The following is a 126,999-nucleotide window of genomic DNA, read 5'->3' as shown; positions in this document are numbered from 1 at the left end:
CAGCAAACTGAAGAGCCGTTAATTAAAGTTGATCACAAGAAAATCAGTTGTTTTTCGTCTTCATACCGCTGAAGTCAGCCAGAGTGCAGCCTCTGTGTAGCTTACTGTTTACAGTGAAACTGAGACTCAGCACAAACAGATGAACGGGCGCTCCTCCGGGGGATGGGACAAACCAAGAGATGACAGCGTTTTTGTTGCAGACACATAAATTTGCTTCACTTTTGATCTGAACACACGGCCGCTTCTTGAGTTGCTAACAGGACTTGTGAACAATGCAGTGCACGGAAAAGGAAGTCATGGCTGGAAGTTGTTTAGCGCTAAACACTGGCTAAACCGGACACACCGGACAATGTCACCGTTACCCCAGAGGCTGTATCGTCATCAGACTATAGCTGAAGGGCTCCGAGATTGGAGGAAAGTTAATGTTTATTATTTTCAGTATATTGTTTTTATTTGATTTGAGGTTTGATTTATATTTAAGAATCCGAACATGACGTGAGCTTCAGTCAGCTTTGCACGGAAACAGCTGCTAGAAACGTCCTTCAGAGAGACACTTATGATCATACTGTGAGGACATCTCAGACTTCTTTACTTTTACTTTAATAAAAAATGTAGCAACATCTGCGAACTTGACATGCGTCACTCTCCACCATCACCTGACGAACACTTCCTCACAGTTTGCCGTCTATTAAAGCTGCAGGATTTCCGCTCTCTCCCTCTGCTCTGTCATCGCCACCGCTGCCCTGCACCAGCACTGCTCTCATACTTTCAGCCCCACCACCACCACCCCAGCATCCACCTGCAGGCTCCGGCTGGGAGGGTTTAAGATGCTATCACTCCTCAAGTTTCTGCGTGTTAAATAAATCTGTGAGGAGTGATGAGGTCGGAGCAGAGACACCAAACACAAGCTGTGTTCTGCTGCTGCAATAAAGGTTTCAAACTATTACAAACATTAGTTTTTAATTAGTCCTTCAACTTCAACCAAAGCCTTTTTTCCGCAGGTATCTGTACTTCTAGTAAACAATTCAAACACGTTGCCGATCCTGCACAACAGTGACGGACCAGAACCAAAAGAAAAGTACATCCACCAATCAGAACAAACCCAGAGGCAGACTGTCCTGTGACCTCTCGGTGAGAATGAGTCTGTGCCCGGCTCAGACCAGGCGCAGGCTGGGGATGGAGAGGGGATTACAGCCCAATAACCTTTTCTTCTCTCCACAACAGCCGGCCGACTGCAGCCGGGATGAGCTCTATTCACCATTCCTATCTCGTCGCTGCAGCCCCACAGGCTCATCCATCTCCATTTCCCGCTCCCTGTCGTCGTGTCTGCTGCAGCAGCTCAGCCTTAATCAATCTAATTACCAACCGCAGAATGGACCCCAGACCCATCTACCTGTCTGTTAAACCCTGCAGACCCCCTCAGTGCCTCCGCGCTAAACATCCCCCTCCTAGCAGAGGCTGATTACAAAATGATGGCTGATGGTTCAGGGTGAGAAAAGGAGGAAACGGGAAATGACGGGTCGAGCTCACAAATAAAAGCAACATCATAGTCATTTGGAAAGTGAGGATTAACGTTCATACTTCTTTCGCTGTTTAATTGGTGCGTATATTTTTCACATTTGCTATAATTAAGTTGTATTTTACATTATTTGATTTAGTTTGCTGGTATTCATTTTACCTTTTGTTGGGCAGCTATCTTTATCCTGTCCCTCTGTATAATCCTTAAATAGTTTGTCTTGTGTTCGCGTACACAACCGGCTGCGTCATGAACGCGATTGTTCACATACTTGTCTCTGCACTAAGCATGTTACTGGAGGATACCTCTAGAGGGCGCACAAGAGAGCTCAGGCCGTATGCAACTACCGTATGTGCGGGGTGTAAACAACAGACATGGCAACACTCAAGGAGGTTACTGTGATGTCCATTCTGAGATCTAGAAGCTTCTGAGTGTCCGGTGGACAGAACAAACCGTCTGCACCGTCCCCACTCTCCAACATGTTCCTCCGTGCACGGCGGTAACAGCCCCGGACTTGTTTCCATTTAGTTTTGCAGGTGTCCACGTCGACTTGTAAAAGGGAACTTATTTGTCTCCAGCTGTTTGACAGGCATGTTTGTCTCTGTGCAGTGGCGACGACATGTCGTACAGATTGTGGACTTGAGCAGCTTGTCTTTTAAACTTTCTGCCCCTGTTGTCCCTGTTGCGTTGACCCTGTCACATCCCCTCTACCTCTACCGGTCATGTGCAGATTACATCTCGCGTATGCGTACCGTTAATTTTTGAGGACGTGCACAGCCGACGCTCCAAACAGATGCAGGGAACGTGCGACAGCCACCATGCATACGCAAACGTGTAGTTAAAAGCAAGTGTATCTCCAGCTCAATTATTTGACATGTCTGTGGACTGGTCGAGCCTATTGTATATAGTTGTGTGTTTCTGACATGCATCCATACACTTTATTTACTCCGTTTCCCTGATAACGAGTCATTTCCGACTTATTCATCTATTTATTCACTTGAACCACCGTGACGTCAGATGATCATAACTCGCATCCTCAGAGCTGCAAAAGCTCAAAACAAACATAGCAACAGGCTTAATGCAGCTCATGAGTGTGATGAACGGCCTGCTCTGTGATGTCAGTGAGCAGCCTGTTGTTTTGTTTTCTAGATCGCTGGAAAATCATCCCGATTTCACAAGAAAACAAGCTTTAAAAAATAAGTCGAGATCTCATGAAAACAACCGGAAACTAACTCGTTATCACGGGACAATGTAAATAAAATGTAGGGATGCATGTCCACTTTGGGCTTCCATAGTTTTCAGCTAATTTGAGTAATATATGTCATTTATATAACCAAACAGAAAGCACTTTAATCAGATGTTAATGTAAAAGAATGAAAATACATATTAAAGTTCATCTAAATCACACATGTACAGTAGGAGAGTGAACCAGCACGCAGCCGTCTCTCCAACAACTTCCTGATTGTTACAGAGGAATCAAATCACATTCCTGCGAGGCGTTTATAATCTAAAGTGTGACCGAGCGAGGAGAGAAAATTAGTCTGTGATTTCTCTCTCTCCCTCACTGACAATGGCGAGCTAATTAAACTCCTGGCATTTCATATTCATGACTAATTAGCTAAACGAGATGGCAGCTCCAAAGTGGGCTGCTCTTAATTAAGCCGGAGAATTTGAGTTACACCTTGGTGTTGAGGTGTGTGTGTGTGTGTGTGTGTGTGTGTGTGTGTGTGTGTGTGTGTGTGTGTGTGTGAGCGAGCATCGAGGCAGTGTTCATCTTGTCTCTTGCCCTGGCATTTTCCAAGAAGCTGACCCCTGTCTCAGCGGAGGCCGGGGTCAAAGGTCGCCTGTATGCGCTGTAAGGAACACACCATCCGTGTTGTTCAGCAGTGTCTGTGATCCTGTTTTACGCCTGGTTAATTATCCAGGTGTTATTATGGAGTCACTTAAAGTGATGTAATGGTGCAAAGTGATGAAAGCTTTGCAGCTGTAGCCGTTAGCAGTGTCGCTCTATTTAAAGGAACATTACACCCATCTTCTCCTCACGAGGCGGGTGTTTTTCTTAGGAAATGTTTGAAACTTAAACTTAATAATCAGAAGGTATATGTTATAGAAAGAGATGCATGGTGCAGTGCTAGAGGGTTCCTAGTTCGAACCCTGGTTCAGACGTAGTGGGCCTTTCTGTGTGGAGTCTGCATGTTCTCTTTCTGCATGCGTGGGTCCCCTCCGGGGACCCTTCCAAAGACATGCTCGTTAGGTTCTTTGGTGACTCTAAATTGCCCATAGGTGTTTATGTGAGCGCAAAAGTCTGCAATCCGTCTGCAGTGTTTACATCCATCATGAGCTGCACGTTTTACAAAGTCGCCCAAAAGAACACAACTCGCGTTTTGTATTTTTTCACCCGCGATCTCGCAGCAGCAGGTGAGCCGCATGTGAAGGAGGCTGGTTGTTACGTGTCGAAACGAGCAAACCCGACTACACCACACAGCTGCAATTAATAATATTTTATATTATTATTAGAATGACATCTATTATTTACGCTTTTGTCTCACTTGAATGATTCTTTTATATTCGCTGCTCTCGATACATCTGTTGTACTTTTCAGCATTTAAGTTATTTGTATTTTTTATTTCTTTGTTTCATCTTATGTCACTACATGTCCATGTTATTTATGTTTCATGTTATTTCTGTTTTGTTTACCCCCAAACAATAATAAAAAAAAGTGGAATAACTCTGTTTGTGTGGATTATTTGTCTGTAAATGTCAAATGTTTATACATAAGGAATCTCTCTGTAAAGTGATGATTAAGTGATCGACATTTTGTTAATGGCCTTTATGGATTTGTGGACTTGTGGATTGCTCGCAGACTAAAAGAGGATCGCTGGATAAAGATTAACACGTGGAGTGGAAATCTGCAGCGGAACCTGCAGAGTCAGCGGCCTTCGGACCTCACACAAAGAGTTCTCATCATCATCGGTGTGTGAAACTAAAGACTCGTAAGGCTGTATTGGAAAACGGCATCGCTATCGGAGTGTTTGTTTTACTGCATGTTGATGAGTATTGGAAAATGTGTCGGATTTGAAAGACGCGCACCTGTGGTTGCGCAATAATCCACATCATTGGAGTCGCTCATTCATTCACAAAATCTGTGATACCGAAGAGGGCTGCTATGTCACAAGAAATGTTTTTCTGTGATTCTCAAGTGCTGCAAGAAGTTAAGGGTCGGTTATCTGATGCTGGTCATGTACAACCAACTGACCGTGATATTGAAGCTTCTGATAACCAGAGTGTGTCGTCTGATGAGATCAACCCTGAGGACAGTGCTTCAAACATGTCCTGTTTAAAGGAGAAACATGCCAAATCACATTCCCAATTAACAACCTCATCTGCCAGAATAAAAGTGGAGGCTGACAAAGCAGCACTTATGGAACACATGTCACAACACAATGAAAAGGAAACATCAGCTGGAAGCCAAAGAGGAGGAACGGAGGAGGGAGAAGGAACAGTTGGCTCTGGAAACAGAACTGGCTGCAGCTAATGCAAAACGTCATGTGTTGGAAATTAATTCAAAGTGTGGTTCAAAAGAATCTGATGGAATGAACTCTTATTTTGAAAGGAACAAGCAATGCATTTACGGGGGGGAAGTAAGAGCGAATACCAATGCGCGAGACGCTGCTGCAGGTATGAGTTCGAGTATGAGTTATCGCGGATCTTTTTGACATAAAAAACGACACATGATACAATTAGTCACCAAATTTACCCTCCCCGCCTCCTCCAGGTCTGACAGGGACAAATCTGTGACGTGTGTAAGAAAGTGCAACTCTGGGTCAGACGGTCCTGAAACTGTCAGGAAAATGTGCTTTAAGTTGTTTTGGCCTCTTGAACCGCTTCAGAAACCTGGGTTCTGTGGTTCCAGGTGAATCTATCCACATACAAACGGCTCTTTGACGGGAAATTAAAGTGTTAAAATATTAAAAAAACAGCTGTGTCTTAAGCAGATACTGATTTTTTTTTTGGGTGGGGCTTTTTCAGGAGGCTAAACATGCATTTCTGCAGACCTCATCCACAGCGGTACATGGCTTAGCTTGGTGTTTATTCTCTGACTTCTTCAAACGGGAAATACAATAACTGTTCACTGAAAATATCCCAGGTCAAAAACCCTAACCATCCCTTTAAAGCGACATTATGCAGCTGTTTAAACTCACAACAGCCTCAGAATAGGAGCTGATGTTACCTTTAATGGTGTTAAAGGGGAGTCTTTATGTCCGCTCTCCTTTCTTCACTCTTGTTGTCTTTTGTTCACTTCAGCTCGGCTTTCCTGCAGAAGGCTCTGAAAATAACACTTCCTGTTAAAGGTCTTAGCTCGGTCTTCTCAGTACGGATATTAGCGCAGAGACGATGAGAATAAAGAGGACGTTGATGGAGAAAGCTAGAGACAGAACGAGTGACCGAGCAGGAGGCCAGACAGGAAGTCAATCTGAGAGTCGCTGTGAGAAACTGAATCGCAAACAGCAAACAATATAAATTAATGATATGATTAAGAATATAAATAAAGGAGTAAATGACGAAACGCTGTGTTTGTGTCGTGTTGTGTCTTCTCCCGTAGATTAGCTTTCGCTCCACTGGCATCATGTTGGTCCTTCTGTGCCTGTGTGACCGTATTAATTAGGTGGATTAGACTTTACATGCGTGTATCTCTGCAGCAGGACCATTAAACCTGAAAAGAAAGCTTTTATTTTGTCGGCTCCGCGGCAGCTTTAACGCCTCCCTCAGGCCTCCGTCTGCTCCCCACACGGCAGCACAGCTTAGACACACTGTTCAGCTACCAGCTCCTGTTTTATGTTGACTACACCTGGTTTTACAGTTTTGTTAATTATACTGTCCAGATGAGATTAAAAGCAACTTGTTATTACTTTTTTTGCATGCATGTGTCAGTGTGCTTGTGTGTGATGTCCTCGGTGGTGTTCTGGAGAAGAAGAGTGAGAGGAGGAAGAGAAAGGACAGGTACAAACTGTTCTGAGTCTCCTAATCTCAGACAGAAAATCCTCTTTCACTCTTTACAAGATTCTCAAATCCTGAATAAATCCACAGCGAGACATTAGAGCACTGCAAACCGCTCCCTGACTTTACAGAGATTTGCATCCTTCAAAGCTCTCTGAGCCTGAAAACTCTCGTGTGATCCTGTTGGACGGATCCTGAACTACACCGCTGTCAGATCAACAGCAGCCTGTTGGCTGGGAAATGAAGCAGATATGAGGAGGGTTTGTTAACTTTCATTAATTATAATCTTTGATACTTTACATTGCAATTTTCCAAAGCATATGATAACATTTAAGATCTATTTACATGCAGCCGCTGATTTCAGGTGATGGAAACATGAAGATGGAGGACGGGGCTGCTTTGGGAGGGAACTTGGTTCAACTTTAACCCAAGTGGTCAAATACCAACGCTTCGTCACGGCCCTCAGTGTCTAAAAAAGACACGCATAGGACCATTTAGTGTTGGCAAGAGACACTGTGGCTCTCAACTGTCTCCAATGTAAACAGATTAAGTAGAAAGAGAGAAAGTCGCTTTGATAAAAGAAGGGTAAAAAAACGGAGGAATCTTAAGCAGGAGTTTGGGGGTTTAAGTCCTGAGTAGATCTCAGTTTCGTTCTCTTTGGATAAACGATAATTGCGGCAGCACACTTCCCAGATATCCAGACAGTGCTGCATGTGTGACGTCCACGGTTGGCTCCGGTTGTAACTCTTGATTTTCCTGGCTGACGGTCGCTTTCCTTTTCAGACTGTTTGCTTCATCTGAGCGTCGAGTTTGTTTCTTTTTCTTTGGATTTTCACTTCTTGTTGAAGTTGTATCTGTAGTCATCCATCTTTTCTTTGTTTGTTCAGCCATAGCAGATTACTGTTTACTCGCAACACTTGCAGAGAGCGGAAAAGCAGCCGCTTAGCTCCGCCTACCCTCTCTGGCAGACCAACCGCTGCTGGCTGATGGAAAACGCGTCACTAACTGGGCGCCACCACGGACACCACACCCTTTAATGCTGCACATACAAAGGCTTTCATCAGTGGGCCATAGGCTCAATCACCATTGTGTTACCTCATCCGGTGATAGATAGTGTCTTAACAGTCTCACAATCTCACTTTAACCAACCCCACGATGTTTTTCCTTAACTGTTTCTTAACCTTTGTCATTAAAGCAATAAAATAGATTCAACTTTGTCCCTCTGTAGAGCCCGTTCACACATGCACTCATGCAATTTCCAGAAAATGTCAAGACAGTCTGCCCAGAGTTGCCCTCTCACATATGTCCCTCACGGCGGTAGATATTCCCTGTCGGATGGGGAAATTCATGAGGCAGGACATGAAGTAAACAGTATGCTGCATTCCCCGCAATGAGCAAACGACATCGGCGTCCTCAATCTCTTCAGCTCTCCAGTCTGCCGACATCTTTTCTATTGTCGTCTTTCTTCTTCAACCTCGGATGTTTTTAATCATCCTGTCATGTGTCGCTTCTCTGGTTTCGCTGTGGTCCTGTGATATTAACGTCATCACCTCGCCCACTCGCTCGCGGTGAATGCTCCTGAGTATTACCTGCTGCGTTCACGGCTCACCCAGACTTCTCAGCAAAAAGTCTGGGTGAAAAATTTGGCTGTTTGCGTTCACACATGCAGCCCAGGACATTTTCAGGAGTGCAGTGCATGTGTCGAAGAGGCTGGGGCCGTGACAAAGCGTCTTTAATGACGACCGGGAATTAGAAGGTTGTATTTACTGCACATACATGAGATAGCCGTCAATCTTCTCATCCAACTCTTGAGAAAGGCTCAAAGCGAATTAACGTATTTCCTGAAGCAATTATTTTATGAGACGGCTGCTGAACAGCATCCCCTCTAAACCAGGACGCTATCAAATTAACATCAATTTCTGCCTTCTGACTTTGATTTCTTGACAGCACAGCTTATTAAAGCAATGTAATTCAGCTCCTGGCTCAAGGCAGATATTGAAGCTTCATGCATGCACAAAATAAACACAGAAATCTTTGGCATGGATCTATTCCCTTTGTCTTTAGTGTCTGCTCGCGTGATAAAGCATGTAAGAAGCCTTAAACTTACACATGCTGTCCAAAAGTGAACATTGTTTGTCCCTTGTGAGCTTGTCCTCCCACCTGAACACTAAACACTTACAGTAATGTAGTTAAAAGTAGAAGGAAATACAGTATGTGGGTGTCATGCTGTCAGGAACATGTCGAACTAACTAAGCAGCATGCTTTAACCGCGGGGAACGGAGGATGCAGATTTCCATCCCCTGAATAAAGGACGCTAAGCCCCCTCTGCGTTCACCCTTTGTATCACAGTCTCCCTGCTTCAGTTCAAACTATCTTTAAAGCATAAAGCGGCCTCCTCTTGTGTCTCTTTGAACCCAGGCGTCCCACTTAATGAATGAAACCTTTCAGGGGTCCTCGGTAATGAATGGAACCTGAGCAGGAGAGCTGGAAATACTCAAAATTATAGAACCACACACTTCCGTCATAAAACAGTCTCACATCGAGTTTTAAAGGGATTACAGGGACAGTGTTTCCCCGTCTCCCCGTCTTATATGTCATTAGCATGGCTGTAAAAGCCTTCAGGAGGAGGAAAAAGAAAACGAGGTTGTTTGTTTTTACTGATATGAGCGACGGAGAGAGTGTTGACATGGGCTCGATGACAGTAAATATGCACAAACACACACAGAGTCATGATACATAAATCTAATGTCACGTGAGGGTTTACTCTATAACATTATTACAGCACAAACACTAGACTCCCTGTGTGTTGCTGAGAACGTGTGAGCCTCTGCATGTGTTCGTGTGTTAGCCGAGGATACTATCTGTCAAACGCGATCGGCTGGCAGCCGCTAATCCACTTGTTTCTGCCGTGCGTAGATTAGCAGCAAGCTAATGGATAGGCTGCCGATGTGGCGAGGACACACACAACCAAACACACACACTAGTAATGTAGCAGACGTTTGGGTAAAAGATGATCAAGATCCTGAAAAGGTTGTTGTATTACAAAGAGAGACACTGAATGCCGAGGAGAACAGTAACAATAGACTTAGATAACATGCTAATTAGCTGTTGCTATTAAAAATAAGCTAGCAGCAGTTTTCATAACATGTTAGAAACAAGGAGACTGCTTCTTTTCTTTCACTCTCTGAAATTAAGAATGTTTATTTTATTTGATAGGGACAGAGCAGGTTAATTGATGAATATCAGTACCAACATGCAGGATGTAAACACGCTGCAGTTAGCAAGCGTGCTAACTTACCTCTAAGCATGCTAACTTACCTCTGTTTTGAGAGGTAAATATCACACGCTTGAGATTGTAATCTAATAAAAGTTTGATGGTTACTGGGAGGCCGATAATGGCGAGTTGTTATCAGGAGATAATAAAAGTTTAATCAGGCACTATGTTTTTAAACAAGTTGTGGAGCTAGCTGCAGCTGCAGGGGAAGTTTCAGCTAGCTAGCCAGATGGTTTGACATCTTTCTGAATTAAAGGGATGCATTGTTTTAAGTGTTAAAGAGTTTTGAGACGTTAAAGTAATAATTTCGAAGGTTTTCATGTAAATAAATGTCTAGGTATAAAAGAGCTATCTATCGCCATATGAGGTAACACAATGGTGGTTGAGCCTATGGCCCACTGATGAAAGTCTTTGCATTTGCAGTATTACAGACTGGATGTCACAAGCGGCGCCCAGTTAGTTACACGTTTTCCATCAGCCAGCAGTGGTTGGTCTGCCAGAGAGGGTAGGCGGAGCTAAGCGGCTGCTTTCCCGCTCTCTGCAAGTGTTGCGAGTAAACAGTAATCTACTATGGCTGAACAAACAAAGAAAAGATGGATGACTACAGATACAACTTCAACAAGAAGTGAAAATCCAAAGAAGAAGAAACAAACTCGACGCTCAGATGAAGCAAACAGTCTGAAAAGGAAAGCGACCGTCAGCCAGGAAAATCAAGAGTTACAACCGGAGCCATTCATTATTCATAATTTAATGTTTTTATAAATGTATTTTGCATTTATTTATCTATTTTTCTTTCTTTTCTTATTCTAATGATCAATACTCTGTGCTGTTTCCCGGCAATTATTAGTACTACAGCATTTTTAATATATACATATTCTTAATGTATTTGTCTTCTCTGTGTTTGAGAACCAATGATACTGCTCATATCTGTTCCTGCGAATTAAATGTGAACAGTACCAGGACGCAGAAGTTCCCGCACAGCCCCAGAAGACATTAAAGTCTGTGTGATGTTTGTGAACGTGTGACTGTGCAGCTGAACTTGTTCAAAGTAAATTAGAAGGAGTTATCAGAAGACCACTTCTAATCCTCAAGTAAAGCTTTTTTTAATTAAAGTCCCTGTTGAGTTTCTGTAACATGCACACACCTACAGACTTCTACACATGATCAGCCCCTTCATCTTATTGTCTGCAGCACATCGGTGTCTAAATATAAAACTCTCCTGATATGACAGTCATCGATCAATAACCAGCTCTCCGCCCACTTCTCTCGGAGGAACGGAGCCGACACAGGAGCGCTTTTGTTGTCTGCTGTACTGTGGGTGGAAACCGCTCAAACCTCACAGCTGCACGTGGAGACTAAAACAAAAACAGACTCCACGTCGAACCGCAAACCTAACGGTATTGAATCCGTCAGAGCGGGAGACAGAGGCAGGAACAAAGTGGAGACGGAGGAGACGAAGTGAAGGCGGAGGATCAGCGGAGCAGCGTGGAGGGACTCTGTGCCAACACGTTCCCCCTCTGCCTCTCACTGCAGGCTTAGAGAGGGAGGCTTTATTGGTTCATATCTGACTGACTGACTGAGTGCTGCAGCCACCGGGGGAGTGTGTGCGTGCGTGTGTGTTTGTACAGTGGGTGGTCAGCGTTCGCACAATATTAAACCTTCGCTATATCAAACCCTTCACACAAAGAGAGGAGGCAGGATGATGGAGAGGGAGCGAAGCCCTGCGGACTGATGTGCACACAGCAATAAAGGAGTTTACTGAGAGATGATCTTATGGCATCTTTGACATAATGAAACAGGGAGCTGGTTTAGTTTGGGCTTAAGAGGAATCCCCTTTAGGATCCTAATCGACTTCCTGCCCTGAAATCTGATTAATTAGGGAGATATCAGGCCGTACAAGAGGGTATTTTCATGCCAGACAACTTGGCTCGATTGACAGGCGACATAACGTGTAATAAAAGGAAACACCTACCTGTGCTTTGCTGTGTGTGTCTCTGTAGACGCCTGATGGCAGCTCCATAACCTGTGTGACAAAAAGACGGACAGGAAATCAACTCTAACCTGACGTTTAAAGCACTGGATTATTGTCGGTTTCGAGGGGTCAAACGAGCGTGGTCGGTCAGTCATCGGAAATAGGTTCATATATGTGTCACATCCGTCAACGCTGTGGAATTACATAGGGCAGAATTAAGTTGGGTGTGACATTAGCTGTGTCTCAATTCAGGGGCTGCATCCTCCAAAGGGCGTGACCTGTGAAGGATGATAAGGCCGAACTGAAATGAGACGGCCCGGGTCTATGGAGGATTTCCTGTTAAGCTGTTCCCGCCCTTACCTTTATGTCACAAAGCCCTGCTCCAGTCACCTAGCAACAGGTAGCTAACAGGCTAACTAGCCAACATCACAAACATCACAAGATAATTTAAAGTTTCAAGGCCCCTTTTGCTTTTTGTTAAACATTTGTATCGCTAGCAATTTGATTGCGTTGACACCAAAAACTCATCACGTTTGAGTTGGCGTACAATTAATTTAGGGGTGAGTTGGGCAGAAGGAAGGATCCGTCGGGTGCATCCTTCGTGGGTCGGGAAAAGGAGGAAGCACCTGTCGGCCGCATCTTTAAGAGCCTTCGAAATGGGACAGCCTTCCTCTTCGTCAAACTTGAAACCATTTAGTCCGAACTGTCTGTGTTTTTGTTTTTTCTCATCATTTCAATGTTTCTTTCACTTTCTGCTTGTTGCTTGTTTATTGTGGAAACTTTGTGTTGCTGCTATTCTTGGCTTGGAGGAAGAGACTCTTTATTTCCTCCTCAGGAACACCAAGAAAGAGAGAGGGCTGTTATTGAAAATTAAAGCACCATGTTTGTGCACTTTTACTGTCGACACTCTGACATCCTGTTTCAGTGACAGCAGAACAGGCTTTCTTTGCAGGCTGGAGTAAACTGGCATGTTTCAAAATGTGGCAGACAGATGATTTTTCCTTTTCGAGGCGTCTTGTTGTGAATTTTTGGTGCAAACTTGCCTCCCAAAACAACTCACCGCCCCCTCTTTCCAAAATCTAGCTCTCATGCCCCCTGATGTTCTCTAAACCACCCGTTGAGAACCGTTGCTCTAGAAAGTGCCGCCGAGCTTCCTGTCACACTTTCCTTTCCTGCATTCTTCTTCTTCATGCTGATCTACTTTTTCCAATTATCAGCACCGAGTGGAGGAGGGACGCTTTACAGTTAGTGTGTGCGTATACTATACGTGCGTCCCTTCAAGCATCTGCAGGTCCCTCCTCTATATCACCACTGAAGCCGATGTGCAACCATGAGGAAAATTAATTTCTTAAGGGGTGAATCTCCTCCCTAACCTTAATTCCTACCTGCCTGTGTCCAGCGTATACACACTCTTCTCCTCACTCCACGTATCAACCTTTCTGTTTCCTCCATCTTTTAGCTCTATCACTCTTCACCTGCAGAATCACCTGGCTGCAAACTGGCTCTAAAACACTCCTTTCCAGCGTGCTCGCCGACTCCGCTCTCTCTCTGATGAAATTTGCAGGCTGTCAGGAAACCTGAGCAGGAAAGTCAAACACCGATCTGGCAGGCGTCTCCTTTCTGCAGCAGCACATTTCAGGATCTTCCCCTGGAGACGTGCGAGCTGATTGGTTCTTTTTGGTGTCCTGCATGCAGATGTTATACGCAAACACACACTCGTTACAGAAGAGCCGTTCTTTGCTGCATTTATCCTTCTGTCAATATCAATTGTAGCACTCGATTAAACTGAAACCATCTTTGATCTGGACACACGCCTCACTACAGCCCAGACACCAGATAAATCTGCTCTCATTTTTTATTTACTCTGGCAGAAGAGTCTGGACTGGGCCTACTCCCTTTAAGACAGATTTGCACCCGACCTGGACCTGGTCAGGCCAATCACAACGCTTTATCCAATATTGAGCAGTTTTAATACGATATGACGGCACAGAACAGATCCAACACTTATTAAACAAACAAGACGGCTGCTGCTGATGTGGCATGTTCTGAATCAACTATCTGCTCAGTATTAACAACAAGATAGTAGCTCAAGCACAAATGGTAACTATTGGAAAATACATCATGCTTAGTAGCTTGGAAGAGGACAAAGATAGGAAGACGAAGATGAAGATAGGAAGACGAAGAAGACGAAGACGAAGAAGATGAAGCCGACTAAGGTGAAGAACAAGACAAAGAAGAAGACGAAGACGACGACAAAGAAGAACAAGCCGGCTAAGGTGAAGAATAAGATGATGAAGAGGACAAAGAAGAAGACAAAGAAGATTACGACGAAGAAGAAGAAGACGGTGAAGGTGAAGGTGAAGTAGACGACGACGGGTAACAGGAACACGAAGAAGACGACGACGAAGTAGACAAAGAAGAAAACGACAATGAAGAAGACGACAAAGACCTAGAAGAAGAAGAACACCAAGAACACGGAGACAAAGAAGAGGATGACGACGAAGAAGACGACAATGAAGAAGACAACGAAGAAAAAGATGGCCTAGATGAATGTGGAAGACGACGAAGAAGAAAAAGATGGCAAAGACAAAGAAGAAGAAAAAGAAGACCAAGAAGACAACAACAACGAAGTAGACGAAGAAGACGGAGACGAAGAGGTAATCCCCTCGGGGTAATTTAATTTTTTTACTGTTATTATTAGAAACATGATACACACACATAGGCCCGAAATACACACATGCACAAACAGGAATCTATGGACATGCGCTCCCGAGCAGTTGGGGGATTCGGTGCCTTGCTCAAGGACACCTCGACAGGGCCCAGGAAAGGAAGTGGCACCTCTCCAGCTACCAGTCCAGACTTCCATGCTCGCTCCGTACTGGGACCAAACCTGTTGCCCTCCCAAGCAAAGTCCCTACAGGCTGAGCTACCGTCCACCCCTAGCAGCCGACCTCAAAGGCTGCGTTTCCACCAAAAGACTTTTCAGCGGATTAAAAGGTTCCTTTAGCGTATTGATGTCTGCGTTTCCACTGAGGACCGCTGAGATTACACAAACTAGCCTGCTGACGTGTGAAAGAGTCTCCTGAATGCTGTGAGAACTCGACCAGTCAGCAATGCTCAGCTATTCAAGTCCCAACCCCAGAGACCCTGTACTTTCAGAAAGTACAACCCTACTTGAAAGGAACTTTAGACGGGTAGATTAAAGTCCCTGGGCGCTAAACCCCCCTCGCCCCTGCGGTTGAAGTACCTCATACAGTCACTGGTCCCTTAGGAAAGTTAGAAAATCAGCTTTAATCATGTTTCTTTGTTCTGATTGGTTGTAGTGTCCGGAGGTAGTTTGGTAAGCACCCACTGATAACGCACCACGCAGATATAAGACAGGAGAGTAGTTTAAAGTGGCTTGAATACAGAATAAAAAGCCTGTGGAGCAAAGAACCGTGTGTCTGAAATAAATATGGTTCGGAGTGGAAACAGACATTGTAATAAACACAGCTTGATAAGAGCAGCGCATCGATCGGAGTCCTCTCGAGGACAAGCCGGAGCAGCAACTATCAATCGACACAATCATGGCAAGTATTGAGTTTCTTACTTCACTACAGGGACTTTATCTTCCTCTGTTAACAGGAAGGAAACTCCCCACACACACACACACACACACACCGCCTCCACACTCTCTCTGCATCGGCCTCTCCAGCTTCCTTTATTTCCCACCTCCTCGTACAGTTTTCTGTCCCTTCTCTCGCCATCCATTTCACTCTTCACCTCCTTTTTTATCTCCTATTCCCCAAATCACTTCCATCCATCTCTTCTGTTCTTACCTCTTGGTTTGGTCTTGGAAGTGTGCCATGAGTAGAGCTCCCCCCGCCCATCCTCCACCTTTACCAATCCTCCAGAAACTTAAATCGTGCTGTCTCTGTCTCCTGCATGAACGGATCTATCCGGATTGTGTTTGGGGCGCCGCCTTTTGGAGATCACTGAGGCACTCCAGTATCATCGCCGTGTGACTTCGGCCTTCTGTAAACACTATCAATATGTCATCACTCCAGCTGTTTAAAAAACAATGAGCTCAAAGCCTCTGGAAACCAAAAAACAAAAGCCTTCTAAATACGTGATTAAAGGTTTATGGGCAAATTACAACCTAAATATTGTCATTTCACTTTTTGTTTTTGAACTGGGCCTGGTTACGCTTCCATTACGCTTGACCTCTTCAGGGTCGCTGTCATTGGGCAAGTCACCAGTGAACCTAACGAGCATGTCTTTGGACTGTGGGAGGAAGCCGGAGTACCTGGAGGGAACCCACGCATACACGTGGAGAACATGCACACTCCACACAGAAAGGCCCGCTGCGTCGAACCAGGATTTGAACTAGGAACCTTCTAGCTGTGAGGTGACAGCGCTAACCACTGCACCACCGTGCAGCCACCTGTGAACCAGGCACAGGAAGAAAGTCACACAGCTGCTCTGCTACACACAGCATTAGCATCCTCTTTGGGGCAGCGTCAGAATAAGGTGTTAAATTCTGTTTCATTGAGTCATGCATTCATAGCTCTGAGAACAAATAGGTGCACCTCAGCTAATGTTGCATGTGTATGCTAACTGCTAACTATGATACGGTTAGCAAAGAATTCTGTAACTCACCATTTAGTGAGCAGCTGAAGGGAATATTTCCCGATGGCAGGCCATCTGTTTCCTGCTCAGCTTCAAACATACTGTATAGACCTGCACTACACTGCCAGGCAGGTGTCAATCAAAATGTTATCTGCCATGTCCACAAAGTCTTAAGAAATGGTCTAAATAGCAAAAAGTTGTTAACTTGCTTTTCTAATGATTATGATTAATTATTTTCACTCAGAGTTTTGTGGATGTTTAATAAAAAATCATGTAAATATTAGCAGATTAAAGTTATAATCTCAAAGATCTCAGCTTCGTTCTCTTTGGCGCCACCTGTGGTGATAAACGGTAATTGCGGGAGCACACTTCCCAGATTCTCAAATCCTGAATAAATCCACAGCGAGACATTAGAGCACTGCAAACCGCTCCCTGACTTTACAGAGATTTGCATCCTTCAAAGCTCTCTGAGCCTGAAAACTCTCGTGTGATCCTGTTGGACGGATCCTGAACTACACCGCTGTCAGAGCAGCAGCAGCCTGTTGGCTGGGAAATGAAGCAGATATGAGGAGGGTTTGTTAACTTTCATTAATTGTAAATCTTTGATACTTTACATTGCAATTTTCCAAAGCATATGATAACATTTAAGATCTATTTCCACGCAGTCGCTGATTTCAGGTGATGGAAACATGAAGATGGAGGACGGGGCTGCTTTGGGAGGGAACTTGGTTCAACTTTAACCCAAGTGGTCAAATACCAACGCTTCGTCACGGCCCTCAGTGTCTAAAAAAGACACGCATAGGACCATTTAGTGTTGGCAAGAGACACTGTGGCTCTCAACTGTCTCCAATGTAAACAGATTAAGTAGAAAGAGAGAAAGTCACTTTGATAAAAGAAGGGTAAAAAAACGGAGGAATCTTAAGCAGGAGTTTGGGGGTTTAAGTCCTGAGTAGATCTCAGTTTCGTTCTCTTTGGATAAACGATAATTGCGGCAGCACACTTCCCAGATATCCAGACAGTGCTGCATGTGTGACGTCCACGGTTGGCTCCGGTTGTAACTCTTGATTTTCCTGGCTGACGGTCGCTTTCCTTTTCAGACTGTTTGCTTCATCTGAGCGTCGAGTTTGTTTCTTTTTCTTTGGATTTTCACTTCTTGTTGAAGTTGTATCTGTAGTCATCCATCTTTTCTTTGTTTGATCAGCCATAATAGATTACTGTTTACTCGCAACACTTGCCTTAGCTCCGCCTACCCTCTCTGGCAGACCAACCACTGCTGGCTGATGGAAAACGCGGGCTCAGTCACCATTGTGTTACCTCATTCGGCGATAGATAGAGACTTAACAGACATTTATTTAAATGAAAATCTTTGAGATTATAACTTTAATTCTTCACCGTGTCGTTCAGTCAGTAGACAGTCACACTAAACCCATCTTCTGTGTGCTCTGACTTTGACACCTCTGAAACACGACTGAAACTCTTCATCACACAAACAGAAGATACAAAAGAGACAAAGACCAGAACCCTCATACGAACAAGCATGCACAGTAACAAGTGCGCTACGTCCACGCGCTCGCTCACATTCATTTCCATCACGGCAGCATAATCGCTGACACACATCTGCGACTCGTTTAATTACTCACATTAATTAGCCAGAGGCGGCAGCTACCACCGATGCTCTCCTCTCTCTCTTCCTCTGTCTCGATCTTTCTCTCTCAAGTGCTTCCTAGCCGTGTGTATGTCAACCTGCATGCCAGTGTTGTATAAAGAGCAGCACACCCCTGCATTCTTATATTATGACCAGCGACTGGCATCCCTGAGACGGCTTCAAGTGTTTATTCCCACCATAGAGTGACCCTTTAACCCCATATCTGCCCTTTTTTAAATCCCCTCACCCCTAAAAACCCTCTCAGCGGGGATTTCTTTGTTTTTCGAATCATCGCCGACACAAATCTTAGATTTTTTTCCACCAAAACGGCATCACATCGATCTTAGCACTTCCTCCCTCTCTGTTCAGTCGGCTAATTGAATTTGCTGCTGACTTTTAATTAAGAGCGCGGCTGATTTGCATAAAGTCAGATGATTTGCATAAGGCGGACAGCCCCTCCCCCCGACACGTCTGAGTGCCTGGCACGGAGCCAGGAGCAAACTGATACGGGAGAGAGGAATAAGACGGGAGGAAGGGACGGACGGAGGAGGAGAAGGTGAGGCGTCTGCCAACAAAGCAGAGGAGAAACAGCAGATGGGGGGGAAGGAGGAGGCAAATGGGGGCAAACAACTAGTCACGCCGTGAGAAGCGAGGTAGACATGCACATACACAAAAAACAAACATATGCACAACAAGATCCCCCACACGCGTGCACATACACACACGTTCGGCGTCACATATCTCCACAGATTCTGCAATCAAGTTAGCTAATTAGTAAATCAAAGGAGGGAAAATGATGCGATGCATGCTAAACAGTTCAACTGGTCTTACAAACAGGTGTTAATTGGTGGCACGCCGGCTGTATGCAGATGAGCCGGGCGGACGTGGTAATAACATAAGATGCAATTAAACGCATTCGTCGAGGCCGCTTTAAATCAAAGGACGCTGCAAGAAAGTAGCAACCAGACAAGTTCACATGATAAAGACACAAGCTCACTTTAGCTTAGCATGGACGGGGTAAAACACCCCCGTCCAAAATATACTGACCCAAAACTGTAACAGCCTTTTCTTTAGTCGTGCACATGCAGAAGTGTGAAGTTACAAATCTACATAAGTGTATTAAAGAAGGATGTTTAAGTACCTGTCCTGAATATATTTTGTCAACCCTATATCTGATTACAAATATCTGCTTTCTGCTCCTTTTAAAAACAGGCTTATTCCTTTATTTTTTATGCATTTGAGGGGAACTAAGGATTATTTATATTTTTTCAGACATCAAGACTGAGTTCAATCTACAAGAATGAGACAATAACACCGAGATAAGACAGTTTCTTGGCATATCTATTAGTGCGTGACGGACGTAACAGGACAAAATAAAGTAAAAAATGAAACAGACGAGACTGCAGAGAGGAGGCGTTTAGAGTAAGTGATGCCTGTGAACGACAGGAAGAAGTCGGAGCCACATAGATGGAAGACAGACATATAAAAATATTCTGCTTGAAATAATAAATTGTGGGTTTTTTTCTGCAAATACGTTTAATTACCCTGTAAAAATCCTTCCAAAGCATCACCTCCTTTTCCCTCATTAAAAATGTCCAATCTGCATAGGCCCCACCCCCTCCGTCGTGAAAACAAAACACGTCTCTGCCATTGTTTAGTGGCAACTTGTTGAAACTCAGCTAGCTTGAAATGTAGTGATTAGTAGTTGCACAAATTACGATGTGGGTTAAAGCTGTCTCGCGCATCGTGGAAGTGGTTGCCATAGGTTACACATAATGATATGCATAGCGTTACCTCTTCTGTTAACGGGATTGGCTCCTTAGGTTTGTGACGTCACAAACCTGCCAATCTGAAAGCGTGTTGTTCAGTCTGTCCTTGGTACACTGCAGTTTAAGAGCAGACAGGCCCAGCCATGGAGATGATGCTGATGTTGTCCCTGATATGTCTTGTAGCACATGAAGAACACCACATGGACATGTTCACAAGGTCGAGGGGGTCGGTAACGTGCACTATTTTCAGTGAACAGACGATTATACTGCCAGTACATTTACAGCTAGATCAGTTCTACTTTCACCTCGAGTATCTGAACTTCTGCCAGAGTAAATAAAGTGTGTTCTTTTGCCACACCTGTGCCAACATTAACCAGGATGCATCAAAATGCTTCCTCTTCAGACGGCTCGCTCGGCTCCGATAGGTCCCATCCATCACACTCTGCCAGGTCTGACCAATAAACATGCCATCTATCTATTAATACCTATCCCATAATGCTTTGCAGAGTGCCCAGTCTGTCTCTCTAGCACAATTGTGTGAGAGGCGATGACACACTCGAATCTGCAATCTGGCAGCAGAGTGGCAAACCTGTTAAGACATCACCAAGCATTAAAACAGCTGGTGCAATCAGGAGCGTGTGCACGGGTCCACATACTCAGTGTGCAGCTCCGAATATGTGTTTAAGCAGTAAACAGAACGACCACAATCTGCGTCACATTAAAACACAACATAAATTCTTCATCTGCTCGTACACATAAACAAACCCTGTGAACAAACAGCGCGCTAACCAACACAGGTCGTCTCTCCGTCTGAGTCGCCCGGCTTCATTAGTATCCACAAAGATTGCAGCTCATTAATGAACGTCATTAAGGCAGGCGGTGAAGCGCTGGGCGGCTGCCAACAGGACGACTGCTGGGTGGCATGCAGGGAGGGGACGAGCGGCGGCCAGCGCGAGCAGAGATGCAGCTGCTTCTCTCCCGGTTGTTCCCGGGGGAGGTGGAGAGAGTTGGAGAAAGGGAGTACGAGAATGTGGGGGTCTCAACTTAGGAGCTGAGGGTACGGGGGTTTTCTAGACGGCTGTGGGTGTCGCAGGCGTGCGCCATCTGAGCACTGCGGATAAAAGATGGGGCACGGCAGACGCCATTTTGAGGAGCGAGGCAGCGAGTCGCCATTTTGATCTGTTCTGCATGGGGAGAATTGGGAATAATAAAAATGCACCCACACACCCAAGGCAGTTACATTTTGACACCCAGAGGCTGAGTGGTAACTTGTCAGGTCACATGACTGTGTGAACTCTGCAGCAACAATTTGACCTCCTCGCAGGAACATTCATTCATCATTTCAGATTTCTGCTGTCGTGTGTCCACCTTGATCTTTAATTCAAACCTACTGTGATGAGTTTTTAACAGGGAATAATAAAGTCTTATACTGATGCGTCTAAATGATCAACAATCAAGACCATCAGCAAGAAGATCGATCATTTCTGTAGAGTCGTTTCATGGATGCATTGAACATACCGGGATAAAGGACCCTGAATTGCTGGCCATGCTCGAACCAATGACTGTATATAAAGATGGACGACGCGTCTCCATCTGCTCTCATTGTACTAAATTAAAGCTGAAATAGCTGCCGTGATGGGCGCTGCCGTCTTGCGCTGGTGATTTTACTTGGAGCCAGTAGAGCGCAGTAGAGATCGACGGGTGGAGCCACTGCCGCTAACCAAAACACACACTTAAATTACCGAAGAAAAAAACCCTGGCAAGGATCCCGCACGCTGGCAGAACAGCTTCTTGTGTTGGTCTGAAGCGTTGATGGTTATAGAATGTTCAATGACTGCAGTGTTACGTCTCCTCTCGCCCGTTTCTCCTCAACAGACACTGCAGGAGCTGGATTTGACAACAGAGCTGTCAATCATGAGGTCACACCCCCTTTTTATTGCATCAAATAACTAATTAAAAGTAAACTAGTCAGAACAGAAACCATGTTTGAGAAAAATGTTGTGTATTTTATGGTTTGACTCATGTCCCATCTGTTAACATGAAGGAGGCGAGCTCTATGATCTATACTGCAGCCAGTCAGCAGGGGGCGATAGAGAGGGTTTGGCTTCACTTTTAGGGAGCTGTCATGTCGTCCATCTTTTTTATACAGGATATGGCTCGAACAAACTATGGCTGTGTTCGAAATGCCGTACTATATACTGCATACCGTGTTCGGCGGTAGTCTGTAGTGTGGAGGAGCTTTTCTAATTCATTTTGCAGTATGCTACAGCAGGCGGAAGTAAACAATCACCACCGCTTCTTTAGCTATAGCGCCCCCTGCTGCTGGAATGCTGCTGCTGTCCGTGATTACAGCTGCTGCTGTGACGTTCCAGCGCTTTGCATTGTGGGATATAGTAGGCGAGTTAGACTGATCCGATGCATACTGGAGATTTTCTCAGAATCAGTACGACATCCGGGTATTTTTGGCATACTGCACATTTTGCTTTTGTTTGCATACTGCAGACTACATTTTGGCCATATCATTACGTACTGCTAGTATAGTGTGGCATTTAGAACACAGCAAAAAAGTTTGAGCTTCAGGGTTAAATGGGGCAGGTGCAAAAACAAGAGTCAACCTTTGCAGCATAAGACCACTGTAAAGCCCTATTTTTTGGACAATTCAGGATCTATTTCCAGCAGTCATTCAACTGGCTCCTCAGGTAGCGAGCTTTTTTTTAACAAAGACATACAAATTGTTTCTAAAAGAAGTTGCATCTTTCTTTAACTCACCTCCTAAATAAGTGCACACACACTAGCCAAATCAAATTTTTAGAGGGGACATATTTTAGCAATGCAATTAATTTTCGGTAAAGTTTGTTTCATTTTAAAAATTGTATACATATTTTAACTGAATTATTTCTCGGAGCCTCTCCTTCCTCCAGAAACAAACAAGCCGTTTTGCCATTCAGAGGTCAGACCTCAGCCAGGGTTGGCTGACAGTAGCTGCGTAGGCCCTCGGCCGCACCGCACTGTCACTCCAAAGTTGTAGAAAACATGGCTGCTCTGGGATCGGTTATTCGGCCTTATGTGTACGAGCCAGAATCGCCAGGAGGTATCAGAATGGTAAGATGAAATCTTGACGACTTGACTATAAGCGAGCGCAAGAAGGCAGCATGAGGTGAATGACGGAGAATGATTCCACGTAGAAACCTGCAGCTGCTCTGAACTGTCTCTGCCCGTTTCAGAGACGACCTTTTTAAAAATGTCATTCTGGAAAAACACAGAATTATTTCACTTTTTGTGAAACCCATGAACATATGAGAATATCCATTCAAAAGATATGACCCCTTTGAGACAGCCAGGCTTACCGCTTTTGTCCACAGGAGCTGCCAAAATCCACACAACATGAAAGTTCCTCACAGACGCTTTAATCCAAAACATTAAAATCACTCGTCTGCTGTGTGAGTACCTCAGCACGCTGACGTCTGCACATCCTCACACTGATCCAGGCCCCGTCGTCCTGCAGCTCGTCCTCTCCCATCTTTCTCACTCAAGGAAGAAAACACTCACTTATGCATTCAAGTAATTAGTGCTAATCAGCCATGCACTGACCTAGCAGGCGGCCATATTGATTTCAGAGACTAATCAAGGGAAAGCTTAATGACTTGACAATTAAAGTGCTCCAGTGTGTGAGTTACACCTGCGATTAAATGCTACGGGGATCCAGTGTAGTAGAAAATGAGGCGTGGTGAAAGCAGTCGGAGGATACGAGCTGATCACATCTTCAGTGTCTGCAGCCGCGGTCTGTAACACGAACTCATGAGGGAGAAACAGTGCAGACAGGAGGATTAACAGGAAAACGTTCAGAATTGTGGAAAAAAAAACGGAAGAAAATATTTATTTACAACTTTAATCTTTATTTCTTTAAAATAAGATAAAGGAAAATTTGTTATAACAATAATACAAGTACAAAAAATGTAGCAGAACACAGACGAATATACAGGACAGAGCATGACAGTGACAGGGAATTATATACGGTTCAAACAGGTAAAGATCCTTGGTATATTATAGAAGGAGAAGGAAAAGTGGGCTGGTCAATGGAAGACTTGATGATTTTCCCGGATAAAAAAAAGGGAAAAGAATCAAACTTTCTAAATGTTTTCTACTTGGCACCAACGAACCTGCTCTCTTTCCAGTTTCAGCCGACATGCTGCAAACGTTCTCCAATAAATAAGGCACCATGACGCCCAAAGGCAGGAAAGTACGTGTGTGTTTCTCGGTGTGTGAATAAGTGGATCAAAACAGATGACAAACGTTCACATTTTATATCGTGCATAAATACTTATTCATCTTAAATCACTCTTTAGATATTCCTATCAATAAAAAAAGACATTTGTTACTGAGAATTTTAAAAAATCCATATTTGACATGAACATTTAAAGCAAAAACAGCCTGTGAAAAAGGATAAACTCAAACATATGACACCGTATTTGATAACCTTTTTTTTTTTTGGTTTAACTTTAAAAGAGCTGAACGACGCTGCGTCACACACACAGACCGGTTTCACGCTGGCAAAGTGCTGCTCGGCCCAATCCAACATGTTTTCAATGTAGTGATCAAGTGCAATGCTGAATCGCATCACCTCTCACATATGTCGAACCAGCTGTGTGCATGAGAAACATGTGCTCTTGTTATTGCATAAATCCTTAAAGGCACTGCTAAAAAACATCAAACTCGAAAAGTAAAAGTGGACGAGTTAAACATGAAACTGATTAAGGCAGGTTTGACGCTGAAGGATATTAAGCGTCAGTCTTTGTGTTTGGCAGATGCTTAATGTTTGGCACTGCTCGTAAAATAACCACAAAGGTAAGATGTGGAAGGCGGTAAAATCAAGCTGCAGCACGTTACGAAGAATCAAACTTCTCTTCACTCCCTGTGAGCGATAGTGAGAGGATAGTGTTTGTTTATGAGCCAATAAACGGACATGAGCTGTCCATCCGGCCGCCGAAAGTCATTGAAAAATAAAGTCCCTCTGGCAGGCTTCTACGTTTCTGTCCCACCTGTGTGATGGAGATGGATGGAGTGGAGGGCTGGTGTGGTGGGAAGACTGTCAATAAAAGGTCAGAGTCTCATATCAGACGGATGACACCCAGGTGGCGTTTACATCTCGTGGGCAGCGAGATGGTGCTCTGGGATTCCGTTGGCATGAGCCACCACCGTGTTGTTCTCATTGAGGCGCCTCACGCGGTACATTTCATAGTGGATGCTGCTGGTGATGTCCTTAATGTTCTGCATATGGGTCCTGAAAGAAACACAATCATATGAAACCGTAAGAAACCAGCAGAAGAGACATTCACACGGCTCTATTAAAAATCTCAAATGGCAAAATCCTTAATCAGGTTGAGAAAGATTTTTTAAGAAGGTAAAATAACTTTTCTGTGGAATAATTATAAATCATATAATATTATAAAACATGTCTGGAGAATGTCTTTAAATACACATCGTCACAGAAACACAAGACAGAGACGAACTAATAGACACAAATTTCTCTCACCTGATCAGAAGATCCCGTAAATAGGCAAACTCACAGTGAGCTATGTTCTCAACTAAAAGAGAAGGAGAGGTTATGAGTTATTAGAAATTACAAAGTGAGCATAAACAGACCACAGCAGGAGAAACTGGCTAAATCAGTACAAATATACAGACAGGAAGCTGTGAGCTGTGTTTCCTACAGCGTCCACTAGGTGGAGTCAGTGACCTCACCGTGATGTCACAGTAGACACAGAGATACTGTACGCCTTCTCAACAATGCACAATGAAGATCTCTGTTACTAACGTCATCTACACGAGTCTTTATGAACAGATTAGACTATCTGCGCGAATGAAATCCTGCAAGGCGCGCGCACGCGTGTGTGTGTGTGTGTGTGTGTGTGTGTGTGTGTGTGTGTGTGTGTGTGTGTGTGTGTGTGTGCGCGCGCGCGCGTCTGCACAGCACGCTGCAGGAAATGAAACTTCCTTAATGAGACACTTGATAGAGAGGTGGGGCCTCCTGTCTGGAGTGGATAACATGATTAACTATTGAAAGATGAATGCTGCGGTAAGAATGGATGTTAAGAAAGCTCAGCAGTGTTTTATTGGCATTCTGATCAAACTGAATACATTTAACTGTTACACAAAATAAGCAAAATAATAGAGGACAAACCACACATCTACAACTTGTAATCTATTCACTAGATGTAAGATATAAAGCAGAAAAAAAACCCCGTACACATTTTTTCCTATGTGAGGATCCACAGTGTATCATGTGATAGGGGGTGTATGTGGGGTGGGGGAAACGGGTAAACAAATGAAGCCTCTTCAGACAGACTGGGTCTGCTGCCAGCTGCCTGGCACACGACGGCAGTCTGAAAACTGAATGGAGCATTGTTTATTGAAAGACTGACTCCCTGACGTCTTTGCTCCTCAATTAAACCACTTTAAGGTCAGTTATTTGCATAATGACTGATTCTGTCCTCTCAAAGATAGATATATCCGTACCTTCAATGGTTCCCCACTTGGTTTTCCTCCCCAGAAGCCTCCTGCCGTTGACCTGGTACTCCTGGTCGCTGCCCACCACAGCAAATGGGATCATCTCCTGCTCACAGGTTAAAGGTCAACAGACAATAGAGTTAGAAATCATCCACATTTGAGTACATAAAAATCACTCCATTTGTCTGAGCATCCCCTCACCCTGATCTTCTCATTGATCATCCTGTCCTCTGCATCCTCGTCGAACTCCTTCTGTGGGTAAACATCGATCCCGTTGGCTCGCAGCTCTTCTCTGATCTGTGCGTTCAAACAAGAAGAGAAACACAGCAAACACTTAACACACTACAGCTTTCAAAGGATACAAACTAAGGCCTTTAATTCCAGGAGTAATTAGGCAGACGTGATGATGGTGTCATGGGAGACATCAAATAAACGTTCCTAAATCTGTGTTCAGATTAAGGTGGTATTAACACAAATCTGCCTTCTCATCTACTAAAGTTTGGGCTTAGTCGTTAATCGCTGTCTGTGTACAAACAACACATAAAACCTAAAGTGGTGGATACATGCACACAAACACAAAGACACACACAGGAGCATGCATTCATAAATCAGGGGGAGTTTAGCCTCCTCGTTGCTAATGAGAAGAGGGGAAATCCTGAGATCCTTGAAAACGCTGCCAATAAAAACAGACAAATGAACGGCTGCAGCCTTATAAACTGTGAAGAGGAAGTGTAGAAAGTAAAGGGGGATGAGTGGGAATGAAAGACAGAGATGCTCTCAAGCTTTTCCTGGAATGTGGCCATGTTTTGTGACTGTCAAGAGGGCGCAGGGAGAGAAGAAGAAACAACCGCTGGAGGAAACCACAGGAACTTGTCCTATCTCCGGTTACACCACAAACACGAAAAAAATGCAAGAACGGAGAAAAACAAAGACGATGTTTCTCGACTCTAAATTAAACGGAAGAGAAAAAAAAGTAAACTAAAGAATAAAGTAAATAAAAGAGAATATGGAGCAGGAACGAAGTTACCTTCTTTTTGAAGAAGTCCCTCTCCTCCAGGGTGAGAGTATCGGCCTTTGCGATGACCGGGACGATGTTGACCACCTTACTGAGACGTCTCATGAATTCTACATCAAGAGGCCGCAGACTAAAGGAAGACAAGAGACAAGGAAGAGAGAGATAAAAGGAAAGCAGACATTAGCTGTAAAATCATGAATGTAATACACAAACTTTCCACCAGAGGGCAGACGGTCCTCACAACTGTGCCAGATGGAGGAACTACTGTAGCTGCTAACACACAGTATTTACAGTTCCAGCTGTTGCATCCATGACCTAATCCTGCTCTGCAGTGTGTGTGAACAGCTGCATGATGAGGTTGAAAGCACTTGTGGTCTGTGTGAGGAGTGCAGGCTTTTCCTGCAGTTTAACAAAAGCATTACGGCAGTGTACTCTGCTCTTGCAAACAACGCTTCTGCAAAGACAGGCCATTGTTAACAAAGAGTCTTGAGCACAAATTAAAAAAATTGATTGCACGCTCCCAGACTCTCTGTCTCGCTCGTCCTTCCTTCCTCTTTTAATGCGACCCCGGAGCAGCTGCTGGACAGCCTATGTCATATCTGCAGCGTTGGATCATCATGAAACATTGGGGCAAAGAGACGGGGGGCTATTTCACACCAGCCCCCTGCCTGAGAAAAGACAGGCATGACACTAAAGTGCAGCTCTTGAATGGTGCTCTGCTGTAAACTGTGTGCGTGTATGCGCGTGTGTGTGAAAGCTCAAACAAGGCAGACAATCCACAGCTGCTCAACATTTTCCCAGGACTGCCCGCTCTGCACTCGACTAGAGTTACACAAATGCGAACGCTATAAAATGCACAGTGAATCTATCATTTCAAGGATACATGAGACCGTGTGCACCCTTCCCCTAATTTCTTCTGCTAATACACCCCGACCCTGCAGAGAGAGAGAGAGACGGCAGTTCATGCAGTCCGATCAGAGCCAGATGTGAGAAACTGTGAGAGATCCAGGGAAAGAAAATTTGGGACATCGTGCAGCTTCAGGGCCTGGCGAGAGCAGACCGTCTTGTGTGTGTGTTGGTGCACGAGTGTGCATGTTTGTGTTCTGGGACATGTTTCTTTGTGCTGAGCGGAAATGTGTAGTGATGTGTGTGGGTGAGTTCAATATAAAAAGTAAGAGAGCAGAGAGATGTTCCACATTGCTTCACACTGAAAAGATTCAGACTGAACAAAGAAAATCTGCATCAGTGTGTGGACAATCTTTCTGGACAAGTTCAACACTGAGCCAGAGAAAAGGCAGGTTTTGAAGTTCTGGCTGAGGCAGGTCAAGGCAACACTCTTAAATAGACACTTATCGGTTGTCTTGCAGAGAGTTGGATGGGAAGACTGATACTTTTGTGTGTGTGTATATAATGTGTAAAGTATGCCGTAAAAGGCATTGGTATCTATTTATTTACAAAGTCCTTCCTGTCTTTTATCACTTCCTTTCTAAACTGGTCACCGTGATTCTCTAACTTGTTGAAGAGTGATGCCAATGCTGCAAGTCCTGCGTGCAAGCGCTACATTTGAGAAATCTTTCAGTTGTTTGTGTTGCTCACACATGGAACATTTCACAACACACATTCAACTCAAAACAACTGTCCCTGTAGGTCAATTAAAAAGATTAAGAGCTACATCGCTCTTGAATGCAACTGTTTGTATCATGCTTTGCTTTTCTCTGCTTGTTTGTTTTCTTGTTACATGTTATTGTATTTCTTGTATGTTTATTTATTTTGTTTAAAGTGTCATTTTTACATCATTGAAAAGAAGGGTATGCCCTTCATTAAGACTTAAGATTTAAATGAAGATTGGATGAATAAATATACTGAAAGCAGCCTAAAAGTGCAGCCAAAGCCTCTCCATCGCCCCCTGCTGACTGGCTGCAGTATAGGTCATAAAGCCCGCCTCCTCCATGTTAACAGATGGGACATGAGTCAAACTATAAAATCCAAATATGCGTCAAATAGATTTTTCTCAAACATGGATTCTGTCATTATAGTTAGTTCTTATCATGCTGATTTATGTCCAAGTTTTTCTCGCAAGTTTACTTTTAATAAGTTATTTGATGCTATAAAAAGGGGGCGTGAGCTCACGATTGACAGCTCTGTTGACAAATTGGGCTCCTGCAGCTTTCTGTTCCCGAGTAGCAGAGTAGAGGAGGAACGACGGGAGGAGATGTAACTAAAACAATCACTACAGTCATTGAACTTTCCATAACCGTGAATGTCTACTTCAGACCAACACAAGAAGCTGCTCGGCTGGTAAATACGCTTTGGTTAGTGGAGGGGGCGGGACACTGTTGGGGGTATTTTGGTGTCAGATAAGTACAGAGGAGGAGAGGAGGAGAGGAGGAGCCACGTCATCCATCTTTTTATGCAGTCTATGCTTTAAACTTTAGCACCCCTGTAAAACGCTTTCAAGTCAGTAACAGTCACCCAAAAAATAATTCTATAATAGAAACTAAAGAAAACTCCACAGGGGACGGTTATGATAAGTTAGCTGGCTGCTGGTTGTAGCTTCATCTCCTCTGTACAAACATGGGAGCGGTTTCTGATCTACCGCCCTGCGAGAAGCAAATAAGTGCAGGGCATCATGTGTTGTTGAGTTCGGTGCTGACAAAGAGGACAGGGAAGCTCTCAGCCCTGTATGTTTGTGCTCATGTGTCTATTTTTAGCCGTGTTTGTGTGTGTCCCTACCAGTGTCCGGTGGGGGGGATGAAGTATATGCAGCAGTGGACTCTGGAGTCTGGAATCCTCTTCTTCCTGTTGATGTTGATCTCCTCCTGCAGGTACGCCTCGTACTGGTCATTGATGAACTTCATGATGGGCTGCCAGCTGGACAGATGAGGGAGGAGGGGAAAGGGAAGGGATGGACAGATGCAAGAGGAAAGGTGGAAGCAGAACAGGAAAAGAAGGGGTTGATGGGTAAAAGCAGGAAGTGGGAGGGGCTCAGAGATAAGAGGAACAGGAGAAGCAAGAGGGGAGGGGAACCGGGTTAGACACGACTAAATCTTGTTTGTAGTGTCAAAGAAATAACAGAATTGGAACGTACCAGTTCTCATTGTTGATCTGGTCTCCAAATCCTGGTGTGTCGATGACTGTCAGCTTCATTCTGACGCCCTTCTCCTCGATGTCTGCACACAAAGAAGCACAAACACGGTCAGCCAGTTCACTGTAGACGATTGTGCGAAGTGCACGGCCAATTCTTCACCTGAATTGCATTGACAAACTGATTTGAGGGGATAATTGGTGATAAATTCATGATAAAGCTGCCAAAAGGGAAACTTGGCTGGTGTTGTGGGGCTGAGAATATGTGCAGAGATTGTTTCAGCCGTGATTACAGTAAATTAAAGACAATTTGAGTTTTAAAAAAGGAGGAGGAAAAGAGGGAAGAAGAATTAAGGGCTAAATGTTTGGAGTACACAAGCAGTATGTAAGACTAAGAATCAAGTAGCAGAGTATGACAGGGATGTATTTTAGCTTACAGATACGGACAGACGAAAAACAGAAGGGGCAGATTCAAGGAGGTTGAAGAGGGCCGTACCATGACTGATGGACTTTATTTCGATTGTTTTGGGGATCTTCTCCTGGGCCATGGCCAGCACTGACTTACGGCTGACTTTGGACTTGAACAGGGTGTTCATCAGAGTAGACTTTCCCAGGCCACTCTGTCCTGTAAGCAAAGAGTCAGTCAGAGAGGCAGACAGTCAGAAAAAAAGCACATACACACACACCTTACATACATTATTTTCCAGGAGAGGACGACTGCAGGCTGTTACAACTGTTGGGCTGGAGCAGTGAGAAGCTGCAGGTGTCTGTCTGCACAAACAGTGTCTGCAGAGCCTTCACTACGCATGACTACAACCCAAACACACCATCAATAAGACGGATTGGATCCCTAGATATACTGTTTTTATTCCTTAAACGGTCAGGAGGCAAAGATTCATGTGCTCTGAGTGACCTAAATTAAACAATTTTTAATCCTGAGTGACAGTGCGTCAGATATGAGACACCGTATGTATATAGAAAACTTTAAAACGGCCTTTAATCATGTCATTTATGCTCAATTTTAAGCTGTATCACATGAATAGTCGCTACTTTCTTCTAAGAACTTGATAACACAGAGTCCTGAATTCAAAGTTGCAGTTGTCAGTTAAAATGTTCTCAACGACTTCAATGTGGAAGCAGAAGAAGCAACATTATTACTAACGGTCCTTGTCTCCTGATCCGACCCGAGCAGACCATGCTAATATCAACACAGGTTAATGAAGAGGAGTTTGGAGGGGCCCACTGTTCCCGACGGATGGCAGACAAGATTCACAGTTCATCTTCAGGTTAAGTCAACATCTAGACCTTTACTGATGCATGAAGACGCACACATCAGTCGCATGTACCTGAACAATACATGGATCTATACGACCAGGACAGAAGCAAAGAGCTGCAGGACTCAATGGAGAAAATGTATACACTCTTAAGCCGGAGACACACTTTGCTGTTAACTACGTGTTTGTGTGCGTATGATGGCTGGCCTGCGTTCCCTGCGTCTGTTTGGCGGGTCGGCTGTGCACGTTCCGAGATGCACTCTGCACATGACCAGTAGAGGCAGTATAACGTCAGAGGGGATGTGATAGGGGCAACACAGCGGCAGGGACAACAATGGCAGAACGTTTTGAAGAAGAGCTAAAAAACCAAGTCCGCAATTATCCACATCTGTACGATGTGTCATTACCATTGCACAGTAACTAACAAGCCTGTCAAAACAGCTGGAGACAGATAAGTCCGGGACCGTGACGTCCGTGCACGGAGGAACATGTTGGAGTGGGGACGGTGTCGACGGTGTGGTCTGTCCGGCGAACACACAAAAGCTGTCACTGTTTCTGCTGTGATCTCAGAATGAACATCACAGTAGGCTCCTCGTGTGTCTCCTTGTCTGTTGTTTACATCCCACACAAACGATAGTTGCATACGGCCTGAGCTCTCTGGTGTGCCCTCTAGAGGCATCCTCCAGTAACACGCCTAGTGCATAGACAAGTATGTGAACAGTTATGTTCATGACGCATCAGTTACGACGCAGTTAAAAGCAAGTATATCTCCAGCTTTAAGCTTTAGCACCATGATGCCACAACTTCCTCCCTTTCTGTAACAGCTGTATTTTCCGAAGAGTTTCCGAAGGTGTTTGTCCAGTTGTTCCCTGCTTATCACTACCAGTAACGGGTTAAAACGTGAGGATTGTAAGCAAAACTGTGATGAAATAAACCTGGTGAAAACGTTTTTTCATAATGAAGACAAGACAGAATTGTTAGCAAACAAAAACTGACCAATTATCTCCAAATATCCAAGATGAGAAAGAAAATAAGTGATCCGTTGACCAGTTATTTTTGCATTTTTCCTAACAAACATTTGAATCCGTTTCTTCTTAATCAGATACAGACGGCATTTTTCATTCCTCCCTCTTGCATACTAAATTCTGCCCAATAAAAAAAGGAGCTCTTCTTGCTCTTGAGTAGATTGCTTTCCCTGTTTATCATCGTGCAACCACAGCTCTTCTTATCTAAATCAAATCTTTAATGAGTCACTAGACCGCAACCCAATCATTCACATTTAAGAGCAGCATTCCTTCCTGCACTCATCTCTTAATGTGAAGTGGTGGAATATAATTGTACCTGAATGTAAAACTGAGAATGTCAGATGGTAAACACGTTTGTATAGTTTTGTTTACCATTACCTTGACGACTTCACATAACTCAGTCTGAACCCTGAGGCTGCTTCTTCAGCGAGGGGTTTTATTTGAGGATGAAGCACAGACCGACCGGCGCGGCATCATCAGGAGGAGACATACAGTACGGAGGTGGTGAGTTTAATGTCGGCCTGTCTGCTGTGGAGCTGTGTGTGTGTGTGTGTGTGTGTGTGTGTGTAATTAGCTCCTGCTTTTAAATGTGTCTGATCACAGTGATGAGGGAGTGACAGAGTGTTTCAAGTCTGTGTGGCTGCTTATTATAAAAAGTTTGAGGCCTTCATTTATCGTCAAAACTTTGATTAGAGACAAAATCTGAATCACAGGACACATGTCAGAACAGCTGACTGAAGATATTATTAGATAAACACATAATTAAGTGCAATGGTAATGGGCTGACACTAAATTTAAAACTGTCTTTAGAGTCTGAACTTGATTACAAGGTCAGAGAAGAAGAAATAAAATATTCCTTATTAAAGGGGGAGACGGTAGCTCAGTCTGTAGGGACGTGGCTTGGGAGGGTGACCGGTTCGGCCCCGGTACAGACCAAGCATGAAATTGGGGCTGGTAGCTGGAGAGGTTCCAGTTCCTTTCCTGGGCACTGTCGAGGTGTCCTTGAGCAAGGCATTGAATCCCCCAACTGCTTGGGGCACATGTCCATGTGCAGCCCCCTCACTCTGACATCTCTGCATTAATGCATGTCCATAGGGTCCTGTTTGTGCATGTGTGTATTTCAGGCCTATGTGTAAAAACAGAGTGAAAACATTAAATTTTTTTAACCTCTGAATCTTTGAACTTCTCAGATCAGCCGGACACTAAATGTTGCTGGCAAGTGTTGTGCTTTTATCGCCCTACAAGTTGTAAGCTTGTTGTTAGCTGGGTGTTAAGTTAAACTAATTGTTGTCATAGAAACAAAACCTGCATACAGCGTTTTTTTTTCTCTCGTGCACAAGCGCTTCTCTGCTAGAAAAAAGGCGCCACGTGGACACGGGGCCTTCAACTGTCAACTGTGGCAACAAATGCAATTATGCTCTTGCTTATGTGTCTTTCACGTTGTTTACATTTGAACAAACCAAGTTTTGATACTGATTAACAGGCACATGAGGTAATACAGCTGAAAACAAGGAGACCAAAAGGTAAAAAAGTGAAAACAGAGCCGAGAAATTCAGTCAGCATCAGGACGAACATGTTTCAATTCTTGTTTTAAGCCCTCCCCGGGCTGAGTTCTGACTTTATTCAGTAGTTGCATGAAGCCGGCTCTCCTAATGAAGTGTTTCTCCAATACAAGGTTGTTGCTTCATAAACCAGACAGTTAGCACAGGGCTGCATCGTACCTCCTAATGTAAGCTTTCTGTCGACCAAAAATGTCTGAACTGAGGATCCATTATTGAAGAAGTTTGAGAAACTCTGCTTTAACTAGTTTTCACTTGCACTACTTACCCACAACCATGATGTTGAGCTCAAAGCCCTGCTTCATGGCCTTCCTCCTCATCTGCTCCAGAATGGCGTCGATGCCCACATAACTGAAGTCCACCACGGGACCCCCGGCCTTCTCCCCGTACAGAGCACCCACTGCTGGGGTCACCATCGCGTCAGGCACCACCGCCTCAGACATGACACTGCTGTTGTAGCTGGGAATCACCTCTGGCCCTGATGTGAGGGAGAGAAAGAACAGACAGAGAGATGGTTAGAGGGGATGATGTGTGATTCAAAGGGATTAAGGGGATCAGTGTAGGTAGAGAAGTGACATAAATGTCTCATTAGCAATCAGAAGAAGAAGAAAATAAGTAAGACGAGGGCGTGGAGGAGGAAGTGGTGTTACAAACATTCACCCAACAATAACAATTTCAAGAATCTGAGATCCTAAGGAACCACCAGCTAAACAAGAAACAGCTGACGCTAAAAATGCTTACTTTTTTTACTAGATGTAAATTTCGATGAGAGATTTTATACCACTTTCATATCTGTCTGTTATATATGAAGTTACATTCAGCTGGTGTAGAGGAGATACAGCTAGATTAGATTAGACTCTTAAGCTCACTGAATAACAGGCTGTAGCTCAGGTGTTTAATCGTTACAAAAACGATTGTAAAAACGACAATTGACTGTTTAACGGTGAATTATGTGACGTGCTATTTCTTGTTGCCAGGCCTCCAGTTCTCATTGTTACTGGTCTGGTAAACAGCCGCACAATTACACTAATCGACCTTATTTTAACGGATTAAATAAACAACATTTTTCATGTGCAGAGTTTGTGAGCTTTAGAGGTTCTGGTAGACAGATTTTGTGAGCTTGAGACAAAGCTAGGTAAGCTGCTTTAGTCTTTATGCTAAGCTAAGGTAACCTGCTGCTAGCTGTAGCCTTACATTCAACAGACGGGTACAAGACACGTTTTGATATTCTCTTCCTACTATCTGCAGAAAAAAGCTAATTTCCCTTATAGTTAAACTCTTCCTTTGATTATTAGAGGCCTCTTCCTCCATGAGAATCACAACAGACACTAAATAAAGACAGTAAGACGCACTTGAGATGCACCTGCTGGAGAATTGGAACCAAAGTGGCTGTTAAATGTGTTTGTTTTAAGCTGCTATTAAATCAAACACACACACACACACACCTCTCCTGACTTTCACCATGTCTGGTCTCCTTCCAGTACATACTTTTGACTCATCAGAAAGCCATTAGAAAATATTCTCTGTAGTATTAAAGTGCTTTGCACTTGGCAGGAGGTTATTCCTGCAGTTTGTTTTGATAATGATTAGCTTAATGTCTCTCCTTGGAATGTCTATGGAAGTGTGTCCAATCACAAGATAAATATTCAGCATTTCATACCCTCTTTAAGGCGCCAATACGCCTGCAGAGAGTGGCTGCAGCTCTGTTTAACAATGTGTAAAGTCAGCGTAGGTGAAGAATTTACAGTGTGTATGTTTGTCTGTATGTACTGTGGTTCATGTAGCGGCTGCCCCCTCACAAGGCCTCCCTTCCCCTCGCTCTCCACGGTGCAGAGTTACTGTCCTGTTAATGTGGGAGTGGAAAAGACGGAGACCACTGAGGCTGAAACCTGATCCACTCACCCGCATACCCCGTGTCACACACACACACACAGTACATGCTTGAGTTTTTTTGATCACACAGTTGACTTGTAGGCGCACATACGAACAAGCGCATGAAAACATAAAAACGCACACACCATCAGTCCAAACGTGCTGCCAAGAATTTAACAGCTTGTGGTTTCCAGCTCAGGCACTAAAAACTTGGCCTGCCACGAGCAGAAGAAGTCCAGACAACAAACCAGTTCACTCTGGGAATTAAATGGACAAGGAGTGAGAGCACTGCTGGCATGAAGTCCACACACTTCAACCTGGCACTGCGTTGATTAATGGAAGAAATACAGTGAGGAATAACAGCGCTGTGGAAACTCAGCGCAAGTTCATATTCAACACTGAGTTCCTCTTTTATAATGTGCCCCTTTGTGTGTCTCTGTGTATGTGTGTCATAGAGACCCACCTATGGAAGCAGCTCTCCTGGCCTCCTTCACCACTTCCCCATCCTGTTCCAGCAGTCAGTCAGCAACTTACTCACTGCCCTCCACCTCTCCTCTGCACCGTGCACATTCCTGTACCTCTGCTCGTCTTTTTCTCTTAACCTCCCCTCTGCAAACACTCCTCCCTGTGTTGTCAGTTTCCCCTCTCTGTCCATTTTTGATCTTTTGTCCTTTTTCTAAACTCTTTTGATTATCATTGCCTCCACCCCACACAACCTTTTTAGCCTTCACTTACCACTCCTCGTGTCGGCCCTCCTCCCTCTCTCCTCTACCCCTGCCTCTTTGACAGCTCTGTGCTGTAAACAGAGATGTTAGCCAGAGGCTAGCACACCTTTACAGGCGGAGACAACCGAGCCTCGCCTGAGGCAGGATACGAGAACACATCAAAAGGGAAGGGACATAAAAAGGACGGGGGTAACAGACACTTGAGTATCAGCCTCAGTGCACTTCAGCAGCCACTCCTGCATAATGTCAAATGAAGCAAAGCTCATCCTTCTTTTGTACAATGGTCAGAGATATTTAAAATAACGTGTGAGTATTTTTCTGACATTAAAAAGACAAGTCAATATTATGTTGCACCGGGACGATAAGCAGCTGGCTTGTTGCAGCCTTAGATCTTTTATATACCTGGAGTCTGATTAACTGAAGAACACAAAATGCCCCTAGAATAAATGTGTAATTCACTGGAACTGGGTGTCCGTTTCACAGATTTTGACACAAATTGAGACAAACAATGATACGGTGAGTCAAACTAGCAGAGACACCTGTTTGGAGCACTGATTTTTTTAAAATTAAAATATCGATATCTGGCTCCGACGATACACTAATTATATCACACCAGTCAGGACGACTATACATCACAATATCGATATTTTGTTCCACCCCTACCAGCCACATTTCCAGTGTGAGACCTCTAAAACTTCTCTTCAGTTCTGTAGTTTATATCTCTAATTTTGTGGCAAGTATGGGTGTAAAAGGAGGACAAATATGCAATAATAGATTCAACCTGGACTCCAATAATCGGGTATAAAGTACAAGTTTTTTTTAATTTGCTAATTTCCTGTGATCTGGCCCTTAATCTCTGGAGTATTTGATTCGTTTGAATGATTAGTACCTGTATTTGATTTGAGACCTTGTCCTGAAATAAGTGCATTTCCTTGCCTGAGTGCACGTTACTGAGAACAATGCGACAAACATCTATTGTATTAACAAGCTGTCTGTTCTGTTTAACGGACAATAAGAAGAATCTCCTGGAGAGGTTGGAAAAATAAAGAGAGTGAACTGGAGAGAGCAGAGTTGTCCGTGTGTCTGTGTATCCTGCATCTTAACTAACTGGTTTCCCAGACAGAAGAAGCAGCTCTTCACGGCATCGTTTAACTGTCCTCCATGAAAGCACACCGCCCATTCTGCCCGCGTTAAAGTCAAACACTGTGAACGACTTGGCAAACGCGCAACACACACAAAAGGAACTAAAAGTCCTGGAGCATTACTGTGGGAAACCCAGCTCTATGCCCAACAATGAAAACAAATCTCTCTGTGGTCTCCTTCTGCAGCCCTTTGTCTTTACTTTCAGTAAAACTACAAATCCCACCACCACAAAACCAGACTGATGAAGGACTCAGGAGTAGCCTGATCGTAAAACATCTGGGTGAACTGACTATTAATCAGACGGAGGTATTCAGACTCTCAGCTCTTCCATGATGCCCTGCCAGAGAGCTGCAGACATATAACGGTGCTCAGCCAGTAAACACAGGTGTCAGGAGACAGCCGGCTGGAGCATGACCTTGTAAATGTTAGCAGACATTTGACCTCCACATGAAAACTGTCTGGTCCTGGTGGATTACCAGCTGGTTACCCGAAACCTACCAGACTGGCCCGACTGAAAAATACAGGTTCACGTCGTCAGGTCGAGTAAGGATGAACATTTCACACACTGTAGGAACGCTGATGTTTGGAGGATGTTCTCACATGCATGATCTGGTTTTAGTGCAAATATTGAAGGCGATAATTGGTGTTAAATTAGGTCAACTGCTGTGGCTCCACCTTTTCAAAACAGTTATGTGGAGCAGTTAATGAGATGTTATGTTTGACTACCAGTGTTTGAGACAGCCAGGTGACTCCAAAATAACTACTAAGGATATTTATTTCAAGACGTTCATTTCATTTTCACTTCTTACTTCCAGCGAGCAGGTTATGGTTTCAGTGCCATCATTTTGTATGCAATCACTGAAAATGAGGGGATCCCTCGAGATATTAATAAAGGTTGGACGAATAAATGAATGAATGAATGAATCTTTATTAAACTTTGTGGAGCAAGGGAGCCCATTTACTTTTAGAGCTGATCGGGATCTGACTCACGGACAAGCAATGAATATCAGATCTGGATTGAGTCAATAAAAATATACACCTTGGGAACATACACTTTTTGATAACTAGGGGTGGTCACAAAATTAGTTGCTAACGAATTTAATTGTCAATCATTAGTGTGGTTTTCATGCTGTGCACAGACTAAACCTCGTTTTCCGGAGTTTGCTGAGGGGTGAGCCATCGCACATCTTCACTATCTCTGCTGAAAGCTGCGCATGAAAAACAGCAACAGGTAAATAAAACAGCAAAATGGCGGCAGTTGAAGCAACACCATCGCGTCCTCAAACTTCTAAAGACTGGGAGCATTTCACCCTCATCGCTGCAAAGGAAAGGATCGCCTGCAGGATCTGTAAAGCGGACCTTGCTTATCACGAGAGCACGTCGGTAGACGTAATTAGACTTGTGTTTTGATTTGATATATTTGTTATATCAGCACTTTGTCGCTGGTTTTAAACAAACAGATTATGTTCATGATAATACGGTCTTTTTCTGCTTTTCCCAAATGTATGTCAAGTATTCGAAATTCTTTCAAATTAGAAGTACATCATAAATGCACAGCAGCCAGACACAAGCATATTTTGACATTATTTTTGTACTATTGGAAATGTATCCTGATATATATAGTCCTTGCACTTTACATACCATGGAAGACTTGACTGTTTGGCCTTGTAGGAGGTCTGAACGTCACAAGTGCCCTTCTAGTTCAGTCAGAAGTCTTTCATGTTGCAGGAAAATATTAAGTCACGTTAACCAGGGCTTTAATTACCCTCACAGTGTCATTCATCAACAACATCCAGCAACATGACAGATTTAGGAGTTCATTCTCCCTCAGCCCTTCTCTCTGAAAGGTTTTCCTTTGTATTAGGTCAAGTTGTGGGATGGCATGAATAATGCGTTTCCTCTGAGTCTGAGAGAGCTAAATTAATTTTAGAAATTGCCGAGCAGAGAATGACTCATGAGCTTGCTGTGATCCTGTTTTCAATTACCGGCACTGAAGAATTTTTTTACTTGCTTCGAGCAGTATCGGATTACTTTGCTTTCTGTAAATACGGCCAGAAGACTCCGACACCACAGAGCATTTTTAAAGAAAGAAAGGAGAAGCGACAAAAGCAAGAAAAGAGAAAGTAGCAAGAAAAGATGTCATCGAGAGGAGGCAGAAGCGAAAGGAGAGTGGCAGGAAGAATGAGCTCAAGGGGAAGAGCAAAAAGGGAGAGGACGATTGAGGAGGGGGAGTTAAAGAGATAAAGTCAAGAGGAAGGAGAGGAAGGAATGGAGGAGGAGGGGAGGAAGAAGTAAAAGAAAAAAAAAGCCAGTGTGGAGAAAAACCTTCTTGATTTATTCCTCAGACTTCACACAGGCCTATAAACAGAGAGAAAGAAAGCAGCAGAAACCAGATAAAAATGTTCTGTGCTTGACAATGAAACTACGAGGAACTATGAGGAGCGCTGTGACCGTGTTGTCTATGTTTAGCGAGATGTGGTCAAAACCACCGAGCCATGCCTCAGCTGTCCGGGGTGTTGATCTTGACAGCGTGGCGAGCAGGTCAAAGGTCACGTTCCCAGTTTAGGTTGGAAAAACGCTGCGCAGAGGTTAGTCCTCTTAGGTCAAACCAGGGATCTGACCTTTAGTTTAACCTGACGTGAATCACAAGACAGGAATTCAGAGAAAGAGAAGGATTGGAAACTTGGACCAAGTGAAGTTTGTACCTGGAAGAGCGATTTACTCACTGAAGCCTTAAAACTCTGATTCAACAAACTCTTTGATAGTTTGTAGAAAGAACAAACTGTTTTCTACTATTTTAATGAGCCATGATGTACTGTAATGTTTGCTCCACTCTGCTGAAGACAAAAATGCTCTGTATACACTGTCAAAAGACAGGATGAGTCTTCAAGATGAAACTATATCTACTTTTCGTGGATGAGTCCTTTTTTCAGTATTGGAAATCATGATACACAATTATATTGTTTTTTTCTTTTGCTTGAATGATATTCAGACAAGGTGTTTTCAAGAGCGTCAATACCTTAGGGTGCTTTCACACCTGACAGCTTTGGTCCAGACTTTTGGACTTTACTTGGAAAGTCCGGTTCGTTTTGAATTCGCATTCAAAGTCTGGTGCGGACCAAATAACCAAACCATGGTCCGCCATAAAAGACGGGACTCGGTCCGTTCCCAAATGAACCACGGTCCGGTTCAATTCAGGTGAGAATACGAACGGACTTAAATTAGGACCAAATACAGGAAGCAAACCAAAACGCTGTGCATTGTGGGTTGTTAATGGATGCTAGCACTTGCAGAGAGAGCCATGCAGCCAGGCAGCAAGATGAGTGGAGACAGACGTGGGGGAGAGACGAGGAAATAGAAATATGGTCTGACCAAACAAATTCACAAATGCTGGTTTAGACGCACGAGAACACAAAGGTATTTATACTGTTAAGTAAAGGAGAGGGAGGGAGGGAGTTTTCCCTCTTGGATATTCGGACCAATCAGAGAGCAGTTTCCATGTGCATCAAAACTTTATGCAAAATGCAACATTGTAACAACTTGGTCTTTGATTCGGACCAGACCAACTGACTTTAGGTGTGAAAGCAGCCTTAAACAGACAGTACGATTTACATTCATGCTTTTGGGTTATACATTTTTGCAAATAACTAATCATGAATGTAGGAATACATTGTGTATTTGTGATCTCTAAAATATGATAAAAATATTAATATAGTCACCCTGCAAAGCTACAAAGTATTTTAGCAGTACTACTTTACTTTCATGGCTTTCACAGCGCAATCACTTTGCGTTACTCTCAGCTACAGACACTTGAATTTTAGAGTACTACTATGCTCAATGGGGCTGAAGTGCATGTATTTCATGTCATTGCACTAGTTGTCTAAAGCTCCATGTCAGACACACATTAGTGGACTAATCCACTAAATGGGTCGTTTGAATATTTGCTCTGGTCTAAAACTTTTTATGGGCCTCTTTAAAAACATCTGCTCCTCTCGTCCTTTATTTACATTCCCAGCCAGGACAAAGGAGGTCTGAAGCTGCGTCCCATCTTCACATGGCTACATTTAGGCTATTTTGTTTTTGTTCCTTTTTTAAGCTGGCTGCTGCAATTCTTATCTAATGTGTTAATCAAAAAGGTTTCTGCCTCTCTCTTCAACGATCCTCGAGCTCGCCTTGTTACGGTTGATTTTCCCTGAGAGGAGGAGATAGAATACAAGCACATTCAAAAAAATCTATGTGGCCATTTAATTACACTCAACTGGGTTTTTCTGAGCAGCCCTCCAGCACAGAATCAATTAGAAACCCCAGACCACATGGGTTTGGAACAGACCCAGGGGAGGGACATAAACATGCATCCACACACACCCAGAGCCTGTTTTCCCACCCTCTGACAGTGAATCTCTTAATAAAAAGGGGAAACTGGAGCGGTGGCAGAGCAAATATTCTCTGTTGTGTTATTTAAGAGTGTTTGCACAGGAAGGCTCAGTTCCCAGAGACATCATCGTTCAGCTCTGTGCAGAAATGTGGCCTTTGACCCCTGCAGCATCTGACTCACTCATCGTGTCACCTAGCACTGGAGAGTGTGTGTGCACGAGTCAGATACGTGTATGCTATTCTATTAGATTACATTTATATGATGTAATGTGAAACGCTTCTGCATGCATGCTTTTAAAAGGCATGTATGACAGCTTCTACTACGGGTGGGAACAATACAACATTACAATACTCGAGTTACGATACGATATTATTGCGATATTTTTTCATTGCAGCATCATGGGATTGTCAGACAGACTGACCAAAACATGCCTTTAATTTTGAACACACCCGACCAGCTTGTATTACAAGATTGTCTTTCTCTAAGTGAATGTAAACACGTGAACACTGCTGTCATATTACAGATTTTTTGAACGATACAACTTGTACAAAAAAGTGATGAAGCCCCTTTTTCAAGGTAAAACTGCTGAAAAAAAAAAAGCTGAAATTATATTTCCTAGGGATGCACGATATTATCGGCACGTTATCGGTATCGGCCGATATAGGCTTAAAAATGAACTATGGGATATCGGCCAACACGCCGATATCCGCCAATATAATTAACTGATAAAATAATGGGCTGTTGCATGCTTGATTAAATGCCCGGCCTCGGCGCAATGTCCCCGGCGCGGAGAAGACCTGCGCGGCGCAGCGTGATGACGTCACGTGTGTCTACCTGCAGCATGAGAGAGTTCGAAGCCAAAATGTCCGTGGTGTGGAAGTTTTTCAAAGTGTCCGAAATCGATAGCAAAACTGCTATTTGCAATGACTGCTCAGCTTCGGTGATGCGAGGAGGAGCCAAGGCAAAGTCTTTCAACACTACAAACTTGATTAACCATCTCAAGACCCGTTACCCCGACCGTTGTAACAAATGTGATAAGAGTATCACCATAATACTGTACGCTAATTCCAATACAGAAGAGAGTTGATGATCTCTGCAATTAGGTGTGCGGGAAAAAAATATCTGTATCGGTAATCGGCTAAATGAGTTGTAAAATATCAGCATATCGGATATCGGCAAAAAATCTAATATTGTGCATCCCTAATATTTGCAGTATTACAACGATATTCGGTGTCAGTGTGTCAATTAGGAGCGGGACAAAATATCGATATTGCTATATATCGTCGCCCCGACTGGTGTGATACGATTGCCGTAATGCTGGCACTAAACATCGATGTTTTAATTGAAAAAGAATTCAGTGCTCTAAACAGATCTCCCTCAATTTCTAAGATAATTCTTTATTGGTCCGCAGAGGGAAAATTCGTGAGTCACCGCATCATTGTTTATCTCAATTTGTGTCAAAATCATTCAAACTGACACCCAGGTAATAATTAAATTCTGCACTTTTAAGGGTCATTTTTTATTCTTCAGTTAATCAGATATCATGATGTATCACTTTATGATTGTCTTGCAATATATCAATTAGCGCAGAATCCCTGTATCGTGTTATTATCGTGGGCCGTGTATCGTGAGTTGCCCTGCGATTCCAACCCCTAGTTTAAAAACAAAATTGCCACGATATATCTCGATTTTATGCAGTATTCATTTTTTACCCACCTCTAACAACTACTAGGGCTGTTTATTGGCAAGGATATGGTGATATAAGAATTATGACACAGGGTTTAGATTTAATTGTGATATTATGAGCAACGCGATATATTGTGCTCACGATAATAATAATAATAATTAGGTAGATTACAACACTGCCATCCAGTGGTCGGAGGTCAAAACAAAACACAAAATAAAACACTGCCAGAAATCTTTTTTTGTTACATTATCCAGAAACATAGCATTGCAATACCCAAGTGTATTAATAACCACTTTGTTTCCTCACAAGCACCAACCAAAGCTTCTCTCCATCTCCAACATTCTCATACAATCTTGTTACTTTGAGTCTACAAGGCCGACGTTATGTCCATGTCAGTGCAAGTAGCTTCTGCATCTAGTGTTACTTTGCACACAGCTGAGAAATGTTGCTAAATTGCAGTAAATGACAGTAGAAGCCCACAGGTTTGTCTAGACTGCCAGAGGAATGTGTTCAGTCTCCACATGCGGTGGGGCACAACAGAGCTGTTGTCTTTCGAGGCTCTTCAGCAGCCTGTGACATCGAGCAGCACAAGGAAAAGGGTCCAGAAACTGCAACAAAGCAGGACTTAACCTGACCGATCCAAGGCTCGTTTATTTAGTTTATAACCTAACATTCATTCCTCGTTGCAATTGGATGAATTTTTAAGCCTTAAAACAATATTGTAGCCAAAAGCACCTAAACATTAACCTCCAGCTGTGTTTACACAAAAGGTAAGTGAATCAGGAAGTTGATTTTCTCTGCAGAGTGGCTGAATACTGAGCTACCTATCAATTATCTGCTAGCTGCTCACTGACAAGAGTTGTTGAAAGTCATTAGCCAGGCTGTGAGAGCGAGCCGGTGTGGTTGTTTATCTCATCTCATCTGCAGTTCAAAGTGTATCAGTGAAATGGTTGGATGACAGCAAGCGTGAGTCAAGAGCACCAGGGGACTCGGGAATCTGACCTGTGTCCTCACAAGTACCCCACCTCATTCGGATGAAGTCAAACTCATATAAATGAGAGCGACACACGCAGCATTACGTCGATATGCAGCAGCACATGGAAAAAACACACCAATAATATCCTTTTTTAAGCATTATATCAGTGTATTTAAACACCTCTTACTAATTAATATAGAAATGCATGTAAAATATGTCCACATCTCATACTACTCAAGTCAGGAAAACTCAGAGCAATGTAACCACCATCGACCAAACGAGAGCACGAGCCAACAAGATTATGAGGTACAATGTGCTTTTCATAACAAATAAAATTAGGCCATTTTCTCAGCTTTCTGTCGACACATTAAGACCTTATTACTGCATTCCATCAAGTATGTCAATGCCAAGTCAGGGACACAGACAGACGGATTAGGGTTAGGGTTATTTAAGGTACTTGTCTGTAATACTAATTCATTTATTTATAAGATTTGGAATTTGTTTTATAATCCAGATCTTTTCCCTTTACAAAGACAGAGACATATCCTTTTAGCCGGTAATACACCACCGCTAAAAATAATAAAAACAAGGATTTGTCTTTAATCTTGAAGATCTCAGTTTCGTTCTCTTTGGCGGCACCTATGGTGATAAACGGTAATTGCTGGAGCACACTTCCCAGATATCCAGACAGTGCTGCATGTGTGACGTCCACGGTTGGCTCCGGTTGTAACTCTTGATTTTCCTGGCTGACGGTCGCTTTCCTTTTCAGACTGTTTGCTTCATCTGAGCGTCGAGTTTGTTTCTTCTTCTTTGGATTTTCACTTCTTGTTGAAGTTGTATCTGTAGTCATCCATCTTTTCTTTGTTTGTTCAGCCATAGTAGATTACTGTTTACTCACAACACTTGTAGAGAGCGGAAAAGCAGCCGCTTAGCTCCGCCTACCCTCTCTGGCAGACCAACCACTGCCGGCTGATAGAAAACGCGTCACTAACTGGGCGCCACTTGTGATTTTTTCCATTTAAGTCGCCACAGACACCCAGTCTGTGATACTGCAAAGGCTTTCATCAGTGGGCCATAGGCTCAATCACCATTGTGTTACCTCATTCGGCGATAGAGATTTAATAGACATTTATTTACATGAAAATCTGACTTTAAGAAACACGTGAAAAAAAAGTTGCATTTACTCATTTGAGAGAGTTATGGTTCGAAGGTTTCAGGTCTCCAAGGCTACTTATAAAATGTAGCTGTTCATGTGTGAATGTGCAAAGACACCCAAACGTCCATCATTCTACCAACAACACAACCAGCAGGAGTCCTTTGGCTCTCTGGCACACAACAAAGCTTAGTGTGTGTGTGTGTGTGTGTGTGTGTGTGTGTGTGTGTGTGTGTGTGACATAAAGCCTGTCAGCCTGGTCCTCTCCAGCCCTCAGGAGCAGTATTTATGGACTGTGACTGACCCACATACAAAGCTCAGGAGTACAATACACTCAGGAGACCGAACAACTGACTGTGAACATTTGCTGGGTCTCTTTACAAACATGATTTCAAGTCTGAAAGCTGATTAATTCAGTACTTATTTTCTACAAATCAATGCATGACACCCAGGTTAACTATGAGTCAGTTATGGCGTCCTCATTAACATTTCACCTTTAAAATCGTTTCAGCATCAGAATAAAGCTCTCAGATGTCGACTGGGCTTTACAGCGATACATGAGACGGTGGCTGTACTTCTATTTCTTCATGAGATATTTCAGTCCTGGTTGTCTTTCAGATAATATGCTCACTTTTTAAATTTTAAGACGTCATTTTGGACATTGTTTACATAACCATCTCCAAGTTCAACACTTGAGAATGAACTGAACTGAGAATGCACAGCATGTCAGGCTGCAGAGACGGAACCTTATCAATATTAAATGGCACAGCTCCGGTTACATTCATGAAATATTCTGCATTTCAAAGCTATGATGCAGAATTGTACAACAGATGCATAATCTTACTGCACTGACACACACAAGAAGAAGGTAACGATGACCTTTTCAGCGCCCAGTCAGACACTGGTGAAAGGCCACTGTCTGTCCTCGCCTGGCAATGCACAGGAGCCACAACAGAGCTCCTTTCAACAGCTCTGTGTGCTTCAAATTGTGTGTGTTTGTGCAAGCTTGTGAGGCAAAGCAGAGGTGGCTGACTCTCCAAAAAGGTTGAAGGTTGGTTACAGCTTTCCATCGGTTTGGAATAGTCACAGGGCAATGCTTTGTATTCTTCAGGTCTGGACTAATAAACAAAGCCTGGATGATACAATGCTCATGTTCTCCTTTGTTCCAAATGCAATCACTTTCACAGACAAAAAAAGACTGCAAAATGCAACTTCAATGAGAACCTTAAGTATGTACGGGGGGAGTAAAGAGCTCAAACAGAACAACAAAGAAGCAAATGGTTCTCAGTAAAAATTTGATACGCAGAACCATTTTCCACAATTTTCTCTTAAGGAGTCCTTCCTGTACTTTCCAACAGAAACTAAACTCAATGATTCCCTTCAGCCTACTGACCACATGTTTGGAGCTAACCTTCCACTTTGCAGCACACACACAAACACGCTCACACACTACCGAGCGCTGGCTACAAGATCCAGTAATGCATCACTGTCAGAAAGAGCAGAACACGTCCAGTCAGGAGAGAGGAAGCATGAAGAAACAGAAAAGTTAATTTAAACAGCGAGAAAGCCAAGACATGATGAGAGTGAGACATCCTTCTGTATACACAAATAAGTGTGTGTGTTCTGCAAAGACAGATTGATTACAAAGCTTGCCACAGAGCACGCACACACATAATTTAGTGGATGAAAGGCAACGGGAATGCAAACCCTGAACAATAGCAATTACACACACTCATGCACACACACACACACACACACACACGATGGAAATGCACAAAACCTGGAGTCTAAAAATGCTTTTCCTTGCAGTCAAACATATCAACGATGCCACATAGCATATTAAGTTTGACACTGAACTGCTAAAAACAACAGTGAGATACGGACAGATATAAACAGCTGGGCTCTTGAGTCGAGTATGGAAGGCATGCAGAGATATCTATCAAGTAAAGTATGTGAAAACAACAGACGGTCAAACCTCAGAGGAGGAGAAACATGCAAAAAGAAGAAAAAGAGCACAAGAAAGGAAAACGTTTACTCCCTCTGTTTCAGACTGCTTTCTTACAAACGCACACATGACACACATACTCTCCCGGTATGTAAAACACTCACCGTGTGAAGTGTGTGTATATATGAGTGTGTCAGTCGTCCCCTCTGCCAAAGTGCAGCGCTCCAGTGAGAGGCCAATCTCTGCTGTGGCTCTGGAAGCTCCCTGCCTGCCCCTCCCACCCATCCATGTCATGTGACTCAGCACACAAGGCGACAAGGCACGCCCACTTCCTTTAAATGACCCCCCTTTCCAACAAAGCAGAGGAAAAAAAATCCCTTTTCAGCATCTAGAACTTTGGGAAAGATGGCGTAAGACTGTAAAAGAATCAGAATATGAACATGAACAGAAAAGGCTGGGTGTTTGGGTGTTTGAGAGATAAAGACAGAGACTGTGTGAGTATGCATCTACACTGAGGTCGGCTGCAGCCTTAATGCCAGCTGAATGTCCCTCTTTTTACCTCCAGGGATAATTCACAACCCTAATTACCTGGCCTGACCCTCTCATCTGCTTCTCAGCCTCCGCATTCATCACATCCTACTCATTCCTCTCCCACAGAGCTGAAACACGACTCGTCCCTCAAAACTACTTGCTTCTAGTTTTCAGCGTTCGAGTAAGAAGTAACGAGTATGACATCAACATCCTAATAAACACATATCCAATCAAAAAAAAAAAAACATTACCAGAATGATGTAAAAACAATTTGTAATATCGTTGTTGCACTTATAAATTTGTATTGTTTTCCTATTGAAGTTGCCAAAGACACTATCTATTACAACTTTGCTGTGTGGGTTTTCTCTAAGTTTCATGGGCAGGTTTCACAAAGATGTTTTAGGCTGGTCTATAGTGTTAGGCCAGTATAAATATTGCTCATATATTAGTCTAATGTAAGTTAGACTGTTTCAAAATGAGACACCTTATCCCCAGGCTAACTCAGCTCTAAGACCCATGTTACCATGGTAACAATCAGTGACACCTGCTTTTGTGATGGTCCTTACAACGGTTGATGCAATTTTTTTCCATATTATTATTATTATTATTTATTACACTCTTCTCTGAATTGTCAAAGTTAGATGTTCGATGCAGTTACTCGGTCGGCCATTTCTTTTGTTTTGAAAAAAGTCTTAATTTACCCAGAATTCAGTGCACCATAGTCCTGCTGAAGATAGACAAGAACTAAACTGCTTTGTAAAATCGGATGAATTTAGACGTCTATCTGAAGATGTGTTATATTTAAGCCATAGTCAAAGTCTATCTTTGTGAAACCGGCTGCAGGCATTTGTCTTTTATTTTGAAAGTCTAGCATTATCCAGCGATGGATCTTTTTTGTTGTCAGAAGAAGCACATTCAGAGAAATGTGTTGGATCACATATGTTACATAATTGTACATTTGGATAGCATGGCATCATTACAGATACTCTTTTAAAATGTTTGGTGAGAAAGAAAGAGCTATTTAAAACAGGTTTGGTATCAACATATATTTGTTTCATATTTTGACTCGCACTCGGTGCAAAAAACTCCACAAATTTTGTATCAAAGTAAAGATGAAGTTGTCGTCTTACTCGTCTGAGTAATCTTCTGGGGTCTAGAAGGTTAAAGGATGGTAAAATTATCCTTAAAAAAGCGCCTTAACAGTTGAAAAGGTTGTGCTGGATAGTCAGAAATGCAGCCTTCACTTATTTTTTAAAACCTGAGAGCAAACCAATTACTTTGGCTGATTACTGTTCTTATGAGGTTTGTATATTTGTGTGATTAAAGAGGAGAGGAAACAGCTGTCTCCAGCTTCACAGGAAGTGTAATTACACACCAGAGGAGTGCAACCTTACAGCCACATGAGCAGACACACAGGGCAGCACCTGCATTCCTCCAGATGAAGAGTCATGTTTCTGAAAAAAGGAGGCACAGCATGCTGGAAAGATGGATTGGCTTCATCAAACACTTTTCTCACGTCAGTGTTGGATCATCAGTGCCACACCCAGTGCTGAAAATAAACCACATCCATCTGACCAATCTGAATCATCGTTACAGGCCTTCAACATTTAGCACTATACCAACATACAGTACATACACACTAAACCCAACACATACACACGGATGACCTTGTTATCAAAACCAGGTCTGACCAAAAAAGGAGTTAAAACAAACCCATGTTACACTGACTTTTACAACGGTACATTTTCCCAAACCGAGGCCCCCCCGTCTTAAAATCGCTCGGTCTCTTTTCATCTCCCGTTCTCTGAAATTCCACTTTATCGCCCAATAAAAAACCCGGTGTTTAAAAACTGACAGGAGTTAACGGTGGGTTTAGAGGATATTGGAGTAAGATGTCTGGTCTCTTTTACAACAGGAGTTCTTAAAGCCTAGAAAGGCTGTCTGAGCTCTTTACAAACTGTACTATGGAGGATGCAGACATGACAACAGGAACATGTCTCTCCTACCAAAGAACAGTCCAACGCAGTGTGCTCAACGGAAAAGACACACAACAAAACACGTTCCACAGTGCACTGCAGGAGTATTCAAGTCCTTCAACTTGTCTATATGTTGTCACGTTTAAACATCCATTTTAAATTGTGGTTTAATGTAATAGGAGGACACAAAATAGTCCATAATTCTGAAGTCAGAAGTAGCTTTGTTACAAGGTATTCAAAATGATTTACAAATAAAAATATATCACAGGTTTGAGTGCTTTGCTGTAAACTCCAAACTAAGATCAGGAGCAGGTTAACAGATACCTGCTTTTTGGACTGGTCTTATTTGGTATTCAAACGGTAAAAAGCCAAGATAAGTTCATTTGAATTCCAGGTTGTAACACTGCAACATGTAAAAAGGTACAGTATATCACATAAACAGAGGCAAACAAATGACACCCAAATTCATTAGACACGTTACAGCAGCTTTATGTGAGATTGTGAGCTCAAATTTCAAAGAATAGTTTCTCATTTTCAAAAGGACAAAATTGAAAAACAGCTCTATGAAGTAATAGGAGAAGTTTCTCTCTCACATTTCCCAGAGTTCAGAGTGTAAAACAATGTTGTCACAGTCGCCATTGACACCCAACATACGGCAATTCAAAGCAGACTAAACTGCAGCTCTGTCTGTGTCGACCCTTAAAACCATATAAGCTGACACATAACTTTATAGATGTTATTTAGAGGTTAAAAAAGGGCATTTTGTATGAAACATTTGTCATTATCTCCATCTCAAGTTTTTTCTTACAGGGGTAGTTCGCCCCTGAAAAAAGCCACCGTCAGTCAAAGCTGGTGTTCTCTGTAATCGATAGAAGCAATCATATTTGAAATGGCCGCCATAGCACCCATCATGCCCCTCCCGTTTTCCAGTCAAGGACATGGATCGCTGCAGGCAATGGCTCAGAGAGGTACAGAATCCGAAATACGACGAGAATATACCGGTGGATCGTCTAAAAAATCTTCGTGTCTGCTGTCTACATTTCAAACCTGACTTTGATTATGAACGAGACATGACATCGGAGGCGGGCGTCCAAGATTGAGGAAGTGTAGTTAAGCGAGCTCCCTGGCCTCCGCCAGATGGCACGTTTTACGTAGTCTGGCGGAGGTTTTCCAGGGCCCATTGGAGAAGCGGATAGCGACCTCCAAAAGGCACAGAGCAAAATTGCTTTTTATTTCTACCATTTTGACATTAGCTCCCCATAATAGCATGACAGGACTGAGGTTGAAAATTGGCGAACTGGCCCTTTAAAAGGCCGTTACTCCTGAGTGAACCCTGCATACACGCAGAGTGAGCCAACCATCGTTTGTCTGAGTCGACATCAGCTGGCACGCTCCTTTTTTATGGAGTTGCTGCCCTTCTCACACAAAAGATCTTCATTTTGCAGAGACAGGGGCTGGAGTTACAGCCATCAGGGGCTGATGTTTCTGAACAACGCTGAGCCAAGATGGTGTCATGTATTGGCAGGCAGAGTCGGGGCTGCCTGGCTGACCCCCGACGGAGTTCCACGCAGCTGTCCAAGGTCTTTCATAACACAGAAACATGATGAATACAAGTAGCATGACTCACTGGGTGCATTATATTAAATGCTTCACTCGCTTGTATTTTTCCTCTGCAGAGAGAGTGCAGAGTGTTTGCTATGCGTGAACATTAGTAAGGATCAAATAATTGTATCAAAGGGACAGGGAGACATCTTGTGGCCTGTTAGGTTGGTTTCAGTTCTGCTATGCAACTACAAAGTAATTAATTTATCTTAAAAATAAAGTATTACTTTGGATTATTATTATTATTTGTACCTTTCGCTGCAATGTTGAACAATACTTGTTGAGGTTAATATAATGAGGACAAAATGAGAGAAAAAAGCGCTTGTATGATGGTCTTGTGCTGCCCATGTGAAAGACGTGGGTGGCGACCGCAGGAAAACTAAATGTTTCCTTTGTCTGTTTTTTGAGTCCCTTTCTGTCTTTGATAAATGGAATACCAAAGCCTCCATACAGGATATTAAGAGGTCATACAGTGTGCGAACCCCCATGTGCGTAGGTGAGTGTCAAATGATTCAACTGCCCTGGGAAAAGCAGAAGTATTTCCTGGTTAAGATGAGGACAAAAGAAGCCTCACAACGGCTCTTCACTCTGAGCCATGCCCTGTGCTTCATGTGCATGTATACAAACACAGAGAGATACAACTGATCTGTTTGATGCGTTACTAAATGCAAACCACAGTTGGCTTTAAAAGCAGGTGTGAGACCAACTACCTGTGTGACAGCACCTCCTGCTGGTTGCTGTAAGAGTTGCAGCAGTGCAAGCTTCTAAACAGGGCAATAAAACATCTGTTGAAATAGTTTGACTCTACCTCATTGAGCAGAAAATCAGGGGAGAGGCACAGATACACTGTGTGACGAAGGAAGAATCTTAAATATCCTGTAAAGGGCAATTAATGTTTTTTTGCACCAGAATTCAAACAAAGACTCTTCAAAAAGATTAAACTTTCACCTTTACAGTAGGAGAAACTTGAAACCACAAGTTGTAGTCTTAAACCACCACATCATTAGTAAAGTCAATGTTTCACTCTGTATTCATGCAATGACCCCGAAACTTTGGTGAAGAACAATTATTACAGATATGCACTGGGATGGGACATTTAAAAAGAAATGCAGCCAACAAAACATGTATTTACTGTGTGCTTGAAAAGTATCAGTGGTGAGGGAATACTGGCTAATAATAAGCCAGGCACTACAAACACTGCTTCTTTGTTTACCTGCAGTCCAAGGGACACATTTCCAATTCCTGAGATGACCCACATATTCATGGATTACAGAATAAATGCTAATAAAGTAACCCAGCAAACACTGAAAGAGAATTACTTCCTGACACTACAGAAGGAAGTTTTCAAACGGCTGTATTATCAAACTTCCTGTCCCCACCAGCAGTAACTGTTTCAGCAATTTCGTTTTGAAAGAAACAGTAACTGTAAAAGGAGCCAACTCCCACACAAACACACAGCAGATCAGATCACACAGATCAGATTAATGGAAGCAGCAGACTTACACAGGTGAGCTCTTTCTTCTTCTGACTGCCATGTTTTTATGTTCGCAATGCTTTTAGGTCAATAATAAGGCAGTTCACTACTGCTAGCTTCTGTGGCTAATAAGGGCATGTGGAGCATATTTATTAGATGTGTTACTCTGCATGTTGCCAATGTGACTGTTGTAGTTGGACTACATTGTTTACTGAAACATTCTTGGCTGTAGTTCTGGTTCAACAGGTAGTGAGCCCAGTCGAGGAGCACAAGACAGTCAGGATAGCTGCAAAGGAAGCTGAAATTCATCCAGCATCGTCTTATTTAGTTGCATAAAGTGTGCGCAGCATTCACAATCTATGGTTTAAAATAACACAAGTCGAGTAAAATTTGCATTCTATAGCATCAAAAATACAGAAGCTTTAAAAATCTAAAATTAGATTTTCAACCAAAAGCTTGGAAGCAAACAAGTGAGAGAGCTGTATGGGAGGAGCAACCTAGAGAGAGAGTGCAGAGAGGGAGGAGCGTGCCAGATGTTGTGTGAATACAGACAAAGTGCATCCTGTATCTTACACACTCTTTTCTTGCATTTCTGTGTTTTTGAGACACAAAATGTGGGCTCTCGGCTGGTAGGGGCTGCACACACAAAGGTCACATTTAACAACATCTAAACCAAGTAAAAAAAACAGGCAGAGGGCAGATTCTCTGAGTGCAGGTCGGTCCAAAAAAAGAGAAGTATCCTAATTTGTTTGCAGATGGTTTTTCCCCTTTTTGCTTTGTTATCAAAAAAGGTATCTTGTATCATTATTTACTACTATTATATTAAAGTTTATATTTCTGGTAAAAGCCTCCTTTAAAGATTGCATAGATTGAGAATGTAAAGTACGGATGAAAAATGGGAGTGATAACTTTTTAAATGCCTTTACAGGATGAGGATGACAGGAAGAGTCACGTGGTGCGGTGCGGCTCTGCTCCTCGCCCTGACCTCTGTGTCGGCTGTAAAAAAGCTCGATTCAATTGATGATTTGAAGGAGATAAAGTTTGGCCAGTCTGTGCCCACACACAGTCTTGTGCTGCTCTACTGGTTTGCCAACACAGTTAACATCGACCATAATGACGTCATACAGCTGACCTTTGACCCAGAGGACGGAGATTATGGCTCACATTATTACTCCAACTTTGAGGGGCTGTTGGACCAACCGCATCACGGACAACGATACTACACTGTTGGAAATCTCTACAAAGACACGTCCAGGCGGCTTCCATCTTATGTTATCAATCCCAGACGGCAGTATAGGACAGGAAACAGGGACAGGATCATCATTAGAGTCAGGGGGCAGAGGATAGACCAGGTGTACATCACACAGCACTATGACAATTCTGGCCACGAGGGGAGACCATATGATCCAGATCACACCTACCAGATCACTACTAACCTCTTAAGGCAGATCAGGGAGTTTCCTGTGGGAGGAAACGACCAAAATCTGTCGTCTTTGAGGAACCGCTTTAGAAGTGACGCTGATGTTTCCCACATCAGAAACACGTGGGGAGACCTGGCCTGCCTCGGACTCTTCTTGTTTATCGTGATGCAGGATAAGCACATCTCTAACCGACACAACAGACACAATGATCCAGATGATGACGCTTTCCGGCGCACAGTTATTATATTATTAATTTTATTTATCTGTGTTTGGCATTTTTTAACACACAGAGAAAGTAGATAAAAGGAGATAAGGGGCATCAATGTTCCTAGATATTGTTTGAACCAAAACTGTGAGTCCTTCTCAAAGACTAATGACCATGAAGTCAGCAGGTCTAACAAGGATCAGGACGTTCCTACCGCCCAACACTCTCATGACGTCCAGGGGATGTTCTCCAGCTGGTGTTTGCTTTGTTTCGCCTTTATAAGTTTCATTTCGTCGTGTACTATATTTGCTTTCTTGTAAATGTTCAATTATGATTAAGATTTCTGTAAAAATCATGTTCTACTGAGGTCAGAGAGTCCTCAGAGTTTTCGTCCTATCGAGTCTGACATTTTCCTTTATTTAAACAAGCCTGAGCACGAGAGGACGCAGTGATCAGTGAATTAATGTCTTAATGTCTTTTACCTCCGTGAAACCGTTTCAGACATCTGCTGTTAATTAACGTATAACATTTTGATGGACTTAACCTGCCTGGAAAAAACACAAAAACATTACAAAAGATCAGAAAATCTGTTTTATGTTTGATTAACACAAAAGCAATCTGGTTCTGGTCTTTACAGCTCCATTCATAAAACCACAGTTTGTAAATAACAGCATGTATTCTTCCTATTACAGATCAATCTAACTGGAAAAAGTCTTAATGCTTTGCTTTTGCGTTATCATGTTCTGATGGATAAATAAAATGGATAAGTGAGAAGATTTATGGTCCAATAAGGACAGCCTTCACGGTCGTGATATGGCGTAGAATTTACTTAGTTGTTTGTTTTTTTCTGTAGACTTGAAAATTGTGTGTTTGTTAAACTATGTGCATTTATTTAATAATGAATAATCAGTCAAACATGTCAACGTTGATTATTTTCTTTTAAGTACATCAGAAACGTTTGCGTTGGTCTGTTTTGAGATCCAGAGTCTTATGGTACATATTCTACTGTTAATAATTTTGTTCAAACTTTTGTCAGTAGATGAAAAGAAATGAAGATTTTTGTCTCAACCAAACTGTGATTGTGATGTTTTTAAGGACGCAGAGGACCACAACAGGTAACACTACATCGTTTCCTATTGAGCCAGAGCTGTCACTATAATCTGTTTTTCAAAGCCAATAAGATTCTGCATTGAAAACTAAATCTAGTCTTGGCCCAACATCATTGTTTATGTCTTATATTTTTTTAAACTATTTGTCACTAACATTGGTATTAAAACTATTTCAAAACAGGACAAAATATCTTTTAATTCTTGGAAAATGTTGGACAAATCAGAAAAAAACAGAAAAGACAATTGGGCATTAAATCAAGCTATAACCTTGGTTCCTGAATATCATGACTTCAAATATTTCAATCCAGTTTCAGGGCGATTTAGATATGAAATATTCTTTAAGAATGTCCTGTCCGTGTACAGGACAGGACAAGAGATTTGGGCTGCATCTGCAGTGGGCCAGCAACCATCTCTGGGCCTGGGTGCGGCTCCAAGTAAGACTGCCCCAAAAAATTAGAACGTAAACTAAAGTTAAAGGGGGTTTTATTAAAGGGGGGAAAAAGGGGGGCTGATCTTTGCTGACCTGTCCTGGCTGTCTCCTGTTAGGGCTTCGGGTTATGCCACTAGGGGCTGGGGGCGGGGGGGTGGGGGTCTCCTGCTCCCCTCTCTATAGCCCCGGTCCGACCTCACCCCTCACTGCTGCATAAAGATATTATTAATTATGCTCATTATCATATTTTTTGAAATTTCAGTGTTTTACATTATATTGTATTCCATACATTATATCATAATATTATCTTATATATCAAGTTTCATTATATTAATATTTTATTGCTTATATGTTAATGCCATGTAGTATATAATGTTGATGAGAATTATTATACTATTCTATTTATTTATTTATTTTTCTGCCACACATGCCCCCATCTGTCCAGGATGCTCAACGCGGACCCAACCATTCACACGCACGCACGCACGCACTCTATCCAGAATCATTCCTCTCTAATAACTGCAAATAAAATTAATCAGCGTTTGCAGTTCAACAAGCACATAACTGGTAAAACAGAAACTTAAAGTGAGTTTTATTTTGGAATAAAGAAGTCCAAACTGTTGTATTACGAAACTTCCTGTTATCGCTAACAAGCTTCGGTTTCATTTACGGAGAAACGGAAACTAAACGAGTTTTTCCTGCTCTCACACAAACACAGAGATCAGACTTCTCCCGCTGCAGACTGACGCAGGTGAGCTCTCTTATTTTCTGACTGCTAGCTTTTGATTCACTGTGAAATTATTTCACAGGTTTGTTGAAACACTCAGGTTTTCTTTTTGTGTGTTCTGATATTTTGGTTACTACCTCTGCGGCCGTCCGTGGAAACACAAAGAGCTAATTTTGTAATAAAAAGACGAACTTTGGAAGATAATCATTAGTTGAACTCAGACTGCGAAAGCTGTTAACTTCAGATTAACAGAAAGAGGACTGTGGATATTGTCTTCCACAGGAATCCTTTCAAAATAATGGCTCAACTCTTACTAGCCTCTGTGATGATTTTTAGAATAGTTTGTACCTGGAACCTAAATCAAGGAGAAACTTTATTTTTTTAAGAAAGTGCACCAAATTCTAATTTTCAATATGTGAAGTGAAGAGGGAAGGTTGTGATCACTGATTTGTTTCGTTGCTATTGACACTGGGTAAGGTGAGAAGTCAATAAGGTGTAAAAAGTGTATCCTTTATCCTGCTCCTTTTTGAACATGTAGTTTGCTTTGTGTTGAATTCTGCAGTTGAAATTGTTTTATAGCTTTACTTTCATATTTCTAGTGAATAATGTACTTTAATTTTATTCACATGATCGAAATAAAAATACCAATCAATCAATCAATCAATCAATCAATCAATCAATCGATCAATCAATGAGCAGTATGTTTGATGATGTTGTTGAACAAGCATAACATTAACGTTCATATGGCCGCCTGACTTTGACATGTTTGAAGGCAGACATGAAAAAACTGTAAAAGTGGATGTTTGAATTAATTTGATTAATTAATTAGAAGCCTTAAGATATCAGCACTCACAATAAAGTATAAAACTTTTAAAGTACAGAAAAGTTAACAGCAGCTGAATGGAAGGAACGTGTTAGCACAAGGCGTCTGCCAGCGTTTTGCAGGTAAATGTGGGTGTGACACCTTTTCAAGCTATGAACACCAGGTGATTTGCCAACAAATAAGACAGAAATGGCACAGAAATACAAGAGATATAAAATACAGCTGATCATTGAACAATGTATTATTTTTTTCATTAAAAGTTATATATTGTATTGCGAGTGCAGACGTCTTCATGCTTACATCTTATCATCGAGTCGGCACCGATTGCCTTGGTAGAGTTTTCGAGTTAAACACGGCAGCTCTTTGTTTGTGCTGTTTGAATTAACTACTAACTCTTTGAATGTCTCCACAGGATGATGAAGATGACAGGAAGATTCACGTGGTGCTGTGCAGCTCTGCTCCTCACCCTGACCTCTGTGTCGGCTGTACAACGGCTCAATTCAATTGATGATTTGAAGAAAATCACCTTTGGCCAGTCTGTGCCCACACACAGTCTTGTGCTGCTCTACTGGTTCGCAAACACAGTCAACATCGGTTATAACGGTGTCATAGAGCTGACCTTTGACCCAAACAATGGAGATTATGGTTCACATTATTATAGCAACTATGAGCGGCTGTTGGACCAACTGCCTCAAGGACGACGATACTACACTGTTGGAAATCTCAAACAAGAAACGTCCAGGCGGCTTCCATCTTATGTTAACGATCCCCCATATCTGACTGAGGCAAGAAACAGGGACAGGATCATAATTAGAGTCAATGGGCAGAGGATAGACCAGGTGTACATCACACAACACAATGACTTCCTAGGGACAAATTATGATCCAGATCATACCTACCACATCACGACTAACCTCTTAAATCAGATCAGACAGTTTTCTTTAGGAGGAAACAACCAGACAATGTCGGTTCTCAGGAACCGCTTTGGAAGTAACGCTAATGTTTCTCACTTCAGAAACACGTGGGGAGACCTCGCCTGCCTTGTGCTCTTCTTGTCCATTGTGACGACAACAACAACAACGTATTACTTTAACGAACAAAGCAGCAGACTACAAAACAGGCAAAGCTATGAGTCGACTTGGAACAGAGGAGCAGGCAGTTACAACAACTCAGCACCTCAGGACGACGACCTGTGGACGATCTGTCGTAACCTGTGCCGTTGGTTAGGATATTTTGTTGTCTTCGTCTTCTTCATCATCATTTTATTGATGGCATTTTCTGGTAAATTAGCTCATGTCTAAATGTTTTTCAGTGAAGATTGACAAACAGGCTTCTTCTATCCTGGGCTGAGAGTGTTCAGGGTTGAAGTCCTATTTTGCCATTCAGAGACTAGACTCTCTCTTATCCAACAGAGGAGGTGATCGGTGAATTAATGTAGTTTAATGTTTGCCAGGTATGTAAACCTGCAGACTTTGACCTCCATGGCACTGTTCCAGACTTCTGTTGAAGACTTTTTCTTTGATTTTTACTGCCTTAAAAAAAAAGACCAAAAACATAATAAAAGTTTTGCATTTTATTACACAGGGGGGGAGGGGAGGTCTAAGGGTTTGAGTTTCTCCAAATGCAATTATAGCCCGTTTTTACCCAAAGTGCTTTATGTGCCGTTTACACATCAGGGTGCAAACTGGAGAAGCTGGGGAGTGAAACACCGATCTTTTGACAGCTCGCTCTACCTCTTCAGACACAGGCATTACAGCACTATTCACAAAATTGCTTGTTTGTTAAAAACTGCTGATTATTTTTTTCTTTATTGCAAAATGATTTGATGTAAGAAATTTATTTTTGATTGTTTCAATGCACTGCTCTTTGATCTTCATAGCTCCGGCTTTTCTATTCTAACAGCAATGATAAGCTGCCGATTCCTCCGGCGTCTGATAGAGATGAACAAAGTCTACTTTGTTCTGACGACAAGTTCAGGCTTTATGGTTGTATTAAAACAGCCTGCACTGATAATTATTTAGCTTTGAAAAATCTGATATTTTGTAATGGTTTTACATTTCTGTAGTGTTGATACTCTTGTTTATTAAACTATGACTTGTCAGTCAGACTCCTGTCAGTGTTGTTATTTTCAGTTCCAGGAAGCAGGAAACAGTTGGATTCCTAAAAACCATGAAAATATGCTTCTGTTTATTAACAGCATCTACGCCTCATACAAAACACATACCCAACAAACCAGTTAAACATTTATCTGTGTAACTGTTTCCATTTCTTGTGACATTAACAAGTCCTTGCTTGTAGCCAAGATCAGGCAGTCCTATCAAAGGGCCTTTATGTTTGTGTCAAAGAGATGACAGCTGTAGTAGATAACTTAGTAGAAATTATTAAAACAAACTTTTTGTCATATTTGCTCAAACTGTCACTTTAAACATGCAGTAATACAAGAGAGAGATAATCTGTAAAAAAAATCATGTTCCTCCTGCTCCTAATGGTATTTGCAAGAACCCAACGCTCCCGAAACACACAACCAATCAGAGCCGAGCAGTCTCTCAGGCTGCTGTCAATCACACGCTGGGCAGCACCACTCCTGCGCGCATGCTCACACGGTCAAGCTCAATTTCTTCACTGTGCGCAGCGTCAGCCGGTTCATGTCCACGAAGTCCTAAAAACAACCACCAGGAATGAAAAACTGCCCATCCGTCCACTGCCAGTTTAAATAAGAAAAGAGTAAAGAGAAAGAGTTGGACCGAGACAGAGTAAACGTTGGAGCGGCATTTCTGAGGTGGAGAGAGCTACGGGACCTGAGAGGATAAAAAAGTGATGCTGAGTTAGACAGTTTCCAGCTTCATTTCTGCTGTATTTGTTTTAAATAAATGTCTCCACATTGCTAACATGTCTGCCGTCACTGTGATGTTACGTTTGTTGTTGCAGTCGAGCTAACATTAGCTTGTGCCCACTGCTGCTGCTGTTCAGCGTTGTTTCAGGGCGGAGTGGCTGAAAATATCTTTGTGAAGTGCCCAGGCAGTGTGACCGTTTCAGACTTTCTCCTGACAAGGTCTGTGTGCCTGTGCTCTCATGGCTAAATGTTCACAACATCAGTGAGATACTGCTTAGTTGGCGCTGTTTTTTCCACAGTCTCTGTTAGCAAACTAGGTGCTGGTGGTTTTGCCAATCAATATTAGCTGTAGATTACCGTTCACAGTAAAAACACTGATTTCTGCTGGTTGATGTGTCTCTGCTTCGTTAGTGTTGGTGGTGCAACACAACGGCTGCGGTTGTTGTCATTTCCCGATTTTACCCGTTTTGTCCGCCATTGTATATCTGGCTTCTTCAGTTGCCGTGGTTCCTAGCCTGCGCGCGCATGACAGCCTCCTCTGCGGGGAGGGCTTTGGAGGCAGGACTGAGCGCTGCGGAGAGAGAGGGGGAGGGACCTGGAGGTTGTGATCTTTCAAATTTTGAAGCAATGTCCGCTCTCTTCTGCATCTTACCTACTGCAGCTTTAAGTGTTAAAATAGAATTTTCACTACAACCAGCTCCTCACCCTGCAGTCCAAAGTAAACACTCAGTGTCACAACTTGGACCTGCACTAGCTTGTTTCCATCTCCAATTAAACCCATAAAATTCTCTGACGACTCAGAATCGCTCCTCCCTTACACAGTTGTGTTATCATTCTTCCTGTGACACCACCATACCCGTTTGTTCAGTTTCATTTACATAGAAACGGGGACATAAGGAGTTTTTCCTGACCTCTCACAAACACAGAGACCTGACGTCTCCCGGCTGCAGACTAACGCAGGTGAGCTCTCTTATTTCCTGACTGCTAGTTTTTGATTCACTATGAAACAGACAGCTAAAGCTTTTTATTAATTTCAGATTAACTTTGAAGTAGATTTCTGCACAGACTGACATGGTGACTTTGTCTTTTGATTCCCTTCAAAGTAATGGCTGAACTCTTACTGGTCTCTGTGATGATTTCTCGAACAGTTTGAACCTGGAACTTAAATAAAGCACATCAATTGCACAAAATAAAACATTTTCAAAATGGAAAGGTTGTGATCGCCGATATTTTTCTTTGTTATTAACACTGGGTGGGTAGATGGGTTTAAACGTGCATACGTTATAGTTGTTGAGAAGTAGATAAGGTGTAAAAAGTGTAACTTTACCCTGCTCCTTTTGAGCATGGAGTTTGCTTTGTGTTGAATTTTGCAGTTGAAATTGTTGTATAAGTTTACTTCCCTATTTTTAGTGAATAATCTACTTGAAATAAAGATATCAACCAATCAATGATCAGAATGATTGATAACAACAAGCAAAACATCAACGTTCATATGGGCGCCTGACTTTGACGTGTTTTAAGGCAGACATGAACAAACTCTCACATGTGCAATAAAGTATATACGTTTTAATGAAAGAAATAATCGACAGCAGCTGAATGAAAGGAATGCTTTTCAGCCCGAGGCTTTCACCAACGTTTTGCAGATTAATGTGGGTGTGGCACCTTTTCAAGCTATGAACACCAGGGCCCGTATTCACAAATATTCTCAGATCCTAACTTTGCTTAAAAACTTCTAGAAAGGAGTCCTAGCCTAGGAGTGATTTAGGAACACTCTCAGAGCAACTCTGAGCAAGGAAGGGACAGAAACTTTTATCTTAGTGAGGAGGTGTGGTTGACCCCGTTGCTAGGTAGGACACATTATTTCAGAAGCTGCGATTGGCTGATTAAAAAAAAAGCTCTTTCAGTGATGATGGGCAGAGAAGGACAGTGAAATCTATCGGCCTAATCACAGAATTTACTCAGACATTGTGTAATGATGAACACCATTTTATGTACTGAAAATCTCTGTTGCATAAATTGTTTGAAACACATGCTCATCTTCACATGCAGTTATATTTACTTGATCACTTTTATTTACAATGCTGCTAATTTTAGTACTTAATCTAACTGATATTAACGAGGGAAAATGGCTCATCTTCGCAATTTCTGGGAATGCTGGCCAGCCTATATAAAGCTTATAAGAAGCTGCGTTTGCTGCATTTAACAAGAAGAACCAGAAAACCCAACTGGATGGAGGGACAGTGTTTACTTTGATCTCAAGTAGTTGATGAATAAAAAAACATTTTAGGACATAAATTCAGCCCCGGTTTTACAGCTCAACCAAGAGGCAGGCATGGGAAAATGTAGCGCAGCAGATAAATGCATCTTTCCCTCTGGTTGTGCGCACTAGTGAAGAGTGCGAAAAAGAGTGTGTTAAAGTCTAACGTGAGAGGGGAGACTGCAGCACCCAAACGGGAATCTGCAAGCACAGGTGAGATAGTTTACATCTTTCTTGTAACTGCTGTCAAAGTTAACTTAAAAGCAGAATTAAAATATGCCCGTGCAGTTCTACGGATGTGCGTCCCATACCCAACCCGCTATACCCATGCCCATTCCCTTTAATTGTCAATCACTCTGCTGATTGTTTCGTCGCATCTCTAATGAGATCTACCACAAAAATGATCCCTGCACGAACCACTCTGTAGGCTATTGTTCAATTAGCTCACTGTTATTCAGTGTTTTGAGAACTTTTCTCCTATCTCTCCATCTTTCCGCCATTTTCTTCTCTGCTTAAGAAACTCTTAAGCCTCTTAAAAGTCCTCCTCGCTACTCCTAACAGTTTCTCACCTTAGGAGCTCTCTTAAGAGCTGAGATGCTTTGTGAATAACTTTTATCTTTACCACGATCTAGTCTTAACTTCAAGGGAAATTCTTAGAAAACGTCACAATTCTAAGAATTTTCTTAGAATTTCTTCACTAGGAGCAACTCTTTGTACTAGGAAGCTGTATGAATACGGGCCCAGGTGATTTGTCAACAAATAAGACATAAATGGCACAGAAATACAATAGATATAAAATACAGCTGATCATTGAACCATCACCAAGAAAGATCTTTACAAGAATTAAATGTGTTTTTTTTTTCATTCAAAGTTATATACTGTATTGCAAGTGCAGACGTCTTCATGCTTACAGTGTTCTGTTTGAGTCAGCACCGACTGCCTTTGTAGAGTTTTCGAGTTAAACACGGCAGCTCTTTGTTTGTGCTGTTTGAATTAACTACTCATGAAATCTTAAATAGATACTATTACGCCCGCTCCCTCTGGAACTCTCTCCCCCATCACCTGAGACACTCTCCCTCACTCCCCTCTTTCAAAACCCACCTATTCAAAGCTGCTTTTAATCTGTGACCGATCATTATCTAACTGTTGTAACTTTTCTTTTATATCCACATTTTACCTCGATTTTCTGCACCTTGATCCTTTTATACTGTATATATTTCTTTTACTGTCTTTGCTATTTGTTTTAACATGTAAAGTGTCTTTGAGTACTTTTTAAAGCGCTATATAAAATAAATCTATTATTATTACTAGAAAACAATTATCACATCGTGGAAATAATCACTTTGATGCATCTCTAGTTAAAAGTACATGGACTGAAAATGTATAGAAGGATAAAAAACGACAGCAATAACTCTTTGAATGTCTTCACAGGATGAAGAAGACGACAGGAAGAGTCACGTGGTGCTGTGCAGCTCTGCTCCTCACCCTGACCTCTGTGTCGGCTGTACAACGGCTCAATTAAATTGATGATTTGAAGAAAATCACGTTTGGCCAGTCTGTGCCCACACACAGTCTTATGCTGCTCTACTGGTTCGCAAACACAGTTGACATCGACCGTAACGGCATACGCCTGACCTTTGACCCAAGCAATGGAGATTATAGCTCACATCAGTATCACAACTCTGAGCGGCTGTTGGACCAACTGCCTCCAGGACAACGATACTACACCGTTGGAAATCTCAATCAAGGCACATCAGTGCGGCTTCCATCTTATGTCATCAATTCCCCATATCTGAATGAGGCAGGAAACAGGGACAGGATCCTAATTAGAGTCGATGGGCAGAGGATAGAGGAGGTGTACATCACACAACACAATGACTGCCTAGGGACAAATTATGATCCAGATTATACCTACCACATCACTACTAACCTCTTAAATCAGATCAGACAGTTTTCTTTAGGAGGAAACACCCAGACACTGAGGGATCTCAGTAACCGCTTTGGAAGTCATGCGGATGTTTCTGAAATCAGAGACACGTGGGGAAACCTCGCCTTCCTTGGACTCTTCTTGTGTATTGTGACGAAGAAAACATATAACTATAACCAACAAAGCAGCAGACCAGAAAATAGGCAAGATCATGAGTCGACTGGGAACAGTGGATCAGCCAGTTACAACAACTCAGCACCACAGAATGACAACCGGTCCCTGTGTTGTTGTGTGGGATTGTTTTTCATCATCATCGTCATCTTTTTTATTTTATTGATTGCATTTTTTACTAAATTAGCTCGTGTCTAAATGTTTTTCAGTGAAGATTGACAAAAAGGCTTCTTCTATCCTAGGCTGTGAGTCTTTAAAAAATAACAAAAGACCAAAAACATAATAAAAGTTTTGCATTTTATTACGCAGAGGGGGAGGGGAGGTCTAAGGGTTTGAGTTTCTCCAAATGCAATTATAGCCCGTTTTTACCCAAAGTGCTTTATGTGCCGTTTACACATCAGGGTGCAAACTGGAGAAGCTGGGGAGTGAAACACCGATCTTTTGACAGCTCGCTCTACCTCTTCAGACACAGGCATTACAGCACTATTCACAAAATTGCTTGTTTGTTAAAAACTGCTGATTATTTTTTTCTTTATTGCAAAATGACTTGATCTAAGAAATTGATTTTGTATTGTTTGTTTCAATGCACTGCTCTTTGATCTTCATAGCTCCGGCTTTTCTAATCTAACAGCAATGATTCACTGCCGATTCCTCCTGCGTCTGATAGAGATGAACAAAGTCTACTTTGTTCTGACGACAAGTTCAGGCTTTATGGTTGTATTAAGACAGCCTGCACTGATAATTATTTAGCTTTGAAAAATCTGATATTTTGTAATGGTTTTACATTTCTGTAGTGTTGATACTCTTGTTTATTAAACTATGACTTGTCAGTCAGACTCCTGTCAGTGTTGTTATTTTAAGTTCCAGGAAGCAGGAAACAGTTGGATTCCTAAAAACCATGAAAATATGCTTCTGTTTATTAACAGCATCTACGCCTCATACAAAACACATACCCAACAAACCAGTTAAACATTTATCTGTGTAACTGTTTCCATTTCTTGTGACATTAACAAGTCCTTGCTTGTAGCCAAGATCAGGCAGTCCTATCAAAGGGCCTTTATGTTTGTGTCAAAGAGATGACAGCTGTAGTAGATAACTAGAAATTATTAAAACAAACTTTTTGTCATATTTGCTCAAACTGTCACTTTAAACATGCAGTAATACAAGAGAGAGATAATCTGTAAAAAAAATCATGTTCCTCCTGCTCCTAATGGTATTTGCAAGAACCCAACGCTCCCGAAACACACAACCAATCAGAGCCGAGCAGTCTCTCAGGCTGCTGTCAATCACACGCTGCGCAGCACCACTCCTCCGCGCATGCTCACACGGTCAAGCTCAATTTCTTCACTGTGCTCAGCGTCAGCCGGTTTGTGTCAAAGGCCTAAAAACAACCACCAGGAATGAAAAACTGCCCATCCGTCCACTGCCAGTTTAAATAAGAAAAGAGTAAAGAGAAAGAGTTGGACCGAGACTGAAACGAAACGAGAGTAAACGTTGGAGCGGCATTTCTGAGGTGGAGAGAGCTACGGGACCTGAGAGGATAAAAAAGTGATGCTGAGTTAGACAGTTTCCAGCTTCATTTCTGCTGTATTTGTTTTAAATAAATATCTCCACATTGCTAACATGTCTGCCGTCACTGTGATGTTACGTTGGTGTTGCAGTCGAGCTAACGTTAGCTTGTGCCCACTGCTGCTGCTGTTCAGCGTTGTTTCATGGCGGAGTGTTACTGCTTAGTTGGCGCTGTTTTTTCCACAGTCTCCGTTAGCAAACTAGGTGCTGGTGGTTTTGCCAATCAATATTAGCTGTAGATTACCATTCACAGTAAAAACACTGATTTCTGCTGGTTGATGTGTCTCTGCTTCGTTAGTGTTGGTGGTGCAACACAACGGCTGCGGTTGTTGTCATTTCACGTTTTTACCCGTTTTGTCCGCCATTGTATATCTGGCTTCTTCAGTTGCCGTGGTTCCTAGCCTGCGCGCGCATGACAGCCTCCTCTGCGGGGAGGGCTTTGGAGGCAGGACTGAGCGCTGCGGAGAGAGAGGGGGAGGGACCTGGAGGTTGTGATCTTTCAAATTTTGAAGCAATGTCCGCTCTCTTCTGCATCTTACCTACTGCAGCTTTTAGTGTTAAAATAGAATTTTCACTACAACCAGCTCCTCACCCTGCAGTCCAAAGTAAACACTCAGTGTCACAACTTGGACCTGCACTGGCTCGTTTCCATCTCCAATTATACCCATAAAATTCTCTGACGACTCAGAATCGCTCCTCCCTTACACAGTTGTGTTATCATTCTTCCTGTGACTACACCATACCCGTTTGTTCAGTTTCATTTACATAGAAACGGGGACATAAGGAGTTTTTCCTGACCTCTCACAAACACAGAGACCTGACGTCTCCCGGCTGCAGACTAACGCAGGTGAGCTCTCTTATTTCCTGACTGCTAGTTTTTGATTCACTATGAAACAGACAGCTAAAGCTTTTTATTAATTTCAGATTAACTTTGAAGTAGATTTCCACACAGACTGACATGGTGACTTTGTCTTTTGATTCCCTTCAAAGTAATGGCTGAACTCTTACTGGTCTCTGTGATGATTTCTCGAACAGTTTGAACCTGGAACGTAAATAAAGAACATCAATTGCACAAAATAAAACATTTTCAAAATGGAAAGGTTGTGATCGCAGATATTTTTCTTTGTTATTAACACTGGGTGGGTAGATGGGTTTAAATGTGCATACGTTATAGTTGTTGAGAAGTAGATAAGGTGTAAGAAGTGTAATAAAGTAAAGAACTTTTAATGAAAGAAATAATTAACAGCAGCTGAATGAAAGGAATGCTTTTCAACCCGAGACTTTCACCAACGTTTTGCAGATAAATGTCGCAAATTTGACACCTTTTCAAACTTTGAACGCCAGATTTGCCAAAAAAATTATATGCCATAAATGGCACAGAAATACAACAGATATGAAATACAGCTGATCATTGAACCATCACCAAGAAAGATCTTTACAAGAAATAAATTAGGCTTTTTTTTTTTCATTAAAAGTCATATACTGTATTGCAAGTGCAGACGTCTTCATGCCTAGGGCCCGATCAGAAAGTGTGCGTTTTGCAGGCTGTAAAACGCGAGGCTCACTGCACTGCCTTTTTTGGTGAAGCCTACGGTTAAAAAAAGAGCAGCTCACTGCACCTTTTTTTTCTAATGTTGTTAAGACAACCACCGAATCATTAGCTTTCATTAACCTAACCGTTATATTGGAAACTGACAGAAGGCAAGCCTCTCCTTTCATCCGATTGGACAATCAGAAAAATCACTTTGACGCATCTCTAGTTAAAAGTACATGGACTGAAAATGTATAGAAGGATAAAAAATGACAGCAATAACTCTTTGAATGTCTCCACAGGATGATGAAGACGACAGGAAGAGTCACGTGGAGCTGTGCAGCTCTGCTCCTCACCCTGACCTCTGTGTCGGCTGTACAACGGCTCAATTCAATTGATGATTTGAAGAAAATCACCTTCGGCCAGTCTGTGCCCACACACAGTCTTGTGCTGCTCTACTGGTTCGCAAACACAGTTCACATCTACCATAACAACGCCATACGGCTGACCTTTGACCCAGACAACGGAGATTATGGCTTACATCATTATGGCAACTTTGAGGATTTGTTGGACCAACTGCCTCGAGGACGACGATACTACACTGTTGGAAATCTCAATCGAGACACGTCAGTGCCGCTTCCATCTTATGTTACCAATTCCCCATATTTGAATGAGGCAGGAAACAGGGACAGGATCATAATTAGAGTCAGTGGGCAGAGGATAGAGGAGGTGTACATCACACAACACAATGACTGCCTAGGGACAAATTATGATCCAGATTATACCTACCACATCACTACTAACCTCTTACATCAGATCAGACAGTTTTCTTTAGGAGCAAACGACGAGACACTGTGGGTTATTAGAAACCGCTTTGGGAGTGTCGCTGATGTTTTTCAGATCAGAAACACGTGGGGAGATCTCGCCTGCCTTGGACTCTTCTTGTCTATTGTGACGACAACATACTATAACCAGCCAAGCAGCAGACCTGAAAACAGGCAGCCGACCAGGAACAGTGGATCAGGCAGTAACTACACCTCAGCACCCCAGAACAACAACCTGCGTTTGTGGCGTTGTTTGGGACTGTCCATAGTCATCATCATCATCATCATCGGTTTAATTTTATTGATTGTATTTTTAAGTAGATGAACTCATGTGTGAACGTTTTTGGAGAAGATTGACCAATAAGCCGGGGCTGTAAGTCTTCAGGGTTTAAGTCCTAATTTGTCGGTCATTCAACTGTATTCAGAAACAACAATCTCCCTTATCCAACAGAGGGGGTGATCTGTGAATTAATGCAGTTTAATGTTTAGTAGGTACCGGTATGTAACCCTGCAGACTTCCTTCCTTCCTCAATGGCACTGTTACAGAAGACATCTGCTGACAACTTTTTGATTTTTACTGCCTTAAAAAAACCAAAAACATAATGAAAGATTTGCATTTTATCACACCAGGAGGTGAGGTCTAAGGGTTTCAGTTCCTCTCGATGTAATTCAACACTTTTCTACCACAAGTGCTTTGTGCGCCGTTCACACATCAATAGTGATCGACCGATATGGGTTTGTCAATGGCCGATGCCGATTTTTAGAGCAGGGCGGCCCATGGCCGATATATGATGCCGATATCATGTTGTTGCTTTTTTTGCATTTGATAACATACAACAGTTTAATAATAATAACAAATGAGACACAAAATTGCTGAACTTGAATGAACATTTATCAAACACTGTTGTCTGCATCATCTACAAGTAGATCTGCATTCTGTCTGCAATACACTTATTTTAAATGTAAAAACAATATCTACTTAATAAATGTCCACTGGTAATCAAAAAACTAAACTTTGTAATAAATAAAGGTTTAGTGCACTTGAGAAAAAAACTAAATTGTATAAACCTGCATAAATAAAATATAAATAAAGGTGCACAACAACGGCAGACCACAGGCTTATTGAGTTATGTGTTCAGGTGGAAAATCTAACTACAGAAGTCAGTTTCGTTTAATTGTAACAAAAAGGGAGGCCTGATCAGTAATCAATCGGGGAGGCCTGATCAGTTATCAATCGGGGAGGCCTGATCAGTAATCAATCGTGGAGGCCTGATCAGTAATCAATCGTGGATGACAATCTTTGATCTTCAGTGGCACTTTTTATTTGCACAATACTTTTTATTGCACTTTAGTCTCATATGATGTTATGGCATTTTGTGACACATTACAAATATTTGCTCTTTATTTTCATATGATGGTGTAATAGCATCTTTCTATGCAGTGTGTTCAGTGACATTTCAAATATACAAATATTTCCCAAAATTGGAATGGAAATTATGAATGAAATTATTTAACTCCATTTGTGTGCTACCCATGTGGTACACAGAAGATGTATTCTCAGCTCTACCTTTAAATTTTCAGTAAATTATGAAGAGTTTTTTCCAAATTTTTCAAACGGCATTTTACTTGTAATCTTTAAAGCGTTAAAATAGAATTTTCACTACAGCCAGCTCCTCACCCTGCAGTCCAAAGTAAACACTCAGTGTCACAACTTGGACCTGCACTGGCTTGTTTCCATCTCCAATTATACGCATAAAATTCTCTGACGACTCAGAATCGCTCCTCCCTTACACAGTTGTGTTATCATTCTTCCTGTGAAACCACCATACCTGTTTGTTCAGTTTCATTTACATAGAAACGGGGACATAGAGTTTTTCCTGACCTCTCACAAACACAGAGACCTGACGTCTCCCGGCTGCAGACTAACGCAGGTGAGCTCTCTTATTTCCTGACTGCTAGTTTTTGATTCACTATGAAACAGACAGCTAAAGCTTTTTATTAATTTCAGATTAACTTTGAAGTAGATTTCTGCACAGACTGACATGGTGACTTTGTCTTTTGATTCCCTTCAAAGTAATGGCTGAACTCTTACTGGTCTCTGTGATGATTTCTCGAACAGTTTGAACCTGGAACTTAAATAAAGAACATAAATTGCACAAAATAAAACATTTTCAAAATGGAAAGGTTGTGATCGCCGATATTTTTCTTTGTTATTAACACTGGGTGGGTAGATGGGTTTAAACGTGCATACGTTATAGTTGTTGAGAAGTAGATAAGGTGTAAAAAGTGTAAACTTTACCCTGCTCCTTTTGAGCATGGAGTTTGCTTTGTGTTGAATTTTGCAGCTGAAATTGTTGTATAAGTTTACTTTGTTATTTTTAGTGAATAATCTACTTGAAATAAAGATATCAACCAATCAATGATCAGAATGATTGATAACAACAAGCAAAACATCAACGTTCATATGGGCGCCTGACTTTGACGTGTTTTAAGGCAAACATGAACAAACTCTCGCACGCGCAATAAAGTAAAGAACTTTTAACGAAAGAAATAATTAACAGCAGCTGAATGAAAGGAATGCTTTTCAGCCCGAGACTTTCACCAACGTTTTGCAGATAAATGTGGGTGTGGCACCTTTTCAAGCTATGAACACCAGGTGATTTGCCAACAAATAAGACATAAATGGCACAGAAATACAATAGATATAAAATACAGCTGATCATTGAACCATCACCAAGAAAGATCTTTACAAGAATTAAATGTATGTTTTTTTTCATTCAAAGTTATATACTGTATTGCGAGTGCAGACGTCTTCATGCTTACAGTGTTCTGTTCGAGTCGGCACCGACTGCCTTTGTAGAGTTTTCGAGTTAAACACGGCAGCTCTTTGTTTGTGCTGTTTGAATTAACTACTCATGAAATCTTAAATAGATACTATTACGCCCGCTCCCTCTGGAACTCTCTCCCCCATCACCTGAGACACTCTCCCTCACTCCCCTCTTTCAAAACCCACCTATTCAAAGCTGCTTTTAATCTGTGACCGATCATTATCTAACTGTTGTAACTTTTCTTTTATATCCACATTTTACCTCGATTTTCTGCACCTTGATCCTTTTATACTGTATATATTTCTTTTACTGTCTTTGCTATTTGTTTTAACATGTAAAGTGTCTTTGAGTACTTTTTAAAGCGCTATATAAAATAAATCTATTATTATTACTAGAAAACAATTATCACATCGTGGAAATAATCACTTTGATGCATCTCTAGTTAAAAGCACATGGACTGAAAATGTATAGAAGGATAAAAAACGACAGCAATAACTCTTTGAATGTCTCCACAGGATGATGAAGACGACAGGAAGAGTCACGTGGTGCTGTGCAGCTCTGCTCCTCACCCTGACCTCTGTGTCGGCTGTACAACGGCTCAATTCAATTGATGATTTGAAGAAAATCACCTTTGGCCACTCTGTGCCCACACACAGTCTTGTGCTGCTCTACTGGTTCGCAAACACAGTTGACATCGACCGTAACGGCATACGCCTGACCTTTGACCCAAGCAATGGAGATTATAGCTCACATCAGTATCACAACTCTGAGCGGCTGTTGAACCAACTGCCTCGAGGACAACAACACTACACCATTGGAAATCTCAATCAAGACACGTCAGTGCCGCTTCCATCTTATGTTCTCCATACCCCATATTTGAATGAGGCAGGAAACAGGGACAGGATCATAATTAGAGTCAATGGGCAGAGGATAGACCAGGTGTACATCACACAGCACTATGACCACCAGGGGACAAATTATGATCCAGATTATACCTACCACATCACTACTAACCTCTTAAGACAGATCAGACAGTTTTCTTTAGAAGCAAACAACGAGAGACTGTGGGATATTAGAAACCGCTTTGGGAGTGTCGCTGATGTTTTTCAGATCAGAAACACGTGGGGAGATCTCGCCTGCCTTGGACTCTTCTTGTTTATTGTGACGACAACATACTATAACCAGCCAAGCAGCAGACCTGAAAACAGGCAGCCGACCAGGAACAGAGGATCAGGCAGTAACTACACCTCAGCACCCCAGAACGACAACCTGTGTTTGTGGCGTTGTTTGGGACTGTCCATAGTCATCATCATCATCATCATCGGTTTAATTTTATTGATTGTATTTTTAAGTAGATGAACTCATGTGTGAACGTTTTTGGAGAAGATTGACCAATAAGCCGGGGCTGTAAGTCTTCAGGGTTTAAGTCCTAATTTGTCGGTCATTCAACTGTATTCAGAAACAACAATCTCCCTTATCCAACAGAGGGGGTGATCTGTGAATTAATGCAGTTTAATGTTTAGTAGGTACCGGTATGTAACCCTGCAGACTTCCTTCCTTCCTCAATGGCACTGTTACAGACATCTGCTGATAACTTTTTGATTTTTACTGCCTTAAAAAAACCAAAAACATAATGAAAGATTTGCATTTTATCACACCAGGAGGTGAGGTCTAAGGGTTTCAGTTCCTCTCGATGTAATTCAACACTTTTCTACCCCAAGTGCTTTATGCGCCGTTCACACATCAATAGTGATCGACCGATATGGGTTTGTCAATGGCCGATGCCGATTTTTAGAGCAGGGCGGCCCATGGCCGATATATGATGCCGATATCATGTTGTTGCTTTTTTTGCATTTGATAACATACAACAGTTTAATAATAACAAATGAGACACAAAATTGCTGAACTTGAATGACAATTTATCAAACACTGTTGTCTGCATCATCTACAAGTAGATCTGCATTCTGTCTGCAATACACTTATTTTAAATGTAAAAACAATATCTACTTAATAAATGTCCACTGGTAATCAAAAAACTAAACTTTGTAATAAATAAAGGTTTAGTGCACTTGAGAAAAAAACTAAATTGTATAAACCTGCATAAATAAAATATAAATAAAGGTGCACAACAACGGCAGACCACAGGCTTATTGAGTTATGTGTTCAGGTGGAAAATCTAACTACAGAAGTCAGTTTCGTTTAATTGTAACAAAAAGGGAGGCCTGATCAGTAATCAATCGTGGAGGCCTGATCAGTAATCAATCGTGGATGACAATCTTTGATCTTCAGTGGCACTTTTTATTTGCACAATACTTTTTATTGCACTTTAGTCTCATATGATGTTATGGCATTTTGTGACACATTACAAATATTTGCACTTTATTTTCATATGATGGTGTAATAGCATCTTTCTATTCATTGACACTGCAAATGTACAATAGTCTAAAAAAATTGAATTAAAACTATTTAATTCCACTTTTTTGTGCGCTACCCATGTGGTACACAGAAGATGTATTCCAGCGCTCTACAGTGCGAGTATTTCAATCGCATTTGTCCCTAACAATAGGTGTGTGCGAACTGGAAAAATAATTTACGAGCACAGTGTGCGAGTAAAGATTACCACCTACTATAATCTTACCCTGCTAATCGTTCAAAAACTACAAGTCCCACATTCCAAAAGCAACAATGCGCCAATCACAGGAGAGTGTTCAGTGATGACGCAGCCGTGTCAAGTGAGAGAAAGGTGAACGCTGCAAAAATCGGTACAATAATGAGGGAATGCTGCATGGCTCTCTTTATTTCTCAGTATCATAATTTTATGTGGTTTAAATGTGATTTCTCTGTGAAAAGATGGTGTCTTATCTTGTGTATGCTTACCCGTGCATGTGCGGGTTGGAAATTAACCACCTGCCAAATGCAGGTGTTTTTGTGCAGTGTCGGGTGAATTTGCTTCATTTACCAGTGGTAACGTCGTAGCGTGAGTAGTTTAACTACATTTCTCCTTTGCTTGGTGGTAGCGTTGCTTTCCTACTGAATCATACAGCGTTTCAGCAGCTTCCCTCTTTTTTTTATTAAGTAGTGCTGGGGCATCCACACAAGGTACAATCCCCTACTACAAAGTTGCAGCGCACAGAGCTCTCTGCTGCGGTCTGAAGCATAACTGTTAAGGATCAGTTAATGACTTCAGCACATACGCGGACGTGTCTGTGTAGAGGACAGCGGTACTTCCGTATGATGGTGACATCACTGCCTAATCCTTCAGCTGCTGGTGACGGCTTGTGAGTTTACTTCACGGAGGAACACTCACTCAGATGACTTCCAGTAAATAATTAACTAGTCTTTGTAATAAAGTATAGTATAAGTTAAGTATAAAGTATTGATAGTAAAGATAATGTATTGATAGTAAAGAACACAGTTTACCGCACTTTGGACGCGAACGTTGGCATTGGAGAGAACGACATATATAAACCTTAAGATAACATGACTGCAAATATTTCACTCCAGTTTCAGGCTATGATTAAGATATGTACGTATGCAATGTATTTGTAGAACAATAACCATACTATTTATGAAGACAGTCATGGTAAATGTAACATCACAGGAAATGAACAGTGACTTTCAAAATAAAACTAAAACAAAGATAAAAAAACAAACCTAAATATAGAAAAAAGAAGAACATGCATACAAATTGAGCTATATATATAAACCACATATGTACTGTGATTTGAAGTGCTGGTGGTGCAACACAACGGCTGCGGTTGTTGTCATTTCACGTTTTTACCCGTTTTGTCCGCCATTGTATATCTGGCTTCTTCATGTGCCGTGGTTCCTAGCCTGCGCGCGCATGACAGCCTCCTCTGCGGGGAGGGCTTTGGAGGCAGGACTGAGCGCTGCAGAGAGAGAGGGGGAGGGACCTGGAGGTTGTGATCTTTCAAATTTTGAAGCAATGTCCGCTCTCTTCTGCATCTTACCTACTGCAGCTTTAAGTGTTAATATAGAATTTTCACTACAACCAGCTCCTCACCCTGCAGTCCAAAGTAAACACTCAGTGTCACAACTTGGACCTGCACTGGCTCGTTTCCATCCCTAATTATACCCATACATTTCTCTGACGACTCAGAATCACTCCTCCCCTACACAGTTGTATTACCCACCTTCCTGTGACCACCACCAAGCCTGTTTCTTCAGTTTCATTTACAGAGAAACAGAAACTTAAGGAGTTTCTCCTGCTCTCACATACACAAACACAGAGACCAGACGTCTCCCGGCTGCAGACTAACGGTGAGCTCTCTTATTTTCTGACTGACTTCATTTGTTGAAGTCACACTGCTAAAGCTTTATTAACTTCAGATTAACCCTGACATAGATTTCTGCACAGAACAAAGACTGTGGAAATTGTCTTTTGAATCCCTTCAAAGAAATGGCTGAACTCTTACTGGTCTCTGTGATGATTTGTGGAACGGTTTGAACCTGGAACCGAAATCAAGCACAAACTTGAAAGGTTGCGATAGCTGGTTTAATTTTTTTCTTTGCTATTGACACTCAGTGGACAGTTAGTTTTAATGCACAAGTATATTTTTTGAGAAGTAGATGAGGTGTAAAAATGAATAGTTGTATACCTTATGCTGCTTCCTTTTAAACATGCTTGCTTTGTGTTGCACTTTGCAGTTGAAATTGTTGTATAGGTTTACTTTTCATATTTTTATTGTTATTCTTGTGTAGTTAAAATTCAAAATAAAGATATCATTCAATCAATCAATCAATGTTTTATAGTAGTTTGATCCCTACAACTTCCCTCATATGGCCGCCTGACATTTGTTCTAAGGTAGACATGAAAAAACTGTTAAAATATCCTTTGTGTTTTTTAATTAACTACTCAACTACTACTACGCAATTTGAAATAGATACTAGAAAAATGTATCACATCATGGAAATAATCATTTTGATACATCTCTAGTTAAAAGTACATGGACTGAAAATGTATATAAGGATAAAAAATGACAGCAATAACTCTTTAAATGTCTTCACAGGATGATGAAGACGACAGGAAGAGTCACGTGGAGCTGTGCAGCTCTGCTCCTCACCCTGACCTCTGTGTCGGCTGTACAACGGCTCAATTCAATTGATGGTTTGAAGAAAATCGGCTTTGGCCAGTCTGTGCCCACACACAGTCTTGTGCTGCTCTTCTGGTTCGCAAACAAAGTTTACATGGGTTATAACAACGTCATACGACTGACCTTTAACCCAAACAATGGCGATTATGGTTCACATTATTATCACAACTCTGAGTATTTATTGGACGAACCTCCTCAAGGACAAGAATACTACACCGTTGGAAATCTCTATCAAGAGACGTCAGTGCCACTTCCAGATTATGTTATCAATCCCCCAACTTTGTTTGAAGAAGGTAACAGGGACAGGATCATAATTAGAGTCAGGGGGCGGCGGATACACCAAGTTTATATCACACAGCACTTTGACCACCAGGGGACACCTTATGATCCGGATCATACCTACCAGATCACCCCTAACCTCTTAAGACAGATCAGACAGTTTTCTTTAAGAGGACACTTTCAGATGCTGGGGGAACTCAGGAACCGCTACGCAAGTAACGCTGATCTTTCTGAAATCGGAAACCAGTGGGGACACCTTGTCTTCCTTGGACTCTTCTTGTATATTGTGACGACACCATGCTACTATAATGAAGAAAGTAGAAGACCAGTTAACAGGCAGTCAACTGAGAACAGAGGATCAGCCACTTACCACACCTCAGCACCACAGAACGACGACCTGTGCCTGTGGTGTAGGAGATTGATTGGCGTCCTAATCATCGTCATCATTTTATTGATTGCATTTTCTGGTAAATTAGCTCGTGTCTAAATGTTTTTCAATGAAGATTGACAAACAGGCTTCTTCTATCCTGGGCTGAGAGTGTTCAGGGTTGAAGTCCTATTTTGTCATTCAACTGTATTCAGAGACTAGACTCTCTCTTATCCAACAGAGGAGGTGATCGGTGAATTAATGTAGTTTAATGTTTGCCAGGTATGTAAACCTGCAGACTTTGACCTCCATGGCACTGTTCCAGACTTCTGTTGAAGACTTTTTCTTTGATTTTTACTGCCTTGAAAAAAAAGAACAAAAACATAATAAAAGTTTTGCATTTTATTACACAGAGGGGGAGGGGAGGTGTAAGGGTTTGAGTTTCTCCAAATGCAATTATAGCCTGTTTTTACCCAAAGTGCTTTATGTGCCGTTTACACATCAGGGTGCAAACTGGAGAAGCTGGGGAGTGAAACACCGATCTTTTGACAGCTCGCTCTACCTCTTCAGACACAGGCATTACAGCACTATTCACAAAATTGCTTGTTTGTTAATTGTTTGTTGTTTTTTTCTTTATTGCAAAATGATTTGATGTAAGAAATTTATTTTTGATTGTTTCAATGCACTGCTCTTTGATCTTCATAGCTCCGGCTTTTCTAATCTAACAGCAATGATAAGCTGCCGATTCCTCCTGCGTCTGATAGAGATGAACAAAGTCTACTTTGTTCTGACGACAAGTTCAGGCTTTATGGTTGTATTAAAACAGCCTGCACTGATAATTATTTAGCTTTGAAAAATTTGATATTTTCTAATGGTTTTACATTTCTGTAGTGTTGATACTCTTGTTTATTAAACTATGACTTGTCAGTCAGACTCCTGTCAGTGTTGTTATTTTAAGTTCCAGGAAGCAGGAAACAGTTGGATTCCTAAAAACCATGAAAATATGCTTCTGTTTATTAACAGCATCTACGCCTCATACAAAACACATACCCAACAAACCAGTTAAACATTTATCTGTGTGACTGTTTCCATCCCTTGTGACATTCACAAGTCCTTGTTTGAAGCCAAGATCAGGCAGTCCGATCAAAGGGCCTTTATGTTTGTGTCAAAGAGATGAAAGCCGATTTAAGGCGATGAAACTAGGTTAGCACTCAGCAGGCCAGCACAAGACCCAACAGATCATAAGATAGTGAATCACCATCAAAAACTGTTGCAGACTCAGCCTAAGGACATGCTAATCTAAGATTTGGTGGAGTCCAGATTCTCAATGACAAACATGCACTGCAGTTTGTTTAATCTGTTAAAAGAGAAGACTTAAAGCTGACACATTCAATCACCCATTCATACAATTACCCCAACAGCAGCAGGTCAATGGGAGGAGGAGTGGTAGCCTGCTGTGACATCCACAGAACCAAAACACATCTGGAAATTTGGCTGTGCCCACTTCAGTTCCAACTTCAATTCAGCAAAGGGTTCATTTATGTACATAAAAGTTCCTGATTAATCAATTCTACTCTGTAATATGCATCACAGCTTCAATGCAAATCAAGGTCAATGCATAGTAAAGAATCTGCATCTGTGTACATGAGATCACATCCTGCTGAATCACCACAAGGAAGCATACAGCTGCTCGTCATTATAGCCAAGAAATCTACTGAAGCAAAACATGTCATTACAGCACCTTGTGCCTGACGACATCCGCCACAAAACTTATCAGCCTCATCTGTCACTCCTCCCCGGGCGAGACATTCTTAACCTGTGTGAGGTGACTGTGGATGTGTGAAACATGCAAAGACACAAGGAGCCCAGAGGCAGGTAGATCACAGTTAAGCATCACATGAGCCAGGAAGCGGGCCAAATGGGCCACACAAAAACACCAATGTCTCACTGGATACGCTGCTGACACAAGCTGCAACAGAAGTAAACAACAAAAGAAATACACCGAAAACATTTATGTAAATATTAAATCATAAAAAAAGAAAATGCCTGAATCCGTGCTGTGTGGACTTGTTGCTAAGTAAATTGTCGTTCTGGGCACGTCGTCAAGGCCGTGTGGTCTGTCCGTTTAGTTTTACTCCTAAACGACTGGAGGTTAAAGCGGGCTTTTCTCATTTTGTTTTCTGCCTGCAAACAGGCTTTTTTTACTGGAAATCACGCTCTCTTCTCGCACGCTTTGTGTCTATTTTTCTCTCTCTTCTCTTCTCCTCCCTGATCCGCCTCTCTCTCTATCCACCTCCTATCTGCTCCTCTCTTCTTCCATAGCGTCTTTCTTGCAAGGCCTCCCGCCCTTAAAATGCCTGACTGAGCAGAAGGGTGGTAATCTGAGCCGAATGTGGCAGAAGTTGAGCTTTAATCCTCTCACTTTTTCGTACTTACTTTCCCTCGACTGACACAAGAACACATTTCAGATATTTAGCATGCATATTTGCTGACTGATTCACCAATGTTTTGTTACCTAAGAAACTATGTGATAACTATCTTGAGCAAGACGTAGATATGAAATCAAACCCGAAGCTGTGTGTAAAGGAAGTGCAGAGGACAGAGAGAGAGAGAGAGACACAAACAGGCAACACGCTGCAGAAAAAGTGGAAATTGGAGGCTTTCTATTTTTATGCAGAATGTTTTATGACCTCCAGATTTGGAATGTATCACCTCCCAGCCGCCTACGCCTGGATACTTCTCAGCCAGTGAGAGGAAAGCATGAGTGCAGCTGTCTCAAGATAACAGTGCTACACACAAACACATACAACAGACACCAGCAAAAAGACGAGCCAGTCTTACAGGAAAACACTTAGGGAAGTAAAAAGTAAAAATAACCTAAAGGAAAAGTAACCATTTCAAGCCACTGCACACAAACCAGCACAAACACACACACACTGTATTTTCTCACCATAACAAGAACCAGTTCCAGGCTGAAGCATGCCACTGAAACTTTCACACAACCTATGCTCATAAACTCCAAGCCTTGCACATGCACTTATATTAAACCAAAAATAAAAGGAGGCTTAAAGTTTAAGGCCCCTAGAGGCCACAACAAAGCAAATACACCAACAATTTGTGATTTTAACAAACGTGTAATTCAACTTAAGAAGCAGGTTTCGTCCTGAAGGTGGCGCTAAAAGAAAGCACACGAGGGACCTTAAATATTAGATTTCATCCTATGAGGATGAGGAATATCATATTTAATGGTAACTCAGCTACTAGTTTTTGAGATACCTTGTTGTGCAACAGAGCTAAGATTCCCAAGATAGTGGTCATATTACCTGGAATCACCTTATTGGAAACAGGGACATCTATACTAAATATCATGGCAGTTCTGTCGGAGGTAATCTAAGCATGCCTTGACCCTTTATCAACCTCATTATGTCTTGCTAGATTTGTGGCAAAAAAAAAAAGAAATAAATAAAGATTAATCCAAATAATGTTTGGAATAAACGTGTAACGTTAAACATGAAAGATTCTTGATCTTTAATCTTGACCTGGTCTGCCTGAGAGGTTAAATCCAACAAAACAATAACTGTGTGTGCAGCGGCTCAACCCAGTTATCTGTATTTCCTCGTGCTCATGCCATCTTTGTCACTCTACATTGTACCACGCAAAGGCGGCGTAAGGCCGCCTCAGTATGCGTTTTTTTAAATAGCGTTCCGGCATTGCGGAAGCAAAACGTGCATGAGGTGTAAACAAACAACGCTTCAAATACACACACAAGGCGCTGTTCTGCCCTGCCGGCTCTGCAGTTTACACAGGCGCCGCTTTACCTCTGTTACGCCTTTTAGTAAGTCTGATGCCGGCTCAGAGGCGGAACGGCTTCATCCGACCATTCTGCCTCCGTCAATCTACATAGAAGACCGAATGTAACAGAAGCGTAATAATCCCGCCTTGAACTGGCAGTGTAAAAAGCACTACAGTGATTTTTACCAGTGCCTGACTCAAGTTTAAGTGAGCTGGGCTATCCAGCTGCTTGCCTGTACGGGTTATTTGTTAACTGCTGTCCTGGGAGCTGCCCTGGGTTTCTCATCATCACCCTCGCTGACCTACATTCACGGTTATTCTAGACTGATGAACTCTCAAGGACTCATGCTTTTGCTCTTTAGGGTTGTTAACTATACTTTCAAGCTTCCTCCTACTTGAAATAAACAGAAATTCTAAGAACATCCTAAATACAAAAATTAATGAGTCAATCTAAGCAGATTTATATTCAAAAAGAGACCGTGTGCATTCATTTAAATATATGCCTGCATCTTTAAGTGTCTCAATGGGACTGTATGAGTTTGCAGCAAGATGAGGTTTAAAGACAACATGTCGTTAACGTAAAAGAAAAACTGAACAGCAACACTTTGTTGTTGCCAAACTGTTGCACGTCTGTTTGGAAAGATAGACCGCACTGAAAACAGTTACAACCAAAATGAGGACAATCAAGTTGCACTTAAAATAAACACACTGGTGTAGGGTTTAAAACACGGCGGCAGGCTTTGGGGCAAACTCCCCTCTCTCTGGGTAAAAAGGCTATAATTCCTCCTTGAGCAGCGCACTTCATCAAACTCTGGGAAATATTTTTACACACAAGCGTTAGATACAAAACCAGGTGAACTGAGCAGGTACTCACGGTCTGTTGGTTGGGCTGTTGGCGGCTCTGTGACAGGAGACTGCACCCTCTCCACCCGTGGCTCCACCAGAGAAGGCAGGGGAGCACTGGGCACAGGAGGCGGATGATTGTTGTTCTCCATTGCACCGCCTTGCACCAAACCGTCCGGCTGTTTGAAGACGGGCATCTCTGGCCTCCTGAGGGCCCCATCGACTGGGCTGATTGCCGGGGATGGGGGCTCTGCTCTTCTCTGCGTGGGCTCAGGGATCCTTGAGACTGGGGCTGAGGACAGCTGGGCGTCCATCCTCCTGGGTGGGGCAGGGGGCTCACTGGGCCGTGTCATGCTGAGCTCTGCCCGCCTGTTTGTGGAGCTGGAGAAGGAGTTGGAGGAGACATCCAAAGGAGTACTCCGACTGCTCAGGCTGACCTCGGGCCGTTTGAGGCCAAAGCGGGCGATTCCAGCACTTGGCGAGTTGTCAATCTGCTTTGATGAGACCTCAATGGAGATTTCTGTGCGGCGGGCAGAGGCTGCGTCAGGGTTGCGACCACCTGATAACTCAATTCTCCTCATGCCTGTCTTTGGGGAACGTGGATTGGAGGACTCAGAAGGGGAAGATCTGGAAGAGGAGTAGTCAGAGCTGCGGGAGCTCAGGTCGTAGCTCCGCTGGCTGGAGGCGGAGGAGGTGGATGAGCGGAGGGGGTTGGTGGTCCGACGAGTCAGGGGCGAAGGATGCGTGGTTGAATCTGTCTCTTCAACCTCAAACGACCGTTTCAGTGCTGAAAAACACAGAAAAGAAACAGCAGAATCTCTTAGTTTAGACAGAATTTGGATATTTACTTAATTTATTATTAAAGCATCTGATTATTTCGCAAAACAAGAGGAAAAACATCAACAAACATGTGGGCCAAAAGCTGGCATTATTCTCATGAATTTCTCTTTGGTAAACAAAGAGGCAACGACTTTTAATTCAGCGGTGTTAAAGCTTGTTTTTTGTTTAAACAAACTTATTGATCCGCCATAAAAATGCTGGTTCAGCAACAGGGATTTCCTGGGAAGGTTGGTGTAACAACTTAATCAACGAAGAGGGAAACAATATTAACATCTGCTTGATTAAACAAACTAAAAAACTAATGTCTGATGCGTGGCAGAAAGTAGGCCTGCACAATTCATGTCAAGCAATCACATCCGGTCGCATACACACACTATGAACACATGAAACGTTAGCATGAAGAAATAATGTTGTTCCGTTTCAACTGCTGTACAGAACTCAAACTAAAACTAGTTTAACCACGGTGAGCATCACACAACAACACCTTCAGTAAGGAGGCAATGAAAAATACACGTAATATATTAACACGCTGCTGTATCAAATAAACGGACGTTAATTGACATGCTAATCTTTCAAACATGCTAATCTTACCGGATTTCACGCGCTTCACATAGCTCGATATCATGGCGTTTTTGCAGTTTAACACTCGATCAAAAATGTTTATCTTAGATCTTAATAATATTGTACAAGCATAAACCAAAACAATGACCGTATTACATCCTCTGGCGAGTGACTTTATGACATTATCCTCCCCTTCTTCTGCGTATGTAACGGTAGCCGCCTGGTAGTTATCTCGCGCACCTGTTCACCATGCTGTTGACATGACGACAACCGAACTGACCACGCCTCGCGAGCGCTCTGATTAACCACGTGACTATGGGAAAGTTATAAAGTTAGTAAAACAAGACAGCGTCGTGTTTGTTTGATATTAAAGTTACAAGTTAATGAAAATATTTGAACCATAATTGCGCTGGTTCTGCTACACGTTTTTATTCAGCCTTTTATTCACTGTCTAGATGTTTTTCTTTGTGCTTAACTCTTTTGCCGTCTTATCTCACAAATAAAAGAAATAATTAAAAAAGAAACACACAAAAGTAGCCGATTCTCTGAATTTTTATTTACTATACTTCTATACACAGCATACTTAATAAACAATAATGTATGACATGTAGAATATATGCCATTGCATTGTTGTCCTTTTCATTTTGCCTTGGTGTGATGTGCCCTCAAATGACTGTGGGATGGTTTACAACCATACTGAAGCACTGAAAACAATTAAAATACATTCCTCTTTGATAACTGTGTGTGGCTATTTTGACCCTTCTTCATTTTAACTTCAACACACGACAAGACAAATTAGAAAGAGAGATCATGACCCCGAAAATACATTGACTTTAATGCAAACTGTGTATGCATCTGCAGCATTGTGTTGCTCACATGAAACACATTTGGCACTCTGTTCTTCTTGCATAAGAAATGAGCATACTAGTCATTGGATGCAGTGATAAAGGCCTGAAATGAAGGACACAAATACATTTCTTGCTAATAAAGACAGGAAATGAACCTCTGATGCTGCAGCTCGTTAACTGCAGCTATACCTAATGAACATTACTCGCACTGCTCATCGATGTGTGTGGCTTTTAAGGGCAAGGGCTCGAGCAGTACACCATAAAAGCAAAAAGTGTTTGACTGTGCTTTTGATATAATGAGCTGTTGGCCTAGGATCGTACGAACCGTGTGGTGTGTGTGTTTGTGCCTGCGCTGTGGTGACAGAAAATCCTAACACAGTGAAGTCCTCGCAGACACAGAAAGAGACAGGGGCCTTGTCAGCGAGTCTTCCTCTCTCTGTGCATCTGTGTGTGTTTAAACACAGCTGTAGTGTAAAGCAAACACAGCCTGGACATCCCTTTTCTAGGCCAAACACCCCTGTTAACGTCATACCCCAATGCATCCTGGGATCTGTATGTTTGTGTGTGTGGTAGATGGGGAGGCCACACATTGGCATCATTTTCCACCGTGTTTGGACTTAAGGAGGCACTAAAGCTGCATTTCTTTTTAGTCAAAGTATCTTTATGTTAACACAAATGAGCAGGTATCGATGTCTGGACTCTTTCTTATACATTCATACATTGATTTATTTGTGGTGGTACATTAGTTAGTTAGTTTTTCCATCTTGTCCCGGACAATAGCTCTTCAATTATTGGATAGACAGCAATGAAATATAAATGGTACAAAGACCATGGACCATAACTGCTGGATAATTCACCATGACATCTGAGCGTATCTCCTGGGTGAAAGTCCTGTGTTTGACCAGCTTTCCCAGCATTCAGCACTGTAGTAGCCAATCACAGCACAGGAAGACGGGATCAGGAAAAGTTCTCATCGGAAAAAAACTTTATTGGGATATGCTGCTGCCTAAACTTATGAACCAAACTGTGACTGTTTCACAACCAGTAAAGTAAAACCAGAAGAATGTGTACAAATAACAAAGCCGATAGGAGACTATTAGGAGTCTGTTTACAGCATTTAACAGCAAAAAGTTTGGTAAACAACATCCTTTTTTTTATCTTTCATTTTGCTCCACCAACACAACTAGTGCCACAACTTGACTGGGACGAGTTACCAGTTAACCCAAACATTTTCCTGCACTCTTGCTACTCTGTGTTACATGTTTCAACAGAACAGCTACTTTGCTTTATGTACACTTATCTGTATGTATACATTTATCATGTAATCATGCTTTGGTGTCCTGCGTGATGCTGAAGTTTATCAATCAAGAACAATCAAAGACCCTATGCTGTGTTATCATAGTTAACTGGCTGAGGCGGAGTGAAACCCATAGTTAAACATCTATACAACTTAGTCAGAACTAAATGTTGATTAATTTATGAGCCAATATCTTCAAAACTAAACACATATCATTCTGCCTCAGTTTCACTTTGTGTTTAGTGCTGTTTAACACGCCAGTATTAGACTGTGAACATGTGATTTAAAGGTTCCTCCAGTCCAGTGTTGTCTGCACTTTCACCGAGGCATGAAGACCTGTGAGGATAAGAGAAATTAGTCTGCTGACATGCAAGCTTTTTAAAGCTTAAGGCTGTAACCGCACTGCCTTTTTTGTTGCAGAAGGCCCGCCTCTTCTTTCATCCGATTGGACCATGAGATAAAACGCCCATGGCGCTTTTCTGCTTGAGTTGAAGATTTTTCAACTCGAGGCGCTCAGAGCGTTTCCTCAAAAACGTGAGCGGACAGGGCGGAAAAACGCGAGGCAAAAGCAGCGCGCAAAAAGCGTCCCTCTCATTGAAAACAACTAGCCGCCCCCAGCTGCTAAAACGCGTTCTGTCTGATCGCGCCCTAAATACTATGTACCCAAACCTGACCTTAAAAGTCCCTGGAAAGTGGTACTTTCTTTAGACTAGTCCCTGGGATTAAAACACACTTCCTAGAGTTCCAAGTCCCCGGAGAAAGTTCCTGTAGTGGAGACACAGCTTTAATCTGCAGGGACCAGGGTCTACATAAACTTTCAGGGACTTTTTTACACCACAAAAGACTCCTGCTGGGCGAGTGGTACTTTCTGAAAGTGCAGGGTTAGGGTTCATAAGACTCTTTCAAACGCCAGCGGACTAATTTGCCTCAACTTCACAGGTCTTGGTTGAAATGCAGACAACAATGAGCTGAAGGAACCTATTAATCTTGGTATCTTCAGTGGAAACGCAGCTATTAATATCTCTCTGTTTGAGGGCTAATTTGAACAAGATGGCACCGTTACATGTCTCTGTAATAACTCAGCACTGAGTGTGTGCAGGTTTTGTTTCTTCACAGTGTCACAGCTTTACGAGTGAGTGTGAGATATGGAAAACAAAACCGTTTTAAGTGTCCACGCTGCGACACGCTGCTGCTCTGAGGTGATAGCAGTGATCACAGCCCCTCCAGCCAAACACCAAACTGATTCCTCTCCCTCCCTCTCTCTACTTCTCATTTAACCTGGATAAAAAAAAACATGCTTTGAAGACTTTTAATCCCCATTAATGTTGGAGGCCATTCTAAGTGATATGGTGTAAACATGCGAGCTGACTGAACCGCCAAATAAGGACGCGCTTTCATCCAGGCATGATGTTTTTCATCCAGCACACATTGAAAGATATGAAATCACATGATGTTGGTGTTCTGCTCTCCAGTGTAGCATGTACTGGACGAGCACCGCATGGACATTCTCTATGCCTCTCTGAGCATGACAGGAGATGAGCTGGACGGACAACAAGATGAAGCACTGTCTTTGGCTTCAGTCGCTCAGGGAAACGAGCAGGACATTATTTCAAGCTGGTTTACAATAGAAACAATCAGCCATCCTACAACAAAGGTGAATGCAAACACAACATTTGCTGCTGCTTCTACTTTCACAGCCGTAGAGACAGCGAGAGTCACAACATCGGAATGGTGAATCATGGAGCATATTGGACCTCCACTGAAGCGACTCTCTCTCTACACGGCTCTGCATACTTTGTTCGGGGAGGGCAGGGATGCTCGTCCGCTGCTCGTCCGCTGTCCTCGCCTACGTCCGCAGCGCGCACCTGCTTTCAAACACGTTGTCATCGGCCTCATAAGGACAGTCCTTGTAACACATTGCCCCGCTAACCAAAACACACACAGAAAGGATCCCGCACGCCGGCGTATTTAACAGCAGAACAGCTTCTTGTGTTGGTCTGAAGCAGACGTTCACAGATATGTAAACTTCACTGACTGTAGTGATTGTTTTAGTTACGTCTCCTCTCGACAATCCTCCTCTATTCTGCTAATCCAAAACAGATTGGCTTGACAGAGCTGTCAATCATCATCTTATAAGCATCAAATAACTAATTAAACATAAACCTGTCAGAAAAATGAAACGACGTAAATCAGCATGATAAGAACTAACTATAATGACGTGTTTGAGAAAAATGTATTTGACGTGTATTTTGATTTTATAGTTTGACTCACGTCACATCTGTTAACATGGAGGAGGTGGGCTTTATGAGCTATACTGCAGCCAGTCAGCAGGGGGCGATAGAGAGGGTTTGGCTTCACTTTTAGGGAGCTGTCACGTCGTCCATCTTGTCTATGTTCCAACCTCTCACTAAGATAACCAACCAGTTTGGCTGGACTATAAACAGAAACACCAGCTAATCCTCTGTTACCCCTCAATGACTCTTGAACCTGCATTGTTTGGGGATTTTGTTTAGTGTTTGCTTTAAAATATATTTGATTCTTTAGCACCAATACTCTCTGTACTCTTTGGATCACAGGAACAAAAGCATCTGGTCCTTAACTCCAGCTTTAAAGCCCGACTCTCTGTGTCTGACGGCTTTAATGGAGACCTTTAGGACACTTTCCATTCCCTGCAGAATAAAAAACAACTTTCTTCTCAATGTACAAAGAAAACCTTTCATCACATGCTAGTTGTTTTTAGCCGTAGCATGGCGCCTGTTGATAACTCCGGGCTCCTGCCTCGGGTTGGCATCGGTGCCGGTTTCGCTCCACGTGTCCAACAGGGAGAAAAACACAAGGGAGTAACTTTAGAGCCCAACAAAGACCTGCTGTGTTCGCTCCACCTCACAGTGACCCTCGGTGCTTCCCAGCAACTCCGATGCTGCTGGCGTCACGAGCAGGAAACCTTCTCTGGCTGGTGACTAAAGAGCTTATTGATAATGCAGATAGGAGTACGGTGATTATCAGCCCCTCCATCAGGGAGCACATTAACCCCATTCTTCTGTGATTTAAAGACACATTTATATCAGTGCTCCTTAATAGCTCAGTTTCAGGGCATTGGGGGTTACAGAGTTCCAACTTACTTAACAGAAAAAAGTCCCAAACCACAGCTAAGTGCTAGTTGCCTTATAATAACAGTTTTCCTTTGGAGAGCTGCTGCGATCCGACCATGATCCCTCGTCAAATTTCTCACGTCAACAAAAAAGCATTTTCTCCGACAAAGCAAGACGGGTCCCCTAATTTAGAAGAGATGTTACGGAAGAGCAACAAGTGTGTCAGCAAGGTTGACTCTTTAAGGTTTCATAAAGTACGAGTGGCCCGGCTGTGCTCGGATCCACTCCTCCACATCCTACCCCGACATTTTCACCCACCGCAGAAATCTACTCATGTGGAATTTCCTCTCACTCAGCCTCGGCTTACCGAGAGAACGAGAGGGAAAGAGACTCAACTTTTTGCTACCATTGCTCCAAATAAAAAATAATCTAACCCAGATATCATGGAGTACTAATCAACTCAATGCGTCAGTATTATTGATAAGTTTTATTAGAGAAAGAAGCACAAGAGGCCTCTTTCACAGAGCAGTAAAAATGACACGCTGTGACTGTGTGTGTGTTTTCATTGTGCTCAGCGGAAGGCCAAGCGTCCCGGTCAATGATCTGTGTCGGTTTGTGAGGGTGAAGTCACAGCTGAGGTCATCAACCTCATGGGCGTCATCACTGTAGAGCTCCACAGAGTGAATCACACTCAGCAGTGACACGGCAAAAGACCTTCTCTTGCTTCCTACGTGCTCAAGTTAGTGTCGCAATCTGCCAATATAACGATCCAAATCTCCCCGGTCAAAGCTCTAATTATTTAACAATGAAACATCAATATAATTACACACACCTTCCACAATATTTAAAGTAATAACCTTAGATTTTCATTTAAATAAATGTCTTTTAAGTCTCTATCGATCGCCGAATGAGGTAACACAATGGTGAGGCCGTCAACAAATATTCTAAATTCAAACATATAACCGAATTGTAATAAAAAAACAGATATTAGCACATTAACATTAATTTTCGCGAGCTCTCACATGTTCTCGCGGCTGTCTCGTGTGTCCGTGCGTGCACTCTCTCTTGGTTAATGCAATCTTTGAATGCATCACAGCGACACTCTATCTGATGATACGCTAATAATTAACGTTAGCCTCGCTGAAAGGAGCTAAAACAACAACCGTGTGGCGTGTGGTGATGATGGCGGAGAATTCAAATCCCGGCCCGGCCGCAGAGAGAGAGAGATTCTAACCCACAGCATAACAGGCAGGTGTAGTTATGGTATGTTGATTTTGTTAAAAGGCATGTTTATGTTTCAGTAAATATAATACCTGTCACAGCACAGCTCGCTCGGAGCGCTGGATGTCCACTCTACCTTAACCAGATTATTTTATCAAACAGGAAGCCTTTGTTGATCTTTTAAAAGGCATGTTTATCTTTAAATCTTTGCAAGTAAGTTTGTCTCTCGTTGTATTGGGATGCAATAATGGACATATTGCTCAAAAATAGATATTCGAGTTGTTCAAATCTTTGTGTTTTTTTAGAAGGAATAATCAAACGTCATTTTTGCAGTATTACAGACTGGGTGTGTGGTGCAACATTCGTGGAACAAATCCCAAGCGGCGCCCAGTTAGTGACGCGTTTTCCATCAGCCATCAGTGGTTGGTCTGCCAGAGAGGGTAGGCAGAGCTAGGCGGCTGCTTTTCCGCTCTCTGCAAGTGTTGCGAGTAAACAGTAATCTACTATGGCTGAACAAACAAAGAAAAGATGGATGACTACAGATACAACTTCAACAAGAAGTGAAAATCCAAAGAAAAAGAAACAAACTCGACGCTCAGATGAAGCAAACAGTCTGAAAAGGAAAGCGACCGTCAGCCAGGAAAATCAAGAGTTACAACCAGAGCCAACCGTGGACGTCACACATGCAGCACTGTCTGGATATCTGGGAAGTGTGCTCCCGCAATTACAGTTTATCGCCACAGGTGGCGCCAAAGAGAATGAAGATCTTCGAGATTACAACTTTAAACAACTGCATCAAAATGTAGTGAAGTCATGAGCACGTGTATGAGGTTTGACAGAATGTTTAGTGTGACGGATGCACAGAAATTCTTGTGAAGTTTGTGAACACTGATATTTAAGTAGTATCAGAGATTTTGTATGTTTGTATAACCATTGAACAGTCCTTTGTTTCCTTGGTTATTTCCTTTATTTATTTATTTTTCTGTCAAACAAACTCACATCCAGCTGCTTCTGTGCCATGCTGCACACTGAGCCACACAGGACCATACATCACGGTGCATGGTGGCGACACCAAGGTGTTACCGCACACTCAGCCCAACCAGGAGCAACACACACCACTGACAACAACAACAGTAGCCCATTATGTTGCTGTTACACATGAGCGAGGGGCATGACTTCCAGCCACATGGTTAAAGACACTTTTTCTCCTCCCTTTCCTGCACGCCACTTATCTTTCTGCTCGGCTGCACTGTGTAAGCCTTCAATGTAAAGGCCTACAGACCAGGAGATCCACCGTACATACCACAGGCTGACTCGTGTTGACAGAGGGGCAGCCCCGGACAAGTGCGGATGCGTTCCTAATGGCTATGTGTTTGTGAGAGATGGGAGACAGATAGTCAGATAGACAGCAACCATGGGGAGAGGTGTCGGCCTGTCAACCCCTCACCCCGCCCGCCGTCCCTCTCCCCGCTCTGAGCCCACCAGCAGCCGGGCGTAAGGAGAGAGGGGCTGAGGATGGACGAGCTGCTGAGAGAGGGGAAGGGGAAGCACAGCCGTAGGATGGAGGAGGAGGAAGAGTGGGAGGAGAGGGATGACAGGGGGAATCTGTGGGCCGGGGGCAGAGAGATGAAAAGGAGGAGAAGAGGGAGGGGAGGTGTGCCAGGTGTTCCCCCCACAGCCGTGTGGTCAGTTGCTGCCTCCTGACTCGACATACAGTAACATACACTTCTCTCTATCGTGCAGGTTGTTCTAAAAAAAGAGGATAAACGAGTTGCACACTTCCTTCTGAATGCACATTTTCTCTCCTCTCTGCAAACATGATGACGCCTTCTTTTAGTGCATTATTTGCATTTTTCGAGACCTGTAATCATAAAGTAGAGCATGCATGTTTGCATTTAGTTTGTGTGCAATGCAGACTGCAATACAGGGTCAGTATTTCAGGCTTTTCTGGGAATGCTCGTCATCTTTGAGGATCCTATTTTGCAGCAGAAATTGTAATACTCAGCATCTTGCAAATGTTAAAAATCACTAAGATCGTAACAGAACTCAAGTGTCCTGATAATATCGTGTCATCCTGCCTCTGGTGATTCCCAAACTGTAACAAACACACTCTGAAAGGATCTCGACAAAAGTTCAAGAGAAGTTAAAAGCATCACTTTTAGCACGACTGCACTTTGAAAGCACCACAGCTCACCGCAGATGTCAGCGAGCCCTTCACACTCTCCATTTTTCCAGATCCGTTCTGTTCCAATCAAACATGTGGAAACCATCTATGGTGTCCTCATGGCAGGGTTACAGAGTGCCTCGCTCCACAGAGTGACACGAGGAGGAAAAAAAGCAAGAGCCGAAGAGAGAGAAAACTAACCTTCAAAGTCTGATATGATCCCCTCCAAGTGAGCGTTGACAGTGGAATCAGACATTTTGGGGTGTGTGTGTGCGGGTGTGTATAATCTCAGAGAGAGAGGGAGCTGGGTTCCCTTTCCCCAGCTTGGAGGAGTCTTCCTGGGGCGCAGTCCCGCTTTCAAACAAATCCCAAATTAGGAGCCCGTGCGGGAGAGAGGAGGGGAGTGAGAGAAAAAACACACGAGAGCTGAGCAGCTCACTGATCCAAAGCGGCGCTCTGCCTCTCCTCTCTTCCTCAAAGCAGCAACTTATTTTTCTCCTCCTTCTCAACTTCCACAGTTTGGAATGAGCCAGCGATGTCAACCCCCCACCCTCCTTCTCTCTCTCTCTCTCTCTCTCTCTCCCTCTCTGTCTCTCCAGCTCACTATCTTCCCTCCCCCCTTTCTCCTTCCCTCCATTCCTCCCTCCCCTTCTGCAGCCCTCCTCTCTGACTCTGTGAAAGCTCTCATTTTTGACTGGGCTGGTCAAATTATACGCATGCTAACATTCAAACTCACTTCCTGTAGGCCCGATCACATGACCGACACACTCGGGGGGGGAAAAAAGGCAGAGATTCTTTAAAGCCTTCCTGCCAACATCAGCATCCTATGTGCACATAAATCTGCACTGAAATCACATAAAAATGACATCTCCTATCAAATGCATCTCACAGTGTGACAGATAAATAAACCCAGCGTGGAGGCAGAACCAAACTATGCACTAATATGGTCAGGACGGGCTCACGCAGGCAGTCAGTGGATCGTCTGACATGCTCAGTCGCTCTGGAGGCAGACATCAATAAATAAGTAGCCTAATGACTTAATGACCATGTGAATGAGCCTCTGTGTGAGAGGAGGAGGGGGGTGGACAGGGGCGTGGGTCAGCGTGTGTGTGTGTGTGTGTGTGTGTGTGTGGGCTTTGGAAAAAGGAGCAAGACGGATGTGGTAGTTGGGGGAAGTTGTTCAGTGAATGTCAGTGATGCACCATTCAGAACAAGTCTGATGAAGATGCACTTCCTGCTTCCAAAATGTTGTCCAGTGAAAAAAGTGGAAATTTAAGACTCCAAACAAAGAAGATGTTTTCTCTCGATCTGCTGTTTGTATGTTTTTTATTTTCACTTGTTTTTTATTGCTGGTTCTGAGGAACTAAACACCTGAAAGTAGAATAATCTGAATTACAAAGATGTTTCATGAGACAAAACTGTTTTAGTCAGAATCTCCTATTTGAAGCACCTCATCCTTTTAACCTCCTTCTGCATTAATAAGAAATAATGATGACTCAAGGAATTCACTGTTTAACTGATAGTCTTACACCGCAGAACAGCAATCATGTAGTCCATTAGATGTACACAACAACAACAGTCCAACACTTTATGTCTGGGGAGCCCACTAAGAGTTATTTCAGGATCATTGCAAAAGTATTTGATGCTACATTAAAGCTCAGTTTTCTAAAGAGTCTCTGTATCAGCGAAATGCACTTCATTTTTAGCGTGGCTGCACTCGCTTTAAGATATCTGTGGCTTCTTTGACACGAGATATTTTTGCATATTTGAAGCTTATTTATTGCTTTTTCTTGCTTTTTAAAGCTGACGTCTTGCACTTTGACAGACAGTGAAAAGAAGACCTGAGGCAACTTAAGCAGGAGCAACCTCAAAGTTGTAATCTCGAAGATCTTCGTTCCCTTTGGCGGCACCTTATGGTGATAAACGGTAAATGCGGGAGCACACTTCCCAGATATCCAGACAGTGCTGCATGTGTGACGTCCACGGTTGGCTCCGGTTGTAACTCCTGATTTTCCTGGCTGACGGTCGCTTTCCTTTTCAGACTGTTTGCTTCATCTGAGCGTCGAGTTTGTTTCTTTTTCTTTGGATTTTCACTTCTTGTTGAAGTTGTATCTGTAGTCATCCATCTTTTCTTTGTTTGTTCAGCCATAGTAGATTACTGTTTACTCGCAACACTTGCAGAGAGCGGAAAAGCAGCCGCTTAGCTCCGCCTACCCTCTCTGGCAGACCAACCACTGCTGGCTGATGGAAAACGCGTCACTAACTGGGCGCCACTTGGGATTTGTTCCACGAAAGTCGCCACAGACACCCAGTCTGTAATACTGCAAATGCAAAGGCTTTCACCAGTGGGCCATAGGCTCAATCACCATTGTGTTACCTCATTTGGCGATAGATAGAGACTCAACAGACATTAAGCAGCAGGCATTTTCAACAAGATTAACATTCAGTAGTGAGCAGACAGTTCGCACAAACAGCCTCTCTCCTCACAGACGATCGTAACTCTCTTTCAAAACTGCAGAAATGTTCTGTTTCCAAAATAAATTCAGCCCAGAGAGACACAGCACCTGAGGCAAAACTGTCTGAGAGGAAACACGGAGTGAAAAAAGTGTTTGGGGAGAAAGTAGAGAGAAGATAGAAGATGTTTTGGATTGAAGCTGTAATAAATCACTCGGGCTGTGTTCAGATAATCCCTCACTGTTTGTTGTCCCACATGTGATTTATCATAAAAGGTTAGGGACTGAAATGTTGCACGTCAGGCGAGCTCACTGCCAACATGTTGCTTACATTGGAATCTAAGTTTGCATTTTAATGTTCTTGTGACGGCGTGCACAAACACAAATTTAAGGCTTTAGTGTAAAACCTGCAATATGAGATTAATCTTTCGTTTCGCTGCCAATAAACCATGCATAGTGTGTAAACCAGAGTAACAGCATACTTCCACTGTGTTTCAGTGAAGTACAGACCCCACTTTCTCCAGCAGGGGTCAGCGTTACTCCTGTAAATAAAGCCCGTCCCTGTCGGCAGCAGTGTGAGTGGTAGCGGAGTCATGGCTACAGTAACGTGAGCTGGAAACAGATAAAGATGGAGACACGAGGAGAATCCCGCTCCAGACACACCCTCGTGTCCTGCCCGCCGCATGTGTGTCAGATTCCTTTGCTCCCTGGCACACACTCATATTCACACGCACCCTGAGCGGCGTGCATGTGCACACACACTGACAACAGATATGTGTGCAGCACATGCAAAAATATGAAGCATGCTCTGGGCCCAGCACCCAACCCCTTGACTCGAACACACACACACACACACACACAAATAAAAGCGCACTTCCTTCCCCTGCATATCCTTGCAGGCCCCAGCAGGCCCAGACAGCTCTAATCCAATGTGCTGAAACAACTGTCACACTGAGAGAAGACTACAATGCCCTGATCTGCAGCTTCATTCATATCATAGAAGCGATTAAAGCAATTAAAACAGTTAAATCTGCCATTAGCAGAACAAACTGTTCGCCTGGATACAGCATGTAAAGGCCTGACTGTCTGTGTGACTGTGAAAGGTTACACCAGGTCATGTTGATTCCATACAAGAGCTGATATCTTCAGCTTCATGGTGTGAATTCCACTGAGCTCTTCTTCTGGTTAACTTGTCGTGTTATCTTCCATGTGTGTAAAGGACTTCTTCCTTGTTATTATTGCGGCTGAACTGCGAGGTATGAACGCAGTCGGCATGGCAACGAAAATGTTTTGAAAACAGTAAGCTGCATTTACGATATCAATGCTGAGAGTTTCATGAAGCGTCAACAAAAATCTTAGCGAACACCGATCTTTATAACTATTAAAGCAACAACAGCTCAAAGAAATAAGTCATCATGAGGAGGTAGAGACGCTTTCAGCAGGTTTTTTGATTTGATCTGTTAAATCCACATCATGCATCTTGGGGCACTTGGGGCTGGTTTCTTATTGCACTAAAGCATACAGATGAAGAGAGACAGAAACAGCCTCCTGCTTACAGAAACCCAGACCACCACGGCTCTAAAGAGCCCCTCATGAGAGCTGAAAAATGAGAGGAGCAGAGTGGGAGGAGGAGAGGATATCTACTAAAGAGGGAGGCCAGGCTGCAGTGGCAGTTGTCCGGGCAATGGGTAACAGCGGGTTGCACATATACACACATGTGCACACAAAGACAGCAACAGTCTTTCCCCTGCACCGTGGTCTGGCTTGTGTAAGTTGACAGACATCCTCAAGGACAGCTTCAAAGAATGTGTGAATGCAAAGACACACCTGATCAAGGGCTGCACAATTCATCAAATATTAATCCTGATCAGGATTTTGTCTTCCCACGATTAAATAAACGTGATTGACAGTGATATCTACGGTTAAAATGCTCCGCCTGTAGAAAACTCTGCTGCATCTCAAATCAAGCGCTCCCCAAACTAACAGCCAGTCCTCCAGGGGGCGATGGAGAGGTTTTGGTTCACTTTTGGGGGAGCTGGCAGGTCATGTGATGAGCGCCTACCTTGCAGCGGCAGTTTAGAGTGGAAGAGTAAACAACAGAGTTAAACGTCTGGAACAGAAGACGAAGAGCTGGTCGCCCGAAACGCCTCGTCATCGCTTGTTTGGAGGTATTTTGGGTTTAAGGCGAGTTACTTTGAAGTGATAATCTCAAAGATTTCCATTTAAAGTCTTTTAGGTCACAATGGTGAATGAACCTATGGCCCACTGATAAAAACCCGGACTGGGTGTCTGTGGTGACTGGTGAAAAATCTAAAGCAGCGCCCAGTTAGTGAGACGTTTTCCATCAGCCAGCAGTGGTTGGTCTGCCAGAGAGGGTAATGCGGAGCTAAGCGGCTGCTTTTCCGCTCTCTGCAAGTGTTGCGAGTAAACAGTAATCTACTATGGCTGAACAAACAAAGAAAAGATGGATGACTACAGATACAACTTCAACAAGAAGTGAAAATCCAAAGAAAAAGAAACAAACTCGACGCTCAGATGAAGCAAACAGTCTGAAAAGGAAAGCGACCGTCAGCCAGGAAAATCAGGAGTTACAACTGTAACAAAGGGAGCTGTAGACTTCGAAATTATATCTTTAAGTAAGAAAAAATAATATGCAAAGAGTGCATGAAACCTGCGTCTGCGCTGCAAAGCAACACAACTAACTTGTTCAAGCAGCTTAAAAAAAAACCACAAAGTGCAGCATGATGAGTGTTTGAAGGCCAAGAGGAAGAACGTCGCTGCTCCCCGTCCTCGTCCGGTGTCAAGTCAAGCGACATTGTTTACAGCACGACACCCTATCCACCCAACCCCCAAAAGCACATTGAAATTACCCATGATGCACCACATTCAGGTAAAGAAAGTCTTTTAGTTTGATGCAAAACGAATAAAGAATTGTGATTAATAATCATGGTTATCATTTGGGCCATCATCGTGCAGCCCTAACCTGAACTGTATTCATTCACTGCAGCAGCTGTGTCACAGTGATAAGAACAGGTTATAAGTACAGAAGGAATGTTTTTAAACACCAGATGTGACCAAATCTAACTTCACTGGTCGAGATCAATCGCTCTCTTACCTCTGCCGAGTATGACCCGCATAATCCAGTTTTATCTTGTGAATAACGATCAGCTCACGTCAGGTTAAGACAGTCACTGTTACGTCAAACATTAACTAAAGAGGAAACCCAACATCCTGCTGAGTTCATCCTGAAACTACAAAAGCTCTGTGGGCCTCGATGCAGACAATCACCCGTGAGTCAGTCTGTATCACTCGGGCCATCTGGAAGAGGTCAAGAGTGTGTGTGCGCTGTGCTGGCGAGTGTGTGCATTGCTGGCATTGATCGCGTGTGTTCATTTCTACATGTGTGTGTGTGTGTGTGTATTTTGGATGTGAGCGGCTGGTTACCGCAGCTCTGTTTACATGGCAACCTCCATAATAAGCAGCTCTACCTGGCTCAGAGGGGAGAGGAGGGAGAGGAGAGATAGATGCACAAGACATGAAGGTGGGGAAAGGTGTGCCTGTCCTCTCCCAAGGCAGAAGGGAAAGAAAGATGGATGGGCGGTGACACTGACCCCCCCCCTCGTGGCTGTAATGGAAAGCAACAGGAAGATTTGTCCCTGCTGTGTGTGAGACAGAAAGAACCAGAGAGACACAGAGAGAGAGAGCAGGGTTAGCATGACTAATGGAATCAGCAGCAGTGGTGTAAACAGAACCAGAAAAGCGCCTGGCCTTCGGTGCAGTCCGGGTCTGTGGGAACGAGCGAGAAGGGAAAGCAGTGCTGGGAGGATCACTGACAGTCCTACATGTTAAAATATGTTTGCAGACAAAAGGGAACTAAACACTCGCACAGCTGAAGGTGATCAGTGAGCACCAAGCGCCAACCTCCAGAGCTGAAAGTGAAGCCAACGTAGAAGTGGAAAAAACTGCAGTTCCTCAAGTGAGCGCAGTATACCTGCTACTTAGTGCCACTAATATATCAGTACAATAACACTAGCATTTAACTCACTGAAAGGCTGGAGCTCAGACTTCTTGCACGGCCAGAAGGTTCCATAAATCCCACAGAGAGAGAGAGACAGATCATTGGTCCTCTAAAGGCTCCAACAACACAAACAGGTGACGTTAAGCTCAGTGTCTGTGTGTCTGTGTTGACGTCTAACAGACAGCCAGCAGGATCCACCTGTCACTCAAGTGACCACGCCCCTATGATTTAACGTAAAGTTATCTTGAACAATAAAATTATTTTTATTATGTTATGTATCACAAAAGCAGTTTTGTACCAGGCTGTAAACATGTTTATTTCTGTTGTAAAAATGGGCATTTTCCCATCTGCTGTAATGTTATTTCTTGTTTTCTGGAGCCTCAAGTGGCCACTGGAGGAACTACAGTTTTTTGCACTTCCTAATTTTTCAACACTGGAGGTTGCCGCTCGGTCAATCCCCATTAGGTCCCATATTTAAAAGCTCAACTTTAGCGCAGAATTAAACATGTTTACAGCCTGGTACAAAAAATAGCATTGGCCTCTTTAGCTCATTTCTTATTGATGATAATTGCACAGGGGGTGAATTTTTATATTAGTCACCTGTTTAAAGTTGTGCGTAATGAGAGGCGTGGTCATGTGCCTGGCTTGAAACATCTCTGTGTTCTTGTTTTTTCCAGTGACAGAAAATACAGAATAATTTTTGTGATATGGTAGCACTTATCAGTGGCTGCACTGACTATAAATGACTTCGGTGTTTGCCATACATTTATTTACGTGTCAGGATTGTTCTTAGCTCTTCTCTGCAGAGGAGACGGCAGGCCGGAGTTATGAGAAGGTTGTTTTGAGTAACTCTGTCCGTGCCTTTGAACCGCTGCGTGCTCTCCCTTCAGAGATGTGGCCTGACAAGCAGCAAGTCCAAGTATACATTCCACAATCTTTCAGTTTCTTTAGTCTGAGAAATAAACAGCTCTGGTCAGCTTCCACCACAGTAGGAAACACAACGTTAAGTAGCTCATTCACCAGCTGTAAATTAGCTTCGGGCACGGACTGTTTAGCTTTGGTTTGCTAAATGTTTGAGCCTCTCCAGCTCCATGCTCTCGTCCAAATATGTTCACTCCTGGCTCCTTAAAATCGACACGCTGACGGCCAAAGCGCTGAACTAAAGGCGTCGACACACCAATAAGGGACACCAAAGTGGCTACGTCCACTATTCATACAGTGTATTGTGATCGTATAGTTATTCACATTATAAGCGTCACTGCTCTGCATTATGTGGTGAAGGGCAAAACGCATGGAAACCACCGGTGTGGCCCCAAAGCCCACGTGGTGACCAAGCTCGGTCACAGCTGTAGTGACAGCAGCTGCCCTTAACCAAATGTTACACAGCAGCACCCGACCAGGCTCGCTAACTTTAATCAAACACAGCACCTGTTGGAAACATGGCTGCTCTGCACACACACACACACACACACACACACACACACACACGCTGGCATATCCCCTCAATTACTTTTGCTCTGTGGTTTTCTTTGCAGCGAGCGGTGCCTGTGTGTGTGAGCGGTGTATCGACTGTCTGCACACATGCTGCCTGCGTGTGTGTGTGTTCACTCACGCATGGGATGGAATGGCTCGGTAAATAGAGAGAGCAGCTGTCCTCCATCAGTTCTCTATAGGCCTCTATAGGCCTCTCTCGCCCTCTCTCTGTTTTTACAATGAAACTTTCATGAGTTTCAAAGTTTCATTAAAAGCATCAAAGCACAATTTTATCATAAATGTAAAACAACAACAACATCACCGTTACAACCCGCCCCCCCCCCCCCCCCCCTTCCTCCGCCCTCTCTCTCCGGCGGGTGTTTAACACCGTCAGCACGTCAACAAGCCGACATTGTGATCGCCATCCTCTGTTTTGCACTCGCATATTGTTCTGCTCAGCACGTTGCCATGGTGACTCATTCAACAACACAAATCGTGCCTCTCCGGGAAACAACACGGCGGCAGTTTCCTTTAATAAAGACGTCGTCTTAAACTTACAGAGGCTAATATTCAAAAGTAAAACAAACAAAGGCTGAATATATTCATAATATTTTACTCAGCGTCTCCACCCAGTGGTCAAAGTGTATACTACATGTTTAACAGACAACTTTAACAAAGAATCAGGACATCCTTTACACAATTCATTGGAAAAACTGGCTCCCACAGCAGGAGCTGGAGAACCACCAGGGGTGCAAAGGGGTCCCCAGATTTCTTTTGAATAAAAATTTCATTCATATACTCACAAGGGACGCCTGGACAAAATTAGGTTGTGTTAGCTGACAAATGTGCTGTTATTTTTATTTAGTTAATTATCTGTGTAAGGGGTAATGTAGAGTGAGCAGGTTGTTATAGCGGAATGTAACCCCTTCAAGGTGAGCAGGACTCGTCTCACCCTGCAGGGGTTTCTATAACAACTCATTTTCTGTTTAAAAATAGTCCGTTACACTCACAGTGAGCGCTGCATCGAAAGCGACGGTTAACTCTGCCGTCTTAAAGTTGTAATCTTGAAGATCTCAGTTTCGTTCTCTTTGGCGCCACCTATGGTGATAAACGGTAATTGCAGGAGCACACTTCCCAGATATCCAGACAGTGCTGCATGTGTGACGTCCACGGTTGGCTCCGGTTGTAACTCTTCATTTTCCTGGCTGACGGTCGCTTTCCTTTTCAGACTGTTTGCTTCATCTGAGCGTCGAGTTTGTTTCTTTCTCTTTGGATTTTCACTTCTTGTTGAAGTTGTATCTGTAGTCATCCATCTTTTCTTTGTTTGTTCAGCCATAGTAGATTACTGTTTACTCGCAACACTTGCAGAGAGCAGAAAAGCAGCCGCTTAGCTCCGCCTACCCTCTCTGGCAGACCAACCACTGCTGGCTGATGGAAAACGCGTCACTAACTGGGCGCCGCTTGGGATTTTTTACGCGAAAGTCGCCACAGACACCCAGTCTGTAATACTGCAAATGCAAAGGCTTTCACTGTGTTACCTCATTCGGTGATAGATAGAGACTTAGCAGACGTTTATTTACACTTTAAAATGAGCTAAGCTGTTTTTACTCACATTAAAGCACAAAAATAAGGAGGTCAAAAACTGTGTTAATCAATGAATCACTGATATGAACACAATCATGCATCTTTCATCAACAGGCTCTTATGACAGTCAGCTGAGCACGCTGATTTATCTGCTGTGTGAGTCACGACCCGGACACCTCCGAGCTGTGTCACACAGACTTTCCTCAAACATCGTCAGCTGACCTCGCTGTGACTGGAACCAATGACACGTCGGCCCCTGTGTTCATAATCTCTGCACAGTTTCCATCGGGAGCATCGTCACTGTCGAATCATGTGGGGAGGAAACGCGGGAAACAAAGGGAGCCGTGCAAACTCAGCATCGACAGCCGGGAGGAGGAACATCAGCGAGGAGGAGGAGCGGCACTCATGACACAGGGACACTTTTATTCTTATTCTTTAAATACATTATTATTAATGGATGCTGACAGAACGCATGTTATTCATTGGACTGATGCCTTTACTTTGTCACATGGTTTAGCCTCCTCCCCTCCTGTTAGATCAGCTGACTCTGTAAACAGCTTTAATATTATAGATATATTGTTTAGATTGTCTTCTTCTTCTTTTATTATTTATCTATTAATATTATTACTCTTAGTGGACACAGGCCCTTAAACCAGTGACGTGACCCGCCTAAAATACCGCCAAAATATCGCCAAAATACTTGCCTATATACACACACTGCACAACTATAGAAACAAAGTAGAAAGTATGAATATAAACACACACGGTGCACATTCATTCATCCTGCTGAGGCCGTCACAGCTCCCTGGAGGAAGCACCTGGAGACCCACGAAGACAGAGAGAGAGAGAGAGAGAGAGAGAGAGAGAGAGAGAGAGAGGCCGCCATGACACACACAAACACACGCTTGTCAATGGTCTCACCTACATCCAGATTTCACACAGCGCGTAGGTGCTACAATCTACGCTAGGTCACAAACACACACCACCATGCTGCTGCAGCCACTTCAGTGTGAGCGTTTTAACAACACTCATAAAAATAGCATTAAGAAGCAGACAGTATCGCCTCCCTGATGACTTTAGCAGATACACAACACACTCTTAATTAAATGACTTAACAGGGGAAACAGCAACAAGGTCGGGTGTTCGCTGGCGGACTGAAGCAGGGCTTTCTCTGTCCTGTTGGCTAAAGGAGGGACTGACTGATGGCCGAAGTGGGATCAGAGCCACAAGGGACAAGAGTAGTACTGTTCAAACAGAGCTCTTTCCTGTTTTCACACCACAGAAGAATGGGAGAATGCAGACGGAGAAGCAGAGAAATAAGCGTCAGTTCACCGCAGAATCCAACTTTCACGCACTAAACATGACAAAAGACAGACGGACAGAAAGAAAGAGTTTGTGCCCGAGCAACAACCTGTGAAGACGAAAGCATTAAAGTGGACACAAAGGGACAGAGAGGCTTAAACAGACACGAGAGGATCCTGCAAACAGATAAACAGATAAACCAAAGCAGGTCTGCTGAGCTGCCACACAAACCCCGCACAGCTCCAAGCCCCAAAGAAATCATGCAGTCAGCAAACAGGACAGAATGAGAGAGTGGAAAATACCGTGGAGGGGAAACAAGAGGCAGGCAGTGACTGAACGGGACGCCCGATCACAGAGAAGAAGCACAACTTTAAAGTTCAGAGAAAAGACTGAAGCGGGCTGCCTTACCTGAGAATTTGTCCCCCTCCATAACCAGATCACTCCCTCCACGGCCACATGTAGCCTCTGCTCTCCGACTCCCTCCCTCTCTCCCTCTCTCTTTTTTTGGACTTCCCTTTCTCCCTCCCTCTGTTCCTCTTCCTCCTCTTCTTCCTCTCTCTTTCCTCTCGGGGCTCTCTCTCTCTCTCCTGCCTCCCTCCCTCTCCCTGGTTTTGATTCCTTCAGTGTGTCTTGCTAATGAATCCAGAATTACGACATCCCCATGTGCTGATCATATGTTGCCTTTGCTGCTCTCTCTCCCTCTCTTTTCCTCTGGTGACACCAAGAGACTGAAGCAGCATTGTATCTTGAAAATAGAAACCATTAGCTCGGCCATGTGACGCCGCCCGGCTCCTTACAGACTAAAATAACCGGCAGGACTTGCTAACTCTTCCGTCTGCTAACTCTGAATGTTCCTTGTGTTCATTTGATACCGTCTGGAGTGACAGATATTCCCCGAGCTGCGTCCAGACTTCCTGAAGATGAATCTGCGACAGCTCTGCCTCAGTGAACGTGTGGAAGGATGATCGCCTGTTGAAATAACACTGACATGCAAAGACAATACAGGATGGAAGCGAGGGTGGAACTGTGAAAACACACGGCATGAAAAATGCTTAAATACAGACGACGACTCGCGTGTGTTATTTTTAAGGATGAATCACAGCAAGAAGGAATATTCCAGAGAGAGAGAGAGAGAGAGAGAGAGAACGTTTCGTGACCCGTCTCTGCGTTCAGGAAACTCATTTGACCTCCGACCTTTGGCACGCCGCTCACACTGCGCCAGGGGGGTCAGAGGTCGCATGGCAAAGCGTCTGAGCTCTGATAGAGAGATCAAACACACTCAGACATGTCAGCCTGATGTCTTGTGCAACACACACGTCGCCTCAGTGACCTTGTGTACTGCCTGTAGACCTGGGTGTGTGTGTGTGTGTGTTCATGAAGGCATCTAGTGTGTGTGCTTGTTTGTCATTCATGTATCAGCCTCCAGTCATCTTTAATTGTGTCATTGAAACCAGCGGCCTCCTTTTGATGCTGTTAGTGTTATAATGCTGCGTGCAGTGGCGGCCCCTAATGGCCAAACCGTGTAACTCTCAGAGAAGCACAGAGCACACAGCAAACAAAGGCGTGGGGGAGGATAAACACACAACTACAAAGTCATTAAGGACGAATTAGGTGCGAAGTCTTAAGAGCTTAACGCTGAAATTAATCTGTGATGTTTCACACTGAGACGTGAGAGAGCTCACTCCCTCCTGTTTATTCTGTTCATCTTATAGAACCAGAGGTGGGATAAGTACGCACACTCTTTACTCAAGCTGAAGTGCAGATACTTAAGTTCAGGCTCTGAGATGTCTGACTGTTTCTGTGCTAAGCTAACTGAAGCTCTTGCCATAATTAGTTGACTATTAAACCGAAGTTCTAACATTAAAACATTAAAAGAATGATGCCTTTACTTGCTCCTGAAAGTGTTTAACAGGAATGATAGATAAACCTGACAGGGTACTGCAGGGAGATGATGACCTGTGACCAAAGCTACAGACGCCCTGTTTACGCTGCAGGTCTGCCTCAGCGCCGTAGCGAAGCTCCGCCGTCATGCAGCCTTTGTCATTTTACACTGGGCAAAGCAACACCAGCGTAAAGCCGCCCCAGTGTGTGTTTTTACAAAGCGTTCAGGTGTTGCAGAAGCAAAACGTGTGTGAGGTGTAAACAAACACATGCTTCACGTACACACACACGGCGCTGTTCCGACGGCTCTGCTGTTAACACACACACGCTGTTTCGCCTCAGAGGTGGAACGACTTCGACTCACCATTATTTTCTATTTACTCTTTCTACTTCTTCCTGCTTCGTCCCTTTGGTCTTGGTTGTGTGGGTTCTCCCGTTACCTGTTGGGTATTGGGTTTTGTGATCTGCTTTTTTTCTGCTTTACTTTGCTCGCTTGGCTGTCAAAGCATTTTGTAAACTCTTGTTTTTAAAGGTGCTATATAAATAAAGTTATTGTTATTATTATTCCGCCTCCGTGCCTTTTACATAGAAGACGAAAAGTCACTCTGAACTGGCTGTGTGTAAGTGACAGTAAAGACAACCTCCACTATGACAAAGATAAACAAACAATGAACTAAGTTTATGCAGCTTAAATGAGTGAGCGATCAACAGGAGGTGTCTGTGTATTAAAGAACTGAAGGATTAAGAGGGAAGGAAAACAAGTGTGTCCTGAATGAGTGTTAAATAAGAGAGTAAAATAAAAAAGAACATCATATAATAATTATTATCACCGCAATTTTTCTTGACGTATCGTCCTTTACTCTGTTTCCGTCGTGTTTTATAACTGTCGTGCGTGATACAAAGACAGCTCACAAGGTAGACAATAAAAATAATGAAAATAATTATTACCCTCAATTGCATCAAAGCTAACGAGTCTGTTTTGAAAATGTAAGAAGGAGAAAGTGTGAAAATGAAGTGGGTAAATACTCAGGTACGTTTACCTGAAAAGTACTTGAACTTCATACTTCAGTTCTACCTTCAGTTCAGTCTGTGTCAGTCAGCCGATTAAAGTGAAGCTGTGAGCTCTCATTAAAGATCGATGATCAATTTCTTTATCTCACAGTAATAATTCTAATGTATCCCCCTTTATAAAAGGCTGTGAGGATGTGTGTCAAATACAGCACGATCTGCTGACTGCCAGGTGGGATTTAACTACACATACATAAACAATAGGGACAGTGTGTGTGTGTGTGTGTGTGTGTGTGTGTGTGTGTACAATAACTGAGTTTACAGTAAAGCATCCTCCCAAACACCCGCCTGCCGGCTCGTAAATCTGCCCCGTTGGCAGATGTTTTGTGTGGGGCATCTGTCTCTAAATGCCAATGAGCACCCGGTGCGCGCGCACACACTCACACACACACACACACGCCCTGTGGCTACTACATCAACGTCAGGGAGGTCTGCTGACAGGCAGGGCCTTATCCTCAGCCTAAAGCACTTCTTCCCAACAGCCTGTGTGAGTGTATCCGCTTATATCTGCATCTGTGCGAGCGTGTGTGTGTTTCTGTCTGTTGTAAAGATTTCATGTGTGTCTGTGTGTGTCTGTTTGTGCATGTGTGTGAATTAGGTCACTTCCTGTCTGTGTGTCACTCATGGTCACAGGCAGAAACACGCAGCAGCTCGAGGACTCGGGACGCTCAGATGATGAGAAAAACAAACACCTAAATGTGGAGCATATTCAGGATCTGTGGCAGAAACACACGCCAGCCATCGTCCAGTAGGAGAATGTGTTTGCTGTCTCACGGCCTGTCAGATGTCTGCGGGATGAACACGCACCCCGAGGCCCGTTTGTGTGTCCTCCTGCAGCATTTCAGATAACTCTGATAAAATTAACACAAAAGGAAATGATCTCATGTTGCAAGTCACAGCCTGCAATGATGAAGAAAAACACATGTGGCCTCCCATGGTGAGGCCTTCTGATACAGGCTACAATCTGTGTGTGCAAACCTAAAGTGTGTATGTGTGTGTGTGTATCAGCCTCTCTCCTCTCTGCTCTCTCCCTCCCTCCTCTCTGTGTGCTGAGGCTGCAGAAGGCCCTCAGCCCTTCCTGCTGGTAGAAGATGCCTCAGTGGTGAGCCACAGCCATGGCTTCAGCTGCAGCCTGCATACCAACAATGTGCACACGCATACAGGGATTCGGATGGATGCACACACACACACAAGCGCACGAATGATGCTACGTTTTAATCTTTTTGAACAATACGAACGCGTTTGAACAAAAAGTCCAAAATATACACAACAGAAATGATGCAAAGTTGAAAACACTCAAACCCAGGAAACAAATGAGCATGCAAACACACAGAGGGGCCCTCTATGTCCGAACCGGGATTGGAACCAGGAACCTTCTAGCTGTGAGGCGACAGCGCTAACCCCTGCACCACCTTGCGGCCCTCGCCCTGGTCAGCCACGCTAAGGGGAGACATCAGGATGCACAGAACACATGACTTTTAAATGACTAAATGTTATGATTAAATATGGCAGTAATATTATTAAGCTTATTATCGAGGCCGGTAGTTGTAGCAATGCCAGTGTAGCCAGCAGTTAGCAATACAGGACTGCGAGCCAGTGCGCTGCATTGTTTACTGTCCGACTAGCAACTTGAGAGCGAGATTAGAGTTGAGAGAAGACGTCTAGGAGTGAACCTCTTGTACATGTCATCCTGACTCACTACATATTTATGTCTGCACCTTTGCACTCTCTATTGCATCACTGCACTATTGTCTATTGTCTCCTGTCTATAAGTGTTGTGTTTTTTTAAAGGTATATATACACATATTATTAATGTGTAAAATATATTTGTATCCACAGGTCTGTATATAGTAGTTTTAGATGTAGTTTTTAGCGTCTGTCTTACCTGGTCTAACCTGTCCTTGTTTCAGTATGTGTGTACATTAAGAGCAAAGATAACCCGGAGTCAAATTCCTTGTATGTGCCCTCATACTTGGCCAACATGCAGATGTCTGTTTCTAGGGATAAATATGGTGTCAACCGCCAGTGGGAGCCGGGATGGGATGCTGCTTTTGCTCTCCACACGGACTGTTTTTCCTTGCATACACCGAAGCCTGCTGATACCTGATTGGTCACTACTACTACCAAAATCTGATTATGCATCTTCCTTATGTATCTGTAAATAGATATTTAAGTGATGCTAACTTCACGTCTTGTTCTTGTTTAACTTCTGACTGTGACGTAAGACGCAGCATTGGTGCATCTCTGCGGCCCGCTACGTCTCCGCAGCACCAGGAGACAAAGAAAATGCAGCACAGCGGGAGGACAGACACAACAAAGACTTTCATTATTATTTTTTTCAGGTTTTAGGTTAAATTTGCTAAGAGAATAATGAAGCCACATTACAGCACACTCACTAAAACACACAAAAACAAACGCTCTGCCTCTTCTCTGTATCTATCATCTATCATCTATCACAGACCGTCTGTGGCCAGCTGTTTACCTGCTATCAGCTGTTGTCTGGACAGGAAACAGAACCTGATCTGCCCTCAGAGTTACCACATCCCTCAGCTGAAGGTCGATGACACCCACTTACGTCACGCTAACAGGAATGGTGAGCCATTAAATGGAAGCTGGAAGAGGCAGCGTGGACTTTGATAATGACTGAATCTGGATGCATAAACACACAGTCCTTAAAGGAGCGGTTCGCCCCTGGAAAAAGCCACTGTCAGTCAAAGCTGTGACTGTGTTGTGTGTATGAAAAGGGGTGCAGTCTACTTACTTGGGCTGGTGATGCCAGATCCCTCTCGCTCTGTTCTCCTGGTCCGAGCGCTGGCTGACCTCACTGTGGATGGGGTCAAAGACAGAAGGAGCAATGAGTCAATGCATCGGGAAAATAAGATATTTCATTGCACAACAAGGAACAAGAGGCCCAAGTTTAAAAAACACCCACTGATCTGATCATTTTCTATCCCTCCTCAGTTCTATGTTCTTGGATTACTTCCATAAAGTCTCACAGAGAACCAGCCTGGCGTGCAGGTTTGTTTTCAGCCGACGCTCCGAGGAGGAGCTAAATGAAAGAGTGCAACAAAACATGCAGAAGCATCAAGTGGAAAACGGTTACTTCACATTTTCCTTGAGGTCAGATGTGATACAGTTTTCCTGTGGAAAAACAAACCCGTGTTTGAAATATCCGTAGTATTGTTTGACCACAGAAAAACAGGGAAGGAAGGCCAAGCATTTGTTTCTCGAGTTGTTTGTGGTTTGTTTGTTTCTTTTACTGTGTGGAGGAAGAGGAATTAACTGAGACCTGACTCGCACGTGGAACAAAGTGCATGCACGCGCCTCTGCGTGTGTTTTCATCGCAGATTTATCCAATGGAAACTACAGAGACAAATAATTACTTAATAAACACCAGCAGGTGAGTAAGTATAATAACAGACAATTTGAAGTATGCAGGTAAAAGTGTCTAAAATAAGCACAGATTATTTCTTAAAAGCTTAAAGCTTAAAGTGTTGACCTCAGTTACCTGATACTTAAACATTCACGCACAAGTGCTCTGCTCCGGTGCTCTTATTTTGAAAATCCTAAGGGTCTACATCCTGATTTATGCTCCTGGTCCGACATGACGCTGGCTGCTCCAGGAATCAGACGAACGCTCGCGTCCTCTTGGCTGACGGTTTGCTCCGTAACAGTAGAGCAATGCCTCGGGTGATCTCTCATTGATCTGCTCTGCTGTGTGTGAGTGTGTGTGTGTGTGTGTGTGTGTTCAGTTCTGCTGAATCACCAGGCGTTGCATGAGAGGTGAATGAGCCAAACAGGGAAACAATTGTTCGCATCTACAGTAAAGGTGTTACAATAGAAATGAGCTTCTCGTTGTTCTGGAAATATCTCTTGAGACATCAGATAGACTGCACTGTCATTTTATAAATACATCCAGATGACTTTTAACAGCTTTGGTTATCTCTTAAAGTCCAACATAAAACTACATGTCAGCTTTTTTTATTCCAAAATCTTTAAGTAAACGTAACCAAAGATTTTTGGTGCCTAAACCTTACAAGTACGATGTTAGCGTCATGAAGCAGCCACCGTTTGGTTGTTTGAGGACACAAAACCACTTAATCCGGTTTAGCTAGATCTTGGTTTGGATTACAAAGTTAACATTTAGTTTCACACGGGGCTTTAACAGCTTCTTCTTCCGGGTGAAATACCTGTGTTTGACGTATCGGCTCTCCCAGCATTCAGCACTGTGGTACGAGCCAATCACAGCACAGGAAGACTTTGACTGTTTTTTAACGTGTAAACATAACACATTTACTTTTGTGCAAAAGCACACACCTTGTATGTGAAACATGTATTTTACACATGTTCAACTGTGTGAGGCTTCACACCTCACATGTGCAGCTTTTCATGTGTGGTCAGTGTTGCCAGACTGAAAATACAGCAACATCGTACAACAGCTTTAAGAGCTGTTGTACACTTTAAAAGCTTAAAAATTATCGTGTTCTACGGTAATTCATACGTATGAAAAAAAAGGGAAGGGGTCAAAACACCACACTCAATTCCAAAACTACGTCCTGTGCACCATATTAATCTAACAACACGGAGGTCCAATCCTTTAACCAACACGGCAACTGTATGCTTCACACAACAGAGGCAATTGCAGCCCGTTACACAATCACTCGTTCTGTTATTACCCTTCAAAACAAAAGCACCGTATCTACTGAATCTCCACACATTTGGGCCGCACTCGCGCAGAGATACAATGAGTGACAGATGCTGAACTGTTATTGTAGGCTTCTTTGAAAGGGCAGAATTATGGTACGATCATTATTGATCGTATATATCGTACAGAGGGCAAAAATATCGTACATATACGATAGTTACGTGTACGTACATCTGGCAACACTGTGTGTGTTCTGACCAGTTACGATGATGGCAGAACAGTTGAATGTGGCTTCCCAAGGCCCCGTTTGCACGCCGAAAAAGAATATGTTACAATTTCATGTAGCAGATGCTTTTGTCCAAAGCGACGTACATATGCCAACCCCAGAGGGGGAATCTCTGGGGATTGTCAGCGACTCCTCTGAGGTGTGTGAGGTCCGCAGCTTCACATCTAAGGGAGCCGGTCGACAGCAGCTCAACTTGTACTTTGTTTCAGGTTCCATTTATAAAATCTTCTATTTTTCTTTTCAGCGTGCAAACTGGGCCTTGGGAAAGCCGCGCTCAACTGTTCCTTCCCCCTCTGAGTGTGCCGCTGGCCTCTGCAATCTTCTTAACTGGTCAAACCGCACACGTGCGGTGTGAAGCCTCACACAGAGACAATGCTCACGCTTCCGATGTGTAAAATACACGTTTCACACGTTTCACACATGTTCAACACACTTCATGTGTTGGTGTCAAAATCTGGATGCAGAAAACAAACATGGCGACAAACTTGAGGCTTTAAAAGGCAGCTGACGGAGCTGACGGAGCTGACGGAGCATGGGCTAAGGCCATCATTTCTACAGTTTATGGTTAAGAGATGAAAATAGACAGAATTGTAGCAGTCAGAGTGACTGACAGAAATGTTATTATGCTGAGAACAGCATGACTGAGCAGTGAAGGGTTAAGCTTAACCTGAATTGGTGATAAACAAGATTACAAGATGTTGCGTCTCTCTTAGATCAAGTGAGGACTCATCATCTTCTTTTCTCCACCTCCCCTTTGCCCCGGCGCCCGCTCCCCTCCTGCATGAACTCCGTCAGAGCTGAGCAGACGAGGTTAGCTCATCCGGTGGCGTGTGAGTCAGTCGTGCCGTCCTGTTCTTAAGTTCTTAGAAACACTTCCTACCGCAAAATCAGTGAACGACATGACATTCATTTTCTCCCAAACATGCCGGCAAACACAGTGGTTTTCTGCCTGTGATGTCATAAAGACAGCTGGTTCAAGGGGGAGGGGGTGAATGTGGATGACTGGAAGACGTGAGTAAAGCCTCTATCATGTGTGTGTGTGTGTGTGTGTGTGTGTGTGTGTGTGTGTGTGTGTGTGTGTGTGTGTGTGTGTTTGAGAGAGAGAAAGAGACTTGAGAGGGAAATATGCTGTAAAAAAAAGTGTGTAATTTTAATCACCCGACATTAGCCTGCTGTTCCAGCTCAGACAGACACAACCAGATTTTTAAGCGCAATCTTTTTTTGCAATATCTCATTTCTACTTCCTTTTAACCAGCAAGACAATCGGCAGGACTTTCAGAGGAAAAACTGGCAGAGAAGGCTCGATGTTATTTTGAATTTATGTCTTAAAGATTACAGTGAGCAGCCCAGAGCGTGCCAGTCCAGGTCAGAATAACCTGCTCTCTCAACAGCAGCAAACTCAACACTTTCAGGCTCCTTTTAAAACATGACAGAGGGTTTGAGCCCCTCCGAACGGGTTCGGATCAATTTGAAATGTTTGTGCCGCATTTCAGCATCATTACGAACAGTTTATCGGTAAGTTAAAAGTGTGTTTGGTTAGAGGAAGTGGCGGGACATCGGACTCTGGATACAAATAACGTCAGCAGCGCAAGATGGCAGCGCCCGCCACGGGGGTACCTTGGTTTCAAGTAAGTACGACCATCTTTATATACCGTTTATGACAGAGCTATTCAACTATATTATTCAGAAAGCTAAGGGCCCGGGGGCCGGACATTTCCCCGAGCTATGATTCTCTTTATGTACACAACGCACTGCCACATTTTCAAAACTTTTATTTTGCTATAAAAGTAGCATAAACTAAAAAAGAAAATAAATAGGTTCTTTAAGAAATTAGGACAAGTCCTTAATTTAATTTTCTTTGCGACAGAAGCTGTGATATCACCACAAAGGAAACAAATGTCGGCTATTCAACTCGCATCATGTCGGGAGTTGGATTCACAGGTATACGTTGATCCGAACATTGTGAGCACACAAATGGCTGGTTGTTACTGACAGCACATGTGCGCTCTGCTGGCTTGAAGGATTTATTGCGGCAAAAATGTTCGTTATTCGCAGGATCTTTTTCTTCAGGTTTTAAATTTGATTTATTCTTAAAGCTTTAATAAGTAGGATTTTCAACAACACATTCAAACTGGGCCCCTCCTCCTGGGCTCTTTGTCACCAGAAGCTCACTCTCACTTGAGAACACGCCCACCCCGCCGAGCTAACACCGAAAGCATCACGGATACCTTTGAGCTAGCATGCTAACCGCTGGTTAGCTTTTCCTACCCGGTTTGAGGCACCTACCTGATGACCAACTCTGCATCGCTCTGTCGCCATGTTTGCCAGTCTGAATGGCACCCAGTTGCTAATTTGAACCCCTCCCAACCACAACAGCACCCCTCCTGAAAACGTCCCTTGCAAAGCAAAACAACAGAATAGATGCAGAAGGAAGGGTCTCACAGGGGTCTGCACACACACTCACCAACACACATGTATAGAGGCCCAGAAGTGATGATTTAGATTAGATTTGTAACAGTTTATATTTTATTTTTCTAGGAAAATCCCACTTATTAAACAGAACTGATCGGCGGGCCGGTCTGAGCTGATTGGCGTGCCGGAGTTGGCCCGGGGGCCGCCAGTTGAACAGGCCTGGTCTGTGACGTTAAAGTTGATTTAAGTGCACGGTTAGGTTGTTTCTGGCTTCAAGGTTGATCCAGGGAGGATGCACTGACTCAAATGACTGAGTGTTGAGGTGCAGAAGTCAAAGAGGGCGACCCTTTTTCTTGTTTTAAGTGCAAACCATTCATCTCCTGTGACACCATCCATCTATTACGTGAGTGTGTACACTTCTACCTGTGTTTCAGAGCTTTTAGTGCATGGAAAAACGACAGAACAAATAAAAGACGGCCAAGTCTCCAAAGCCTTGCAGCCAAAAAGCATGTCTGTACCTATATACTCTCCTGGCAACTCAAGCAGACACACGCACACACGCACACACACAACCCTGCGACACAAAGAGCTTCACACAGAGCGAGAAACGCGAACAACAGCAACAACATAATGTGCCACAAGAACAAAGCCACAAAGTCCTGTTGATGAGACGATGTTGTGCAGTGGAGTGAAATGATTCAACGCTGCCGGGAGCTGCGTGGTTTAGAATGAGGGCAAAGTGCTTACAGACATGAACACGCATCAGCCAATCACAGCGAGCCTCCATACAAACTAAAGGAGTGACATCTGCAAAGTTAAACTGTTTGTTGGCACAGAGATGTGTGTGTGTGTGTGCGCAGAGACTGTGGCTGTACTCACCTGCTCGGTCTTGTCTCAGGCCACACACACACACACACACACACACACACACACACACACACACACACACAGCCCGATGCACAGCTTGAACAGGTTTCATAAAAAGCTCCTGACTTCACCTTGAAGCGGGTTTGTAATCTTCTGAGGTCATAGTTTCCTTTATGACACTGCTTTGTGCAACACAGGTCATTACACACATGATGAAATGAATGACACCAGTGTTTATGCTAATGTGAGAAAAATCTGCTTTAAGCAGGCCTGCAACTCATATTGTGGACGGATAAAATGCATGCCTGCCTGACTGTATTAACCAAAGACTGTGTACATAATTGACGTAGCCACTGTGACGTCAGCGACTGCGTTTTTGCACCTTTGAGTTTGGCATTTTGTCTGTCGCCATGTTGGTTTTCTGGAGCCAGAAGTGGACCTATTTGGGCGAGAAGGATGCGCTAGAGAGGAGCGAGCAGTCTGCCGTATTGGTCCAAATGAAAGGGTTTTTTTCCCCGTTGAAACACATCTGAAAAAGTGTCTTATATTCGGGGTCTAGACTTTTAAATGCCAATATACGTTCACAACAATAGACACAGCTTCTTATCTGTAAAGGGGTGTAACCTTCATGACTGACGCCAGCGGTCACTCAAAAACTACAGAGCCAGGGGGATGAAAGATGGAGAGACACGCTGATCGTCCGGAAGAAATGGCTCAAAAGTCAGCAAAGTTAACCAACAACTGAGGTGGAGTTATGATTCTTTAAACAACTGTCAAGCAGCCAAGAAATATGGTGTCACAGAGGGTAATGTTTGAAGACGGCGAGCCCAAAAAGATCGTTCTTAAAAATGCTAACAGTCTTAGCTAACAGATGCTAACAGAGAAAATTGTACTGTGGTAGCTTCCAAGAGACTGACAGGAGAGTGTGTTACTGAACAGAACGATGGCCTGATAGACGACAGGTTATTTTAATTTTCATGGTATTTATGTAACATAACTGATTCCATTTTACTTAATTTAAATGTGACAATTTAATCTAAAGGAAATTGAAAACATTTTATTTAGGTTTTAAAAACAACCTACCTTAATTTCTTCAATGTTTTTCTATTATCATTATTTTAATAAAATTGTTTTCTCTATAAAAAGAGATTTAAAAATGTATTTTTCCCAAAGTGAGTGTTGAAAAGAGGAAATCGTTTTATAATCAGGGTGCTCTTATATTCGGATCAATACGGTAATATGTAATAACATATCAGTAAAATGCCACTAAATTTTAACTCAACGAAAAGGAGCACTTCTTTGATGTCCTCATATATTATTTGTCCAATATTTGCATGACAAAGTCCATTGGTCCATTGGTCATTCAAAAAGGCCACGCCCCTAATTATGCAAAACCTAAAGACTAAATAAAATATAACGTTCTGTAGAGATTAACTCCCTATCTTGCGGTCGCGGGAATCCAGCTGCGTGGGCCAGCGCTCTGCTGCGCTGCGGACCAGACACGCTTCCTGTCTGACGGAACAGAACCGACATGTGCCGACACGGATCCTGTGGGATCGAGGAGTAACAGTTTTTGCTATGAAGCTGTGAGTGTGTTAAATGTTGCTGTCATTTTCATGTGGGGCCTATTTGCAGAGCCAGCCTCTAGTGGCCACTCGAGGTACTGCAGTTTTCTTTATCACTTCCGTGTCGGCTTTATTTATCAGCTCTGGAGTTTGCTGCTTGGTATTTACAAAGAGGCTTACACTGATTGCACTGCACTGCGTGTGAGTGTGTGAATGGGTGTGCAACATGACCGGTCAAGTGCACTATGCTCTTCCTGGACAAACATGTCAGGTGATTAGTTATTGGTCTCAGATGAGTAAAGAAGGTAAACACAGGGCGCAGGGAGCAGCACTCTAACATACTTGAAACACAAGAGCTGCAAACAGATATACATACAAGGAGTGATTTGTAAACCATACACTGTGATGCATGCTCTGTCTCCTTCACAAAAACTACTGCCTGAGATTTGTGTGTTTGCAGAAGGAGGCCACAGAGAGTCTGCTGTGAGCCCGATGACAGAATGTTTACCTCCCGTCTTTCTTCTCCTGCCTTCTCCTCATCCTTTACTTCCAGTTATTGATCTTAAAAGCTTTCAGAAAATTAACAGCAGCAAGGTGAGGTGAGTGATTCATGACAGGCTGACGTGATCATCTAACGTGGGTGGGAGTAATGGACACAATATGCTTGTTTCATTGCCGCGAATGGTCCTCATATGTAGACATGCAGTTTTAATGATACAGCAGAATTTTATAATTTATCATAATTATTTCATGGACTTTGAGAACCACAGGTGTCGGAAATGTTAGCATGCTAACACGCCAGTCTTAGGCTTCCTTTGTCGGGACATCAATGTAGCAATATATAATTACATATAAAGTGATTAATGATTAATGATGATGTATCACGTCTTATTTGTAAAACCAAGCGTCTGGTTTAACTCGACTCCAGCAGAGTGAAGCTTGACGGAGGGCTGTGTGATGTAACAGCAGCTGAGGATACTCTCTAACTCTGAGCGATTATCAAGTTTTTATTGCGTTAAAACAACAACTTGAAAATGTTAACAACACTAATCCCTAATTCACCTCTCCACCTCCGCCTCTCCGCTCACCCATCTGTTCCTTTGTGTGTTTACGGCCCTCATTACACATGTTGAGGGTACAATGCAAACACGGCGTTTCACAACTCTGCCTGTGAAAGAGCTCGCAGCGGATGGAAGAGTGCAGAGGTAAAGAGCTGAATGGCTCCGCGACGATTTGTCAAGATTGTTTTTACAGCCCGGATCAGACCTTTACCTGGACGCATTCTTAATGAGTAAAGACCGCAACGAGCGCGCCAACAGGCTCGTACACATATGTGCTCACTTGTTATAGCCGAAGAAAGACATTGGCCTTGACCCTGAACTGCACTCCTCCCAAATGAATAGCCGTTGTTCTGGCGCCAAAGGTATGAACCAACAACACCTTTCCTACCTCTGCACCCTCAACACGAACCGATTCTTCACTCAGCACGCTCACTCAAAACCAACACAGCTTGGCCAAACACACACTCACCTTTCCGCGCTCTTCACAATGCAAACACAAGCCCAAATCACGATATGAAAGAGTGTTCTAAGGCCGGGTAAGACAGGATATCACGGCAGACTATAAAACAATACTGGTGTGGCAGATAAAGATCGGCCTTCCTTTTAGCGAGGCTGTTAAAGGCACTGAGTCATTTAAAAAGTCCATAGAGCTTTATGGGCTGAAACTCCCCCAGGAAACATGTACTTACAGCGTGTCTAAGGTGAACTACTGAGAGCGAGCCGTGGTTTTATGTGCATGTTCAGAAATGTGAGATAGAAAACAAAAAGAGTTTAGCGTTAAATGGATCTCTAGGTTTGCATGCAGGATACAGTCACCTAAACACAGTCAACAGATTGTGTTAAATATGCATATTATGAGAAGGTGTAAATGAATCACATTTTCTTTTGTTTTGTCCTTAATATCCTTCACCTGTACTGCTAATCTGGTAAAGGGAGCTGAGCTGTCATTGGGCGAGAGGCGGTCGCTCACAAGACTGACACATAAGCTGTGTCACAGTTCAGGGGCTGCGTCTTTCGAAGGATGTATTTAAAGACAAATTGTGTCACAGCTGCGCGTCGTAGGCTGTCCCATTTCGAAAGGCGGGCCACGAAGGATGCACCCGATGGATCCCTTCTGGCCCAACATATCACGAGATTAATTGTGCGAGATGGCGAACTCTCAAACGACTGAGGAACACACTTTTAAATGTAAATGTTTTTTGTTTCAACTCAGTCGAATAGCTAGTGATACACGTGTTTCGAAAGGGGCCTTGAAACTTGATGTTTTTTATGATAGCTAGCTAGTAGCTGTGTGACACGACACGGGTAAGGGTGGGAACAGCGCATGTGTCATAGCCTGCCTCCTTTGAAGGATGCAGCCTCTGAATTGGGACACAGCTATAGAGACAGACAACAATTCACAGTCAGATTGGGAGTCACAAATGAACCTAACAAGCATGTCTTTGGACTGTAGGAGAAAGGTACCCGGAGAGAACCCACGCCGACACGGGGAGAACATGCAAACTCCACACAGAAAGGCCCCCTACGTCCAAACCACAATCTGACCCAGGAACCTTCTAGCTGTGAGGCAACAGCGCTAACGTCATGCTGTTGTTTACTTGCTTTCTATTTTCTTATTCTTTTGCACCAAAACGCCAAAAAAAAAGTTTCCTGTATGAGTACATCTTTTTGGGAATACGCTTGATTCTGATAAATGTGGGTTCAACTTCCTGAAATCTTTGTGTGCACTGATCATGACTGATTGGAACAGTTGTTTAACTTCAGCGCTTAAGAGTTGGAAACTTTTGTTTCTGGAAGGGGAAAGGAACATCGGGAAGTTTTATTTCTTTAAGAAAATATTTATAATCTATGTGTCTACTTTGGTTTTTGGTCCCTCTCTTTGCTAAATAATGGTGTTTTGTAAGCCTGTTTTGTTGTTGGTACATTATTTATGCATGACAAAATACAAAAAATAAAACCAATCAATCAATCATTACACTTAACAAAAAGCATAAGCCCTTTTTACACTGCGGAGCCGCCTTGTGTTTTATACAGTACATCGTTCCGGCCTCGTGGAAGCGAAATGTGCACGAGGTGTACACAAGCAGCGCCTGCTTCAAATACACACACACGTTCCGCCCTGCCGGCTCCAGTATTCACACACGCGCTGTTTCGCCTCTGTTACTACTTCTGATGCCGACGCAGGCGAGGCGAGACAAGGCGGAACGGCTTCACCCCACCGTTCCACCTCTGTGCGTTCTACATAGAAGATGTAACAGAGGCGTAATAATCCCACCTTGAACTGGCAGTGCAAAAGGCTATAGTGACGTTAGCCGCGCGTTTTCAGTGTTTGTATGCTGTTTGTGTGCATGCCCAGCAGCTCAAACTGAAACTGAAATTAAAGTTTGAGTTCTGCCAATGAAGATAACAAAGATTTGTTGTTCTGAATGCGTCTGCTATAAACAAGATCCAGACTTTGTCCTGACAGCGAGGCTCTCGTGAAGCTTTATCTTCCTGTCAGGAGAGCTGCAGTGAGCGGAACAGGTATGAGTCACTTACATTTACCCTGATTGTATGTTGCAATAAAATTATTCATGTCACAACAGGACAGGTTTGCTCCCGCCAAACAGTGGTGCTGTTCTGTCTTTTCTTGTTGGCTCTGTTTCTTCTAGATTTGTGGTTAAAACGTTCAATATCAAGCAGAAGCTTTAATGCACAAATCAGACAAATAATACGGCTTGCTGGGATGTTATTGTGAAATCAAGAAGTCGGTGCTCCAGTTAAATTCTTGCATTATTTTATTAATATGTTAGCACCAATTCGCAGGTCTGTTTCCACCCTCATCTACCTGGCTTCTAACACATGGCTTTATTTGTGGCGGCCTGTGCATGGGAGTAATATTAGTTGTGTTCAGTTGTTAAGTAGCCTGGTTTGAGGTGTTCACACACTGCTCGCGCTCCCGACAGAGATGCGTGCAAGCAGCATAAACGACTCTGCTCAGCTACAACCACTAATAGAGTCTAGTTCGGTGGGAAACACGACGGTTAACTAGCTCATTCGCCAGATAATTAGCTAGCCACGGGCACTTTGATAATTCGCATTGCCAACACCTCGCTCTTCTCCAGCTCCACCCTGATGTCTAAATCACTTTTGGCTGCAGAAAACCATCATGGTGAAAATCCTAAAGTCAAGGCTTCAAAAAGGCAGCTGACAAACCGATGGGTGACGCCCAATGGCTACCTCTATTATTTATAGAGGCAGCCATTTGGCTATAGTGAATGTGATCAGACGACACTAATAAGTTTAAAGTACTATAGTTCAGTCAATACCGCTGCTTGAAATGGTTTGTCTGAGCATGCACTTTATCACTCTAATACCCACATGTAGATGTCAGAGCACATGTTCTACCACACAGCAGAGCCACTCTGAGCCTGCTATTATCGTTTTACAGGCTCTCTGCTGGCCTCAGGCCTACAGTACAGGCAGTCTGTTGTATCAGCCGACACCCCCAGCAGCAGCAGCAGCAGCAGCATCACAGAGCTGCATTCTTGGCTGCAGATAATAAACACAGAGCGGAGTGGACCCTTCAGAGCGGGCTCCACACGGCTGAGAGGGGAGGACTACACACAGCAGAGACAACACACAGACTGTAGGTCTCCTGCAGTCAGGGAAGCATGCATCAATACAAATGTTAAGCAATGTACACAACCAGATGAGTTTTTCTACTAGCCTGAGAATTAACTTTAAAACTAATGGACCATTGTCTAAGCCACGCCCTTCAGTTACTCTCATCTCTATGTTGTTGTGACAAAATTTACAAAGACATCAGGAAGTTTAGCCACTGAAAAGTGGTTCTTTATTTCAGTCTTCTCATTTCTAGCAGCTAACTGTTGATTTTGGAAGCTGAAATAACAAATTTTACTAACAGATTTGATCCGCTTTAGCCAGCTAGCTTATTAAGCTAACATTTAGCAAGCTTACCTTAACTCTTTTGACTTTTTAGGCCTTTTTTAAGACTATTTTTGGGCCTTTTGCCTTTTTGGACAGAGTTGAGGGAAGAGTGTGGATGACATGCAGCAAAGGGCCGAGGGTCGGGGGTTTAACCCGGGGGCCGCTGCGCCGAGGGCTGTGCCTGTGTACATGCGCTTTAACCACTTAGCCAAACCTGCGCCCCAACGTTACCTTTTATTGCTAAAAGGGGTTTAAACTATAAAAGATGTTTTAAATATCTGATGGCTGAACAAATGATATTCTACAGAAGGACTGAAGCTAAATCTGCATGTCCAAAACGGACGAGGACAGGAAGGAGCATGATGTTCTTGTGCTGCAGTTTAGACCTATTTAGTCCAAGGGTAATTAGCCAGGAAGTAGTTGAATGCTAACGTCAGCTGTTTTATTCTTTAAGCTAAAGGGTTCTTCAATATGTTCTACCTTAATCTTTTTCTTACAATGTTTCTTGTATATTTGGTTTTGGAAAAGCTAGAATAAGACAGTATCCTCCAAACTCTTTATTAGTGTGTAATAGTCACCACAGCCCATGCACATTGCTTCAACAGTCTGACCTGCTAACAGTTGCTAAGCTATGATAAGGGTTTTAGCATGTGGTCAATGTTAGAAAGTTACAGTTTGTTTTATTAACTTTTGACGATACACTATCATTTAAAACCAGTTTAAATTTCATGTCCTTTGATGTCCTGAAGTCAAACCTGTAGCTCCATGACGACACGTTTTACATCTCACACCCAGAGCGCTGTACCTGCACGTCCACGTGTTCTAATACCTTATTAGTCCGTTATTCACAGGCCTCTAGGAAGCCAAATTGAAGGTTAGACCGTCCTCGGCATGCTCTGCTAGATGACAGGGCAAATATGTCTCAACACAGTTTATAGCTTGACTTTTAAGTTACCATCCAGCAAACGCTTTAGGCTCAGAATCAAAGCTCTGCAGTGTAAACAGGCTAAAAGCCGTAATGCAGCACGTCGTGAGGCAATTGTCACATATGTAGAAGTAGTGGAATTAGGTGTGTGTGCGTGTGTGTGTGTGTGTGTGTGTGTGTGTGTGTGTGTGTGTGTGTGTGTGTGTGTGTTTGGAGCAGGACATAAAAGCGCATACCAGGAGGAGTGTACTTGGAAAATAATGACTCTGTGTGTGTCGGAGTGGGCTGTTATTCATGCAGGTTACTCATTGATCCAGGCGCGTTGAGGGAGTGGTGTGCAAGGCAGGGATTGGCTCCGAGAGCAGGGTTCAGCTGTGAGGGGTTGCGTGAGTGAACACAGACACACACACACACAGACACACACACACACACACACACACACACACACACAGATATACAACCAAAGCCCCCCGACTGGTACACAAATTTGAGGACTAAAGCTCAAACTTCTCATTGTGCTTCTATGTCCTGTGTGTGTGTGTGTGTGTGTGTGTGTGTGTGTGTGTTTTGAAAGGCCCTCCTCTGTGAGGTGTAGAGGTGTTTAGACAAGCATCAGAGATGAGGAGGGACGACTTTCAGAGAGGAAGGTCGGCCTGTGTGTCAGCATGTGTGTGTGTATGTTCTGTATGCAAATGCCCAGGCTCACACACACACACACACACGCACACACACACACACACACATCAGACTACACACAAACTTTGTTATCAGACTATTCCCCGAGTGGGGCTCTGACAAAGAATGTGACAGCTCCACTCACGTCGCACAGCACAGCGAGAACACACACACACACACAGGAGGAGGAGGAGGAGGCGGCATGACCCAACATGCGCATGGCTCCGATGGAAAACCGTCGGACGCTCCATCACACAAAGACTCGGGGAAGAGGAGCCGGGAAAGCCGGCATTCCGCAGGAGAGGGTTGTTTACACGGGACTGAGCCGGAGCTTAGAGGGGGGAGGACGGGGAGGAGGCTCAGAGGAAGATGGAGGTGATAGCAAGCAGTGCTGTAAAGGCAGAGGGAGGAGATAGAAGATAAAGAGTTGGAGGAGAAGAAGGAAGGAGAGAAGAAAAGCATTGATGGAGTGTTTGTTGGTGACAGTGCAGCCTTAGGCCGGGCTCAGAGTCAGAGGAGCTTAGAGGAGCTTTAAAAATCAGATGTTTCTCTCTCTAATCTCAAACATGCACACTCTACAGCATTTGAACATAATGGTATCACTCACAACAGGATATTACCAAAATTACTGTCTGTGCCAAAGGGAGCAGCGTTCCTCCTCATGTCAGAAACAGATGTTAACAAATCAGACACTCATCACAACCCGCGGTGGAAACGCTGCAGCAGGTTGAGAGAAACAAAAGCAGAAGGAAAAACAAGTCTGGATAAAAGGTTTGTCTATTCTCGGGTGAGACTGGACCTCTTTGTATTCTGTCAACAGTAGCATAACGCTAACGTTAGCTTCAGGGGTTAGAATGATTACCATTATATGGAAACATCGTCAGTGACTCTGTCTCCTCTCCTTCTCCAATTGGCTATGATGAGCCGTCCTGAATAATCCTGAGCAGGATATCAAACCTATTTGAAATAGTTGGGTGGCCCTCAAGAGTCTGCGAGCCTCTGTGCAGGTTTAAAATTGGATTTGTTAAAGGAGCAGTTCGCCCCTGGAAAAAGCCGCTGTCAGTCAAAGCTGGTGTTCTATGTAATCGATAGAAGCAATAATATTTGAAATTGGCGCCATAGCTGTGCAGAAAGTTGTACAAACAGCTCGTGGTTTCGCCCATTCTACATTCCTACAACACCCAGCATGCATTGTGCCCCTCCCTCTGAAAGGAACGGCCCAGCGAGAGACGCTGGAGTGAAATACTAGCGGGACAGAATCCGAAATACGACGAGAATATACCTGTGGATCGTCTAAAAATGTTCAGGTCTGCAGTCTACATTTCAAACCTGACGATTTTGAACGAGACATGACATCAGAGGCGGGCGTCCTAGAATGAGGAAGTGTAGTTTAGCGAGCTCCCTGGCCTCCGACAGATAACACGTATTACGTAGTCTGGTGGAGGTTTTTGAGGGTCCATTGGAGAAGCGGATAGCGTCCTCCAAAGGCACAGAGAGAAATTGCTTTTTTTTCCTACCATAATGACATTAGCTTCCCATGATAGCATGATAGGACTGAGGTTGAAAAATCGGCGAACCGGCCCTTTAAGTCATAAATTTACAGCATAATCTTCCCATATCAAGCATGGGCCCAATTGAAATTCCATCCAGCCATAATCTGTAGCCTTTTTCACTCTGCAGTTCCACCTCAGCACCAAGCTCCGTGCTCATGCCTTCTTTGTCATTCTACATTAGAGCAAGCAACAGTGGCGTAAAGTCATTCCAGTGTGTGTTTTTAAATAGCAAAACGTGCACGAGGTGTAAACAAACAGCACATGCTTCAAACACACACACACGGTGCTGTTCCACCCTGCCAGCTCTTCAGTTTACACAGGCGCCGTTTCACCTGTTACTACCTCCGATGCTGGCTAAGAGGCGGAACGCCTTCGCCACACTATTCCGCCGTGTAATAATCCCGCCTTGAACTGTCAGTGTTAGAAGCCCTTATACCTCTTATCCTGTTAAGGGTCTCGGGGGGGCTGGAGCCTATCCCAGCTGTCATTGGGGCGAGAGGCGGGGTTACACCCTGGACTGATCGCCAGTCAGTCACAGGGCTGACACATAGAGACAGACTTTCACACTCACACTTACGGGCAATTTGGAGTTACCAATGAACCTAACGAGCATGTCTTTGGACTGTTGGAGGAAGCCGGAGTACCCGGAGGGAACCCACGCATGCACAGGGAGAACATGCAAACTCCTCACACAAATGCGGCCTGGATTCAAACCAAGGACCTTCTAACTGTGAGGCGTCAGCGATAACCACTGTACCACTGTGCAGCCCCCAAACCAGATTCCTCCCCTGATCATTCGGAGGGCAAATCAGGAATAAATCGGCCCAAATCTCCTGCAGAGGTCGGGGAGTGCATCCTTCAAACAGGCAGCAAAAATGTCTCTGCTGAAACATCTTCAAACAAGCAGCAACATAAGATTAAACTGCACAATCATTATAAACACATTATAGTCTGCCAATCCTTGATAAGCTGCTTGCAGTCGAATACCAAGTTAAGATAAGATAACCCTTGTGTCTTATGCAATCAGATCCATCTAGTCCCGGAATAAACCAACAGATTGTCTTGCAATCAGACACATAAATCAAGTCGTTCTTCAGGGTTTAGTGGAGAGGAGTGAAGGAACTGCGCCATAAACATGTCACTCAGGCTAACTGTCTCATGCTTGGAGTAAACAGTAAATGAATCCTGCGTAATCTCTGTGCACTCTGCTTTAGTTTCACTCTCACTGCACGTTACCAGAGGTACATTTAGCTTTTCTTTCTGTATGTTCGTCGGAGCATTAAAAAAAAGTCTGATTTGGCCTGTCAGAGGAAAGAGCCCACCTCTCTGTCATGATGTCACTGCAGTCACACCGACTCAGGGGAAGTTTTCCAACCACACCCACGGCTCCATGCGTGGGCCCTTTTCCAGATTAAAAGGATTAAATGACCACATCCGGACAGCAGCAGTGATGAAATACTGAACTGTGAATCCTGATAAACATTAACCTGAAATAACGTCAATCCTTCCTCCCTTCACCCACAGTTTGAGCCTTTTCCTTGACTCAGGCTGCAGCCTGATTGTATCTTGTAAGAAAACACACCTTTAACAGTTGTCACCTAAAAAGCAACTCGCTCACCTGGATATGTTGATTTCCTCATGATTCTGGAAGTTTCCTCTCTCACTCGTGAAGCGGTTAAACAGTTTGAAAGTGTTAACAGTTGATGAGTAGCTCCGGTCTCTCCCTGTGTGTCAACAGGACGTTTGCATCCGTAACTTTTCCAGGCTGTTACTTTCTGCGCGCTCTTCTCTCCCTCTCTTCTCTCTCTCTCTCTTTCCTCTGCCTCTCCTGGGCGGTCAGTTTTTCCAAACGCACCTGAGCGCAGGTAAATCGCTTCTTATTGAACTTCCTGGACTGATTTTCTGCTTAATTTCCTCCGCGGAACACTCTTGGAGACGCTCTGTTGGGAATGGATACAATCACACCTGCGCTCCTGACGCACGCCCAGTCCAGGAGCGGGAGGGGTTTATCGTACAGTCACTGTGGGGGCTTTCACATATCAAGACTCAGGTGGAGGAGTGAAGGCGTGAGTGAAATATGTTTGAGAAGACTCCTGGGCCCAGCTGTTTTACAGTTGATTGGATCAAATCTTGAAAACAGGTTGCCGATATTGGATTAGAAAAAGCAGTTGGCCTTTATCCGGATAAAACTTTCTGTATGTGTTCAAAACTTTTCAGAAGAATTGTGAAAACTTTGAGTATGATTTCTTGATCCCAGCAGGAGGTGGATGGAGGCTTTATTTCAAGAACAAAGTCCAATAAAACTTTAAAAAGTTATTTTAGACTTAATAAAGTAGACGTTAGGGTGTTTAATTTTTATCAAACAGCTTTTATCATGTCATATTATTTATAACGATGACCTGCCTGTCTCTATCCTGCATCTTCTATCCCATTTTCGGCCCGTCCAGTCGAGGCAGATGGCTGTTCAACATGAGTCTGGTTCTGCTCGAGGTTTCTGCCTGTTAAAAGGAAGTTATTCTGCCA

At 43.1% G+C, this 126,999-nt stretch overlaps 3 protein-coding genes across 7 annotated transcripts; 2 read left to right on the top strand and 1 right to left on the bottom strand.

Annotated features, from left to right (window-relative positions):
* Positions 1 to 23,657: 23,657 nt before the first annotated feature.
* septin9a (septin 9a) lies at positions 23,658 to 126,407 on the bottom strand. Of its 5 annotated transcripts, XM_069674859.1 has the most exons (12): positions 126,095 to 126,407; positions 109,319 to 109,381; positions 82,787 to 83,542; positions 34,515 to 34,724; positions 30,885 to 31,013; positions 30,393 to 30,474; positions 30,038 to 30,175; positions 27,317 to 27,434; positions 26,491 to 26,586; positions 26,299 to 26,395; positions 25,316 to 25,367; positions 23,658 to 25,063 (listed from the first exon to the last, which is right to left on the bottom strand). In XM_069674859.1, the coding sequence occupies exons 1-12, from the start codon at positions 126,114 to 126,116 to the stop codon at positions 24,922 to 24,924; spliced, it is 1,905 nt and encodes a 634-aa protein (XP_069530960.1). In that variant the 5' UTR covers positions 126,117 to 126,407; the 3' UTR covers positions 23,658 to 24,921. The 5 variants fall into 5 exon arrangements, with proteins under 5 accessions (XP_069530960.1, XP_069530962.1, XP_069530961.1 ...); XM_069674861.1 differs by lacking the exons at positions 109,319 to 109,381; positions 126,095 to 126,407 and adding an exon at positions 104,017 to 104,223; XM_069674860.1 differs by lacking the exons at positions 109,319 to 109,381; positions 126,095 to 126,407 and adding an exon at positions 92,980 to 93,256.
* On the top strand, positions 53,666 to 56,373 carry LOC138603168 (uncharacterized). The gene is made up of 2 exons (XM_069674865.1): positions 53,666 to 53,738; positions 54,634 to 56,373. The coding sequence occupies exons 1-2, from the start codon at positions 53,716 to 53,718 to the stop codon at positions 55,427 to 55,429; spliced, it is 819 nt and encodes a 272-aa protein (XP_069530966.1). The 5' UTR covers positions 53,666 to 53,715; the 3' UTR covers positions 55,430 to 56,373.
* On the top strand, positions 75,569 to 78,951 carry LOC138603169 (uncharacterized). The gene is made up of 2 exons (XM_069674866.1): positions 75,569 to 76,641; positions 77,391 to 78,951. Exon 2 carries the CDS (start codon positions 77,392 to 77,394, stop codon positions 78,238 to 78,240), a length of 849 nt encoding a protein of 282 aa, XP_069530967.1. The 5' UTR covers positions 75,569 to 76,641; position 77,391; the 3' UTR covers positions 78,241 to 78,951.
* Positions 126,408 to 126,999: the final 592 nt, after the last annotated feature.

The sequence above is a fragment of the Semicossyphus pulcher genome, unplaced genomic scaffold (assembly GCF_022749685.1).
Source record: "Semicossyphus pulcher isolate SPU_LCO1_2020_fin unplaced genomic scaffold, fSemPul1.0.p SCAF_23, whole genome shotgun sequence".
Classification (NCBI taxonomy): domain Eukaryota; kingdom Metazoa; phylum Chordata; class Actinopteri; order Labriformes; family Labridae; genus Semicossyphus; species Semicossyphus pulcher.
This window is presented reverse-complemented; position numbering and strand designations above follow the sequence as displayed.

Bases quoted from the DNA above. Each gene is read 5' to 3' on its own strand.
- septin9a (XM_069674859.1), bottom strand. From the start codon at position 126,116: ATGAGGAAATCAACATATCCAG. The intron at 109,382-126,094 runs GTGAGCGAGTTG...CCCCATCCACAG, and splicing joins GAGGAAATCAACATATCCAG to TGAGGTCAGCCAGCGCTCGG. The intron at 25,368-26,298 runs GTACGGATATAT...CTTCTCTTTTAG, and splicing joins CAAGTGGGGAACCATTGAAG to TTGAGAACATAGCTCACTGT.
- LOC138603168 (XM_069674865.1), top strand. From the start codon at position 53,716: ATGGAAGCAGCAGACTTACACAG. The intron at 53,739-54,633 runs GTGAGCTCTTTC...ATGCCTTTACAG, and splicing joins GAAGCAGCAGACTTACACAG to GATGAGGATGACAGGAAGAG.
- LOC138603169 (XM_069674866.1), top strand. From the start codon at position 77,392: ATGATGAAGACGACAGGAAGAGTCACGTGGAGCTGTGCAGCTCTGCTC.